The sequence below is a fragment of the Pteropus medius genome, unplaced genomic scaffold (assembly GCF_902729225.1).
Source record: "Pteropus medius unplaced genomic scaffold, Ma_sr-lr_union100, whole genome shotgun sequence".
Classification (NCBI taxonomy): Eukaryota; Metazoa; Chordata; class Mammalia; order Chiroptera; family Pteropodidae; genus Pteropus; species Pteropus medius.
The window spans coordinates 17,354,042-17,475,937 of record NW_024355205.1 but is presented as its reverse complement, the minus strand read 5'-3'; the positions used below and the strand labels follow the sequence as shown (position 1 = coordinate 17,475,937).

Sequence of the window (121,896 nt, the reverse complement as noted above, 5' to 3'; positions counted from 1 at the left end):
TTAAGAACCACTGGCTTAACCACTTCCCTTAATTCATTCCTCCCTTTTTGATCACTCACAACATCCCCTGAATCCTACCTTATAAATATTCTCACATGCATCTTTCCTTTCCGTTCACTCGTCTCTGTCCTAATTCTTCCGTCTTGGAATATCTTTCTGTGTTCTTGCTTCCAGTCTCACCCACTCCAGTACATTTCCACAAAACTGCCAGAGTAATCTTTCTACAAATTTGTATATTATGTGACCATGACTCTGCCGGTTTGAATTATTAATTTGAAGTGTGAAATCTAACTCTCTTTATAGTCAACTGTATTTCTACTACTTATTCCGTGTTCTACTCAATTTTTCTGATTCTTTCCTGACCCCCAAGAAGAATCTTAGCACCTCTTTTCCATCTTGCACAGCATTGAGTACATACCTCTGTCATGGCATTCACTGTATTATACTGTGGTTAGTCAGCGGTCTTCCCTTTTTCACCATGCACTTTGTGAGGGTGGAATTGTATCTTATTCATCATTGTATATCAAGGATTTTGAGCAGTGCTTGGAGAAGGAAGGAGTCTGATAAATATGTGCTGAGGTAGTGGTTTGCATTTTTAAACTAATTTACTCCCAGTTCCTCTTTTATCTTCTGAACAATTCTTCAGTAAGGCCTTGAGAAACAGACATTTATATTTAATCATTGCCAATGTAATTATCACTGTATTGATGTTTTGTGATACAAACTGCTTTCTGAAATAAATTAAGAGCTTTTTACATCTTAAACATTTAAAAATAGTCAACACTTTTTTTTTCCCAGAAAAGAATATTATAAGCTGTTAGATGAACATAATCTAAAATATTCAGGTTTTGATTTTCTTCATTGTACTCAGACACTTTTTGTTTCTGCAAAGCAGAGTAAATTGTGGTCTTTCAATAATGATATTAGACATACCATTCAAAAAACTATCCTGTAACTTTGATGGTGAAATTTTCTTAGTTTATATACATTATGAGAAATTGACACATTCTCAAATTGACATTAGAAGGAAGATGATGTATATTTTTAAGACTTCAGTTTAAAACTCTAAATAAATTGTGTGAGAGATGACTAAAAGTAATCACTATTACATATACTCTAAATCTTTGCATACAAATTTAATTTGGATTTAGGTGTAACTTAAATTTGTATATTATGGTCATTTGTCAGTATGGAATCCTTAGTTTATATAAAGCCACATATGAGGCTTAAAACAGAAGTTTCCTGCTTTCTCTATATGGTAGGTGTTTGTTTTTTTTGCTATCCAGCATTTATTTTCCTATCTTTAATTTTCCCTTTCTTTTGGAGACTTTCTTCTCCTCTATTGTGTGCAGTGATGATGCTTCTGGCATAATCTCAATTTATCATGTCTCTAGGAAGATTCCACTTTGTGTTTTCAGCAGTACTCCTCTTAGATGCTCTACTGGTCAAACATTTAATAATAACAACCAGTACTTATTGGACAACTTTGATTTGCAAGACAATGTCTAAGCACCTTTTGTTTGTTATTTGTAACTTCATATCAAAACTGTAGGGAATGTTATAGTAACATTTATTTTTAAAGTAGCTTTTAACATGTTTAGAATTTTGTTTAAACCACAAAAATTCATCCAAAATAATGTCATCAAGGTCAAGAATTTTTTTTGAAAAAACTCACTTTATGGAAAATTTTATACCTTAATAATTGAGACAACAGAATAATGAGTCCTCATCACTCAGCTTCAATGAAGATAAACTTATGCCCAACCTTTTTTGATCCATGCTCCACTACTCCTTCGAGGTTATTTTGAAAGAAATTCCAGATATCATATCTTTTCATCTGTAATTATTTCAGCATGTATCTCACAAAGGTAAAGATTGCCTTTTAAAACACAACCTCAGTACTGTTGTCACACCTAAAAAATGCAAGAAGTCCTGTCACATCTACTATACAGAGTGGATTTATATTTTTCCAGCTCTATAATACTTATTTTCTCTTCTTCTCCATCTCCTTCTCTCTCTCCCCATCCTTCTCCCCCACCCCCTCCAGATTGTTTAATCAGGACTATTTATAGTCAGTCACTGTAAGATGCCTTACTCACTTTTTGCATTTGATTTTCACAATGGTGCAGAAGGTAATAGGTACTCTTCTGTTGTACAGATAAGAATAAAGTCTCAGAGAGGGTAATTACTATATGCTGTATCACTCAGCTAGTTAGTGATGGATCAGGAATTAAAAATCATATCTGCTTGAGTACAAGGTTCATAGTCTTTTCATTAACACTACACTATTTTGAAATTGCCTTAAGAGGGTAAAAATATACTTATTTTTCATGCATTAACCCGCATCTCTTATTCCTTTTTACATTATGTAGCATTAAAATAAAATCTGATTTCTGATACTTATCTCACTACTTGTTGGATAATAGTATAAAATAACTAATCTTCAAATAAATAATTTCTTTTATATTTGCTAGCAGTCAAAGAAAACATTGATTTTAATATTGTCTGCACTTTGCTTGAAAAATTGTTAACTAAATTAATACATTCACATTTATCCCATGAATGTTAAGACCACAGCAAATATTGTGCCTTTTAAATATAATGTAACAAACTATAAAATAGGGCATAATTATGTTGAGTGGGTTATGGTATTAAAAATCAGGATCTGTCATAATGTCAAATAGTAAAAGGGAATGAAGTCATATACACTATACAAAATCATTTATCTCTTATGAATCTGGTGAAAGATTCTGTGAGGTCTCTAAAATACCTTTGGAGAAGAATATGTGTTATCTTTGGTGCCCTGTCAATGAAAATGTATTGACACAGAAAAAGAAGTTATAATAAACTGGAAAAATTAAAAAATATATAACTTCACTTTATTGCTAGGGATCTAAATTTGACTCACCAGGAAAATTTTGGTTGGGGATCACCAATTACTACTGCTTAGTTTGGATCATTAACATACTTTCTAATAGTCAAACTAAAGTTAGTTTTACATAGTGATAGAATGTTGTTGAATAAAATCGTCTTTTCTGGAAAAATTATAGTTAAATCTTATCTAAAAAGACAATTAATTATTTTTATAAAGTATTGGAATATTAAAAGAAAATATTCTGCTTTTTGAAAGTATTTGTTATTAATTATAATCAAAAGCTTTAATTAAAAGCCATTGTTTTGATAGTTTATTATTTATTTATTATTTATTTTGCTATACCAGTGATAGATATTAAGCTCAAATGATATAAGCAACTTTGATCCTCTAAAAAATGTGTATAGTAATGGTCTTTTAAATAGCAATAATCAAGTTTTTATTTAAAAATGGTTTATTCAATTAATCTAATTCCTTTCTTTGGAGTGGTTCCTCTAAAATGTGGCAAAATAAAGAATCTCTCCCCACAAAAAAAAAGACTCTACCTTTACGAACTGTTATGAACTAAATGTTTATGGTGTCTTTCCAAAATCCATACACTGAAATCCTACCCCATATGTGATGATATTGGATGTAGGGGAGGTGTCAGTCCTTGGGAAGTAATAAGGTCATGAGAGTAGAGCCCTTGTGAGTAGGATTAGTGCCCTTATAAAAGAGACCTCAGAGAGCTCTTCATTCTTCTCACTTTGTGTCGATACAAGGTGCTGTCGTTTGTCTACAACCAGAAAGGCGTCTGTTACCAGAATCCGACCATAGTGGCACCATGATCTTTGACGTCCACCCTTTAGAACTATGAGAAAATAAGTGTCTGTTGTTAAGCTACTCACTTTATGGCATTTTGTTATCACAGCCCAAGCTGACTAAGATGCCAACCATATTAGTTTCCTCTGACTGCCATAAAAATTACCACAACCTTGGTGGTTTAAAACAACAGAAATTTATTCTCACAGTCCTGGAGACTAGAAATGTGCAGTTAAGATGTAGGTTGGCTGCGCTCCCTCCTGAAGGTTCTCGGGGAGTATCTTTCCTTGCCCCAGGCATCCCTTGGCTTGTGGCTGCATCACTTTAACCTGTCTCCATCTTCACATGGCCTTCTCCTCTTCTCTCTAGATGTCTCTCCTGTATGTTTCCTATAAGGACAGTTGTCATTGGATTTAGGGCCCACCTGGATCATCTAGAAAGTTCTCATTTTGAGATCCTTAACTTGATTACTACATCTGCAAAGATACTTTTCCCAATTAAGGTCATATTCACAGGTTCCAAGGGTTAGGATGTAGATATCATTTTGGGGGACCACAATTTAACCCACCATACTAACTTTAACCAAACTTAGTTGATGTTCAGAGTTCAAAAATGGAATTTGAGGTCTGAAAGCTGTGGACGAAATGTTGGTTGTACCATCCATTAGCTGTGTGATATTTGGCAAGTGACCAGTTCAGTGGGTACATTTGGAAAATAAGAATACTGGACACTAAAAATAAACTAAAATGCAAAAAAAAATACAAAAGCTTAAAATAGATAATTATATGATAAAGTATAACAACATGTTAATGATAGAATTTAAATGATAATATATGGATATTCACTGTAAAATTCTTTTAACTTTGCCTTTATTGAGAAATATTCTTTTAAAATGTTGAAAAATTTTTAAAAAATAATAATAATACTGATCATAGAGGGATGATGGACATAAGAATTTTGGTATGAATTAATAATTGACCATTTTCTTCTTGCCTACTAAGTTAGATTTCTTTTGACAATTCACATTTAACGAGTCACTCTTACTTGCTCTCTTTGTGTTAGCTGACACTGTTGACCACTCCCTATTCTTTGAACATTTTTACTCCCTTAACTGCTAAGATGGTCATACTTTCCTGATTGTTATTCTCGCTCTCTTAACTGTTCTTTCTTGGGCTCTTTTCTTGTTCCTTAAGTACTGGTTTTTAAGGTTTCTAATACAGGCCCATTCTTTCAGTATTCTATACACTTTCTCCAGGTGACTTTACCTGTTCCCAGGGTTTCAATTAACACCTGGTTGCTAATGATTCTGAAGTCTACCTCTCCAACTTAAATATTCCCCTTCAGCTGGAAACCTGTAAGTGACTGCCTCCTAGTCTTCAACACCTAAATGTCTCACTTCTAAACCATCTTTACATTTACAGCTAAACCATGATTTTTTCATGTGGAAAGAGTCAGATTCTTTCATGTGGAAGAATCATCATCTGGAAATCTATGCTTTCTATGTAGACTTACTTATTGTTATTCTCCAGTCATACTGGTCAACCAGTAGTTCCCCATATATGTCATGCTCTTTTGCTCCTTCTTATCTTTATCCACACCATTCTCTCCGCCTGCATTGCTCTTTCCCAGTTTTGTGAACACTGATTTATTGTTCAAGACTTAGCTTAAGCATCTCCTCATTCACTCTTTTCTTTGTAATCCCACTGAATCTTATACCTAGCCCCATCACATCAGATAGCACTTTTGTTTTTTTCTGCCCCTATTCATGCCCTAGTCATCTTTGTATCCTTACTTTTCAGGATAGCATCTGGCACATAGCACTCAATAAACATTCATAAATACCATCTTGCTATTATCATTTTTTTGTGCTTATCTTAGTCTTAAAAACACTAAATGATAGCAATTATTTGCTAACATTTATTGAGAGCTACTGTTCCAGGAATCTAGTGGTAGGCATCTTTTTAAAATAATTTTAATAATTCCAGCCTCTTGGTATTTATGCCTTTGTGTTATCCCTTCCTTTGACTGTGGGTTGAGTTTAATAACCTGCTTCTAATGATTAGAATACAGCAAATGTGATTGACTGTCACTTCTGAGGTTAAGTTACAAAGAGACCATGATTTCCATGACTTCCATCTTGTTCACATTCTCTTGCTTGGTCTTTCTGATGAAGCAGGCTACCATATTTTGAGCTTCTCATTGGAAAGGCCCATGTGACAAGTAACTAAGAGTGGCCCGCAGCCAACAGCCAAAATTAAACTGAGGTCTTCAGTTCAACTATCTCAGAGGAACTGAATCTTGCTAACAACCACATGAGTGAACTTGACAGCTGATGCTTACCGAGTCAAGCCTTGGCCACAGCCCTGGCCAACACCTTGATTTCAGTCTTTGGAGAGACTCCGAGATAAAGGATCTAGATAACTGCATCTGGATTCCTGACCCAGAAACTGTGAGATAATAAATGTTTGTTGATTAAACTACCAAATTTTGCAGTAATCTGTTACATAACAGTAAATAACTTAAACTCCTGTTCATGCCAGGCATTATGTTAAACATTTTATATGTGTCATTCCATTTAATCTTAAGAATATCATATGAAATAAGTAGTTTTATTTCATTATTATAATTTATAGTACCACTTTTATAGACAGTTTCTGAAATGCTAATCCATTGATTTTCTAATGCCTCCCTGATGGCATTTCTTTGAAGAAAACCTGATAATGTTTAGGCAGTAAATTGAACTGTGGCTGCCAGGGCTCAATTCTGATGGGATTTTTCTACATTTTGTACCAATCTTCATTATAGATGAGCATGGAGAAGGACTTAGTTGGCTAAGGAGGGGAATTTAAAGCTGCTTTTTTTTTTGAAGGTTAATGAATCTAAATCTCCCCAAAACCATTTATGAAAAAGTTTTAAAAATATTGTGATGTCCATTTTGTAGTTCTTATTCCTTCGTTCTATTTTGTGCTGCCCATGGACCAGAACCTGGCATCCAGAACCGTGGCTCTAGTAAATTACCCCAGACCAATGCCTGTCTGGAGATAGGGGTTCAGTAAGTGCCCCAAATCTTGAGTATTTCAGTCTAGAGGTTTTTCTGGAGAAGTGGGAGCTCATGTTCATTTTTTGCAGAGTGACCTGAGGTTATATGAACAAGGCCTTCAGGGTCAACTTAGACCCACCCTCACACCCCACCAGACCCCCGACAAGGATAAAATGAGATGATCCTGGGAAGCTGGAAACTTTCAATTAATGTAACAAGATTTTTAAAAATTCCATAAATGTCTCAAGTTAACCCAAACACATATTTGGGCCTTGATTTGGAACTGCACGGGCTCCTTGATATGGTGAAACAAAGTTCTGATTTCTGAAGATCAAAGTTTCAAGAGTTGGGGAAATATCCAAAATTGATACCCTTGCTCAGAGTTGTTTTTTTTCCCCTAAACTTTAGATGAGTTTGTTCTGAACCTTGCAATTCCTCTGACCCAGAGTACTATTGCATCTAAGAGTACTCAGAGCTTAGAGGTACACTTTTTAGAGAATTTCCCAGCCCAATGGTAGCTGGCTTCTGTGAGATCTGAGACTGTGTACCCTAAGGCAATACCAATGCCAGAGTTAACAACTCTGTAGCCCTGGACTAAACTATCAACACCAATTACTAAACTGACAGATTCTTTTGGAAAACAATTTTTTTATTCCATATAGTTCATTGTTAGGTTTTGTTGGAAATACAAAAGATGCATGGATATAGTACTTATTCTTGAGTAGATTATGACCTATGAAAAGTCACAGAAACAAATTATAAAACATGTTTTTATGTTCTATGATATCAGAGAAGGAAGTGATCTTTTCAGGTTTGGGGCAAATGGTTTCATGGGTGAGGTAGATTCAAGCTAGAGCTCGAACAGTGTTGAGAGTTTGCAGATAAGGAAAATATTGGATAGGGACTATTCAACTTCATATTGCAGCTGAAACAAAGTTGATTAATTCATTTCCATGCTTAAAATCTTCCAGTGTTTTCTAGTGCTTGTCAAACTTGAATGTGCATATACAATTAAACTGTTAAACGATTCAGATTCAGTAGGTCTGCAATGGAGTCTGAGATTCTAAATTTCTAACAAGTTTCCAGCTGCTGCTGCCAGATCTCAGATGAAACTTTGAGAGACGAAGATCTATACTGGGTGTGGGGGTAGGGCAAACTACAACCATGGACGAAATCTAGCCCACCATCTGTTTTTAAATGAAGTTTTATTGGGACATAGATACATCCATTTGTTTGCCTGTTGTCTATAACTGCTTTTTCATTCTGCCCCCTTAGGGTACATTACTGCTATATGATCAACCTGCTGGTACCCAATCTTCCAATGTTTTTCTCATTTCTTGCATATGTCCTTTACCTGGAATAATATTTCCAGTTATCCCCACCTCGCTCACTCACTCATCTTTATTCATTTCAGATAATACTTCTTCTTGGATCCTTTCTCAGAGCTGAGCTAGACATTTGCCTATGTTTGTCATTGGACCCAGTACTCTTCTCTGTCAGAGCACTTATCATTATGCACGAATCCTGCTTTTGTCTGTCTGCTTACTGAAAGGCAGGAATTGCATTTAATACTGCACAATATTCAATAGATGTTTAATAAATATTTAGTGAATGAATTGTTGATCCAAAAAAAAAAATTAGGCAGGCAGATATTTCTCCAGTAAAATGGGTTTATTTGGGAACAACAAAGAATTACAATTTGAGACGTGCAGTCTAATGGTGACCCATGTGTAAGTCCAGAGAAAAAGTAGAGGAATATTCTTTTACAGACAGAAAGGGCATCTTCAGAGGGGCTGTTGTAAACAAAGAGTCCATTAGAGGAAACTAGGAGTTCTAAGTATAGTGGTTTCTCATTTGCTGAGCTGTAACAGCCTTTCATTGGCTGAGTGGTTGCTGGGTAAGGAGAAGATCCTCCTTCATCCTGCTAGAATAGTAGAGAAGAAAAACATCTTCCAGTTTGAGGTAATTGACAGTGAGTGGTAGGATGTGAGAACTCCACTTACAGGCACTTCAAACTTTAACTGAGGTTTCTCTTTATTAATCTTTACAGAATAAAGTAGAAATAAGTGTAGCACATTTGGGGTAGACTGAAAAGACAGGTTTAATACAGGATTTATTTAGGAGAGTAATGGAAGAAAAAGTTGGATAGAGCAGGAGTCAGCCAAACAATAATGACTTTAAAGTCCGGCACAAGAACTAGCTTTTCTTATTCTGGACTAGCAGTTCTCCAAATGACTTCCAAGAAATCCTGGGACTATGAGACACTCTTTGATAGCAGGTCTTTGTGGTCAAGTAAGTTTCATAAACTCTCCACACATTCCCTCCTTTTTCAGATTCACAGTTCACAGAATTTTATGGTAAAGAAACCAGTTTAACTTTATTTAATCCAGGATAATTCAAATTTCTTGACTGGAATCGTTCTCTCCTTTGGAATAGCAAGTGCATTTTGAGGAGCTCATGCTCTGTGGAGTCCACTTTGGGAGGCATTGGTTTGACAACACAACCCAAAAGCCCATAGTTGAAGCGATGTTCTAGGAAGATTCTCCTGGCAGATGCAGAGTGATGCATTGAGGAGGAAGGGAATGAGGCACACAGATTTGCTCTGAAGTTAGACATGGGATGATTAAACTAACATTGTTTAACAATAAGTTTCTCCTGTGTTTCCAATTTTTCAGACATCCTATAGAATATTATATATTCACATTCGTGGCGTGATGGTGAGTAAGAAGTGGGTGATGTAGAGATAATAGTTGTCGGTAAAAAACAGTTGGAAATTTTCTATAAATTTTTTTTAATGACAGGCTTTGAACTATGCTCACTTGGATTTAAATACTTATCCTGAGTCCACCTGAATATACTAGATATTGGTAAAAAATATATATATATTATATATATATGTGTGTGTGTGTGTGTGTGTGTGTGTGTGTATATATATATATATATATATGTGTGTGTGTTGTGTTTCCCAGACTACGTTCTGCTAGGATTTCATGAAATGTTACCAAACAGACACACACTCACTCTCACACATTTGGCAAATGCTGATTAAGCAGATTTTTTTTTTTTTTGCTGCGAGAATTCTCTGAGCCTTTATATAATAATATGCATTACAAATCTGCAAGACAGGGAATTAGTATGCAAGCTTTCTTAAGATTATTTGACCATAGAAACTTTTTGAAATGAGATGCTATTTACCTTATACTAATGTTTTGTGGGATACCATTTGAACAATGCTGTACTAGTATATAAAAAGTCATAAAATCATATAAGTGCTTAATCTGACACCTGGCAGGTTACAAGTGCTAATAGATACTGCCTTTTATTATTATACTATTATTATCACAACTTGCACCTACTGTTTGACTTCATCACCACCAATACTTGTTATTAGCCTTCTGTTTTCTTGCCTTGTGCTGTGATTTTCAAAAAGCCTAGACAACACATACTGGCTTATTATGTACTGATTATAGATCACTGTGGCAAACTCAGCTTCAAATTAATGGGATAGCATTTTATCTTATAATTTCAAAATATTATGTTTCAGTTAATCTTAGAAATATTTCTCATTTAATTGTGATGCATAGCAGTGGAACATATTGCTGTAGTCCTCTGAGACCCATGAGACAAAGAACGAATTTCTCATTTTGTGAAAAGATGACAAGAATATTTCTTAAATTTGTTGCCTGAAATTTACCTTTATAAAACGACAAAGAGAACTACATATTTCTAGGATAGCTAGAAAAAAACTTCTTGTTATTTATATAGTCGATGTTTTCAGAATGCTAGAAACAGAAGAATCCTAAGAAAAATATAGTTTTCTCTGCGATATAGGCTTCTAGAAAAAACTTATGTGGCATAGATCTTAATATCAATAATAGAGTATAATAGTTTGTATTTGTATTTTTCAAAACTCTTAACTTATAATGATCTTATTTGATCAGATATACCCTTGCCCTGGTAACTCTGCATTTGGAAATTATGCACATATTTATTATGAAAATCCATGCATGTAAGGAATACATAAGCTCAAAATGCAGCAGAAGTTTATATAGGTTACATTTTTTAAGTTCTGTTAAATCCTTAAGAAATCATTAAATAATATTTAAATATCTATTATTGTTTAAATGACAAGGAAATGCAAATCAAGACTTAGCATAAGAGCACACTATAACCCCTCAAACCTAGATGACCAAAACTAAAACTCTTAAAAATAAAAAGCAATTAAAACTGATAATTAAAAAATTACAGGTAAATATCTTTGATCTTTTGCAAATAACTGCAACCTAGATATATATTTTTTTCTTGTTTTCTGTCCTCTGTGTGACACTGATGTTTCACAACTTGAGAATGTTCATTTTCTTTGGAATCACGGTAGCAATGAAAACCGGTCAGGTTGGAGTGCCCGCCAGGGCTCATCTGCTAGTTCTGTCTTTGGCAGGCCCCTAGACATCTCTGCAGTGTTGTTTCTCATCTGCAGACTAGGTCAAATAATATCAACTGTACATTTTCCACAATATTATTGTGAGGATAAAAAAATCAATGTGTACGAAACAGAAGTGACAGCCATGATTACAATATAAATGTTAAGGGTTATTGTGGATTATAAAGCATCGGAATAGTCCTTGGCCTCCCAGATCTTTGCAAGGCTAGCTTCTTCTCATTATTTCAGTTTTAACTTAAATGTCACCTCCTCAGAGAGGGCTTCCTTGACCAATTAATCTAAAATAGAAACTCACAACCTCTGCCAGTCACTCCTTGAGCCCCTTACTCTTTTTCTGCCACTTACAACAATCTGAAATTAGCCGACTTAGTGTTTGTGTGTCATTTCCTGCCTCCCTTTCTTGCAGTGTCAGCTCCACAGGGCAGGGCTGTTCTGTTGTGTTCATTGCTGACCCTAGTATCTGGGACAATGAAGGAATGTACTATCTACAGCCACTCCTGTCTTCAGGTACATCTGTTAAATGGATTTGGGTCTTAGAGCTGTATTAAGCTGAACATTTTCATATAACTTCCTATATACTTGGCAGTGAAAGGCTTCAGAAAGTAACTCATGCATCCTCCCAACTCAATGATACATCTGTCCTAGAGAGAATTGCTTTTTCTGTGTAGCCATTTTCACCTCAGATAAAGTCACTTTACTCAGAATGCTGCACAGAATTCATCTATCTCCGGAGAGCCAGAAGAGAGATTCATTTTTTGATTCTCCTGTAACAGTGGCTAAGATCATTGAGACCACTCTTGATGTTCTCTCCAGGGCCAGCCTGAAACGGTGATCATAAAGCTACTAGATCAGTCTGGCATTCTTAAATGGCACAATTGTACTTAACATGTTGGTTAAAAGGCTAGGCAGTTTATTCCTATCAAATAAAGAATCCCAAAATTGTATGTGATTAGAGAAATAAAATATCCATGCCTCTTAAAAATAATGCATAAACCCCAAAGTCTTTGTAATCACTTAAGTCTTAAACCATCAGCAGTCTGTTAGTGTCCCTGGCTTTATGCCTACTGCCTTCTCCATCACTGCTTCAGCTCCAGCTCCACTGGGTCAGTACCATCCCTTTCATCCTCTAAAAACTCCCTTCCCTCAGGTAGCAACAAGACCTGCTCTCATACAGCCTTCAAGTGTTTGCTCAAATGTTACCTCAGTAGAGATGCCTTTCTGCCTATCCTGTTTACAATCACAAAGCCTGCTCTACCTTCCCCGCTTCTTTATATTTTTTCCATCTGGCATACTTCATACTTTATTTATCTGTTTATTGTCTGTTTCTTCTTGCCATAATATAAGTTTTATGAAAGCATAGATATTTGTATGTCCACTGCTATGTACTGTCTGGCCCGTGGTAAACAGTTAATAAATATTTATTGAATTAACTAATGAATGAAAGAAGATATTAATATGCAAAAGAGTAGCATAATTTGAATAATTAAAGTTCAAATAATTCATTAAAATTGATTATATACAGTTCTCCAACACTTGAAGCTGAGTGTTAATTAAATTGCTGCAAGGAACAGAAACTTCAGGATTACTCCAGGATGCAGGATTTTATTTTAAAGGATTTAGGGAAAGTAAGTGAGAAAGTAAGGAAAAGGAATGTCATTCAGACCTCTGTTCAGGATATAGCCGTGACATATGCTGTGGTACTTGAACTTTGCAGTGCATCAGAGTCATCTGGGGTGCTTACTAAAAGCACAGTTGGCTGAGCCCCAAGCTGCTTTGAATTCAATAAGTCTGCATGAGAATTTGCACTTCTAACCAGTCTCAAATGATCTGTGAGGGTAACAGCAATATTTTCTATCTTGGTCGTGCTGGTGGTTACATGACTGAATGTGTTTGTCAAAACTCATTAACAAAAGAAGGAGTAAAATTTATTGTATCTGTGTTGTAGCTAAATAAACCTAACTTTATTTTTAAAATGCTTCTTGATATAATCTTTTGATCTGAGAGATTTTGCAGAACATGTAGTTGTATGTAATTCAGATCTTGCACATTGATTTCCTAAACGTGCATTCATTTTTATTTAAGTACTTGAAATAAAACATCAACTGCCAGTAGAAACACAGCCACTGCTGCCACAATTTTTGTAGCACCTACTGTCCTTATGTCTGGTTAGTCAGTTTGTGTCACTTTTTCATTAAAAAGCTCTAACCTCCCTTGTACCTCTTTGTCTTAAATGCCACCCCTGCTCTACATCCATCTTTGCCTACGCATTTCTCCTGGGATGCTGTAGGCTTTCTTTCACTCAGAAAATGGGAACAAAAGTGCTTATTTAATATTTGTTGATGCTATTTTCAGTGGTACTATTTTATAAAGTTTGTTTTCTAAATTGTTGCTGCTGTTATTCTGAAAAAAGAAGAAAGGTTTTATTAATATTTCATATTCATTAACCTAGCTAAATTTAATATTTTGTAGATAGTTTTTTAAAAATCATATTAATGAAGCCCCTAGTTTGCTGAGTGTTTTTTAATTATTATAAATGGACGTCAAATTTTGTAAAACATTTTTTTCTGCATCTGCTGAGGTCACATTTTTTTCTTCCTTATTTTGTTAATGTGGTGAATTATGCTAATTGTTTTAAATGTTAAAACAACCTTGCTTTGCTGGAGTAAATCATCTTTATTATTATATTTTATTCATTTTCTATTTGTTGCCTATGATTAACTAACATCTTGTTTAGGATTTTTGTGTCTATGTTCATGGATAGGATTCAACTTAATTTTTTTTACTTGTGGTCTCTTTGTCAGATTTTGATATCAAATTAAGATAGCTTCACCAGACGAGTTGAGTGGTATTCACTCTTTCCCTATATTCTAAGGGTTATTGTAAGATTGAAGATAAGTCTTCCTTCAATGCTTGGAAAAATTCACTAGCTAAGCCATCTTTGCCTGGAATTTTCTTTAAGAAGTTTTAAATTACGAATTAATTTCTTTAATAATCACAAGGCTATTCATATTTTTCTTTATTGTTCATATTGGTAAATGTTCTTCATTAGAATTTTGTGCATATTAAATCTTCATTAGTTTAACAGCATAAAATTGCTTATTACATGCTCATATATAGTTTCAGTGTCTGGGATCTACAGTGATGTTCCTTGGGTTATATACATTGTCTCTTGTTTTTCTTGATCACTTTTCTAAGAGTTTTACCAATTTATTAGTCTTTCCAAAGAATCAATCCGTGGCTTTGTTGATTCATTCTGATGTATATTTGCTTATTTTATTTATATCTGCCCTTATCTTTCTTTCATTTTCTTTGGGTTTATTTTGCTTTTCTTTTTCTTCTTGAGATGGATGCTTAGTTCATTAATTTTCAACCTTTTTTTCCTAATCATGCATTTAATTTTAAAGGCTATAAATTTCTTTTAACATTTTTTTATCTGTATCACAAAACTTTTGATATTTAATCTTTTGTTCTAATGTTATTATAATTCAGATTAAAACCTTTTCTAACTTAAAATTTTTATTTGACACATAGGTTATTTATTGTTTCTTAATTTCTAAATAAAGAGATATTTTCTAGTTATCTTTTTGTTATTAATTTCTAGTTTAACTCCTCTGAGGTCAGATTTTAATACCTTGATATTTGCTTTTTGGCCCAGCATGTGGTTAGTTTTTGTACATGTGGAAGGGTTGGCTTTATATGAGATTTAAAATCTGGTATTCATCAACTTCAAGAAGCTCATAGATAGAATTCAGAGAGTTTGCGAACTTGAGTAGGCAAAAACTACATCTTTATTTTCACTAATTGCCAATTAAAATTTAATATTTCCTTCAATAATGAATGTAATCAACAAATTATAATTGGCTACCAATACAAATATTCTCAAATGACATAATAACTTGGGAATATCTTAAAATATAATTTTCTCTCCTAACTACATTAAAACATGGTAGTTATTGGACTACCTATTTGATCATCTTATCTAATGCATTAAAGAGGCACATTGATTACCATATCACAGGTTTTTAAACATTTTGATAGTTGAATTTTAATATAATGCTTTCCTTTGTATTCTACGTATTTTATTTTATTGAGTTGAGCACATTATTCTGAAAAGAGTACATAGGCTTCATCAGACTGCTAATTGGCCTTTTGGCACACACACTAGAAAAGGTTAAGAATACCATTTCAATCAGAGAAAGCAGAGTACATGGACATAGAAACAGGGAGTTTGGAAGATTTAGTTTTGGAAGTTGGAGAAGTGTTTTTGCTATTGCTTCTAATTTTCTGAGTGATGTAGATGTCAAGATCATCAGAAGAGAGTGAGAAAGGAGAGAAGAGATAATGAAAATTTGAGTGTAAGAAAAAAAGGTGTGAATTAGTTTTCTAAGAGAAGAAGAAAATTAATTTACTAGGAGAATGCAGAGTAGTGCCTAGTGCCTACTATGTTTTCAGATTTAAGGGAGACCACAATTATGGTCTTTCTTCTGCTCTTTTCAGCGGCAGAAAGAGTAAGGAGTTGAGTTAACAGTTAGGGTTTTCCAAAAGAGCAGGCTGAAGGGAGAGAGGACCAAGCGAATGAATGATCTTCATAGTAGGGTGATACTAGAAATGGTTTCCCGATACCCAGGTGGTTAAAGAGGGAAGTGAGAACATGAAGAGGTTTATGGTGAATGGTAAGGGCAACGGATAGGAAGTTTCCATGAGGTGAATGAATTTATAGAGTTAGTGACACTAAAGTAAAAAAACTCGAGAGAGAGGAGACGAACTAGAGATAGAGAGACTTAAAAATGTTCTATAACTAACAAATTATAGTTTAAGAGAGTGAGAAGCAAGCGAATATTTTAGAAAGATTTATAAGGTTACAACTATGAAACTTTGACACTGATATCAACCTCTCTCTCTTTTTTTCCCGACTGTCTCTAAACTGCCATGCCTGACACCCACTACACACTCTCATCAATTTCTCTGCCTTGGATTTTTCCTGAAAAAGGAAATTTGGCTTCCTCCTCAGCATTCAGGGACTCTAGCTGTTATGGAGTAGCAATCCTGAGAGTTAGTGTGACAATGGCTGAGAATTAACATATACTTTATGTTTGCTCTGTTCTCTGCACTATTAGGCACTTTTTGTGAGTCTTTCACACATAATCCTATGAAATATAAATGAATAAACTGATGCATGAAGAAGAAAATTAATAAGATTAATTAATGTAATACAGTACCATCTAATGGAGCTGGAATTTTAAACAAAGTCTGACTGGAAACCCTTGATTTTCTCATGCTATTAACTTGGCCAGCAGTCTTATTTTACCGTCATTTGTAGGATATGTTTATACACAAGCCATCTTGATGGATCCCTGGAGAAAAACATTCATGTTGTTAAATAACATGAAAACATAAAGTTTACTAATTTGCTATAATTTATTAAATGAGCTTATACTTATTTTTTTATTTCTTTCTGTGTCTTTCTTACTTGAACCAGAAGTCTGTTTTAAATAATTTTTAGACTATTTAAATAAAATATTCCACAAATCCTCCTGACTTGAGTATTCAAAGATCATTTGTCTTCCTTTTTCTCTCTGCCATTATATTGTTCTCACTGTTATCATTTCTTTAAGTTGTGATTTGTGTTGTTTCCATACAGTGCTAAAAATGACCAATTTATTATGAAATTCATGGAAAGAAAATCAAATTATCTGCTTAATAATATGTATATCTAGCATGTCATAGAATGACTAGATTTTTAAATTATCATTAGGTTGATTTTGTGTTACCTAGATTATGAGGATATTATGAGAATAAAGAAGTTTAATGCAAAACTGTTGATTCAGTTGAACATATTCATTTATTCATTCACCCACACCCATTTATCCATTCATACTTACATTCATTCAGAAATGTTTATTAAATCCATTCTGGGCTCTGTGCTAGGTAGGCATTGTGGTTATAATTCAAGACAAACTCAATTTTGTCTTTCTGGTGTATATTATACATTTCCTGACAAAGACAAAAAAAGACAACTGGAGTGGAATGGGCTTCTGCGTGGAAAGCAGCACTCAACTGAGAAAATATCTCTCACAGCCTACACCTATTCTAGACTGTTATACCAGAAATAGTGCTGTTTCTAAGATTCTCCTTGGTCTTGGGGAGTCCTTGGGAATCACATGCCAAAGTGCTGGGCTTGGTGAACAGAGCGCAGGATGGATTTTAGCTATCTTTGCCTCCTTGGTCAGACATTCGTGCGGGCCCAATATAGCAGCACTGGGTCTTGACATCCGAAAACACTCTCCCTCTGTCATTTTAGGGGGTGCATTAAACTAAGCTCTCCTTAAGTAAAAGTAGGCTGTAGGCCTCTGCCGCTCTCATCACTGTGTACATTTATGATGGGAACGTAGAACTTCTGAGTTATTTTTTTCCATTGGATATGTTCTAATGTTGGACACGATTGATTTCCCTCCATCACCTGTGTCTATATGATGCCAAGTGTTAAACTCAATACGTTATCTACATATAAACCATATGTGTGTTAGTAAGTTCTAGATAGATCTAAACTTTTTATGGCTAAATAAAATCAATAGCTTTAATTTTAATGCTAATAATTACAAAGTTAGTAAATTTGTTGCCTTTTCTGAATATACCACTATTTACTGAGTTCTGCATGGGATAATATTTTGTGATCATAAACCCAAGGGTGTGAAAAAATGATCTTGCTGCTAAAATTAGCAATCAGAACTAGAAAAGCTTATGATTATAAACTTAAACTTTAAAATACCTTTGTATTTTTGAAATTTTCCAAGCTATCCTAGAAGGGATAGTATAAATTTGTCAAATCTTAGAAATAAATAATTTCTAAGAAAATAAATAGAATTGATTAGGGAGACATTATCTAGGGCATAAGAATAAAATGACTTTGAATTCTCAAGGGAAAAAAAAAATCAAGGATAATTACTTTTTAGATACTTTGACTATTCTGAAGTTTCTTTGTCCAGGACAGAGTAACGATTTTGGAAAGTAAATATAACAGCCCCAAATAGTTCTCCTTTAAAAAGAAAATCTAAATGTAATTGTCATATTTAGAAAATAGAGATAGATGTTATACTTTAAAAGTGAAATCAGAGTTCTAAAGAGAAAGATCAAAGGAGAGAAAAAAACGTAGAAAGCAGTTAAATAACCATGAAAGTTACTAGGTGGACCTCAGGTCATAATTAAAAATGAATCTATACTTGAAATAGATCCTAAGGTTTGAACATCAAACTAAATAACTATAAGCACACATTATTTTTCTTGACAGCTTTGTATTGGTTATCATTTTCTGAGTTGGAAAATCTTGATATGCATTTTATGGTGATAAATGGAGGATGACTCCTATGGTATTGCCTATTCTCTATCTAAAATTTATTTTCTTTAATGTTTAGTGTCATGGGCATTATGTAAGTCCACGTATTATTTCTTTACTTTCTTATTTATATTTTTAAAGAGATGAAAATAATAAAGTAAGTTAATGTTTCCCTAGGAAAATAAGATTAATACTTATTATTCAAATGATTAGAATTTCCTATTAAAAATAGAATTGTCCCCAGATTAATGGTGGGATTATAAAGAATAAGCTAGCTTTCTCATATCATGGTAGTGTTCTCTAATGAAAGCTGGCAAATGAACAACTGTCTATTTCAAGTGATTTAAAATTCAAGATCAAATGTACAATCTTAGTCTACAGCCATGCCACCCTGAACATACCCTATCTCATCTGATCTCGGAAGCTGAGCAGGGTCAGGCCTGGTTAGTACTTGGATGGGAGACCACCTAGGAATATTAGGTGCTGTAGGCATAAAAAAAAAAGTACAATTTTGTAGTAGATATTTTTGACTATTTACTATATGCCAGGCTTTAGGAATATCAACATGAAGCAAGATAGCACCAATGGGGGAAGTCCTTGCTCATTCAGGTGGTTCTCAAATGTCAGATAATGCATTATCTCAAAACTAGAGTCACAAAGGTCTCCGTGGGCCATATAAGTCAATTTTTTTTACTTAACAAAAGTTTTTTTTGACTTATAGTTTTAGTATTTGTTTTGTTTCCTTACTTTGTTTTTTCTTTCTTCAAATACCTTTTTTATTCATACACTGGATTTTTTTTAACTTAAATATTTACCATGTTCCCTCAAATTCTTTTGAATCTTTATTATATTTAATTTTTTCCCTCCTTTTCACTATGTATTCTTTTAAAGAGAGTTTATCATCATCTCTGGTGTTTACTCATTTTTGTGTTCTTTCTGTTTTAGTCACCATTTTCTTTTATGTATTTTTATTTCCTGAGCTCTGTCATTTCATTTCTAAGGTTTTTGAACACTGATTTATATTATTTCTTCATTGCTCTTATATAATTTTCTTAGTGTCTTTTAGCTTTGTCTAAGGTAGAAAGTTACTATTTTGGTCTGTATTGTGATCATGTCTTCCCAGTGTTTAAAAAAAGCGATCTACAGGGATATTATCCTGCTCCTTATTCTCTTTTTTTGGCTTTTAATAGCCTTGTATGGGGTTTCATTTCAGTTTTATTCTTTGCTCATTTTCATGTGAAATTAGTTTTCCTGCATTTTTGAAGGAGGTTTTGCTCAGATAACTTTTCTCCTTTCACAGTGCTCTCTCCTCTTTTGTTTCTGCGTAGTGTTCCAAAAGATGGCAACTGGCTTTCTGAGATCTTCTGACTCTCTTCCCCTTCCCCACTCTTATCTGGACCTTCTGTTTCTTTCCTCTCCGTTTCACTTACCCTGCTTGATTTTGATTCTACTCCAAGCAGTTTCTCCCTAGTGTGGGCTCTCGCCTGAAAGGGAGCCATGGCAAGTAGGTTTCAAGAGTACAAAGGGGTCTACAACCATGCTACCCTGAAAAAGCCTGATCCCATCTGATCTCAGAAGCTTGGAAGCTAAGCAAAGTTGGGCCTGATTAGTACTTGGATGGGAGACCACCTAGGAAGACTGGTACTGTAGGCGTAAAAAAATTTAAAAATAAGGGATTGTAAACTGACAAGGTCCTTGTAATCTGTGAAGTCAACCAAGGGTTGCCTCGCCTAAAAAAAAAATAGAGTACAAAGGGTCTATGGGCTAGACTAGACTTTTCATTTCGCTCCCCTCATGGACTCCTTTTCTTCATCCAATACTGAATCGAGCAAAACCTCTCCTGATCTTAACTGCTGTTTCCAAATCAGCCTGCTGTGCTTTCCAGTGATTAGCTGTTGGCTCTTTGGGGTGTTTTATTCTTAGATCCAGCAGATTTCCTGTTTCTTTCCTCTGCTTTATCCCGCTCAAATGCTAATACTGTCAAGTCTTATGGCTGTAAAGCATTTATCTTAATCTGCTTGTATTTTAAGATTAATATTATTCAAGATTTATTCTGAGTGGTGGTTCTATCTGTTTTTATGTTGAAATTCAAGGCTTGTTACTACCACTATCTTCCCAGAATTCTCTTACACTAGATTTTGATATAATTTGTAACAGGTATTGAATTTTAATAAATATGTATAAAAGAAAATTAAAATTGAGACGATTCTGTCCATTACTTAATAATAGTAGTATCTTGAAAACTTGCAGAAATTGATTTCCCTTGATTTATATCAGCAGAGCAGCTTTTGATACTGGATACTAGATACTGGTCTCAGAAAAACCTCTATGGTGCTGAGATGGAAAATAACTGTAGAAAATAGAACAATGCATTAAAACTGCTATGGTAAATAATCTACTTATAGTCAAAAAATGGACTTTATGACATTTTTGTCATGCAGATATCATAAGAATGTGATGATTTAATTATCCTCCAGTACGTACTTCTGAATGTTTACCTATTCTTTTCAAAACAATATATTTCTAAGTTAGTTGTGGAATACTTTTAAGGGAAAGGTAGAAAAACTATTTCAAGGTTGTTCTTTTAAAAATAAGATCCCAGTAAAGACAGCAAGCTTTGGAGGATTGAAATTGCCTTGATGGATGAGTGGATTGAATAACTTGGAAGGCAGAATCATCTCTCTCACATCATCAGAACATCATTTAGGAAATCACCTATAATACTACTAAGATATTATCTCTGTGGCTCATAAGAGTTAATGCAGCTTACAGAGCAGAGAGGCAGAGTGTAGTAAGCCACAGTACTAGAAACATAAAATCTTGCTCCAGCCCTGGTGTCTCCATTTATGACCTATGTAATCTTGGGCAAGTCATTTAATTTTTTTTATGTCTTGAATTCTTCACCTGTAAAATGTATATTATTATGTAACTGGTGACAAAGTAAAGGACCTTGAGCTAATTTAAAACAATTATAAATGTTATTATGAAAATACCAATTTTATTTCCAGGGAGTGGCTTATACACATAAAAACAGCATCTTTTTTTTTTTTTTTCGATTTCCAGTCTTTAGTAAGTGGCACAGCACCCATCCAGTTGCCCAAAACAGAAGTTCTAATTATTCTTTGTCTTTCTTACTGGCATTTAACCAATCACTAGGCTTACAAAGTCTACTTATTAAATATTTCTTAAATTTATCTATTCCTACTTTACTTATTCTTCACTGCTCTAGTTCAGGTTACCATTGCCTTTTGTCTAAATTGTTGCTGGAGCATCCTTATGGATTTTTCTTCCTATAAGTCTTACATTTTCCAAGAATAGTCTCCATGGTACAGCCAGAGCAATTGTTCAAAAATATACAAGATTATGACACTTTCTTCCTTAAGCCCCCTTAATGAATTACTGTTATATTTAGACAAATTTCTAACTTTTTAACATGACTTATAAGGCCCTCACCTTTCTAGCCCCATTTGTTACCAGTCTATAGTCCTTACTTATTACTGTGCAGCCAAATTAAACTAGTTTAAGTTCCTCCAAAGTGCTGTACTTACCTTTGTCTCTACACAGTGCTATTGCCTGGAATATATTTTTAGCTCTTCTGTGTCTCACACAGCCAACTGCTAGCCTTCCCTGAATCCCAAAGACTAGGTTGTCCCTCCTACATATTCCCACAGTACCCTAATTTGTACTTATTTTGCATTATACTTGCCTGTTTAGTTTATTGCCTTCCACATTTGAACTCAATCTTCAAGAGGTCAAAGACTATGAAATTTTTACTTTTATATCCCTGGTGCCTCACAACAATATTTGTTGAGGGAATGATTTACCATGTCATTCCCAGAAAACTCATGCTATGTAGCCATATGGTGAGCTGCCATTCTCCAGGCAGTTTTGGTTAGGAGACTATTCTGAGTCTTACCACAAAAATACCTCCAACTTTGAAGGACAAGAAGACTGATATTCTTCCCCACTCTTATCTAGATGTTTAAAATGTGTTCTAATATTCTATGGACATCTCTGATAGACATAATAATAATTATCTTCTCAATAATTGTTTTATTTCCTTTCTAAATATTAAGTCTAATCTGTATACATTAATATATGAGCCTCGTAGCTTTCTGTGGTATGCTTTTTCTCTTCCTTTCAGATGATGATGCCTGAAGCTCTTGAAAATATATAGCCATCCATGAATTTTCTCTTGAGTCTTATTCTTACTACACAACTATCCATCATCACTATATTGGTCTAAGTGGAATACCAAAAATAAATGAAAATTTTGAGAAGTAAAATATTTTCCTCACTAAAAAAAACAAAAAACTAAACAAACAAACAAAAAACCTTTAAAAATGACTAAACTTGAAACCTACTATCTGATGGCTGTTTAAGCCACAGCTTCTTGGCTGGCTTTTCTGACCTTTGACGAGACTTGCGGTGATGTCAGTACTCGCATCTTCATCATCACTCATCTCTTGTCCCTATGGGCCATTCACATTCTGGATGTGAAAGCTGGCAGCTGCCTGGCAGTTTTAGGCTGGCTTTCATTATGTTCTGATTGAGGAGCAGTTGCCATATTTGAAATGACTCATCACCTGCTGCAGTTTCCTTGCTGACACAGATAACCTTAAATTTCATAAGCATTTCGATTTTGATTATATTAAAAGTATCGTTTAACAGTAGGTTATCTCTTAAGTTATTTTTGCTTTTGTTTTCCAACAAGACACCAAGAGTCATATTTCCCAGCCAGCTGGCATGCTGAGTGTTAGTTCTTAAGGACACATTAGTAAATCTTCCAGCTCTATAGAACCCTGTTCTTGAAGCAAGTGTCCATCTGTCAGGAATCCAAAAGGAATTATCACTCTAGGGTTGAAAGTCCTTCTGTGAGAAATTCAATATTATCTTGCTGCCTGGCTTCCTAAATCAGGATTGTATTTTAATTTCTACTTTATACAGGACCATCTCTCCTTAAAGTTTGGAAATAACTTAAATATCCAACAGTAGAGAAATGATTAAATTATGACATCACTCAATTGTACAATGGAAATGACTGTTTATAATAGAAAACATGTTCTACTTACTATGTTAAAACTTTTATTCAAAATTGTGCAGTTGTTGATTAGTTATTTATTAATCAATAGAAAAATGTCTGATGCCTAAAAAATACTTGAGATTTAGCACTTAGAATCATCAGAGTTGAAAATAGCAGCTTACGTGAGGTGAGAAATAGTGTGGGAGAGAGAGAATTTCTTTCCCTACGAGCCTTGTAAAACTATTTGATTCTAAAATGTATATATAGCTTAATTTATGAAAATAAAAAAGATTTGGAAGTCCAGAAGAAAACATTTTTTAAAATACATATTTGTTTTTTAATTAAAATTATACAAGAATTTAGCTGTATTAAAGTTGAAGAGAACTGGTTGATAAGTGAAAACTAAATTGTTGTAAGTCTCTTTCAAAGATTAATATAAGAAAGTAGGAATATATACACCTTCTTCCCTTTACTGTTTTAATTCTTGTGTTAATGCCATAGTTAATGAGTTTTACGTGGTTATTTACATTATTATATCGTCAAGAGTAAATCTCCATGCCTGTATATAGAAAGTAAGGCTATTCATGGGCTCTCTGATCCCTTTGGCCTGCGAGGACTTACTAGTACCACCAGGGCCTGCAAAATCTGGAGAGAAAACAGAAGCGAGTCTTACCATTCACAGTCTTTAAAGCCGATGAGCAAAAACTAGGTCAGAACCGTGAAATATTGTTGCGAATCTAAGTAGAGGAATGTCCCTGACATGATTTCTCAGTGTAAGGCTTCTAAGGTGACTCTTAGGAGCTGAAGTCAGAATTTAAAGAGGATCAGAGTCAGAGAGTTAGAGAATAAAAGAGCAAACAAGAGCACTGGCAGCGATCCACCTAGACGTTTAGATGTTGCTGCCATAATCTCTGGGTAGGCCTGTTCTGTTTTAAAGATTCTAGAGAGAAGAAACTCATTTTTCCCCAAATCTCCATCTTGGGTTTGCATCTAGAAAACTTGATGGGTTTCAGTGCTTGCTGAAGCAGGAAGTGAGTTTTGAGGAACTGCTGTCCAATATTATTCCCAAAGAATTATGTCCCAGAGAAGTCCTTGGTATTGCCAAGTGCCTCTTCAATGTAAGAATCTCCTCAGCTTCTTCATTTTGGAATGTCATATGCTGTGGAGTGGGGCCAGATGAGTAATTGTCATGGAAGGAGCCAATTGGAGTTGGCAAGTCATCTCAACAGGCCTGAAGTGATGATCCTCCCGATTCTGGTATGGACGGGCAATACACGCATGTCAGGAGGACAGGTAGGTATTATTTCCTCTTGGATATTCTTTTTGATACTTGATCCTGGCTTTTCTGGAGTGTTCTTCGGGGGTTCTCTTAAAAGAGGGAAAAATTCCTTCATTCCACTTGGTACAGGCCAGGTGTCCATGTTGTTGGGAAAATGGCAAAGAAGTGAAAATGGAAATGACTATGATAAAGGATATTTGATACAGGATTTACATACCATAGTTACTTGAGAGGTGGACGAATTACATTGTATGCAAAGACAGCATAAGGGAAGAAATATTTGTTGTCCTGATGACATGAATCAGGTGGTCATCCATCTTGAGTGATGAGTAGCAGACAGGTGGTTGCAGAAGTGGAGAGCTTAAAATAAAACCAAAATGCAAAATATGGGCTAGGACTAAATTCCAAGTAATTGGACTGCCCATTGAACAAAGATTTTAACAAAAGGGCAGTGACTGGTGTGAATGGGACTAAAGGGTGACTTTGCAAACAGTTTTGATGGGTTTAAATTGTAGATAAAAACTTTTAGGATTAACTGGAGAAAAAACTGATAGAACTGGTGACTGGCACTGGAATTGGATACCAAGGAAATTTATTAAATCTCTATCCATAAATATTATATATTAATAATAATGAGCATTACCAGTTATTGATTCATGTCTATATGTGAAGTACTATGATAAATGTTGTAGATGCATCATCTCATTATATACAACCAGTTATCAGTATTATCCCACTTTTACAAATGAGTAAACTGAGGCACACATACACTCTTACATGGTTATTTGGTAAACAGTAAAGCTATGTATAAAAAGTTCTGTTAACCAAAGGAGGAGAAAATGACCTGTGGTAGCCTATCTGACAGGGACTGGTCTAGGGGAGTTTGAGCTGTGGTGTTCCTGTTTCACATCCTTAAGGAGAAATAAATCAACACTCATTTCCTTTGTCGTTTTCTATTGTATATTTTGTTCATGTATGTTTCCATTTGCTTTTCTGCCATTTCTCCTTGTAAAATATTAGACAGATGAATAAAATTGTTTTAAAGAGCTCGTTTCTTCTTTCAGCTGTTTGTGTCAGTCTAGCTCTCATTAATAAAGTGAAATGGACTGGTTTAAATGTTAACGTCAAATGGTGAGTACTAGGAACTATTCTCCTTGTGAAATACTGTAATACAAGGTCTGTACTAGTACCAGTGACTGATGGTGTTCTTGGAGGAATCAAGACCTCTGGAAATTGTGGGAATGATTAATGGTTACTTCATCTTGTGTTTACATGGCAGAATTTGTACTCTATTATTCCTGGCTTTTTTTTTTTTTAAATCATAGGCTGTATTTAACCAGAACCTTTCCATTTCTAAAATGATACCCTTATGATACTTACATTTATTTTCTCACAAATACATATTGCCTACTATGTGCTAGGTGCTGTACTGGGTTCTGGGCATAAAGATAGAATAAGATCACACAATCCTTGCATCCTTAGGTAAATGTGAGTCTGGAGGAGACATACAAAACACAAGTTTACAAATACTTGTTTAATTATAATGATGATAAACTGTCGAGGAAAAATGCAGGTTTCTGAGATATCAGAGACACTAGTTCTAATGTGAAAGTTAGAGAAGAGAAGTGAGTGCTAGATCATGCAAAGTCCTGTAGGCTTTCAGTGGATTTTGTGCTAAGAGCATAGAAAGTCTTCAAGTAAAGAGATTGAAAAGATATAGGCCTGCAACAAGAGACCACTGGGATAGTGAAATCATCAGACCGTAGGGGCTTGTGTTCGCATGGTGGTCTCTGAAAAAAAATGAACAGACAAGTTAGAAAGTAAAGTATGTATCAGAATGGCTTGGTCATTGATAAATTAGTAGAATCTTAGAATTAAAAATAACAAGATATTTGTTGTTATTGTTTTAATATTTTATTAAAGTGTAATTGGCATACAATATAATATCAGTTTCAGGTGTACAACATAGTGATTCGACATTTATATATCTTATAGTGTGTTCACTACACTGTATAGTAACCATTTGTTACTGTGCAAAGCTATCACAATATTATTGACTACATTCCCCTTTACCTTTTTACCTATCTACCCCATCTCCCTCCATTCTGGCAACCATCAGTTTGTTTTCTGTTTCTTTGAGTCTGTTTTATTTTGTTTGTTATTTGTTTGTTTTACATTCCACATATAAATGAAACCATATGGTATTTGTCTTTGTCTTATTTCACTTAGCATAATGACTTCGGGGTCCATTCATGTTGTTGCAAATGACATGTTGTTTCATAAAAAGGTTTAATTCTTTTTATGGCTGAGTAATAGTCCATTTTATATATATATATTATATGTATGTATGTATATGTGTGTTTATATATTATGGAATATATATACGTATCTTTTTCCATTTATCTATCAATAGACATCTAGGTTGCTTCCATATCTTGGCTATTGTAAATAATGCTGCAGTGAACATAGGAGTACGTATATCTTTTTAAATTAGTGTTTTGGTTTTCTTGGGATACATACCCAGAAGTATAATTGCTGGGTCATAGGCAGCTCTATTTTTAAGTTTTTGAGGAATCTCCCCATTGTGTTCCATAGTGGCTAAACCAATTTCCATCCTACCAACAGTGCCTAAGTATTCCTTTTAAGAAAAAGAAATTTGAGTGGAAGGAACTAATTTTGATTTTTTGACATTTTAAATCCCATATGACCATAGAGTATTCATAGGAAACCTTTACAGGTAATCCAGGGCTGGTATCCAGCCTAGAAATGTAGAACTGGGAACTATTCACTGAATTTCTCCCTATAGTTTGTATGCCTTGCTGAGTCCAAGGAAGGAGCAGATCTCTCAAACTTGCACAAAGGTGACTTACACTCACAATTTGTATATCCACAGAGCTATGTCTGCTTTTTTGCATTCATTCACACAGGCTCCATGAGGTAGCAGCAGGTCTGATCCATAAAATTAATTTAAACTGGAAATTGGATGAACTCTTGAGAAATGTGTATAACGAAAAAGAACTATGAGATCAATATAAATGAGTGAGAGGAATTAAGTAACTGGACAGTAAGATGAGAATCTAATGTGAAAGGAGAGATGAGATTAAAGCAAACACAAGGTGAAGATATCAAAGAGGGAGATTTCAATGGTATGAAATACAGCAAAAAAATGTTAAATGTGTTAGGATTGAAAAAACAATTATTGGTTTTGGCTGTTAATTAGAGAATTTAGGAAAAGTTGAGAATAGAATCCAGATTTATTTCATTTATATGTTAATTTATTTATTCATTTACTCGCTTAAAATATTTATCCAAACCCTTTCTTGGTTCCAGGCATATGCTGATATGGAAAGTTTGTTTATTGAGTGCGTGATGAAAATACTCAAAGAATATAGCCAAGAGAAAAAGACGATGATGGGCCAGAGGAAGCCCCTTTTGTGAAAATTTATTTAAGAAAAGTTAAATCTGTTTACCTTTAAAATAGAGTTAAGAAAACCAGTGTATAGGGAGTGGTTAAAATTAATAGGAATATTAGAAAGAAAGGGGAAAAGCATGGGAATAAAGACTTTAGAGACTTGGAAAGGAAGAGAAGAAAAGGCAGTTATAGGATAAGAAAGATGTTGAGATAGAGATTGTATAAATTTTATACTATAGACCCTGAATTTATTAATTAGTTTTTATGCCTCACAGATATATTTTCTATACTAGCTTAAAATGCCTTTTTAACTTCTAACATGAATTTGAGCATGAATTATCTATTAGATTAAAAGACTAGTTTAAGTTAAAATTTACTAGATTAAAGCTTGGGTGGTAGGCGTAGGACAGACATAGAAACTGAGGCATTTAGTTAAATACCTTGGGTTTTTATTTATTTGTCACATTTCTCTTAATAGTTTTATCATGAATGAAGAGCCAGTCAATGAAGACCTTACTGGGAAATAAATTCTGAAAAATCAATTTCTGTGTAAGTAAATCTTACTATGGTTTATATTTCTCATAGTTAAACTTACTGATTTGCTTTTTAATTTTCTTATGTTATTTTTTATGTGGTAAATCTGAGACAATAAAGATGTTAGTGTTTCTATACATTAGTAACAAACATTCGGAAAATGAAACTTAAAAGTAATATGCTTTATGTTAGCATCAAAAACATATACTTATGAATAAATTGAATAAAGTGTGCATAAGTTCTACACAGTAAACTAAAAAGTATTTCTAAAAGAAATTTTAAGAAACCTAAATAGATGGAGGATTATACCATTTTTATGGATGAGTCATCGAATATTTTTAAGATATAAACAATTCTGACAACCAAGTTCAGTATGCTCAGGATGATAAGTTCCTGCAACTGATCCTGAAAAAAATTTGACTAAGGGTCAAGTGTCTCTGTGGCGGAAGGAGAGGATTTAGAGTACAGTAGTTAACCCATTCCTTCCTAGGTATTTCTTCTTGGGTATCTTTCCATGACAATATTTTTTATTATTATTATATTGTAATTCTAGTCACTTTACTTTGATTCTTCATGCATTTACAACCTGAAAGGCATCTCAATTCCTAGATTAGAATTGTGTCTGTTTTCACTAATACTCCCAAGACTTGTATTCTGGTTACTGAGCTTCAGACTTATATTAAGGACTCTTGTGTCTTGCCTTCATGATTGTACCTAACTTACCAAACCTGCCCCCGTTCAGTCCGTGCTTGTTCCAGGAGATCCATGGTCAAAGTCTCCTTTCTAGGTCTGAATCACCTAACACTTATTAGACACGTGTTAGATGGAAGTCATTGCTGCTCTGACACACATGAGTTGTGGCCTACCTGCAGCCATTTCTTCTTTTTTGCTGGTAAAGCCCAGTTTTATTTGTGTTTATACCTTTCCTCCCATGTCTCAAAACTAAAATTTGAATAACCCGATTCCACTTGATAGTGGTTGGTTTAGTTGTGAGCATGCGGACCCTTTCTGGATAATGAGAGTGACACTAGGAAATGTTTTTCTACTGACATCTAAACCAAGTATAAGCTTATGTGTGATCTCATTCAACCTTCACACCACCACCAGTTAGATACTGTTAGCAGCCTCTTTTATAAATGGGGAAACTGAGGTTAAAGAAGTTAAATAATCCTACCACTCAATAAGTGTTTGTTGAAATAAATTGCACAGATAATCTCTATAGAGTAAGTAAAATCATCAAAATATAGCAGGAGGTTTGATATTGTTACATTAGAAAGCTTAAAGACTTTTTTTATGAAAAGATTTTTTTCTCAAGTTAAGTGAAGCTACACATTAAGATATATCAGATTTGTGAAATAATATCAGATAATGTCACCTCTTCTTGTTCAATTATTGAGCCCTATGCATACCAAGTTCTCTTTCAGAGCAATGGCATATTATACCCCTAACTTCTAGCATTAATAATTGAGTGCCAGCCCTCAATAAGTATAAGTTAACTGAATAAAAGAGCAAATGTAAAATATTTTGTTTTGTTTCTAAATGCAGTTGAATTCTTGAGCAATATGAAAAAGATGTACTGAAACAAATTTGATTTAATCATTAAATAAAACTGGTCTGCATTAAGAAATTATGACTGATCTTATTTAAATAGAACTATTTTCTGTTTCCTAAGAAAAACATTAATTTAGTAAACAATATTTTAGCTTATATTGTAAAAAATTTTATTTGTTTTAATTCTTCCTACAATTTTTATCTTCCCTAATTAACTTTCCCAAGGTTAGGAAGGAGAAATATTAACACTTGAGTGCCAGATATTTTGTATTTCTTAAATTTAATTATATAAATAACCAAATATGTTTTGTAAATTTTGATTTCCCCCATTTACAGTTTGAAAATTTGGGAAGCCAAGCACAAATGTGTTTAGAATATTGTTTCCTTTTTACGATTCTAGCTACATCATAAATTACAATACCGAATTGCAATTTTACATTAAATTTTTCTCATTATACTTGAAAAGACCTATCAAATTTACTAATGTCTTGATACTTGTAAAGATTTTAGAATTGAGGTTATGCTATAAATTCTCTTTTTACAATTCTTTGAACATTTGCAAAAATTGAATATTAGCATAAATATCTATTTTTATACTAGATAATAGATATTTACACTAATATTCAAAATTAGTATAAATTAACTGGTATACTATACCAGTTGATACTCTATGAATATATTACATTTAAAAATCAATGTAATAAGTTGAAATTTCTCTGCCTTTAATACTCTCTTAGCTTAGAATATTTTTTCTAACCTCATATTCATTTTCTTAAAAAAAATGACTTCTTCCTTACAGCTTTGGGAATGCCTAGTGATGAAATTCAATTGAGTGTATTTCCTTACATTTTAAAAATGACAGATATGATTTTTTCTGTTAAATTGCATGGGGTCATCAAATTGAAGTGTTTTTTTTTTTTTCTTTTCTTTTTTAATAGTCATATTGTCAGTGGGAAGACTCACAAAGCAGTTTTCAAAAGAAATTGCATTCTGGGAGTTTTCTAATGAATTTTCCAGTTGAGAAACTGCTTGTTATGTTACAGAAATGTTCTCTGTACTCATTTAAAAAAACTTGAATTATATTAAAAATTATTTAAAACAAACCAAAGTAAAAGTCTAAATGCAATGCAAATAGGGAAGATACTGCACTTTCTGTTCCAGCCAATGGCAGTCATCTTGTATGTGCACAGCCAAAAAGCTAGATCTCGCTTTGCAGTTTGCATGTTACAGAGAGATAGCCTCCTACTCACTCTGAGGGAGAAGTAGCCTTGAGAATATCAAGTGCCTAATTCCAAACTCAACCATCTTTCTACCTGTATTTCTCTTATCACATATTCTTCAGCAAATCATTATCTCTGTAAGTAACACTGAGATCCGTCATGTGTTTGGTCACCCTACCCATCTGGGGAACTGAGACATGTCTTCATGCAATTCAATGCAATACTCCCTATGCAAGTATCTGACATTAATTTAATAATAAACCAGCACTCAAGTTAATTGCTTTCTATTGAGCAGGCATATAAAAAATTGCCTAGTAGATGTGATTTCAACAGCCTGGGGAAAACCACTTTCCCAGAAAAACAGCACTGTAATTACAAAGCTGCAACTACCTGTTCTTTGATATTTGTAATGTTTGGAAAGTACGTATGGATATAGATTCAGCAGTTAGATAATTAGATACCTCTGAGAGTAATAAGCTGCTTTAATTTACACTAAGTACCAATGGCAGATATTAGATTGCTTTTGGGGAGCTGGTATTAGGAAGGGGACAGCACTGCACACCTCTCAGGAAATGGACCACATAGGAAGAAAGCAGTGCAGGAGGGAGCTTTAGGGAGGCAATGGAAATGGAAACCTTTAAGAATCATACAAAATTGTTCATATTTCCAGATTTTAAAACCTGTTGACATATTGTCATATTTGTTTCAGATTTTTTTTTTTTAATGATGGAGATTAAAGTCGAAGCCCCTTCCTTTTCCTTTTCCGGTGTGAATGCTCCTCCCACCCTCTGGAGGCAGTTCTCATGATGTTACTGTGTCTAGTCCATGTTTTTATGCTTCCTTTATATATATGTGTGTTTGTCTAAAACCGATGTGTAGTTGTTGTATTGTTTTATTTTTTAATTTACATAACTGGCTTCATATACTAATGTTTTTCTTTTTTTGCCATTTGCTTTTTTTCACTCATATTTTTGAGCTATATCCATTTTAACTGCTGCGTATATTCATTCATTTGTTTGAATGTATCATAATGTATTTATCCATTCCCCTCCCATGGACATTTAGATTATTTTCAAATCTTCATTATTAAAAGTATTGCTGCTATGAATATTCATGATCATGGCTCCTTATGCTTGATAAGAAAACCTCTCTAGGGAGTTGCTAGGTGATAGAATATGCCCATTGGACACTGTTCCAGGTATTGGGCAAGCTGCTCTTCCTTGCAGTTGTAACTTTTTTGAGGGGTGCCAACTTAAATAAATGCAAACATAAACTTTTTTTTTTTTTTTACATTAATGCTTACAACTGTGAATTTCTTTGTGGAATTACTTTTCTAATAATACAAGTTGTTTCACCTTTCAATTTCTTCAGTGTGATAAGTTTAATCAAATTTTTATCTTTTTAAAGTCAAATTGAATAGTTTTCTCTTTTGCTAGCAAATCATTCCTTAGAGGTTTATAAACTTAAAGTTATAGAGTTACATTTAATACTTTCTGATAATTATTTTCATTTTACTTTTGTCTGTGGTTACATCTAGTGTAATGGCTGATTTGCTTGGTTTGTTCCTTCTGCTTTTAAGTTTGTGATTTATATTTTTGGTTGAATCCTCCTTTTCCCTATTTTAATTGGATCGATAAAGTTACCTCCTGATCAGTTTGGAACTTCAATTTTGTTATTCTATTTTCTCAGTGATTTCTTTTCCATTTCTTGTCATAAACACATAGCTAACTCTCTATCATATGAAATCAAGATGTAACCCCTCACCAAGTCATTCTATCTCTGTAAGTGTCTCACGAACCCAGTAGGATTAGCTCTTTGTAGTACGTTTACTTCCCTCTTCTCCCCAACATCTTCCTTAGAGGAGACATTGGAATATTTCTGTTTCTTCTCTCTCCCATCTTTTTGCCTCTAGCTTGTAGGCATTATTGTGATAATTTAGTACTCTTATTTCAAAAACCTTTATTTTGTACCTATGTAAAATAATCATTATTCATTTAAGAGTAACCATTTTTATATATGTAAATATTGTAAAATATGTATAAATATTATATATATGTAAATAATATTCATTATTCAATGTTTGTTTCTCTTCATTTTCCCCTCTTTTGGAAGAACTTTCCGTGCTGATATATTTATTTTTCATTTGGTTGTAGAATTTTAAGTTGCCATTTATTTTCCACAACTACTTTGAAAATATTACTCCATTGCCTTTTAGACTCTATTGTTAGTCCTATTATTGTTTCTTAGAATATGATTTTTATTCTTTGCCAACTTTGAAGACTTTCTTTTTGGATTTGTTGTTTCACAGTTTTTAAATGTTATTTAATTTTGCTTTATTTTGCTTGAGTCTCTGTGAATTTTCATTATGAAGTATATGAATTTCATCAATTCTAGAATTTTTACTAGATATATATGTCCTGGACCTTTATTCCTCTTCTGTCTCTTAACATACTTCTTTTTTTTTCTTTTATATCTCTCTTCTGCATTCTGTGATTTTATCCTAGTTTTATCTTTAATTTTACTGAAAAATTTTAACAATGTTCAATCTTCTATTTAATCTTTTTAAAATTTTAATGTCTATGTTTTTTATTTCTAGTTGATTCTTTGTCTTTATATCTGTCTACTCTTATTTCATGAGCTTTGTACTATTCTTAATGTTCTAGTTCCTTGTTTTATGTATTTAATTATTGATTGGATACCTATATATTTTTAAGTTTTTTTTTTTTACATAAAGGTCTTGGATCTGTAACTGTATCATGCATTTTATCTGTTCACTCACTCATCATCAATTGTTTTTCTGTTATGTTTTTACTGTTTTATTGTGACCTCATTTTTAGTGAACTTTTTTTTTTTTCCTCTCCATGAGAATCCTTTGTGGTCTCTGTTGTGAATATATACTTCCTGATTGGTTGTACATTGTTTCTGTTATGTATTCCAGGTAAAGAAGTGCTCTGGGACAATTTTTATGCTAATGTTTTGGCTTAATGCTCCTTGAACCATTAGGGTAATGAAAACCTCTCTACAAACCCATCCAAAACACAAAACCAGGAGTTTGATTTTTAGAGAACACTTTTTTTTTTTCTGCTTAGCACTCCATCAGAGATGAATGAATTTCATTGTATTTTCTCTGCTATAGTGAATGGGTTTTTATATTGTCTCTTCTTTTACTGAGCAGCCCAGGCTTTATGAGAAGGTTTCAGTTTCAATTTCATGCTTTTCAAGAATCATAGTCCTTGTTGTCTGCCTCAGGTGGACATTAAAACCCAGTCCCTAGTTTATTGGACTGATTGAGAGAACTGCAGTAAGAGCTTATGTTTTTACGCCTCTGCTTCTCAATTCTGGCTTTATTTCTATCATTTGTGGATTTTAATAAATATGAGCTGAAAATGCATTAATTTTTTTTTAAATATCTTTAAAATTTTATTCTGATTCTGGATGTTTTTAGCAGGATAATTTTCCAATTATCTCAGTTTGTCATTCTATTAGAACCAGTGTCATTTTTGTTTGTTGATTTTTTGTTTATTTTTAAAAGGTGAGTTTAGTCTTTTTGCATTATGATTCATAACATATTTGGATTTACTTCTAATCTCTTTGTGATCTTTTTGTTTTGTATGATTTTTCTTTTTTTTAATGTCAGTTTATTTTTTATACTATATAAACATAATTTTTTTAAACATTTTATTTATTTTTTCCCCCTTCCCCCTCCCCTCTCCCTTCTGGTTGTGTGATTTTTCTTTGTTTCTCGTTTTCTCCTTTTTTGCCTTTTATACATTATTTTTATGCCTCTATAAACAGAAGGAGAAATTTTAGCTACCCATGGAAAATTTCCCCTAAACATTCATCATGTTCTGTTATTATTATCTGAAATCTCTTTATAGCTTAGATCTGGCTGTGGGATATTTCAAGCTTTGGGAGTTCCAGAAGTATTGGGATATAGATGAGGGGGTTCTATCCCCTTGGTCTTCAGTAGTAAAGGCAGCAGGCTGTTGGTTGCCTATTGAGGCACTTAGCAAAGCCTCTTTGTTGTGTTTCTGTGCCCTCCATACCTCAACTGCAGGAAAAACTCAGTTCTCCCACTCCCTCTTTACTAGTCTTTCTGGGGTCAGGATCACCCACCACATTCATGAGGAACTGATGGAACTTTACTTTCGGAACTAAGTGGCAAGATCTTCCCAATTTCTCTTGCCTTCTATTCTTTTTCTTTGGCCTGACACTTGGCTAACGTCCTACACTAGTTCCTTATGTCAGAGTGAGTGCAAAGTCTCACTTAGACTTGTGGATCCCAGGAGACATTTGTCTAGGAAAGACAAATAGCTTAAAGTTGAGAGTGGAGGAGAAAAGAACTCTACTTCAAAAATTTCCTTTTGAAAATGTTCTTTCTCTCCCAAATATTTTAAAAATCATCAGAACCTGATTATTCTTGTGTTAATATACACGTTGATTAAGTAGATTTAGTTAATAAATTGCTCTTATTGTAAATTGTCAAATTCATTCATAAAAATGAAGATTATAAAAGAATATGTATACTTTGAAAAGAAGCTAGAACATTATGTTTTATCTGAATTTATCTTATTTTTTTGAACTTTGTGCTTTATAAGATTGTTTGGAAATATAAAGAAACATGACAGGGTTCTTGTTCTCCAGGTGTTTACAGCCTGTTTAAAGAGATGGCATATATCTGATTTAAAAAGAAAGGAAAGAGAAGAAAGAAAAAGTATCTCATAATTGTCAGTACAAAGTTTTATATGTACTTTCTAGACAAATGCTATAGAAATACAGAGGAAGGTCAGGTAGCAGTACACTTAACTTTAGAACTTGGGATATTCTTCATATTTCATGTTGATATGACTAATCAATAGTTAAGTTTTATCCTATAAATATCTGTTTATGAAAACTATATGTTAGGCAGTAGTGATTCAACAATAAAAGCAATATTGTTTTTCCTTGCCAAAAATTCATGATTTTAGGGAACTCTAGTCAGGAAGACATCCATTTTGAGTTGATTTCTTATTCAGGCTATGTCATAGATTTAGTTCATGAGCAACAGCATACATATGGATAGTATTGGTCATGTTTAAGGATGAGAGTTAAAATGAGGGAATAGCAACAAAATAAAACCTTTGTTGTTGTAAGATGATGCTTCGACCAATCTACTGAAAACAGTGTCCCTGATGGCTGGTGCTTCCAAGGAAATCAACAAATGCAAAAACTCAGATTTGATAGTGATTCTTCATACAGATTTTGAAAGTTCCTGTGAACCTAATGATATTAAAACATAAATTTCTCCGTGGTTGATGGTACTAGGTATAGAGAAAGAATGTCCTCTCATTCATTTCTAGAGCTGATCTTGTTAGAGATTTTGTGGGAAATGTAAAATAATCTGTTTTGACTTAAAAGTTATGATTTATGTTTTACTGGCACTTAGACATTTTGTTTAGATGCAGACTCAGTCATCTTTCAACTGAATCATTTTCTAACTTATTTTAGGCAATTGAATACATTAACCTTTGTGATATCAAAATCATTAATAATAATGAAATCTTTGTACATAGTGCTCTGAGCAATATATAATTTTATTTTGGACCTAAATGACATTTTGGCTATTGATGATAAGAAAGTATAAAGACAGATATGTTTTTTCCTTTTCTTTTTTCAAAGAGATGTGAATTCTATCTTTTTATTCTGTTTAACAATTCACTCTTATTTTCCTTCAGATGTGAATAAATATGACTAGAAAGGTCATTGAACTAATATTAACCAATATGGTATTAACTCCTAGAGAAAAGTTATACAAAAAGCACATTTATTGCATTTTTCATTTTCAATCATGAAAGCATAATACTGATGCTTATAAATAGATTACTGAATCCTCAAAAATATTTTTTAGTAATTTGCGGAGCTGTTTTGAGGCCATTCAAATAAATGACTGAAAGATCCAGATATTATTTCCAGTTAAGTAAAAATCTATTTATTAATGTAGTGATTTGTCGTATTCATGGTTCATATCAAGGCATGGAATAAAATCTAGAAAACCTATGACATTTCTCAATCTCTGAATGGTTCATGGTTTTTTGCAAAGTATTATAAATACCTTCAAAATGACAAAGTATAAAAAAATCCTATTCAACTTGAAATTATTCAGTAAATTCCTGACAAAGGGGCTTTTTACTGTTTTAAATTCATAATATCTTAAGTATAATATTAATTATAATGTCTTTTCCTTTCAACATAATGGATTTTATAAGAGTTTTTTTTTTTTTATGTGAAATCCAGAACACAAGTAATCCTTTTAAATTATATCAAGAATTTAAAACATTATATTTCTATGCTTGTTTCATGGTTCATGGCTTTAAAAGAAGTAGTAACGTATTCAAAATCCCTTCTCTCAATGGTCTGTGGCTTTTCTAAGAAGCCAGCCTTACGGCTGTAATGGAACCACAGGTTCTCAGTGGCCATTGGGGCTTCATTACTCCTGCCAGGGCACAAAGCAAATGAAGGCCACGTCGGAATGTATTTACAGAATCCTATCTGCAACAGGTCAACCATGGAATATTTATCCACAGAAAGTGTTGGGAATTCAGAAAACATTTCTCTGGAACTTACTTTCAAATTCATATTTTCTCCAGTTTGCTCAATTTTAACATCCCAAAATATAATCCATACGTATTTGCTTCAGGAAGACTTATGACTGCTCTCTTCCTTGGGCCTCACTGTGTCAACCTCTGTGCCACTTGGATGTATGTCCATCACCACCGACTTGTCAGAAAACTCCTTCAGGCAAGCAACCTGTCACATTTATCTTTGTCCTTTCACTTTTTGGTCAGTGCCTGCATCATACTGAGGAAGAAACATCTCTATGGAATAAATCAATCCCAGGTTTAATTTTGAAAGAGACAACGTAACTGATGAGAAAGAGGAGTAAGATAATCTTTTGTGGAATCATTCACTGTATCAGTTTACTTAGATGTAGTAATTACTTGTCATCCATTTGTTCTTACAACTATTTTAATTTCCTTTAATAGAATACAGTTTTTTTTTTAACTTAAGTTTTCCTTAAATTGCAGAAGAATAAACAAAAGCCCCTCGAGCCTAGAGGCTTTATCTGAAGGGACTGTCATACTTACGATATTTTTGTTTTTATTTAAAAAAATGTGAAATTTCCTGTCTATTATCCATGTCTATTTTATTACAAACAGTATATATAAACATATAATCTCTCCATATTTACTTGCTTATAAACATGATTTTTTCCCTCTAAATCTTGTTAGATAATCTAGGCATATTCATTATATGTATCCTATGGATTTTTATAACCTCTGATAAATGTGGCACTAAGATATACAACAACAAGCCATTTCTTTAAACCAATGCTACTTTCAACTGTGAACGTCTTAAATGCTTTCTCACAAAACACATTTATAAACTTAGACTTTTTCTGACTTCGAATTTGTTCTGAAATGTTATAATAAAATTAAAGTGACAATAAATAAATTTAGACTTCTTGATATGTCAACCAGGATCAGGAATATTATCCCATTTGGAGTGTATGGAAAGTATTAAATATGTAACACAACAGAGAGAAAAGCAGAAGTATTCTTTCTGTTGCCATTTATTAAATGATTCCTTTGTTCTTTATTTATTACATTATCAGGCATCTAAGGAGTTTATGACATATTAGGAAAGACAGGCAAGAAGATAGTTTATCACAGTGTAAGACATAATGTCTGTGCTTTAACAGAGGTGAAAATCTTGATGTGGGAGTGCCAGGGGGAAGTGAACATAGAGATGGAGAATGGGGAAGGCCCTATGGAGGAAGATATGTACATATGCAACTAATTGGAGTGCCAGGATTTGAAGTTTGGGATAAGAAAATCACCACCAATTCGCTAGTGAAGGTCTACCAAACCAGTTTATTGTAGCAAATCAAGGATATGAAATTAGAAAGAAGTGTCTACCGTATATGTGTCCTAGTGTTATGAAAAATGGAATATTGTGGAGCTGGAGTAGCCCTAAACAAAGAAGCCCAAGATTTAGCTGTCTGAGCCCCTTTTATTTTATTTTATTTTTTTTAATTAATTAATTTTTTTTATGGTGACATTGGTTAATGAAATCCAATAAGTTTCAGCTGTATACTTTAACAATAAGGCATATATATTTACACTGTGTGTTCACCTTCCAGAGTCAGATTTCTTTCTGTCACCACATATTTGACCCCCTTTAGCCCATCTACCTCTGCTCTCTTTCCTTCCTCCTCTCCTTTGGTATGTCGAAGCCCCTTTTAAAGCAGCAGTTTTATTATAATACCATCCTTCAAACTTGTCTATTTAATCTTAAAATGTATAGGCCTTGACTGGAAGAAATCAGGAAGTAAGAGATAGTTATTGGTACAATCTGTAATGTTCCATCAAGATTTCAAAATAAGTTAACAGCTTGTTATTATCTAATAGATATTGTTCCTTTCCGATGTGGTAGATATGCCTGATCTTAACGACATGACTGCCCATCTATTCCTCATGATATTCAGGAACCACAATACCAGTCGACTGTTCTGTGCTGTTCAAGGTAGAGCTTTCGAGAAACACTTCTGGTCCTTTCTAAGAGAGAAAAGGAGACTTATAATAACCACAGATAAATAGAAGTGGAGTCAGTCAACTGGTGAAATAATAAAAAATGAATTAAATTATAATAGCACATTATGCAGAAATTTTAGAGGCTATAAAAGGTTTTCACATAAGGGTCTATGTAAATGGGCACTTTTCATTTTCATTTGACAAATAAATCATGTGATTATTTCATAGTCTTCCAGTTAGCAGGCAACATAGGCTGTACATGAACTAGATCTTGCTCTTTCACTCCTTCATTGTAATTGTTTTTGCCGAGGTGGGGTGGCTGTCAGACCTGCTCTAGTCTGGTTTGATTTAGATGCCATTTCATGTCCTTGACATTTCAAGATCCTTGGTTTTGTGGTAAAACTTTCAACTCAGGCGCAGGCCTGTGAGTTGTGCAGAAAAGGTTGGTGGTTTTGGAAAATGCTCTGTCTCAGAAACAGTAGAATGTAGACAGAGGATGGCCGTACAAAATAAAGGAGGAAAAGAAGTAGAACACAACTCAGGAATTTATCTCTTGGTAAATTGGTTTAGTAGTGAATTATAGACAATTCACATTTTAAATCTCAGTTAATGAGTAAAATAGGGCCCAAGCCCCTTTTTGCAAGACATTAAATAATAGAGTTTAATTTAATCTTTCAGCAATGTCCTACCGTAACTCTTCCTCTGAACTTCTGGAATGATATATTTTTTTTAATTTTCATATATTTGTTCACACACTCATATATAACTGCAAATCTCAAATTCTGTCCTTGACTTACTGTGATTCTTTCATACAAATATAGAAAGGAAGTATTGTAACTGTTGTACCATAATCACTGAGAAATTGTCTACTTTTATTAATTTTTCAGAGCTTGCCTTTGCAGGCTTCTCTAACCAGTGACTTCAAGGACAGCAATTTCAAGGACAGTTGCCAGCTGCTATTGAATGAATTCAGCACTGTCCCCAATTGAATGACTAAAATGTAGTCTTAAACGGTAAACATTGTGGATCTCAAGGACTTCTATCTTCTAAATCTCAGAATTTACATCTGAGATTTACATCGGAAGGAGAGGCAGTGGAAAAGAAATGTATATCTATATATTCGTAAAGTAATTTAAACACTATTAATTGTAAACCGTTAATGTTTTTTCTTCTTAGTCTTTCACCCCTTTCCCTTTGTGCCCCTTGTACCATTTCTAACCCACTATCATGGAATAATCAGTACTGTTGTCTGAATTTTGGTGTCCTCCCAAAGCTCATATGTTGAAATCCTAACCCCAGAAGGGGATGGTAGGTAGGGCCTTTGGGAGATGATCAAGTCATAAAAGGAGTCCTCACAATTGGGATTAGTTCTCTTTTAAAAGAGATCCCACGGAACCCCCTAGTCCTTTCTACCATGTGAGGTTACATAGAGAGGTCAGCAGTCTGTAACCTAGCGGAGAGCCTTTACCCAACCATGCTGGCACCCTGATCTTGGACTACCAGCTTCCAGAACTGTGAGAAATAAATTTCTGTTGTTTATAAGCCATCCAGTCTATGACATTTTGTTATAGCAGCCTAGATGAACTGATACAACCAGTAATCATTAACTCTGGAAACAATCGGGATGGGGGAAGTGATGAACAGTGCTACTCATTTGTAGTTTTCTTTTTATTAAAAACACAAATTTAAGGCATTTATAAAACTACTTGTAGGAAAAATTAAATATACCCATATAGTCACCTATTTCTGGAGTTTCAGAAGAAAAACTCTTTATCTTTTTCTTTTGTTCCTAAGTCTCTTTGGCAATTCTTTTAACCTATGGCCAGAATGCTGGCAGCCTAATCATTACCAAAGAAAATTCTCATGCTTGTCTTATTTTCAGCCCCACATGCTGCTCCTCTCCTGAATATCCCCTAAGGTGTAAATAAAAGTTGGATAATGGGACACTAGGCCTGAAAGCCTCTTTAGAAATTATTTGGAAAACCATTGTGCTGGCAAATGCATCTGTCTATATCTATTTCTAAAGCACTAAATTCAATTTTGGGGCCTCTAAATGAAAATGCTCTGTTTCTGGTACTGGCTGAGAATGTCTCTGATGAAAGCTCATTCCACAGGGACATCATATTGAATGCTGAATAACAATATCGAGATAGACACAAGATAGCATTATTTTTCCAATCCATCCTAAGTTTCTCTTAAAAATTAGGTTTCACAGGCCATGGACACAAAACTTTGGAATGATTTATGATAATTAGGACAGTGCCTTTAAAGAGTTTTTCATATAAGGATATATTTTTTGGGGAAAAAAAAAATCTACTGTTGTTCAACTGAATTTCTTTTATATTGAGGTTGGAAAAGGGAAGCATAGGTTAACCTGAAAGGGAGAACTAAATGTGACTAGACAAGTGTCATGTCTGCTGTAGAAGAACTTTAATATGTTTTAGGCTTTTTCAGAATAGATTTCCCCCTGCCCCACCCCCCCCAAAAAAGAACTTACTTTAAACTTTACAGGTCAACACAAAAGATAAATAAAAAGTAAAAGACAACATGCCCTATTTCCCTGACAAAGATTAAATATTTATTTTATCCACAAAGCATAGTTTTCCACTGAAAGAAGTGCTTTTCTACACATTTCCTAAAGGAGATATCCAAAAGAGCTTATGTCTCTTTTCTAGATATAATTGGGGAATGGATAAATAAAATTACACATCCTGGTTTTTAAGCTACTCTTCACTCAAAAATATATTTTATTTTTCTTGTAAATAGGCAATGGCTCCTTTATTTGCTTTGGTCCAAGAACTAAACCCAAGTACTTTACCCTTAATAAACATTCAAGAAATATATTTTGAATAAATAAATATACAGTTTGGAGTAACTTTTAATGATAGAATATCTTTCCATTATATGTATATGCTACAGTTTGTTAGTTTGAGATATGTATATATATCCTATTGTCAGAACTTAACACAGTTGACAGCATAAAGTATCAATGGTGCACATGATGAATGATTAAAGCATAGTCTTCTTTACTCTTATGTTTTATCCTGAGAAAGCAGGCCACCTAACGTGACTTGGTGGTTTTCTGCCTTACTCTTAGACAGGAAGCCCCATCTGTTAGAACATCAGTGTCAAGGTGAGCATGTCAAATGTCTGTGGCATGTATAAGAAGAGTCACTACCTATAAGTTATAATACTCTGGGGCTTTTGTCAAAACAAGACTCTGAGCAGCAGGCATAGCTTTCAATTTATTAGCATTTTATTGAGAGAGGAAGAGGCACACCAATAATCTAACTATGCATACATATTGATGAAAATAACATAAGATAGGCAAGCAGCCAATAAATAATTTAAGAATGGGGAGATATCTGAATAACTGAAGGTAGTTAGCAAGTAAATGCAGAAATGCTATTTCAGCAGGACTAAATTGACAGAATGGAAAAGATCTGCTCCATAAAACAGACATGGCCAAACCTGGATTTGAGATAAATATCTTCTTCGTCTTTTTTTTACAATATTCTTTTAAAGTATGAATAAAAACCCTGATAACTTTCTTTACCCTAGTGTTATGTTGTAACAAGCTTTTATTAGAGAGCTTGTTAACCATTTCCAAGGTAAAGGAAAAAGGGAACACTCATTAGTGGTCGGGGGAAAAATATATATATATATAAAACCTAAGAGAAAATGTACAGTAAGTTAAGAGTCAAGTGATTAAAGCTTAACTATAATGTACAATATTCTCTTTTGGTTACTTGAATAATTATAGAAGTAACCTGATAATTTATAATTTTGTTTTTTCAAAGTTCATATATTATGGACAATTTATCTGTTCATCCCTGTTGGTTAAAATTAGAGCAAAAGTAAGTATCCCAAAATAGCAATAGTAGTTGTTACCAGTAAGTCTTGAGTGGCTCAGGAGATGAGAAATTTTATAGTACAGACTAAATTAGCAAAGAATTATAGGGCCATGCAAAATAAATACAACAGGAAACAAAAAAAAAAAAAAAAAAAAGAAGAAGAATAAAGCCATAGGCTGCTATAGTTATGTATAGGATGCACATTTAGCATCTGCAGCCATTTAGTAAATAGCTAGAGATGAAGAAAATCTCTTAAGATGTCTATTGAAGAGACATTAAATTTTAGAAAAATTAAAAGCAAGTCATGGTTGGAGTGGAAAGGAGTAATTCACACAAATCTAGTCAATAACAATTCTTGAGATTAAAGGAAGTTAAGCTGTTACATCTATTGAGTATCAAATATGAGATATGGAAAGAAAATTTATGAGACCTAGGTTGGAATGCTAACTTGACTACTTACAGGCAGTATGATTTTTGTGGGCAACAAGAGATTTATGCATCCAAATATACTATCCATAAAATGTTTATGCTAATGCTATATTTCATTGATTCCAAGAAGCACATTTATTTACATTTTAACACCTCTGAAACAGAGATGTGTTACAGTTCATGGCAGCTCGCCATTGCAGTGAGCCAGGAAGCTTTGGTGACAAGTGGTTACTGCCTGCTTATGGAAAACTTATTTTCTGCTTTCACGATTAGACAACTACAGCCCATTAATGATTCAGTCAACATATCGCTTAAGGACCATATGAGGAAAAAACATGTTCTGGTTGTTGTCTGAAACCTTTTATTGGCTTCTTTTTGTAAGATCAAAAAAGCACCAGCATCAAAACTTGCAAAATATGTGTCAGTGGCTAGGAAGAAAATTCTTAAGACAAGAGGGCACTCATGTATGACATGCTGCATCGCCTATGATCGTGGTGGCACAGAGGATGCATTAAGTGGAAAAACAAGTACATCTATGGTGCTGAGTTGAAAAATGATTCAGAAGAGTCAAACCAGTCATGAAGAAAATTGGAAAATTACTTGAGCTGATTTATCTCACTTCTGTTTTCCTTTTAAAGTATGCACAAGAGTGAGATATGTGTTAACAAATTTGTGCCTAAATAATTCTAAAGAAACCCTCTGAATAAAAATTGTAAGTGATAAGTCATTGTTAGTTTAATTGGCAGTTTTTTGTTCCTTAGTGCTACATGGAACAGGAGTATCTTACAATCAGGGGCTATGTTTTCTTCTAGGGGTATTATGGTTTCAGGTCTTATGTTCAAGTTTTTGATCCTTTTTGAATTGATTTTTATGTTTGATATAAGATAGGCATCTAATTTCTTTCTCTTTTTTCTTTCTTTTTTTTTTTTGCCCGTTTTCCCAACACCTTTTATTGAAGAGACTGTCCTTTTCGCATTGTATATTCTTGGCTCTTTTGTCATATATTAATTAACCATATATATGTAGGCTTATGTCTGAGCTCTCAATTATGTTTCATTGACCTATGTGTCTGTTTTAATACCAATACCACATCATTATGATCACTACAGGTTCATAATAATAGCTTGAAATTTAAAAGTATAATACCTCCAGCTTTGCTTTTCTTGCTCAAGATTGCTTTGGCTATTTGGGTCTTTTGTGGCTCCATACAAACTTTAGGATTGTTTCTTCTATTTCTATGAAAAATGCTGGTGGAATTTTGATAGGGATTGCATTGAGTCCATAGTATATATTTTCTAATTTGGAGAAAATTTATCACCAAGACCTGGATATGTAATACATGTTATTATAGTGTTTGGATTAAATGGTCAAATATTTTTATTACTATATGTCTTATTAGATGGGTTTCTCTCTTGTAGCATTTGCACTGGAATAATTCACACAGGTAGAATAGGAATTTGGGCTTTTACCTATTAAAAAGTGATAATGATTGAGAAATTATGAATGTGATTTATGTCTTCAGTGCCTTGGATATAAATTCTTATCTATACATAAATAATGGGCAGTTGTAGTAGGAATGGAATTTCCCACTCCATATTTCTACTAAGGTCACAATTACATATTGCATAATTTAAATTTTTTTTCCTCTGCTTATGATATTGAAAGCAAACTTTGAAAGTCATTAGTTTAGAACGAGTTAAAATGAGAGAGCTATTGGATAAGAATTTGGATATCTGCTGCCTGTCTCTGAATAAGAAAATAGTGGACAGTTAACCATAATTGGCATTTTAGTGACTTAGGCAGTAGCTTGGTTGTAGTAAGAAACTTTCCTGGGAAGCAGATGAAAGCTCTCAGATGTTCATACAGATTCATAAAATGCTGATGGGATCTGCTCAAATTTCTATAAAAATGCTGTATAAAAAATCAAGAAGTATTTAGTTTTCCATCAAGAGGCTGTTTTTCATCTCTTGAGTCAATAATTCCTTTAAATTTCCTATGAAGCAAGGGAAAAATTTTTCCCTATAAAACTGAATAGGCAATTGTTTTGTTTACCTATGCAGTTACATAAATGTCCCTACCACACATTTTATATTTTAGGTGCCAAAATAAATTAAGTTATTATGGAACCTTTCAAGTTTGTTTTAAAGAGAATAAAATTGCACATTCTCTTAGTAATAAATTGAAAAAGTATATATTACTATTTTTATATTTTCAAACTTATTTAAAAATATGACATTAGGATGATCATATCAATGTTAATTTCCTTTTGATTGTATAATTATATTATCTATTGATTTTTTAATATTTGAATTTAAATAGTTATACAATGGTTTGCCTCATTTGTAAAGATAGCTATTTTACTCATTCATTCATCTGTTCATTTAACAATTATTTATTAAACACTTATGTACCTAAAACAATGTTAGGCACCATGGATTCAATGGAAAGTTCCAATTAGGGAGAAATAGGATAGAACAGAAAAACGTGCAAGATTGTAGAATGCATTGGTGGTAAGTACATAGAGTGGTTAAGAACTGGAACTGAAGGGCTTAATAGGGGCCAGATTATGAATGTGGCAACTAAGAATTTGTGCTTCATCTTAAGGGCAGTGGGGAACTCATAAAGATTTAATCAGGAGATCAATATGATTAGATTAGTATTTTAGAAAGATCACTTTTGGCTGCCATATAGAGAATAGTTTGCAAAGAAACTGGGAGTAGAGCAACTAGATAGAAAGCTGTTGTAATAATTCAAGCAAAGATGATGGTGTCCACAGTAGGTAGAGACAGCTTATAGACAGATCTACTCATTAGAGAATATGTGTAGGGTTAGATGGGAAGAGAATCTGAAATTCTTAGGAAAATAACATTTAAGAGAAGGGTTGAGGAAAGAGAACCCACAACAAAGACTAGAAAGAGGAGTGGGGTTAAATCCTGGAGATTGTTTTGGGGGAGACCAAAACTAAATGTTATACTGTATTACTTATGTGCCTAGAGAAATAAGTGTTTTAATGTTTTTATTAGGTGAAGATAAAGTAGTGGTTCCCTTTTTAAAACAAAGCAGAGACACGGCACCCAATAAGTTATCACTGTTATTTGGTCAGTTGTCAGTAGGTTAATAATTATTTTGAGAAAGAGAATTGGAGCAAACTTCCATGCTAAAATACTCTCTAAGAGATTTCTTGGGGTTTATATCAGTAATGAGGCTAATCAATCAGCATCATCATGCTATTTCAGGGATGCAGTAATGATAAATGTGATGACGGGGTAGCTCTAGAGCCTCTCAGCAATTAATCACCACCTTACAATTATCTTCAGACATTTATTAACATTTAGATTTGGTTTTAACAATCTATCATAGTCCTTTTAAGTAGGAGGCTTCTAAATCCCAGCAGTTGTTTTCATTAGCTGCCAAATAAAGAGAAATATGACCATGTGCTCTGTACAAGTCAGAAAAGCTAGAGAAAAACAATAACAATAACACAACTTAAAAATGACTGCTTTTCATTCAAATCTATATTTCAAATAACATTTTAAATATCATCATTATATTTTTATTAATAACATCTAATTGGTATGAACAGAATATAATTGTTACCATAAATAATTAATTAAATTCTACAACTGTCCTATGAAGTCAGTACTATCAGCATCTCCGATTGATCAATAAAGGGCCAAAGACCCCAAGTAGTTCAGTTTATACATCTGCAAGTAGAATAACTGGTATTCAAATGTAGACCTTCGAATGCTATGCTCTACTCTTTGATCATTCAACTTTTCCAGTGGTTTTAACATGTGCTTGTTTGTCTTTTGAGTCCAGTTTCCTGTCTATAAAGAAGCCTGATCTGTAACAGCTTCCAGTACCTACCACTTTGCCACAAACCAGTACCTGTGATGACACACAATAGCCTTTTGATGAATGCTAATGGTTAATGGTTTTAAGAGAATGGATCAAACATTAAATGTGGATTTTTTTTTAAATGTAGGTATTTTTAGATACTTAACATTATAGGTAGAAAAGGCCAAAAAAGACAAAATAAACTCTAAAATGCTATACCTGAATCCTTTTGAGAGTCCTGCCTTTCAACAAGGCAAAGATTAAAAGCAAAGAAAATATCAAAACTGATTTTTATTTAAAACAATTTTTTTGTGAATAAAGTACCTTAACCAATTGAATAGATTTAATTTTTTTATTTCTTGCTATTTTAAATATTCTTTTGAATGTCCAGAGACAATTTGTGTTGTTTTATACTGAGAGTATTATTTTTATACCATCAGACAGAACACTTCAAAAAGCAATAGAAGACAGACAATTCAATTTCTATGTGGCAACTTTGCTCATAAATATGGTGGGTTTTAGAATGCTGAGACTAGTAAATCACCATAGTAGAGTAGTGAGTTTGGAGTACAGAAACAATGATTTTCATAAAAGTAGTATTTGTTCATTTATTGATTAGATTATGTTTATTGAGAAATAAATGTGTACCAGATACTATTATCGTCGATGGGATACAACATTGAATAAAGCAAAGTCCCTGCCCTCAGGAAGCTTACGTTCTAGAGAAGAAGCTTAACAATAAAGAAGTCAACAAATGTATATTATAATGTTAGGTGGTAATGGGTGCCATGATGAAAAATGAAACTAGATTTGGATAAAGAGTAAAAGGGGAGTTGTTTCAGGATGGATTCAACATAATTCCCAATGGGAAATGTAAGACCATTTATAAGTCTCTTAAATATTTTATCTACACATGTGGAAGGGATATCATTTGGTTGTTGGCACTGTAGATTTGAATCTATGTAAAAATGAGATACCTTATGTGCATTCTAAGATAGCTCCTGATTTTTCGGAGACCTCATAGTTACACTTTTTTACCTAAACATAAAATAAAAAGAGATGATTCATTCTTTGTATCTTGGAAAAGCCTCAAAGAGCCCATCACAGCTGTATAAATTACGTATAGCTATGTCATTTTTATTCCTAGTAGCAGGAAAGACTTTAGCCCTTGGATTAAAATGCTAAATGCACCCTCAGGGCACAGAAGGCCTGAGACAGGAAGGATGAGTGTCCCCACATTGACTACTGAATACAGAGTTCTAAATTTAGTATGTATTTTCAACTTGGCTATATTTTATAGTACTTTATATTTGTAATCATTTAATAGCTATATTAAAGAAATCTTGGAATTAAATAAAAGCTATCAATGTTCCCTTTAAAGAGTAGAATTATTTTCTTCCAGAGTCTAGAGGCAGTGCTATCCAAAAGAAAGATAATGTGAGACTTGCATGCAATTTTAAATTTTCTAGTAAACTCATTACAGTAAAAAAAATGATAAAATTAATTTTAATAATATATTTTATATCACCCAACATATCCAAAATATTATCATTTCTGTATGAAATCAATATGAAAATAAGTCTTTGAAACCTACTCTGTATTTTACTAACAGCATATTTCAATTTGAATTAGTCACATTTCAAGTGCTCAATTTGGTGGCTAATAGCGACCAAACCAGACAGTATAAGGCTAGAAGTTCTTTATGTTTTGAAGCAACCTTCATTTTATTTTATTTTTTTCCAAACCTGTTTTGGGCCTAGAGGTCTTTTACATTTTGTTATGCATGTCCTCACAACAGATATATTCTGATTGTGGAGGAAGAACATAGAGACTTATTCTACCTGTGTCATTCCCTCCTCATCTCTTTAGGTTTTGTCTGACAGAAGCTTGTTAGGCTTGTGAATAAAGGAGCAATAACAATAATATTGATCAAAAGAATGTGCTATGCATATCTGTCATGCAGGGGTCTCAAATACATGCCATCCAAAAATTCAGTGGCACTCTAATTGTGAAAGTCAATCTGATGCATTTGTTGCAAAAGCAAGCAACATAGAGGATTCTCACTAGCTTAAATTAGAAAGTGACATCTTTTGAGTTAGACTATGTCATGGAACTAAAAAAGATAGATAATGAAGAATCCAAAAGTACATTACCCACACCTCAGTTTGAGTGCCCTCAGAACCTATCTAAGCAATTGTCATTTTCAAAGACTCACCTCTAACATTGTTTTGATCCTGGATCCCTTCCTTTTTTCTTAATTTTATAGCCCTGAAAAAGAAAAAGAATCTGATTGGCCCATCTCATGTCAGGTTCCACTGCTGGACTGTTCGTCTAAGATAAGATGTAGGGCGATGTAATAAAGACTGGAAGTCTATCTCTGTATACCAGGGACCATTCTCAGAAAAGGAAGAAACACTGTGGGCTATCAGTGTTCCACCTCAAAGAACAAGAGGGACAGGAAATGCCAACTTAGAAATAGTGTTTATGTCACTAAATTGATGTTTTAAATTTTCTGTGCTATGCCACTGAACTTTGCCTCTTCATTTGTATTCCCAACAGCACTAAAAAATGGTGGAATGTTTTTTATTAAAGCCTCTTAGCATCGACTTATTATATTTAATTTCTTCGAAGGTATTGAGCTAGTTACATTTTAGTATAATTCAAGTGGCAATTCCATTAAGAATAGATTCAAGAAGCCAATAACTGATATAAATGTAAAGAATAAATAAAAATTTCAGGATATAACAAGGGAAAAATTTGAGACTATAGAAACAATACAGATTATGAATAATTAATTATAAAAAAGAAACGAGCTATACTGGAGTACATTCTTTCTTCCTCCTTATCCTACTAATTATTTTTAGTAGCAATTATGCAACCTTACATTATCGTTATATTGTGTATTTGCTTCTTGTCTTCCTAACCCACTGGCATTTAAATTATATGACAATAGAGCCTGCTAGTTATGCCATGTCTTCTAGAACAGTATCTGGTACATAGCAGGCATTAAATAAATGTTTTTTAAATGAATTAATTAGTCAATGAAAACATTAAACTCTCTGACTACTTTTTGTTGCTAGGATAAAATAAAAATGATGTGTGGAAATATAGAGCTGAAAATGACCTTGGGAATTATTTCTGTTTTTCTACTTTCTAACTGAAATAATTTAGGCCCTTGTACATATACCCTTTACCTAGGAGACTACAGGAAAAAAAACACAAAATGTCACCTACAACCAGATTTTAAGTTTACAAATGTACTATGCTAATGTCAAGAAACCATAAGATGTCTATTCATTGCCAAGAAAATTGTGTAATTCCTACTCCTCTGGCTTCAACATCCTCGAAGCACAACCTTGCTCCTCAAACCCCTAAAATGCTGAATACAAATATAAAATATTTACTAAAAAATTTAAATTTGGACCTGAAATGTGTTCTAAAGAGACTTCAAATATATATTAAATATACACATGACTATTTTACATGCCTAGGTATTGTTTAATCCAAAATAAAATAGTAGAAAACAACAGAAGAGATGCATTTTTGGAGGGTAAGATTATCACTTTGAGGAGGGACTCTGGCTTTAATTTATTAAATATTTATAATAAAAAGGCCTCATGTTTTCTGTTGTGGAGGTTTTGTAGCTACCTTTGTTTTACTTCAAAAGATAAAATAAATGAGCAAAAAGAGTAAGCAGTGCCTATGTAATCCCACATCCCTTACCATCTGAAAAATTACCAACATATCGAAAAGAGAATGCTCATGATAGTAGCTCAAAATTATAAAAAGAGTAAATATAGCATGCATTTTAAAAATACTTTCTATTTTTGAAAGACTTCTTTAGAAAACTTTAAAAGTTAAGTAATTGTGATATACCTTCTACCATTAATTAAAGGATATATTAATACACAGTGCTGGGGGAAATTTGGCAATTATTCTGGAAAACTGATCTTAAATTTCTAGAATAGATGACTTTATTCATGGCCAGCTTTGGAGTGTTGGCCTTGATTTATAATATTGTTTAGTAATTAAGTTTTAGAACATGAGCTTTTTGTTAGATGAAAATCATTCTATGTTTGTACACATTAATATTTTAAAATTGAAATTGAGTGATTATGAAAAAAACGGGCATTTTATAGTGAAGTTTTATGGATGATAGTAATAAAAACCTCACAGGGAAGCAATATATCCTACTACTTTATATGTATGTTGTCGATTCACTGCATTCATGTATGTTAGAGCTAGTCTTGTGGATCCTGCTACATGCTGCATCTACTTATTTATTAATAATTTTTAGTTGATGCTTATTCTAGTGGTCCCAGGTTTGAGCTTTATTGCTTTCTTTGATTCTGCTGGAAGTGAGAGGTAGGAAGCAGCCTAGCTTGGAACAAGGATAGCACAAGGAGTCAGTGGGGCTAATCTCTCTCTTTTTATGGTCTTCTATAATCCAAAATGTCGAATCTGGTGCCCAGCCTTTATGCATGCTGCTAGAGCTCTTATTAATGGCTGCTGAATATCAGACACTTTAGATCCCACATTCATACAATAAGTAGCTGATTAGAGATGTAAATGTGCTGGGAGCCATGAAATAAATACACAGGGCGCTGGGTTTGCAGGCATTTCTTGGTTTTGGCTGATGAATATTTCATCCTATTAAGCACTTGGAACAAAGTTTAAAAGCTTTGCCAAAAACTCAATTTTAACAATTAAGGCTTCTTGTACATTCTTGTTCTGAAAGTCTTTGTATTTATCATATTGAATGTCTAAGGAGAGAAAATAGGTTTTAAGTCTGTTACTGGAAATTACTTGGGATTTTTTTTGGAGGGTGGTGAACAGTAAGTGTAATTGACCTAATCTCTGTGGAAACAAGAGCCTCTTGGATCTGCTACGGGCAACTGGCAGAAAGTACTATAATGTTCTTATTTTATTCCCAAGGCTCTGAGAATGATGACGATGGACTTTGTTATAAACAGACTAAATGACATATCTTTTAATCATAACAATTCTTTTTCTTACAAGAATCTTATAAATCTATTAGTCAAAATTACCAAAATGGTGGACCTATAGTTTTAAAGATGTTTTATAGAGTAGGAGTGAGAGGGGAGTATTTTCAATTTCTCTCCTCCAAAATGTCCCTGAACATTTACCCAATTCAACCACATAAATGTGTGTGAAGTAATTTCCTCCTTCGTTGTTTTACATTTCATTTCCCTTCACTCTGGCTTTCTACTCAAATAATCATCATTTTCAAATTTCCTGTCTTTTTCAATGATACTTAGAATAATCTTATCCATTTAGCCCTCTATGTAATACTCTTTCTCATTTAAAGAATAAAGAATATTGAGAATGAAATAAATGCTTTTCAATAATTTTGAGAAATGAAAAAAGATTGAAAGAAAGAAAACAAGGGAATGACAGCTTAACTGGTCTGATACTTATCTGTCATATTAAAATTCAGTCTGTTGTGTTGGGATGCTTATTTCTCTTTTATAAAAATGTCTGAAGATTAGGGAGTAAATGAGAAAGCACAGGGAGCTGTGAGGATTCTGAAAGCATTGACTGGACAGAATTGTGGCTATTTTTTGGTCTTGTTCTTAATTTGTACACTTGCACTCTACAACTAAATCTTTTTCTCAAAATGCCCAAGGAATGGTAGAAAATACTAAGGGTTTCAAATGAGAGAGCAGAAGAAAGGCTAAAGCCTCTCTGGTTACAGTCTTCATATATCACTATTATGGTATGCTGCATTAAACATTTCAGTTTCCCATTCAATAGATCTTTCCGCGGAAAAAATTAATTATCGTGGAACAGATGGCCTCAGACTTTGGACAAGATTTGCCAGAAACCAACAGGGACTTCAAGGGAGGATTCACCAGAAACAAGGTTGTTTCTTGAAATCATTTCTCAAGGATAAAAGAAGTACGTTATGCCAAGAAGAAATGATACATTATCTCAGTCTGTTCACCTGAGTGTTGTTCCTGTACACTAGGACGAAACAGTAAATAAGTTGTTTTTCTCATTGTTTGAGGCCACAACCTTTCATAGCTTGATGTAAATCAAGACTTGTATAATATTGACATTAAAGCCAGTAAAATCAGAGTGATGTAATAATGCCATTTGTCAGGACTTCCTTTCCAAACCAATCATTAATTATTATTCATTGAAATAAGACTTGCCACTTGCTGAACCAATTTCTGTGAGAAGAGAACAAGAACAAAGATGAAAGCAAGAGAAATGTAAAAGGTGCTTACAATTGTCAGTAAAAGAAAACCTCACTCAAACAACCTGAAATTAAAAAAAAAAAAGGATCATCTCAATGAACACAGAAAAAGCATTTGAAAAACCCCAACACCCTTTTATGATACAAATACTAAAAATGTTAGAATAGAAGGGAACTTCCTAAATACAATAAGTGGCATTTATGAAAAACCCACAGCTAACTTCATATTTAATGGCAAGAGAATGGAAGCTTTCTCCCTTAGATCAGGAACAAGGCAAGGATGTTCACTTTTGTGACTGCTATAAACTATCATCATGGAAGTTCTAGCCAGAGCAATTCAGCAAGAAAAAGAAATAAAAGGTATCCAAATAGAAAGAAGTAAAATTATCTCTATTTACAGAGGGCATGCATGGTTCTACATACAGGACATCTCAAAGAATCAACAACAACAACAAAATATTAGAGCTAATAAATTCAGCAAAGTGGCAGGGCACAAGATAAACATACAAAACTCAGTTGTATTTTTATACACTAGCAAGAATCAGTCCAAAAAAAAATTTAGAACACAATTCCATGTATAAGAGCATCCAAAAGACTAAAGTACCTAAGAATAAATTTAACCAAGGAAGTAAAAGTTTTATACATTGAAAATGATAAAACATTGCTGAAAGACCTTTAAAAAGAATTAGTTAAATTGAAAGACATCTTATAGTCATGGATTGGAAGACATTATTGTTAAAAATGACACCTCTTCCCTTATACCTCCTTAACACTTGGCAACAAGGAATCTGTTCTCTATGATTTTGTTATTTCAAGAATTTCGTATATATTGAATCATATAGTATATAACATTTCGGCATTAGCTTTTTTCTTCTCTACATAATTTTCTTAAGATCCATTCAAGTTGTTGCATGTGCCAATAGTTTGCTTTTTTCATTGCTCAATAATATTCCACAGCATGGATGTATTACAGTTTGTTTAACCATTCACCACTGAAGGACACCTGGGTTCTTTCTGGGTTTGGGCTGTTACAAATAAAAGGGCTATGAATAATTGTGTACAGGATTTTGTGTGAAAATAAGTTTTCACTTTTCTGGGATGAATGCCCAGGAGTGCAATGGCTGGGACATACGATAGTTGCATGCTTAGTTTTATAAGAAACTGCCAAAATGTTTTCTAGAGAGGCTATACTATTTTCCATTCCCCTTAGCAATGTACGAACGATTATTTTTCCACATCCTTACTGGAATTTAGTACTATCACTTTTTATTTTAGCCATTCTGATAGGTATGTAGTAATAATCTCATTGTGATTTGAACTTACATTTTCCTAATGGCTAATGTTATTTGCCATTTCTATATACTCTCTAATGTTTTTTATTTTTCCGTTTTCCAGTTGTTTTGAGAGGTCTTTATATATTCTAGACAGAAGGCCTTTGTCAGATATATGGCTGGCAAATATTTCATCCAGCCTGCAGCTTGTCTTTACATTCTGTTCACATAGCCTTTCATAGAACAAAAGTTTTTCATTTTCATGGCATGCAAATTATGAACTTTTTCTTTTGTATATTGTGTTTTTGGTGTCATGGGACAGTTTTCAATGTTAAATGTATAATTTCATTATAATCTTCCGAAAATGGAAAATTTATGTGAGTCATAAATAGACACCGATGAATAACAAATTAACTAGAACACTGTTCCTTCACTATCTTGAATAAGTGGGGACATACTAAAGCAATACTTTAAATTACAGAAGTTTAGTATTGTATTATGTTCATTCTTAACTATACCTTTCAGGAGTACAAAGCAAGAAATCAGATGTTCTTAAATAATATCTATAAAATAACTACGCCAATTCACTGCAAAAAATGGCAAAAGACTGTTTTAGAAAAGTATGATTTTTATCTATTGAAGAATTATAATAAGCTGGTTGAAAATATAGTTAAGGTACTTGATAAAATATAGGACTCTCAGTTAAACTTGAATTTCAGATAAACAGCAAATACTTTTTAAATATGTGTGTGCCAAACATTGCACAAGATGTATTTACACTGAAAAGTTTCTTTGTTGTTTATCTGAAATTCAGATTCAACTGAGTGTTCTGTATTTTTATTTGCTAGATTTGGCAACCTTAAATGTGGTACAAATTCTTTAATAAAAGAGGTACTAATGAACTACTTAATGAAATTCACAAATTAGATATTTGGAACAAATATCCTTTCTTTAAATTTAACTTCTTATTACATTTTGTGTTTACTCAGTTTAAGTGGCATCTAAAAAGCATTTACATGAGAATCAAAGAATAATAAAACTAGAATGAACCATGTTCAAGCCTTTCAATTTACAGACCTTCACTGCCACTGTAATTCTAGGTATAGAAGAGAGAATAGATGTCCCCTTCCTAACTCCCATCAAAGTTTCAAAATTTCCCCACAACCTCAGACTATGTAAAAAGTACAAGCATTTTACAGTCCATACCACTTAGGGACCTAATAATTTGAAGCCCAAGGAGATTTTCCAAGAGTTGGCAGAACTAATTGTATCTTTACAGGTATCTACTTTAATAATTAAGTAGATAAAAAATGAAATTCAAATAGTAGCCTATACAAAGTTAATATTTGCTTTGAGAAGATGATAGATATTTAATTGAAAAGAGTTGACGAAATTAATAGGGGGTTCCAAATGTGAGGGCAGAAAAATAAAGCCTGTCTAGTTAGTTTTCACCTATTTCTATCACTAAATGAGAGCCCAAGTCACAGGCAATAAGGATTCAAAGAATATTATAGACATTTTCTACAGCCATGAGTATTCTGGGTGGCACATCTACATCACGCCTAATTATAGGTTTGTCTCATTTCTGTTTGCTCTCTTGTTTTAATTTATTTTCTTTCAATTTTTTCTATATTAAATATTTTTTTTAATCTTTCTACTCCCATGAAAAACATATTACCAAAAGATTTCAGTAACTTACACAAAATCTCTAAGGAGTACACATTCTTTTAATTTGTGCTTTAATTATTAAGTCAGCCAAGGCTAAATTCATTTAATGTTCTTTAAAAATATGCATAGATTCACAGCTATGTAGATTGGAGAAAGGATTAATAATATCCAAGAAGAATTCAGTTTGATGAAAAGTAGAACTGTAAAATAAAGGCAGCCAGACACTGGAGAGTAAGAAATGATAAAAGAAGCAAAGCTGTAAAGGTCAGATTATATTGTGAGATGAAGTAATAATGGGTTTTTGAGCCCGTGTAACTGCAGAGAAAAAGCTCCTACTGGTTTCCCAACTATGTAGGCTTTTGGCTGTCTGGTCCTTCATCATCTAGAAATTTAATTCCAAAAATGAGACCAGAAAAGATCCTAAAAATGTCACCTTTCAAATTTGCATATCACCTCTCTCTCTCACCTATTCCTCAGTTAATGTGAAGCCTTGGGCAAATCCACCTTTTATTGATTTCAGTGGCAAGAAAGAAATCATGGAACTGTACACACTATTTAACTCTGTCACTGATTTTTTTTTTGTAGGCGAGGCAACCCTTGGTTGACCTCACAGATTGCAAGGGCCTTGTCAGTTTACAATCCCTTATTTTTTTATTTTTTACACCTACAGCACCTGGTGTTCCTAGGTGGTCTCCCATCCAAGTACTAACTAGGCCTGGCCCTGCTTAGCTTCCGAGATCAGACAGGATCAGGCTTGTTCAGGGTAGAATGGCCATAGACTTGTCACTGTTTTTTTTTTGTTCTGTGGAAGGGCACTGTGTGTTTTTAAATGTGGGTGCTGAGCATGATATGAAAACAGGAAAAACCTGTTATTCCTCCTATAACTTTCAACATCATGTTTATGCCCTCACCATTGCTAAATTGAGAGTAAAAATATCAAGAGGAAAGTGGAAAGATTAAGCAAGTAAAAGTTATTTTTATTTAAAATATTTGTATTTGAAAATTAATTTATTGAATCTAAAACTCCTTAAGCATAGTATAAAATGATTTAGCAATAGAAATCATTGGAATACCTGCTTTTCTAGAATATAGTAGATTTTTTAAAAAACCAAAATTATGGCAAAAATAACATATCTGGGAGCAGAACATGATTATATTGAAAAGGTAAATTCTAAAACAAATATAAAGAATTCTGAAATGTTTATCTGCATATAACCACTATAACTGAAACACTAATTATAAAACTAGCTGAAGTCACCAATTTTGTAATTAATAGGCAAGTAAATGTATTATGTGACACAGCTGATGCTCTAAGAGCTTACAATAAAACCCTGTTTTTAACTCACTATTTCACATTTTCTGTTATTTTCAAATAAATAGATAAGTTAAGAATACAAGGATTACTAGTATGAAAATGTGAAAGATTTATATCTAGAGAGAAGGAAATTTTATTTTACTAAAATTTGAGTGGGTAAAAGGACAGAAGATTCATCTAACCCAGTCTTTCTCAGTCTTTACTGTGTGTACAAATCACTGGGGATCTTGTTAAAATGAAGATTCTGACTCAGTGGTCTGGGACATAACCTGAGATTCTGATTTCTGACAGGGTCCCAGCTAATGCCAACACTTCTGTTCCCTGGGCTATGGTTTGAGTGTCACGGGTGGAAAAAGAAAGATGTTTATATAATACCACGCATGTAATGAGGAACCACAGTATAAACAGGCTAACACTAACATTTGTTTTACTTTATAATGTGAATGGAAATTGCCAAGATATTGTTATTTATGTCAAGGGAACTAAAATGGAGCCAGGAGGCCATGAGGAAGTTTGCCTTATGCTCCTCCCACCCATGAACTTTTGAACTTTTAAGACAACCATGAAACCACATCCTGAACTTTACTTCCTCTTTACCATGGCAACCAGACAATCTGCATTCTTCACTTTGAAAGGAGATCATCTGTTTCATGAGCCAGTATCTTTTGTTTACATAATGAACCTAACCAATCCCTGTTAACCTAGCCAGCACCCATCATTTGCAGAGTACCTGAATGGGAACTGCACTTGTAGATTTTGCCTTTACAAATCTTGCCTTTCTTTGTTTCTTTTGTAGCACAATTTAGGTTGCTACCTGAATCAGAGCTCTAGGTTGTAATCTTTCCTTTGCTCAAATAAATGCTTTTTATTCTTTATTATAGCATAATCCTTTTTTTTTTTTTTTTTTTTGAGGAGAGGAGAATTAACAATAACCTCGATAGGGTTGTTTAGAAATTCTTCTGTTATAAAAACCTTAAAAATGATTACCTAGGGAGTTAACTTATTTGGATCAATTTTGTATTGATTGTTCTCTTTTAACAGTTAGGATATTCTGTTCATTTATGAACAGGACGGTAAAGGGCAGGCAGCTTGCCAATACGTTATATTAGAATCCTGGATATCTAAATCTAATTCCTGTGTGTCTTGATTATTGACTGAATAAATTTGATGGAATTGTCTAAAAAACAAACAAACAAACGAACAATATTTACTTCTACTCCAGACTATAGGATACAATATAGAGCAGTGGTTCTTAACCAGAAGTGATTTTGTTCCCCAGGGGACACTGAGCAATGTCTGAATATATTTTTGGTTGTTACAACTTTTAGGTGTTTGGGCCAAGGAATTTGCTGTTGCAGCCTAATAGGTAGAGAGGCCGGGGATTCTGCTAAACATCTTACAGTGACAGGACAGCCCCACAACAAAGAATCATCCAGACAAAATGTCAGCAGTGCTCAGGTTAAGTAACCCTGCTGTAGAGGATAAGAGAGGTCCGAATAGGATGACTTGTATTTAGGGGTGTACCAATATTGAAATAATTAGTGAACAAGTCTTGAGCAGTGCTATCTATAGGGAAGTAGGGACAGGATAGTGGAAGGCATCCATGTGCTGCACTGCCTTCAGTACAATTTGTGGAAGAGGCAGCTCTGGAGGAAAGGTTGGTAGGATTTAATAAAGACTAGTGGAACAAAAGAATTATACCTTTCTAATAATGTAAAGGTGCTTCTCATCTTTAACATTGAAATTGTAAGCCTTCTCGATAGAAAGTTTCGAGAATGCACTTTTATAGAATTTTTTACTTGAAGCCAGTTGAAGCCCCGGCTTATTAGATGTGTAGCTATTGCCTGCAAGTACATTATGAGCACATAATTCTACCCATCTTTCATCTAGCAATACTGCAATTTTCCTAAGTGTATTGTTCTTAGCAGAAACACTAAGCAGGGCAAAATATTTGCTAGAAGTAGAAGCCTGATGTTTTAAAATTATACATCCAATTGATTAGTTTTTTCATTTTATTTCTAAGACTTTCATGGAGATTTTTAAAGATCCCAGGAGGAAAAAGAAAAAAAGAGAAAGAAACGATTATGGCAAGTGGCTAGGACAGTAAAGATGTATTTTCTTCTTATGTAGTAATTTGACTGTTATTCCTGAGAGATATCAGATTATTTATAATATTTATAAATATTTTAAGTATATAACGAATATCACATATGAACATATGTAAATGAAAAATTCATTTAAAATAATAAGAGTCTTATTGAGATATCGGAGCAATGCTTTCAGCACAGTAATACCCTCTTATTCACCAAAGATATGTGCCAAGACCCTCAATGGATGCCTGAAACCAAGTATAGTACCAAACCCTATAAATACTCTGCTTTTTCCTACACAGTAGATCCTTGAATAACATCATTTTATTCAATAACATTTCATTATAACACTGATGAGAAACAATAATAATAAAGTCTCAGGCCGGAGCCACTGTCTGTGTGGAGTTTGCATGTTTTCCCATGTCTACATGGGTTTTCTCCAGGTACTGCAATTTCCTCCCACATCCCAAAGATGTACATGATAGTTTAATTGGCTTGTCTGAATTGTCCCAGTATGATTGAGTGTGGATGTGGGTGTGAGTGCGCCCTGCGTTGGTTGGAAGGGCATTCTGTCCAGAGTTGGTTCCTGCCTCATGCTTTGAGCTGCCGGGAGAGGGTTGGCCACCCATGACCCTGAACTGGAATAGGTGGATTGGAGAATAATGATCTTACTTATTTTTCTTAATCTTTCTTTAAAAAAATTTTTTTTTTAGTTCTCTCTATTATCATTTATTCTCTTAAGAAACCTGAAAAACAAAACCAAACTACACATTGATCTAGGCCACATTAAAAATTCAAAACATTGGCATGAGATTTCAGTAGAGAGAAGGAAACGTGTAAACAAAACAAAACAAAATAAAAAATCTTAAACAAAAATGCCAGTCAGGGTCATAAAAAGGCTCTCAATTTAACTGTCCCTATTTATCCACCCTCTCTCATTATCAAAGACTCTCAGAGTTTTCTGAGGTGTAAAAAGGGTCAAAGAAGCAGGAGCAGGAATGAATAGGAGAGAGTCAAAAGACATGAAGGAGCCAAGATTTGCTAGAGAAAAACAGTGATTCCTCGTTTGACAGCTCCCAGGGGCTGATATAGATCAGGTATGTGGCTCAAACAGAAGCTGTTTTGGGGGAGGTAACAGGAAAGAGTAGCATGAGGAACATAAGATGAAGAGTCTAAATTTTTAAAGCTTCAATGGAATTTTTAAAGATTTCAACGGAATGCGGATATATTTGAGCTTTGAGAAAAGATAGTGTTTAAGAAAGGGCAAAATTAGGGCACATAAGAGACAGAAATTCCCACAACCCCTAAGTGCTTCCTGCTGCAGGAAGTGGCCATTCATGTTTACTGGGGGTCATACCATTCTTCCCTATCACTGGTGCAAAATAATTTATCGCCTCCCCAGTGCTTCTTTTCAAACCATGATTTTCTCACTTATTTTGGTCACCACGCAGTCCTATTCTTTAGTGGTTTGTAGACTCACTTCCAGCTACCCACCTGGATTGGCCCCAGTAACTCAGAATTAAATAAGAGGAGAGCTGGCAGCCTCTTGGAAACTAAAACAACATCAGAGACTAAACCTATATTTTCAAGAATTAAAGGTAGAAATCTCACACTCCCCCTTGTACCTGCCCTACTGCTGAACCAGATTCCAGACATCTCATCACTGTCATTGCCATTTTGCTAAATGGAGACCCCTAGGCACTAATCACACAGGCAACTGCATGTATCACAAAAATGCACCACAACTTTTCTGTCAAAATACATCTCTCTTCTCTCTGGCTACATTAACAATTCTCCAGTTAGCTCCGTACCTTAAAGACTACAGCAACATGCAAAATAATTGCATTTTGTTTTGTTTTTTAAAAAAGAGTTAAGAAAGGTCTCCAGGAGATGGTGAGTTTTATTTTGTCTTGTCTGGATAGGGGTTTGATTTGCTCTCGAATGTTCCAGGGTAAAGAGAAAGTCAGAGCAAGCAAAGAATGTAGAGGTTTATTCCATATAATCTCCCTCATTTTCATCTTTACCATCATCAGAGAGAGCAGTATACTTGCTTGCAGAACCAAACTTGGAGGCTGGATTTTCTTCAGATTTCTTGGGCTCAGGTGCAGATTGGGAATCTTGATCCTTTTGCCATCTTTTCTGTCTGACTCCTTCCAGTCTTAGTTCCCTCCATCTCCTGGACCATGGCTGGAGTTCCCACTTTGGCCTTTTAGGATACTCACCCCCTTCACTTTATTTTCCTCTTTCCTTGCTGGTCTTTCCTCTAATGGTTGAGCCGGTACTCCCCTCCGCCATCACTTATAGGGGATTGCTGCTCTGTGTCTGAGCTCTGACATGGAGCTGGAGGGTTAGAACTTGGCTTCACCCAAGCATTCTTTTCATGGAGGGGCCGGCATTACCTTTAGAGTCTGTTCAGTTTTGGGAGCTTAGAAATTGGAGAGTGATGGTCTCTTTACTGAGTGTTTCATTTTCCAGAGACTTCTCACTCTCTCTCCTTCATGCTTTTCTGCCAGATGTGGCTGAGGTCTCAGTCTGCAATGACTCAGTTCCTGTCCTTGACCATTACATTCCTGAATTTCTTCACTTTGCCACCTTGGGTGTCTCTCCCGAGGCTGTCGTTCTAGTTTTGGCTCATCCAGCTGAGGCTGCAGTTTCTCCTGTTTCTTCTATAGCTGTTTCTCTACTTCTTGTTCTTCAGCAGCCTCTCTAGAGGCTGCTTGACTGGACTGAGAGGTGCTAGCAGAGGAATCATTTTCCTTTGCCTCTTTACAGCCTTCCTTTGGCACGTCCAAGTTGCCAGCATCACTACTCTTGCACTTTGGAGCCATCGTTAAGTAAAGTAAAGGTTTGTTGAACACAAGCACTGTGATGCTGTGACAGCGGGTCTGATAACCTAGACTGCTACACAGTGACTGACTAATGGGTGGGTAGTGTGGACAGTATGGATACACTGGACAAAGGGATGATTTATGTCCAGGATGGGACAGAGCAAGACACCTTGAGATTTCATCGCACTACTCAGAATGGCAAAATAACAAAAATTAACTGTATTAGTATTATCTATACTAATCATTTTAACAAATTGAGTATTTTTATTTCATGTGTTTCTTTTTCTAGAGCGAATGGCAAGCTTCATCACCTCCGTCATTGACCAGACCATCTTTTGACTAGATTATTGCAGTAGCTTCCTAACCAGTCTTCTTGTTTCCACCCTTGTTCACTCTGCCTATTCTTCACACAGGAGATTGTAAATCAAATGTGTTACTCCTTGGGTGAAAGTCTTACTATGGTGTCCTACGTCACTCAGAGTAAAATCCAAAGTCCTTAGAAAGGACTCTCAGACTACTCCTCACCACCACTTTACCTATCTGACTTTATATCTTACTGTTTCCCCTTGCCAGGCTCACTTTGCTTCAGCCTCCCTTTTTTTTTTCTGTCTGGAAATCTCAAACCCTGATATCTACATGGCTCATCAGTTTGTAGCCATCACGAATAAGTATTACGATATTTGAATAGGAAATATTAATTGTTCGAAATACACTTTTGCACTTACTATTTAAAACATTGTTATTCTAATGCACAAGCCATATATATATAATACATTTTATAGATATAAATACATTTTATAATTTTATTTATATATATAAAATTATTATATATTTATATATATATACAAATAAATATATAATACATTTTTGTATTTCTAACATAAGCAAGTAATTTTAGATTGGTGAATAGAATAATTACCACACCTATACTAAAGATTCCCAAATCCATGTCTTCAGCTAAGTGACCTCTACTAGAACTATATGTTAAGCCATCTAATGGATGTTGTCATTTGGAAATATCCTGGGAATCTCAAGCTTCACGTCACTTTCCTAACCCCTGTATTCTTCCCTCTTGCCACAACAAACTTCTTTCAGTGCCTTGACTGAAACATGGTTCTTCTTGACTACAGACCTTTGTACACACATTTTCCTTTGCCTGGAATACAATCCAGAAATCCCTCGACGCACACATTTTACTTTCTTATCCTGTAGGTCTCAGCTTAAACGTGGCCTGACTTCCCTAGACTGGGTTAGGTGGTTAGGTGATCTGGTGCATTTCCATTAGCATCCTATAGCACGCATTGCATTTCACTGGCACTATTTGTTGATCTGGCAAAGCAGGCAAAGACCTTCCAGTTAAAAGCATGTTTATTGGAAGCTGAGAGCCTGCTATGTGTCAATAAGTTACATAAGCATGTTGCGCATATATGTAAATTATAGTCGAAGTAAAATACTTTGCCAAGTTTCCTCTATATAGAATTCACCTTTTTCTCAAAATTTTGAAATTCAGACTTCAGCCTTTGCACTCAGGAGGGTTTTGCTCCAGCATGAGCTCTTGTACTCTAGATCTAATTTATACAGAGTCAAGAAGTAGAATAAATGACCCACCACAGCCTTTCTTTTCCTCTTTTCTCTCCTTCGGAGTGTGAGTTGAGCACAGTAAATTCTGTTATATAGGGAGAAAAATGTTTTTGAGGCTTAAAAAGATTGAAGTAGGTGTCATGGAAGCATGTACCTTTTACATCTTCTCTGGTTCAAGCTACTGTCACCTTGATTGATATAATAGCTCCCAACAGGTCACCATACTTCTATCTCTCCTTTGCTGTAATATATTCTCAACACAGCAACTAGAAAGTACTTTCAAAAGTATATTGGAGTATATCACTCCTTTGCTCAAAACCCTCCAGTGGGTTTTACTAAGAGTAAAAGTGAAATGGGGAGCCCTTCTGTCTCTCCCTACCCCCACCTGAATCACCTCTTTGTCCTCATCTCTTCCTATGCTTCCCTTTGCTGAATCTGCTGTAGCCACATTAATCCTTTGATGTTTTTCAAAACTACCATATTTAGGGGACCTTACATTTGCCTTCCCTCTACTGGATAGCTCTTAAGCCAGCACGATTCACTCCTTACTTCCTTTAAGTCTGCCTCACATGTTACCTTCTCTATGAGGCTTACCTCGACCAGCCATCTAAAATGAGAAATTTTATACTGAAACACTCCCAATTCCCATATCCTGTTCTTATTTTTCTTATTTGCATTGCACTTAGCACCATCTGACATTCTCATTATTTAGCTCTCTCAGTCACAGATTCTTTTATTCATTAACGTATTGAATACATTTATAGAAGGACATTACATATATTAAATGTTCAGTAAATAGTGAAAGGATAACTGAATCTTATTTTTATTACAGCAAAATCATAGTTTTTATTAATTCAAAATTTATGATAATTCTTCATGGATTCATTTGAGGTTGATCTTTATATTTTCTGTTAAACTACTGTAGTTCATTTGTAACTAAATAACTTTTAAGTTAGAGTGGGAGAAACAACAGAATAATTTCTTGAAGAAAACTTTTCAGTCAAATGTTACTGAATTCATACAGACAAGAAATGAAAAGCTGATTTCTAGCTGAAAACCCCTGCCTAAGATTTTGACAGTTATTTGTTGGTATAATTATGTTACTAAAGTTATAAAATTTCATCTACTTTACATTGGTGAATTCTTTACACTTGAACTAATTTTGGACTGGCTTTCTTAGCTAACTGCTTTACATTCAAGAACAATTACAGTAATATTAAAAAGAAATCATGTAGATATAGATATAAAATGGAATATTGCAAGTATGTAGTCTTCAGCTTTATAAACCTCTGACATCCTAGGAATCGTTGGTTTCTGCTGGAAAGCAGTAAGAAGAGCCTTTATTCTCTAATAGCTAAAGCCTGTTCTGATGAAAAGACATATTAGAGGCACATTAATAATTTGAGGCAACCAGAGTACCATTATTTCACTGCAACATTTCAATGACCTTAAAAAGAGAGATGGAAACAATAGACTAGTAACAAAACTCTGTGACAAAGAATAGTTTCTTCAAAACTTGGAAGATTTAATGAGTGCTCAAGTGTTCAGTAGTTATAGAAATTTGGTCCCATCTCCAATATGTCAATGTGCTGCCTGAGCAATCCAGGGGGTGGGCATCTTAAATTCACTTTTGCGTGTTCTGTGGTGTGTGGGCTTACCTCCATCTCTTCACACTTTGGGCAGTTCCCCTTTACATGTAATGACATGTATTTGCCAAGCAGTTAGTCAGAAATATAGTTTCTGGCCACGGACCTATGACCCTGAGTTCATTATCATGGAACTAGCATTCATTTTTAAGAGGACCCTAGCTTTTTCTCAATGGCAATTAAAGAAGTTCACTTTGTTAAGGAAAAAGACATGATGATAATAAAATCTATTTCGAATTTTAAAAGACCCAGGGCTCCTCCCACTCTTCCCTAGAGAAATTACCTAACTGCTAATGTGCTGTGCAGAGAACCCTTCCAAAATGCCTGCAGCCTAATTAGCTTTATTAAAAATACACATCAAACTTGTTTTGAGTGGTGGGTTCATTATGCGGAAAATATTACAAACATAAGATTACTGAATGAAAACAAATAAACAGATGCTGACTTATCAGATGTTAGAATTAACCAAAAAAGCAAATTAGTAAGTTGGTCTTTCTCAAATTGCCAAGCAAGTGGGAGGTTTGAATTGCTGTCTTTTGTGAGCTCTTGGTTTAAAATGAAGAGAGAGTGAGCTTGCCTCCACCCCCGATTATCTTATGTTCCGTTTAATTTTCAGTTCTCAAAGATATTTCAAAGTGAGCCACTGTTCTTTACCTTCCTCTCTCAAAGTTTCGTCAATTAGTGTTTGACATATGTATGAAATGATACGCATTGGTTAGCATAATAAGGAAGCAGGAAAGCAATTTAACTTTTGCAGCCATATATTTGAAAAATTAATCAGTGCATATAAATCCTTCCCAACTCTTTTTTCCCCTAACAAATGAGTTTGTATTATGAAATTATGAAATTGAAGAATAATTACAGGATAAAATGAAAATGGTGAATATGGGAGCTTTTGGCTGAATTGAGTCTATTCAGCATTTGGCCTCCATCATTCCATCATTCCTAATTAAATGAATTCAATCTAGGTTGAAGATGAGCTAATGTATGCAACCTATAAAAAAGGTACACTTGTTTTCCTTTGACCAATGGAGAAACCTAGCTTCAGAGAATTTAAGTTATATGCCCAAAGATTAAAATTGACAAATGGCAGGACCAGGTTTTAAACCCTAATTTCAAAACCGTTGTTCATTTCATTCCACTGTGGATTTCTCCCAATAATGAGTACTTTGTCCACTGTATATAAATATTAAATAAAATAATTGTTTGAAGTCATATTACAAAACTGTAAAATTCTGTGCACATATGTTAAATATATATATGATTATTCCCTTTGGGGATAATTTCATGAAAAACTAAGCCATGTGTAAATAATATGGAGTAATGTAAAGAACTTGATTTTAGGATCAAATGGAGGGTTAAAATTAAGGTCCTTCTGGGATGTTATTTTACACTTTATCTCACAGTGAAAAGAGATCCATGGCTTTGCCTTTGGCATTTTCCTTATTTACAACACAGTTTGTTATGGCTGACTCCTCTTCATGATTCATATTCTAGTGTGAAACTCTCAGAGACCCCTTCCATGAATACCCTATTTAATATCCCCATTTTCATTAGGCTACTCTCTATCATTTTCCCCAATTTTAACATTTTAAAAATATTTGTTATTATTTAAATTACTGATTTTTGTTATTTTTCTTTGCTTTCTATCTTCTGGGGATCTTGTCTATCTTTATTATAACTGTACTTCTTGGTATACAGTTGATATTTAATAAATATTTGTCAGAAGAGCATCAGACTATTAGGAGACCTGTTTCATTTTGAGGCTGATCACTAAATAGCTGTGTGATGTAGCAAGTTACATAACTCTTAGGCACCTTAGAATTCACATCTTTTGAAATACTAGCAAAAATATAGAGTCCACAGAGAGTTTTCACATACATTATTGTCTTAAAATAAGGAAATGAGTCAGACTACTAAAGCATGCGAATCCTTATCAACTCTAAAGTTTTTAAGTCCGATTTATAGCTTACATTTAATTGGTCTATAAGTAATCACATATAGATATGTACAAATATGTGTAAAATGATTGAGATTTAAATTATTTATACAGTATTTCTTTTCTTCTGACTATTCATACTATTTATGATCTAGGCATTCTGTGACTATTATACTTGTATATTTGCTAGACAATGCACGTTTTTAAAGTTGATACAATATATTTTTTAGAGTATTTTTTCGTAGAATTTTAGTGAATACCTTGATTGGAATAATGATGAATGTTCAACAGTGTTAGCCTCTAAAGAAATTTGCCCTTTGGCTGCTTTTGGCCTTTCATTTCACATTTTTTGTTACTTGGAGCCTATTCAGATGGTGATCAACAAGTCCTCACTGTTTCTTTCCATCAGAATCATTATTTGCATATCATCTTTTTTTTTTTTTTTTTTTTCTAAAATAGCCAGTTAGGCTTCTATGAGGATAACACTAAGTTTAAAACTAATTAAATAAAGTGAAGAACACGAGATTTTTGGTGATGACCCTATTGAAATGAATGCTAAAATGCATTTCATTATTGAATTAAAGGATCATGCCCTGGAAGAATAGAAAGATCAGAAAGGAAGCTCAATGAATCTAATTTAATTCAATATTTATTTTCCAAGTTTCCACTGCTAAGTTATTTTGATTATCTTGATTATCAAGTAGCTTTTGGAATAAACTCCTTTCAAGTTTTTCTCCTTTAGGGGCAGTTACTATTTGTCTTAAAAAGTCCTGGGAGGGGTTAGTAGGAACACCAAATTATATTTCTATTTTCTTAATTTAAAATTTTCTTTAAAAATTTTACCTCTTCAAAAAATAGTTTTTATCTGAAGTGCACAAATTAGGATGATCACAATTCTTGTTTCATGACACATTTGCATCATTACATCTTTTTCAATTTATTATGAAATAAACGCCCAAGAACACATCACCCAACATAAAGACAAGAATATGAATAACAGTTAACTAACATACACCCATAAGGCTTCCCACTAACCTATTCCAATGATCTCAACCCTACTTGTATCAAATTTTTCTGTTACCTTCTCTACCAGTTTTTCTTTCTCACCCTGATTTCATCCTCACCATAACCCTAAGTTTTATCATTTCCACTTAGTCCACAAGCTCTATCTTGCTAAAATGAATGATCTGTTAAGATTCTTTGGTTGCAGGCAACAGAAATTGATTCTGGTTTAACAGAATCAGGTAGAATTAAACTTATTTAATAGAAATGTAATTAAACAGCATTAAACTGATTTTAATTAATCAGAAAAAAAATATTGTTCTGACTATGAGAGAGTTCAAACAATGGAGAAAGAAAGGTTAAGAACCAAGCTTCACAAGGACAGAAACTAGAGTAACTACACCAGAAACACATAGACTTTTTTTTTTGGAGGGAGGGACACAAATCAACTTCAGTCCTTCCAAATGTGCGGTTGGACCACACATTTGAATCATGGACCACTTTGCCCTGGGAAGGGAGCAAAGCATCTTGATGGACTGTTCCACCAGACTGTATCCAAAGGACACATTTCCCAACACAAATGTAGTTTGCTATTTCATAAAGAAAAGGAATGAATATTGAGCCCAAAGGCAGCACAAGTCCACACCAGAAATAACTTTCTCACTCCAGACCTTTGGTCTAGCCATTTCAATGCAAGTTCATAATCCCCTGTTGAATTTAACATTGTAACCTATAGCTCAGGTCCCCTTACTTCACTCTTATTAATGCTTTACTATGTGTAGTTAAAATATTTATTTGTGACCTAAAAAATGCCCATGCCACATCGTTTAACTAAATATAGCTGCACAAAAAGTGATCACCACATAGTCACACTTTTTTCTTTCTAGTTACTACAAGAACTCAATGTTCATTTTTAAAAATTATGAGTTTATAACTTCTATAGTTATTTTTTTTACTTCATTGCACAGCAAATAACCTCAAATACTTTTTAAGGAGATAATGGGATAGCATGGCCTATTAGGCAGAGAGATTTGGGTCTTAGCACTTATAATATGTACTAAGAGTGTGACCTCAGGGAAATTACTTAACTGCTCTAAGAGTCGGTTTCTTTATCTATTAAATGGGGACAGCTAATGTTTTTCATCTCACATTGTCCTGAGGATTGAATCAGGTTATGCAATTAAAGTGCTGAGCACAGAGCCTCACAAAGAGGAAGCATGGAATCAGTATTAGTTTTTGTTATTGAATAATGACATTTATAACTCTTGCAATTTGAAAATTCTCGTATTAAAGCTTCAATTGACTTGCCTAATCTAAGACAGAAAGTCTAATTTATTTGTGGGGCAGACATTCCTTTTATTCAGGTGACTCCATTTTGGTTGAAAGTATAAATTATACACACTGCTTCAGGGAATCCTTCAGGCTAAGAATACAAGTGTTTTGTTAATAGAAGAATAGTTTTATTCATAGGATAGTGTCCTTGCAAAATTAGAGAAATGTGTGCACCTGTGAGAAATACTTGTCAGATAATGTTTTCTAGTTGAGAGTTTATAATGGACTGGCCCTGAAAAGTTATCAGTTGTGGTTGGGAGCCATGTGCATGCTCCCAACCACATTCTTTATTTTTCCTTCACATGTGGATTTTTTTTCTCGCCTTTGCTTATCTAAAAAGCAAAGCCTTTAAATTTTTTTTACATGTAACACAGGATTAACGTGGTCATGTGTAACCCACAGAGTAGTTGTAAGTCTGCAATAAGTTAATGAATATAAGTGACATTTTGTGCATCATAAATCACTTTTTACAAGAAAGGTACTATTATTATTTTAGTTACATTTGTTTTTTCAGGTCAAATGCCATATAGAGTAGCAGCAGATAAGAGCAGGAACTCTAGAGCCACACTGCCTGAATTCAAATCCCAACTCCACCACAACAGGAGAGTGACTTGAACTTTAAGTGGCTCATTTTCCTTGTCTTTACTGAGGATAATAATAGTGCCTTTCTCATGTGATTGCTTTTAGAATTAAACGAGTTCACATATGAAAAACACTCAGAACAAGGTCTGGCACAAAATAAATGATATAAAATTATTTCTATTATTATCGTCCCTGTTAGAGTTGATATTTTGAGTTCTAGTTTTTACATGCATTTCAAGATTTGTAAATACAATTTGCAGCACACTGATATACTTTATTTATAATTTGCCTGGAATTACATTTTTGGGTGAATTATTCATATCTTTATGTCTTACTTTTGCAACTGGATCATCTGGTCCTTTGGGGTTAGGTCATCTTCTCTCTATTTTATTTCCCAAAGGAACTAATTCTCTCTCATATGAATTAAATGTCTTTGCCATTCTTTTCACTTATGTATTGGTTTGTATCAGTCATTTTAGTGTGTTTATTGTGGCAGAAGAGCATTGAAAGCTGCTGAACTACGTTGAAAGTACTTTTAATATCAGTTCTCTGTTGAATTGCTCTGCACAGTGAATAACAGCTAAAGCTGTTGGGCCAACATGAAAAGGTGCTCAGCATGTGGTTCTATTAGCACCAGTTTGGCTACTGCTTTCACAGAAGAGGTTTTCAGACCATCTTCAAAAAGTCCACGCCTCAAACTTTCACCTTTTGATTCTCAGTAAAATCAAACAAAACTCTCTCTTTCCCTTCCTCCTTCCTTCTCTCCCTCCCTCCCTTGCAGGCTCGCAGGCTCACATGCTGGTGCACACACGCGCGCGCACGCTCTCTCTCTCTCTCTCTCTCTCACACACACACACACACACACACACACACACACAATACAATACACACACAACAAGAAAAAAAAGACATAGAAAAGAGTTTTCAAATACTTATTTCAAAATAATTTCCTAAAAACCCAGCGAGAAGATTTTTGCCATTATGAGGCATATTTATGAAGGAGAAAAACATATTATATATTAACATTTTATCTTGTTCAATGACTCTTAAATATTTAGACATATGACAAATTGGCCTCTATTTATACTCTTGTTGTGTTAGAGTGGTTTAATTCTTTAATGACAGATAACTGGGTTATACTTAATGTAGATATAATTTGTAGGGAACTGATTTCAGAGAGAAATGTCATGCTACGACTGCATGTTAGAGTTTCATAAGTATTAATAAGTGTTTCTGCTTACAAAAATGAATATATTCATCCAACAAATATTGAGTTCCAGCTACATCCAGGCACTCTTACAAGTACTGAAGGCATAACAATGAACAAAATAGACAAAAGGTCCTTGCTTTGGGGGAGTTTATGTTTTAGTGCAGAAGAAAGATAATAAACAATAAATAGACAGGTAACTATATTATGAAAGCACTTAGTTATAAGTACTATGAAGGGAAATAAAGCAGGTTCATATTGTAACCAAGATGTGAAGTTGTAAGTTGAGCAGAACCATGAAGAAAATGAGGGAGAAAAATTGGCAGGTTTCTGAGCAAAGATCATTTCAGGAAGAGGCAGTGGTGAATGCAAAGGTGAGATGAGAGTGGGGTGGGCATATTCAAAGAACAAGATGCTGGAGGGGAGTAGACAAAGGGGAGAGAGGTAGGAAATGAAATCAGAAAGAGGTCCTGGGTAAAAAGACTCCACGGTCTTGGTGGAGAATTGATAAAGACTTTCGCTTTTATTCTGAGTAAGATGGGAAGCTACTGGTGTTTTGAGCAAAGGAGTGACATAATCTGAATCAGAGTTAATACCTCTAGCTAATATTGTATACGTTAAAGGATGGGAAATCTATAGGCTGAAAATCTGAATGGTGGACTTAGGCAGGATTTCAATCTGGGAAGCATTAGTACAGCAAGAATCTTATCTTAGACATTATTTAAGAATGAGTAAAATCTTTCTTAAAGGGCTAATATTTAGGATGTCAGTGAGCTATGCCTCCTCAGATTATTTCATGTTACATTGACATCCTTATAAAGAATAATATTTTCTATGAAAAAAAAAAGATGCTGGGTATAAAAGTTTTGAAGTAAAGATTTTCTGATGTTCTAAAACACACTAATAACATATCAAGTAAAGTAAATTATCACATTTTCTTTAATCTGATATAAGAAGAAACTGTATATACTCTAACTTTTAGATAATAGATAAGGGCTATCAGAGAAGCCGAAACATGAAATATTAATGAAAACAAATATGGATTTTGTAAGAGCAGGATTATAAAGTTGGAAAAGATTTAAATGTAAAAGTAAAATGTCTCTTGGAGGCATCGGTTTATCTTCTGTGGCCCTTACCATGCCAATGTCACAATATAAAAAAGATTCAAGTCAGTAAAGAGTGACTCACTGGTAACTATAACTACACTCTTGCTTACTTTGCTGGTAAAACGGAATCAATATGAAAGACTTCCAACAAAATCAGAATTCTCTTTTCCTGCTCAACCTTATCCCTATGCTTTCTTTTTGCATTTTGAGACTAAATAATACTATTATTTGTTGCTGAAATGACCAGTCTCTTGATTAGATTTCTGTTTCTCTAGTGTGATCTCTAGTGTTATCTGTATGTCCACTATATGTAAAAAGTGTGATGATGTATAAGATAATAATAAACTAAATAAACAGAATTTCTAATTACTTACTCTTGTAGAGTAGATGTTGACTACTGTACAAGGTATAGCAGATTCTTCAGGTATAGATTTACTTAGCCGAGCAAACTGAGACTACCATTTGCCCTGAAAATCTAGAATGATTTCGGATACGTGCTCATTCACACATCTTTCACAACATTCTATTCTGTTACTTATCGTGTGTCCATGGGCCATCAAATAAACTTGTATTGAGTCTCTCCTGTCTGGCACTGTGCTCAGTGCTTAGGAGGAAAAAAAACTGAATCTGATGCCCTTGCTCTTAAGGTTATTGCACAACCTAGAAAAACTATTTTTTCCTGATAAGATTTAATGTTTTCTCCTTACTATGTATAATTTAGAAACTGTTACAAGATTAAATTCAATTAGCATTCATGAGGATCCATTTTTTCTCCGGACCTTGCTAAGTACAGAGGAGTTATAAAGACCTGGTACCTGTTCTCACAGAGGTTACCGTGACTAGAGAGATCCACACAGGGCAACAATACTGGAGTTTGAGGAGTGGGTGGTCAGACTGTGAATTCTGTAGGTGCTCAGAAAGGATGGGACCACTATGGACTTGGCTTGGTCAGGAGTCATGAGAATATGGTTCTAGAACTATGGCCTGGGATAAGAGAAGTACGTGCAATGCAAGAGAAGCATTTCTGAGATTCCATCTATTGAATGTAAGAAACTATAGCTACACTTGATGTATTAAAATAGATGGGGTTATATAATCATGATAATGAGTAATAAGTGACGATATCATTCCTATCTTCTTCCAACCTTCCAGGCTGAAGCGAATTGACTGATAATTATCTTTTTTGGTACCAAATCAAATAGCCATTTTGGCATCAGAGAGTCATTGCAGAAGTTTTCACTCTTGCCATTTGTCACTTTCCTGTGACTTAAAATCATAGAGCACAAGTTATCCTACACTTTTCATTGAATAGCAACACTTCATAAAAGCACCTTTTGCCCCAAGCTACTGCTATGATACAGAACGCAAAGCATGACTATTCTTCCAAGCAATGCACTTCTTGCAGAAACTGGAGAGAAGCCAAAAGAAAAATCAATCATTATTCTGAAGCAAAGGTTGACAATGTTATTATCTATGAATTCCCTGAGAGTACTGACAATGTCTTACTCTTGATCCCCTCAGTGCCCAGCACTGTGACCAGCAAATTGATTTTAAATTTTGGATTTCTGTCGCACATACTTCTGAAGTATACTAAGGTGGCTGGCTGTTCTGTAAATAGATTCATTCTCTCCAAGGAAGTTGCTAAAGGAGACAGAACTCTTCCTGAACTTGCCTTTTGGAATATTCTGGAATGTTTTGGAGGTACCTTTAGAATCATGAGGTACAGAACATTCACATAAGGCAAAGAAGGGATGTCACCACAAAGCATGCATCTTGTGCTCTGACAGATATAAAGCTTTCTTTTGCTTCAGGTAACATGCAGGGCTGTGGTTCCCAGCACTTATCTTTGTTATTGATAAGAGTAGATGACTGTGAAGGTTTTGCATATACCATTTCTTAAGCAAAATTTCAATCAGTAAAATTATTTTGTACAAGATTGACAATCTATCGGAGTCTGGACATTTTAGTAAATAAAATTCCTTATGGGGATTTCTGATGTTTGTGGAAACTGAATATATAAAATACACTCTGAACTTAAACTATGTGAAAAGCAATTTACTCCTCTGATGACTGAGAAAAATTTCTGATTTCTGCAGTCCTTCAGGATCCTGAGACACCTAATTCATTGTCATTTTATTTATATATGCATAAAGAAAGTACAAGAGGCTACATGGAATCTGTAATAATTCTGTGACATACCCACAGGGGAAAAAGAAAAGCCTTTGAAATATTGCCATAAGCTATTTACAGACTGTTTTTTTCTCTGGAAATATTTACTTGCTTAACTTTTACCCTATTAGTTAAAATACATCCTTAGTTGATTATTGAATAAGCCTGGATTTTCAAAAAACAGACCATATCTCTATGTCCTTCTGTACTTCCTGTTCTATCCTACAACCACATTAAGACCTGAGAATATGGTCATATAGAAAAAAAAGGCATGTGGAAAGATTATGCCTGAACAATGAGAAAAATGAACAGTGAGTGAAATTGAAAATTGAAAGTAACATCAACAAAAACAACTTTCTTACTTTAAATGACCATAGAAAAACAATAAATGAACTATTCCTTGTGATCTTCCTAAGCTTTTTTGCTTAGGTTATGCTTAACCTGCTGGAGGATGTACATTATTGAATATTAGTAAATACCATAATAAATAATTAATATCTTCTGTGGACACATATTGCTTTATTCACTTTGGTTTGATGATGTGTTTTCTTGAAGGCCCTAGACATCATGTGAATGCTGATGGTATTACTACATGGTATTACTACATAAATTCAATGGGTAAACATTTCCAGCTTCCCCCCAAAAAGTTGCATCTCCAAATATAGGGAAAAGTAAGAAAGTCATGTGAGAGTATATACCATAGACGACCTCTAAACGATGGGGTTCAGAGAGTTTCTGGGTTGGAGAACACTTTGAGGTACTGAGAGAGGGGCGTATCTGAAGAGGGCATGCAAGCTCTGTTTCCCCTCTCCCCTCCTTATCTTGGCCAATGCCATTCTTCCCTTTGGCTTCCATTTGTTCCTGAGTTGTATCCTCTATAATAAAACAGTAAATTTAAGATAAGTGTTTTCCTTGAGTTCTGTGAGTCATTGTAGTGGATTATTGAACCTGGAGTGGAGTTGCAAGAGGCCATGAATTTGTAGCCGGCTAGATGGATATATGAGTAGCCTGGGAACCACGTTTGTGGCTGGCCTTTGAAGTGTGGCCAGTGTTGTGAGAATAAACCCCTAACCTGTGGGGTCTAAATGAACTCCAGATAGTTACTGTCAGAAGTAAATTGATTTGTCGGACACCAACAGGTGTCGAAGAATCAGAGAATTGTTTTGTATAAGTAGTAACCCCACCAAATATCTCTTTAGTTCTGTGAAATGTTTACTGAATTCTCTAACTCTTAGCTGCAGTTCCTCTGCCTGGTTTCTCAGCCTCCTGTCTTATGCCTAAAATTAGCAAACGTAGCTTAAAAGGTAGCTTAAAGAATGTCAGTTCACCTCTCTCTTTTTTTAAAGGGTCTTTTAAATTTATTATGTAAGTTGGCTTACAAAACATATTTCTCCAGAAAATGAAACTTCATTATAATGATGAATTTATTAATCTAAAAACATCATATTTAAAACCAATCGATAAGATCTAAGGCTTTGATAAATATAAAAAAGAAAATACTGTAAAACAGAAATGATCTTAAAATAAAATGGAGCAACATCTAGTTATGCCATGTATAACAGCTTCAGAGAACTTCATGAGTAAACAATTGTAATTTTACGTGCAAATACCACAAACAGAATTCAAAATTAATTTTTTTCCCTTTTCAAATTTGTCATTTCAATTTACCTCTCTTGAGATTCTCTTCTTTCTCTGATCTTGGCCTCCCACATGCTGGTTCTCTTCAAATCTTGCCTTTTTCAAACAGATTTTGTTGTTTGTTTTATATCTAGTTGTATAGTAGAAGTGTTAGTTTGCTTCTAGCTACTCTGTCAGAGCCAGAACTAGAAGTCTGAGGTTAAAAAACATTATAGTAATGTCATTATCTTTATATTTTTAAATAAAAATATGTGCCAAAGTGGTTATTTTTATTCAGTTATTCTCAAATAGACCTGATTCTGCCTTTATGGAGCTTCAGGTAGGAGAACCAGATGTTAAATAAATTATAAATGTATATATTAGATCAAAATCTAGGAGAAGGCTGTAGAATAAAAAGATTAAGAGCCTTAGGTCTGAGTCTTAGAGAATTACAAGACTTTGAGGTAAGGAAGAGCTAAGTAAGGAAATTGAAGTGATCAGAGGATAGAAATAAAACTAGTAGACTCACATAAACTGAAAGAATAGGCTCATGATAATGGTAATATTGTTAACTATGTTGAATGCTGCTAAGAATTATAGAAAGATAAGGACTAAGTTCTGATGTTTGGATTTAGTAAATGGACCTTAGAAAGAAGAAAAGAGAGAGCAGTGTGGGCAGAAACCAGGAGTAAATGTACTGTGAACATATATTGGTTGCCCAACCAGCATACTCACCTTTTAGACTTTGATTTTGTTCCAGTCTAATATGTTCCTTCATCACTGCCAACAGCTTATATGACTCAAGAGCTGCTGACTCCATCTTCAGCCCCAGAAAAAATTATTCAAAACTATTTATGGTAATCCCATGTTCTTTACTTATCTTTAATGGTTTAGGAATTCAGACTTAAGCCAATCAGTGTATAACATTCCTTTGGTTACTGTTAATGGTTCAAGATTGAGCATATGATCTTATTTGTCTAATGAAACTGGAGAGAAGATTTATTATCATTTGGTTGTTAGAGAGGCCCTCCATCTTCCCTTATACAGTCAAACGGTCTACCCCTGAGCTATACACCCATGCCTCCATCTTCCCTTATGGAAGTGAATAAGGAAGCATGTTTTTCTGGTTGATGCCAAGAGCTATCTTATGACCAAGAAGGAAGTTTACAAAGGTCAAAGACAATACACAGAAGAAGGAAGAGCTTAAAGAATTTCAGAGATACTAAATTGTAGCCTATTTCATGCATAGAATAACCACCTCCCCCTACCCTTGGACTTTCTGATAGTGAAATCGTACCTTTCGTTATTGTTTAAACCCAAATCATCCTCATATAAATAACAGAGATGAAGACGTAAAGTCAATATATTTAGACATTTCTTTCGAGGTAATTAGCTATGAAGAGGCATACAGAGAGGGTATGGGTGGTAGAATGCTAAAAAGAAGAATAAATGTTAGATAAGACAGAGAAGATAATTGACTGAACAAAGTCCATGAGCAAGTGAGATTAGTGAGACCCAAAGCACATGAGAATAGAAAGAATGATTCCTTAAGTATAGTAGAAGAATAAAAGAATAGATGAATGGGGAGGCAGAAGGTTCTGCAGATTAGGGAAATCAAGAGAGATTTTGCTATTAAATAGCTTCTATTTTCTCAATGAAGTTAGATAACATGTTGTCTGCTAAAAGATAGAGCTGGCATGGGATGGTGTTTTTTAGGAGCTTAAAGACATTATAAAATAGTAATTACAGGGAGTAGTCATAGTAGATTGAATTAATGTCTCAAATTCCTTACTCTTCCTGTATTCACACTCTTTGTCATGTAACTTTGCAGTTACTTTCACAGAAGAGGCAGATAATATAGCTCCCTTCTCTAACTTTGGGTATGACTGTAAGACTTGTTTTGGCAAATAGAATGAGGTAGCTGTGATTATATGCCAATTTTGAGCTTAGATCCTCAAAGGCCTTGCATATTGATGCTTGATGTCTTGTTTTGTTACTACTTTCTTAAGAACATGTCTAAGATGGCTCGTTGGTTGTAGGAGGAAGATGAGAGACATGTGGAGCAGAGTTGCTACAGCTGAGCTGCCCCAGCTGGGTCTGGCCTGTATGAGAGAACCCCCAACCGATTCACAGATTTCGTATTTCTTTTTAGGTAGTAATTGGTAACTGATATACTGGGAAAGTAAGATTATGAGGGAAACTTACTATTACAGCTATTTCAAGGCCCAGTTAAGGCCAGAGATTATAAATTAATAGTGCTATTAGTCTGTCCAGCTGGGGAATTTTCTCCTACAGAGCTGAGCTTCTGGGTACAAGGATGTAGAAGGCGGATGAATGGGTTGGAAAGTGACAAGAGGAGGCTGGCTAACGGATAGTGAGAAATTAGAGATGTTAATGGGTCATATAATGCATTGACATTAAAAATAGTGTAATCATGGATATACTTAAGCGAGTAACTTAGGAAAAAAAAAAGAAAGTTGTGATTAGAAAAAGGGAACATTTGAAAAAGTGGTAATGAATATTAACATAAGAATACTACCTTAGCAGTGGATAGCTAAGATAGAGGAGAATTTCTAAGGAATGAGGAAGTGTAGAAACTGAGAGGTTAGGGATGGCTATTCTGTGGGATTGTCCAGGCACTCGGAGTGCTTGGCAGGAGCTGCAGTAGAGAAGGAGACTCTTAAGCTTGAAGAAGTGCATTGGAAATACTTTTGAATTTCTTTCAGTGCTCTGTATTATGTCTGTAGCTCCTACTGTTATTAAGGTATGCTTTCTGCATTGTTTTAAACAGTAGGAATTTGTGCTAACCAAAATCATTCATAGCCAGCCTTCAGGGGCCCAATGTTATAACCACAGGAAACTTCAGTAGGAGTGCATATTTGTATACTTGACAATAATTTATTGAGTTCTCAGTGGGGAAAAAAAGCTTAGAAATTACTTCTCATAATAAAAGTTAACCTTATCCTAGCAATGGAGGGTCTTGTGGTTGTACAAAATCTATAACCTTCACTTAGTAATTTAACACATGCTGAAACACTACCCAACTCAACATTCTACTAAATCATATACTAGTCCTTGGTTTTTAAAATTCTCAAGGGGTGAATTTTCGAAGACTTGAGTTTATATAAAAATATATTTTTCTAGGTAAATAAATGACTCCTTGGATAATTAGATTCTACAAAGGAAATTTCTGAAGTAATTAAAAGTTAAGCATTTTAAGTAAAAATTTTATTTATTGAAACCATATTTGACAGAAGCATTTATAAAAAGAAATATACATATTATTTATATAATATAGTTATACTTACATCTCTGCATCATAATTACGAACATCAACTAGGTAACTGCTATAATATAGTAACTCTGAGGACAATTGAATGGATTGTGTTTAGTTTTTGCTTTTATTGTTGAAATGTCTGATTTCACTTCTCAGTGTACACATCCACCTCTCCCTGTCATCCTTTTCTTTCTATTTTTTTTTCTTCTAATTTATTTTAGAACTGGGAAATCAGATAGCCAAACATATTTAGTTGCATGTAAAGTAGGTATAAATGGGCTCTGAATAAGTGCCTGAAATAACTTACTCTTATGCTATGTGTTAGGAATACTTCACCTGATAAAGGGCTTTTTGAATGTACTTGTAGGTTCTCAGCACTTGAGGTTACCATTACACAACTTCAATCAGCAATAGTTTACTATACTTTTTATAAAGACTTTGATTTAAACTTTTTTTCTTGTATAGACTTAAGATGAATAGAATTGCTATTACTATTAATCAATTGAAATCTTCATAGCTTAGTTAGATAAGCATAGTCTAATAAATTTTCAAGTTGAAGAAAGTCTTAGAGAACATTTTTCCAGGGTTAGATTTAATATCTTATTGTCAAAACATATTTTGAAAGAGTTATCTATAAAGGATATTGAATATCTTGCTCCAAAAATGGAGGATATTAAAAAGTATGGTATGAATCTGTCACTCAGTCTGATTGTCTTGATTCTGGTTGACCAGAAATTGAAACTGGAGTTTCCTAATATTGAAGCTAAGTATAGTTTTTATACTCATTTATTTAAAATTTATTTCCATAATCTTGAATAAAACTTTTGAAACATTACTTCAATGAATAAGTAAAGAAAAATATTCTCTCAACTCACACATGAATATATTCAATATTATTTTATTTAAAATATAGTTATGAACATACAGATGAGTCATTGAGCATATAATGGTAATGACAGAAATAAGGCTGCTAAATTTAGAAGTCATAATAAAACTTGTTAACAAAATTGCTTTATATTTGAATTTACAAAGTAATTTTAACATCAGAATAATATTCAAGATGAGCCACTGAACTTTAGAGGAAGAAATGACCCCAGTGATGGTCCAATTACAGACTTACTGAGCTTTAAAATAATCTAATCTTCTCTGGAGAAATTGAATGTTAAAAAGTTTAAGTGAATTTCCCATGGTTACACAGGTAGGATATTCATTCTCCATTCATTCATTCATTCATTCTTCATTCATTCCTCAGACATTTATTGTATATCTAGTGTGTGCCAGGACCTTGGGACTACACAATTTTAAAAAGATTTCCAAGAAGTTCATAATGTAATAGCAAAAATGAGCCTAGAGCTCATTAGAACTAGACTTCTGGTGCTTGGGTCTTGGCTGCTTTTCAATTCACCTTCACACTCCGTTTGTTTGTATCAATGTTCAGAAGACCTTGAGTCTATTTTGAAGACGCTAACTTTGGACAAATTATTTTACGGTCTTTAGGACCTATTTTCCCCATTTTTAACGTAAAAATGCAAGCCTCTTAGTCTATCTCTCCTGGGCTGCTTTAATAACAACTAATATAATATATATGAAAATATCTTGAATTGTGTATATAGAGTAACAGGTAAGGAAACTAAAGTGCAGAGTAATTTAAAAGACTTATCCAAGTTTACTTAGCTAGGAAAGAGGATGTCCAGAGAAATCAAATCAATTATATATATGAAGATTTATTTTATGGAATTGGCTCATATGTTCTTGGAGGCTTGGAGAGTCAAAATCTGGTGGGCTAGCAAACTGGATACTTGAGAGAGAGTAGCAATTTAAGTCTGAAGACAGTCTATCGTAGGACCATGAAGAGCCAGTATTGCAGATGAATTCTGAAGGCAGTCTTCTTGAGAATTCCCTCTTCCTTCGGTATGTTATTTTTGTATTATTCACGCCTTCAACTGGTTAAATGAGGCCCACTCATGTTAAGAGGGCAATCTGCTTTACTCAAAGTTCACCAATTTAAGTGTAAATCTCATCTAAAAACACCCTCACAGAAACATTCACAATAATGTTTGGCCAAATATCTGGGCACTGCGGTCCAGGGCAAGTTGACACGTATAATTATGCATCATAGTTAATATTGATTTAGTAAATATTTACGACTTTCAGTTCTAGTCTAAATGATTTTGAAATAAATATAGGAGAAATTACTTTACCCCTCTAGGCCAGTTTTTTTTTCAACTGAAAATTAAATTTTATTAATAGGCAATTTATAATATGTTTTGTGCATATTCTGCTCGTCTTGATGCTCAATTAAAATTAATCAGAATTAGTCAGAATTTGATTTAAAAGAGTTGTAGCAAGGAAATAATCATACACATATTCACTTAAAGAGTAAATTAAGTAGTTCTCTTAGGTACCATCTCAAGCATTATTCCTCATTATGAATTCAAATTAAATCTTTAAGAAGATTTTGATATCTAAAAGTGAAAGTTTCAAAACTTGAGAATCCATGGTTGCTCATTTGCAGTTTATATATATTTGTCACCAACCATATTTCACCTCATTAATCTTGCCTAAAGTTGTAAAAGTATTCAGTTTATATTTCAGTTAATCGACAAGTCTGCTAATAAACCAGCCAACCAACAAATATCCACCATGCACAAGCTATTTGATCAAGTAATTTAAAGTCATGAAATATGCCTCTTATGTATGCCTCTATCTGGGGGAAAAATGATGCTTCAGTCCTCAAGGGGATACTTCTCATTATCTTGGATCAAACAATCTTTTACTAAAAAGAAAGGGCAGAAAATGTCATGTGCCTTAAGTAAATAACTTTAAGGGAGGTTTAAAAATTTTCCAAAAGAGCAAAGCTATAAAGTGCTATGCATAATAAATGCTCATTTGTATGATGCAATATTAATAAAGTACAAGCATTTTCATGTCTGAAATCAGGCCAGATTCTTGAGCAGCTTTGAAGTGTGATAATTAAGTATTTATTTTTAAATTATTCTAATTTTATTCCAATATATAATGTTATGAGCACAATGGCAGTCCTTGTACTGGAACGAGAAAAAGGCTAAATAGTTTTGTCCTTCGTTCCTTCACTTACTAGCCACAGGAGTTTCTGTTATATTTTTACTTTTTCTGAGCTTTAGAACAAGATGGATTTTCTGGTTATAAATTAGTGATAAAAGTGAATACGTAATGAAAGCAAAATACCCATTGAACACACCAAGGATTCTAAGGCAGTCAAACTTAAGGGACATGGCTTGAACTTAAGGTTGCCTCACAGGTCATGATGACAGGCATTTACAGTAGTGTAGGGTTATGGCCAATTACACCTTTTAGGAAATGAGCATTATAACTGCAAGTTTGGATTAAATATGATTTTAGGATCTGACTATATATAAAATTCAGTAGTCTCAGGCATTAAATCAAAAATTTCACAAATACAAGTAAAAGAATTAGCAAGAAAACTAAATTTGACCTATATAATTTCAAGCTTTTGAATATCTTATGTACAGTCACAGGAGTCCCTAACTACTTTACTCCATGGCTTAAAAAAGGGAGGATGGGGAAGAGGCTGTTTTAGGTGATTTACATTGTATGTAAGAAAATTTCGAAATACTTTTTCCCTTTTGTTTAAGATATCTATATCATTCATTTTCATCCCTAAAACAATCAGCAATTCTGTCTTCTTTCTTCTAATTGTGTAACGTCCTTGATGGAAATTGTGTCATTAATTCATTGATGTATTCATTAATTGATTGATTTTTCTCCTTCATTCATTCTTTCAACAAATATATTTGCCCAAGTTACTACAGAGGTTACTATAGGAATTACCCAATATTCTGCTTCCTGTCTTTCCTTCTACTCACTATTTATGTCAATAAACCTTTCACCATCTATCTTTTTCCCTGCTGTTAATCTCCTTTAAATCCATCTTCCACATTGCTTCCCGATAATCCATCTAAGTTTCTTCTAAAACGCACGTCTGGCTCAGCACTCTGTTTCCTGCTGCCTGTCTTACCTTCTGCCTGGCACTTGTTTCCTGTAAGTTGGGTTTTACAGCAACCCAAGTGTCATTCCTTATAGAACTTATGAACATAACAATTATCTTTGTGTGATTTACAAAAGTCTGTCTCCTTGTACTTATCCTTGATGTTAGCAGTTGAGTGCCCTCAACATAGAAAGGCCACTAGTAGCTCAAGCCTATGTATATATAATATATATTATGTTAATATATTAATGTGTATATATTATATTAATATATATGTATATATAATATATATTATATTAATATATATTAATGTGTATATATACTATGCATATATCATATATATGATATATATTACATATATATGTGTATATATGTATACACACATACACACACATATATACAAACACAAAAGAATAAGTTAATCTTCCTGTTTGCTCATAACTGAGTCAATAATTTCAATAATACATGATACATATAGTTTTGAAGATTGGGACATATTTATGCTATACATTGAGTTTCAGTACTGCTGGCATGTAGTAGATACACAATAAATACTTGAATAATAAATGAATATTAGCATTATGTACTTTTGACTAAAAAAAGGGGATATATATAGTAACATTATTATTAGGAAACAAAATTTATATGCAAAAGCACTGTAGATCAAGTTTATCACAGCCACAATGAACAGTTTCTTTTTCTCTAGAAAGAAATGCAACTGCAGTGAAGTCCAGCTTTGTAGTTTTGATGAATTATGTTTTGATGATTAGATAAAAGATAAGACTCAAAAAGCAGAATGAAAATGACAGTCAGATGCCCTGGTAAAATATCTGCTACATTTCTTTTAACATGAAAAAATGGCTTTGCTCACAATTTCCATCGTGGCTTTTATTTTCACTTTAAAACAACCCAGATGTTTGAAACAGTGCCAAGTTTTTAATAATGATGAAGTCAGAAACTGCCAGCATGGAGACATTTGAGTAATGAACCACAGGCTCAAACCTGTGCTTATTAAGAATCATTGCAAGACTTTGTAAAACATATATCTCTAAATGGACCATCTGTGCTAAATATAAAAGAGAATACTTCAACTCTTAATTACTAAATTAATGTATTCAGTTAAACTCTTCATCTTAGAACAAACACATTTGTCTTCCTATTCTCCTACGCCTACTGCAAACAGTACCAGTGTGAAATACCCATAAATCTGTGTTCATAGTGAGCTCATTAAATTTAGGAACATTGTCCTGAGTGCACTGAACTGCAGCAAGATGGCAGTGACCCAGCCTGTGAGCTGAGAAACCTATGACTCTCTTCCCATCCTCTCTGCCTCAAACTGACTTGATATAGGACTGCACCTCAGCAATACCATCAAATGAAGACCTTGTTCCCTTAAAGACAGTTGTGAAAGGTGATTGCACCACATTTAAGAAATATTTTCATAGAGTATTCAGCTGAGAACAGAGACACTGAGATTATTTCTTTTTGTCCTTAGATAATCAATCTCTAAATAAAAATTAACCATATACTAAAAATCATATTAAACTAACCTTGGCTATCTCTTTCTTTTCTACCAGAATGAGTCTAGTTTTTTTCTAGCGTTTTGATGATTTTCAGATGTCAAGTTACCTGCAGTTACTTATTGAATCAGCATTTTTTTTAAGCATCTCCTGATACACAGGGTTTTTCCTTTTGGAGTCAAATGGATTAAAGCTGGACATTATATGACTGAGTTCAATTGATGGAAACCTCTGAACAAGGAGCTGAATACATGAACGGATAAGCAGAGGATGTTAACCTCTCAGAGCTCACTGTAGTAGATACAAGTATAGCATCTACCTTTTCAATTTTCTTCTTTCTCCACTCCAGTTCCTCAGAATTGAAAGGTAAAAGGTGATATCTAATTGGAGAATATGTCCTTCCCCTCAGAGAGGCCCCAGTCTTCTATCCCCTATCTAACTCCTGTGGCTCTATTCTTAGCGTGTGCACATGCCCACACTCACACTCCCCACATACACACATGAACATGCAAATAACATTGTGGAACTTGAGAAGTAAAAAAAAACAGAGTGAGTGGCTCGTACCCACCAAAATATGGAGCAAGTAGGATCCACGACAATTTATTGAGCATGGGAGTAGTAGTATTTTTTAAGTGTTCTCAGCAGGTCCAAAGGGCAGTAAAAGCTGCATTGTGCTTGATAGATTAATTTATCAACCTTAGGCAGGTTTTATTAATGTCCTGCTATGTCGTGGGGGAGACATGAGAACAGGGAGATTCATCAGGAAGTGGCTGCAGGAAACCAGGCATGAGTGGATAAGGGTCTTTTTTACCTGATGTGATGTAGAGATGGATGGGAGTTGAAGGACAGTAAGAGGCAGAGATGTTCCTAAGTTTGGGAAGAAAGAAGGGGAGGTGGCTTATGGGGTAGAAGATAAACAGAGACATTTGCTTTTAAGCATGGTAGTTTATGGTAAACCAAATGAAGATGTTGTATGGGCAGCTGGAGATGGCTGACTGAAACTCAAGAGAGAAGGCAGAAAAACTCAGAGGGAAAGCAGAAAAATGAGGGTTTAAACACAGAGCTGTGTAGTCTTTCATATCAATTCCAGCATCTTATTCAGTTCAAAGCCTCACTGCCTTTTTTGATTCTTACCTTTCTTTCCCTCATCAATTAGAAAATACTTGAAATTTTCTTCATTCTGGTACTAATTATACCTTGATTGGACTATCACAATACCTTGTAATTTGTCTTTTTAATTTGCTTTTCTCCTTGCTCTAGTATGTCATATATGACTTTACAGGCCTTTATTTTCCAAACATCTCTGCACAAATAATGTTTTTGGCTCCCTATTGCCTACAACCCTGTGCTGTAGCAGATTGATCTGCTCACTGACCATCACACATTCTTGATGCTTTCCACCTCTGCATACTGTTTGTGCTAATCTGGGTGCCATTCCTGAGTCAGCCTGCCCAAATTCTAAGTGTAGGCCAAATGTTGGTCATACCATAATTACCCCAACCAGAGAGGCCTCTTTCCTCAAATTCTTAGACATCTTACCTGTGTCTCTTAGGCCACTAATCTCATTTTATCTTGAATTAAAGTTATTTAATATCTTTTTTATTTCTTTAGAAAAATCTTTAAGTTGTTAAAAAATTGTTTAAAAACTTTAAGTTGCTTGAAGAAAAAGAATTTTGAAATTTTTTTAGTATATGCTATTGTTTTGCATGTAGCATTACCCAAGTTATTTAAATAAATATGTCTTCTCCTAATTGTATTAGATTTCCAATTTTTAAGTCAGTGTTTTTTTTTTTTTCATTACAAGCAAGAGGAAATAACTCTGCTTAACTTTATGACAAAAAAAATATTGTTAATCTATGATACGACTCACAATAGTGAAGGAAAAGTTGAAAAACCATTTCTCAAAAAGGAAAGGAAGCAGATGTCCTGGGGATTTAGGGAGCAGGAATTAATGAAAATCTTCTCGGTGTGTTACCACTGACATGAACCAGCTCCAACAGTTTTCCTGTCTCAACATCATTCTGATCAAGACTGAAATTCCCTGAAGGTGATTGGCTTAGACTGAGCCACATATCAAGAGTGAGTGGAACTTCTTGGATGACAATTCTAGTGAGATTTTATGAAATGAACACTGGGTTATTCCCCAAAGCAAAATCAGAAGGAATAGGTGCATGGCAAGTAAAAACAACAGAGTTTAATACATCTAATTTATAAAACCTCTATGTTTATATGTTCATGCATTTATTCAACCAAAAAAAATTCACTAGGTGCCTGCTCTACCAGGTAATGTGCTAACCTCTGGGGCTACAAATATGAGTAAGTTGTAGTTTATATTTCTAAATGGTTTATAGATTTCTATTTCTTTCCTAATTCATTTAATCATTTTATTAAAATGAATTCTCAAACAGTTAAAAGTCTGTTTTGGGGGAGCTTTTCATTGCATCATGCCTCGCTCATGTTTCATGTGACTTCAGCGCCAGAAGGATGACCCATCCAGTATCCCGGTCTCTCAAGTGATTGACTTACTCATCAGTAGTAAATGTGATAGGAGACAAAAATCAGAAAGGTCTGCAGGGACAGAATAACTAGTTTTGGAGGCTTTGGTGAGGAATTTAGATTTTATTTAAAGTGTGATTGAAAGCACTTGAGGGGACACTGAACTCAGAGCATGTCACTCTGACCACTATGTAGAGACAACATTATGAAAAGACCGGAGAGACAAGAGTGGGAGCTGGACGTCTGTTAGCAGATGTCACAGGGGGCTTATTGTACATTAGACAAGGGTGTGAGCAGACGACAGGTGAAAAGTGGACAGGCTCAGAAAATACTTTAGTTGTGGAACTAAAAATATTTGCTTACAGAGTAGATAGAGGGGTAAAGGGAAGAATCAAGGATGATCTCTAGATGTGTGAAGGTGCCGTTTCCGAAAATCCTTATTTTCCTAAAATCCTTCCTAAAATCCTTATTTAAATACAGCAATTCTCCTATCTCATTTTGACCATGATCCACTGACCTTGTTATTATTTTCCTATCAGTTCTATTCTGCATTCATTTCCTTTTCTATAATGTTCGGATCAATGGTTCTTTATTTCTGCTGACCTTGTGAACATCTCAAAACCCTTACCTCATTCTCCTCCCTTACACCTGTCTGGTGAAACATCCACCAAACTACCCACCTTTTTTTGATATTCTGACTGGACTGTGGAAATATCACACAACAAACTTATTCAGGACACAACAAAGTCAGCCTCTAATCTGAAACATTGGCAATTTTACCAGTTCTCTATCAATTCCTGCTTCTCTTCTCCATCTTCACTATTCTGAAACCTCTGAGTCTTCTTCCTGACTGTCCTGGTTCTCCACATATGACCTTACCACTTATTTAACAGAGAAAACAGAAACTTGAGAAAGGATCTCCTTTGCCTTCCTGCTGCAAAGCCCAAACATACTGTGGCTGTTAATTCTTCCTTTTATCTTCGATTCCTGCGTAATTGGAAGAGGGTCCCTCCTCTCATCTGGAAAGAACATCCTCCGGTTCTGTCTCCTTCCAAACTCAACTTCGTTAATTACTTGATCTCTCTCTCTTTTTTCTGTAAATTCTTTTTCTCCTTGCTTCTTTCAGTGAGGACTTAGATGGCCACAAGCCTCTTCCTTAAAAATAATATAGCAAATACAACCAACTAAACAAACAAACAAATCTTACTTATTCAAACTCTCCACCTCTTCCAGCTCCTCCAGCACCCACCATCTCTCATCTTCTTCATAGCTAAATATATTGAAAGAACTGCCTGTTACTCCCCTGATTAGTCTCATTTTTCACACATTCTCCCACCCACAATGTGCCTCCCTCTAACATTACTATAATGAAAATGCTCTTGAAAAGCATACAAGACAAAACAAATACACACGCCCAAGGGTGCTGACATTCCATGGGCCTGCTTTCGTTCTCATTTGGTTTAACCTCTCCTCAACATTTGACATTGGACAGTGTCATCTTTTTGTGGCTTATGTATCAACATGCTTTACTTCCCTAGTGCTTCTACTGCCTCTCTAGTTTGTTTGTTCCTTCTCGCTCCCTTCTTTCCTTCCTTCCTTGCTTTCTCCCTCCCTCCCTCCATCTCTCCCTTCCTTCCTTTCTTCTTTCCTTTCTTCTTTCCTTTTCCTTCCTTCGCTCCTTCCACCCTCCTTTCCTTCCTCTCTCTCCCTCCTTTCTTCCCTTTTTCCCTTCCTACTTCCATCCCTCTCTCCACCTCCCTTCTTTGTTTTTTTTTTTCCTTGAATTTTATTTTTTTTCTGTCAGTTTTTTAAGTGTCGTTCTCTTGAGTTTCTCTTCTAGGCTTTGTTCTCTTTTGATAATATACAAATCTGTGGGTCTTTTGTCTGTACCTATGAAGTTTCTCTAGAGATGACTCTTCCAGTGATCTCTTCTCAAGGTGTGTGTGTGTGTGTGTGTGTGTGTGTTAAGCTTAGTTGCCTATGTTCTTTGAGCTAGGCAAGGAAGGGAACTGGAGGGAGAAGGAGGGACTTAATGTTTAGCCTGCAACTATTCAGTGAATCCCCCGTTCTCAGTCTGGCTCCTCACCTTTGCCCTCAGCTGGTCTGGTAAGCCCAAATCCACACCCTCCCTTGTTCAGTTTGTCTCAGGAATAAATCTCCTACTTCCTTCCAGGGTGAGGGGAGGGACCTCTACCCTGACTACTTTGGCTGAAGTGGGGTTTCTAATAACGTTTAAAAAGAGAGAGTGTCTGGGCAGTATTTTTTTTAAATGACATTAGCTTTATACTTGAAATCATTCATTAGGATGAGAAATTAGGTTTTAGAAATTTGGAAAAACAAAAATTATCTCATGAACTAATTAGTGGCTATGTAAAAGAGAAGGCTTGGAGTCTTTTTATTTAATTTCTTGATGTCTTGGGGTAGTTGCCAATAATATTGTCATATATTATGAAGCTATTTTAGCTTAGAATATATGAAGTTCATTGGCTATGTTAGATATTAAATTCCTCGGCTTACCTATTAGCCTTAAAATTGTCCTTAAAAACAGCCATGGCTTCTAACTATGGCTTCGAAGACTATATTTTTGCCATATTTATGTGTATTAACTGAAGAATTTTCTCAAGGTTTGTATTTCCAATTTGTACAGTTCACTTAGCAGCTGCTCTCTCCATCACCCTGCCCCCACATTTCCTTTCCTGTATTCTCTGATGAGTCAATCCTTTCTCCAGTACCTACAGAAAAGTAAATTACATTCTAATCAAAATTGTACTTTTCAGAAGGTTGCCCAGCTAAGGGCCATTAGTAACACCACACTATATGACTTTAAATTGGTCTTTTTTCATATGAACAGACATATGTACCTTGGAGTCCTTGTAAATGTCACCTGTTTGTTTCTCCCCTTTGATCAATGGGATATATCCCAAAGGCAACTAGCGTAAGATATTGTCCTTAATTAAAACACAATCGTACATACAGAAAATAGAAAAATAAAGCTTGTATTCAATGAATATGCAGCTGCAGTAAGGTATTCTCATTTCGAAATATAATGTTTGATGTTATAAATAAAGGAATAAATCTTATGGTTGTGGATTTTTTTAAATGCAAATGGGATCTTAATAAATTGTAAAATGCTTCTGCCATCCTTCTCCTACACTTATTCTTTTCTTTTCTATTCAAATTGATATGAGAGTTGGTTATGTTTCAGTTAGTATGGTGGGAACTAGTCATTTTAGCAGTGATGCCTGTATCAATTCAATTTAAGTTCCAATTAAATTAAGACTGCTTGCTCTGCTCCAGGCACAGTGCTAGGTGCGTGGGATAGTGAGTAGTGATTAAAACACATGAAGTTTCTGCCATAACTTTCTGGATCAGGAGATAAAAATTAACAAATAAACTGAGAAATGAGCATGCTCATCATGGATTGTGGTGAATCCTATCAGCGAAACACGATGTTGAGTTCACTTTGGATTGGGAGGTTAGGATAACCTTTTCTGAGAAGCTGACATTTGAACAGAAACTTAAAGGATGATAAAAAGCCAGCCAAACAAAGAATCAGGGGAAGAGGATTCCAGGGACAGGACACAATTTCCATATAGGAGCAAGGGTTTAGGGGAGTCAAAAAGAAAAATGAAGGCCAGTAGGGCGGCAGCATCACAAACAGAAGAGGGAAAGAGATAAGATGGAGGGATATAGGGGCCAGTCCTATAGGAACCCACAGGTCTAGGTAGGAGATTCTGCATTTTATTTTATGAGCAATAAATGATGTATTCACATTAATACATTCAACTTAATGAACAGATTAGAGAAGAGGTAATAGAAACATAAAAAGAGTTCTAGTCTTGAAGGAAAAGAGGTAATTAATATAACAACAACAACAAAACCCCTACTAAAATAATTGAATTAGTATTTTTAGGGAGATTTGCAAAGATACTGCAATAATAAGCAAAAAGAGGGGGCTCAGCCTAGCGTAGTCGACCTTTGAACAAAACGAGTTTGAATCACATGGGTCCATTTATATGTGGATTTTTTTCAATAAATACTATAAATGTATTTTTTCTTCTTAACATTTTCTTAATAACTTTTTTTTCTCTAGCTTACTATATGGTAAGAATACAGTATATAATTCACATAATATACAAAATATGTATTAATCGACTGTATTATCAGTAAGGCTCCTAGTCAACAGTAGGCTATTAGTAGTTAAGTTTTAGGGAGTCAAAAGTTCTACCTGGATTTTGACTGTGTGGTGGTCAGTGCCCACAACCCCTGCGTTGTTCAACTATGTTAAAAGCATGGTCACTGCATTCTTGGAAATGACATTTAACTTTGTATATTTGTTTCCTAATCTGTAAAATGAGGTTAATAATGAAAACTTTTTTCAGGATTGTGGTGAGCATAAGTAAATTATTACATATAAAACACTTAAAATATGCCTGAAACGTAGTAAGTCCTATATAACTTTTAATATTATAACATCTCTTTGTAAAAAGTATAACGATGTAATAAGAAATACATTAAAATTTAAAATATAATTGTTGAAATTAAAAAAGAAAGTGAATGAGTTGAATGAAACAACGGCACAACTTAAAGCTGAATCTGGAAGATAAATACGAAAAATTGCTCAGAATATAGACACAAAACAGAAAGATGGAAATATAAAGTAAACATAACGGGGGAATCAATTCAGATGCTCCGCCATCCACTTAAAGGAGCACCAAAGGCTGGAGGCAAAGCGAAGGAGAAGAAACAGTACTATGAATAAAGAAAAACAAAGTAATGTATGGATAGAAATAAATAGTTCACCCAGTGGCAGACAAATAAATGAAGACAGGACAAATAAATGAAGCCTACACACAGGTAGACCCTGGAAATTTTAAAACACAATGAATAAAGGGGAAAAGTCTTGAAGGCATTTAGAGATAAAATGGAGACCTCTGGTCCTTATCACTCTACTCTCAGTGATCTAATGTGTGAGCAAATTGATATTTTGAAATGCAAAAACTCCAAGTTAATCATTATGTGACTGGCAAGAAAAAAATAATCTGCATGGAGACAGTCCCATATAAATGAAAAAGAAAAAAAAGTTAACATAAAATACAAATTCTAATTTATTATAATGTGGAAATTTTTGAAAAAAACTGATAACAAGTAGATAAAGTGGATTACTTTACTCTTCAGTACTTTGAATATTCACCTTTAAGCAGTAGGGGTTTATTGACATAAGATTCCATTTCTTTTTTTGTCTTATTCATACTACTTGCTTCTTGAATGAATATAATTTATATCATTATAGATTTGAAATACTTTTATATGTGCGTACAGATATAAAAAAATCCTAGACAAAATGAGTAGGACTAATTGTAAAACAATGTAAAAATGTTTATAATGCAAAAATGTAAACAAATGTAAATATAATAAATAAAATATAGATATAGAAGTGGAGAAAGGTGGTAAGAGTAGAACAGAAATACTACATTCTTTATCTTTCATATCAGAATCAAGAGATATTTCTAAAGTTGATAAAACTAGCATTTAAATATGTATTCTTAATCAAAATAATAGTCTCATTACAATCACCTTATTATCTTAAAATGTGGACACATCTTGGTAATTGGCTTGCAGAGTTGGAGAGGATGATGCTTTTCACATAGACATTCTGTATTTTATGTTAGATACTTCTTCACCATGGTAATTTCTACAACTGTTTGCAAGCGTTACTTTAGTTTTCAAAACTATTCAAAATAGTTTTGAAATAAATATTGAAAGTATAATTATAAATAGGGGATCAAGTTTATAATATATAGCCCATCCATGTGAAGGAAGACTGTGCAGCCTTATGAAAGAATTGAGTGAGGGACATTTAGGAAAGCATGTCCAGGATGTAATTCCGAATGGAAAAATGAGAAGAAATTCACAGGAGGCGCTGCAAAGTGTTCCATTAGGGCAATCGGAACCCGTCGTTGCCCAGATAGTACTCGGGGGCTTTGGTCCTTTTTGCCGACTCAGTAAAGAAATACATATTAGTGACGTTTAGGAAAAGTGAGAGTTATTGAAGTACCTTTCAAGAGAGAAATGGACCACACCAGAGATGGCTGTAGCTTCGTAGGGAAGGTCTGTCTTATATCTGGGCCACGATGGGAGATTACAAGGGTGGTGCTGACTGATTGATGATGACATCACTGTGATTGACAGTTGGCTGTTATATAACCTATTGTCAACTGTGCATGTTCCTTCCCAGAATTCAGTATGTTATAATTAGATTCATGAATTTCTGGGCATATATATAATATTATAATGATGGTATAATGAGGCCAAGGTGAAAGGGTCAGAGTACTCCTTACTGCTCAAGCGTTTGTTGCTGGCCTAAACTGGTTGCTAATGTATGGTCATTTATTTCTTTGTACTACAAGATAGAGGGATACTATTATTTGAAAAATGAGTTTTTAGGGGGAGGTCCTAGGGGTGGCCTTTTGGGTGAGGCCATCAGTGTTGTCATTCCTATGGTTACAGAACTGGGCCTTCTCTCCTGTCGCTCATGTCTCTCATAGCTACCTAATTACCTAACAATAGGAAGATCTTTAAAAATTTGTGGATTCATACAAAATGAAATACTACTTGCCCCAAAAAAAAAAGGTATAAACTACTGATACGTGTGACAAGGTAGAAATCAAAAAGCATTATATTAATCAAAGGAAATCATAAAAAGTATATAAAGTTTAAGAAAAGGAAAAACTGATCTATGATGTTTGATACCTCTGTATTAGTTAACTCCGGGGTGGTGAGGAGGTGCTACTGGAATTGACTAGAAAGGAGCATGAGGGAACTTTCTGGGGGATAGATATGTCCTATATCTTCATTGGATATTGGTGTTGGTGACCCAGGCGAATTTGTTTAAACATTAAATTGTACACTTAAACTATGTGCATTCTATTTTATGTAAACTATAGCTCGATTTACAAAAATTGAATGCACAGATGTATGTATATGTGTATATATGATTACATATGCATAAGATAATACTGTAAAGAGACTACATTTCAAACTGTTTACACTGGGAGAGGATTCAGGAGAATTAACATTCTATATTTGTTTTAATTTTTATGAGCATATTACTTATCATAAAAATCAAGATAAATTTAAAATGCAATGTGAATCTTAAAAGTTACCAATTTTCAATGCTTAGAGACAGAGGTGCTCCCCACCAACACTGCACTTCTGCCTCCCAACTCTAACAGAGATGCCTTTTCCAGGCTTGTCACTTGTCTTAGTTTCCCCCAGGGCTGGGGAAGCTGTAAAAGATGGAGCAGCTACTGGGCTGACTGGGGGTTGTTTGCTCAGAAACTGAGCACACCAGAAAGAAAGAAAACAACAAAGGGGAGGGGGCAGGTAAGAAAAACAGTTCAGCAGAAATGTTTGCTGGATCAAGCACAGGAAGGAAAAGGTATTCTGCCAGATCTTTGATTATGGAGCCTTCTTCCTGTGTATGCAGCAACCTTCCATGTACAGCATATTAAGGTCTCTTAGAAAAGTGCATATTGGATGAACATGTCAGGTCAGCAGTGACTGGCTCTCTCTGCACAAGAACCAAGGCAAAAAAAAAAAAAAAAAAAAAAAAATTATGTGACCATGAAGTAGGCGAGTAAGCTCTTTTAAAAAGCCCCAAAGGACTTTTAATGACTGCTTTGGTCTAAGCCCTCCTGCTGCTACCAGCTTTTAACTCAGCATTCCCTTGGGTTATTTTCTCTTTTCATCCTTTCATTTAATACAAAATTTCTGCAGCACTGAACCCAATTGCTAGTTTATGCTAACAAGCTTTTCCTTACCTGTCCTCCTATTTTGACTTTCTGACATTTTAAAACTCCAGGCATTTCTAAACTCAGGCAATTAGTGCTTTGAATTTCTAACCTGGATATCTCTTGCAGAGAGCAGAAGAGAAATTGGTTTTTCATAAGGGAAGTAATTTTTTGCTAACTCCTTGTTATAAAATTATTGTTCTGAGAGACATTGGCTCTTAGTTTTGTTGTTTTTGTTGTTGTTTTTGTTTGAGCCATAGAGATTATGACTTTTCATTTCTTAGCAAATAAGCAGATACAAGTTTCCTACAATTCCCTGATATATCTCAATCTATAGATATAGATGTAGATCTCTCTCTCTCTCTCTCCATATATATACAAATGTAGCTGGAAGAAAAGGTTATTTTGAAGTATAGGTCTCCATAATTTACTACTGAGAAAACTCAGTAGATGTATTATTTTTGAGCAAGATGAAAGTGGACCTTTGTGCACTTTGTTCAATATTTGTCCTATTTTGCAAAGCATTCTCAGATATTCTGAGAGGAGAAAGCTCTTTTAATAGTTGCAATTTTGATGCATCATTAGCCTAGAGACAAAATAAATGATCTTATTGCTTACTTCTATTTACCTGTATATATAAATGGCCTATAGTCATTTTATCAATGATAATGAGGCATAGTTTATCTTGACGTCCCATACTCTATCTCCTATTATAATAGCATGAGTTTTTTAAAAATGAAAAGTCAGATATTTTAATTGTGAGTTCTTCAATGTTGACTTACGTAAGTCTATTAGCCACTCAAATATGTGTTTTCAGTTTGTGGCAGTTCAGTGCTATGTGATCACCAAACCATTTTGTATTTCCCTTGGGCACACAGGAAGACAACCTTTCCCAGATCACTTGCATTTAGATGTGGTTATATGATTAGTTCTGGGCATTGGAATATGATTCGAAAGATGTATACTGCCTGACTTTTAAAAATTCCTCTGTTCTTACTCTCACTCATCCACATAGTGAGGAACAAGGGCTCTAAGATGGCAAACTCAACAAGAAGAAGCCTAGATCTCTGAGTCATCTCAGGAAGTAAATCAGAAGATGCTTGTGACCCATACCATACTTTGTGAAAGCCAGAGACAGACACTAAGTTAAGAAACTGAGATTCTGGGATTTACTTGCTTGCTTAGCACAGCCTATACTGAGCACATCTCGTTGAAGGTAGTCATGACTTTGATTTTAGCGATTTCATAAAAGGGGATATACTTTTATGGCCAGATGGAATCAAACATTGTCCAGAGTTTTGTCAACATAAAGTTTCAGAATTATTTTTGGAGTCATATTGTGACTCCAAAATTTTGGAAACACTTCATCTTAATAGGCTATTATAATAAACATTTTTCTTGTTTGAGTTGCTAAAATCTTAGTTGGACTATAGTCAAGAAGTAAGGGGAGTTTTCTTTGACGTTTTTGGGCTACATGTCAGCCACAGTTTATATTACATGAAAGAAGGAAGAAAAGAAGTAGGATAGGACAAAAAGAGGAGGTGCCAGATGAGAAAGAAGAAAAGAAACTTTACTGAACATCTTTTGAAACTCACAATGCCAACTGGGCATTATTTAGAGGACTCTTAAAAATGAACAATTAACTTTTATCTCTTTCGTACAGATTCATTTTTCTGTCTTTAGAATAATGTATTTAATGTCTTCAAAATGGAACTCATCCCCTTATTCTCTCATATTTCTCATAACTCCGTCAGATTCCTTCCACCATGTTGGAGGTTAGGGATGGTTGCAATATTAAATAGAGGGAAGTCCTCACTGGGAAGTTAACCTTTGAACAAACACTTGACAGAGAGAAGGAACAAGCTATGGAAATATCTAGGGGAAGAGAGGAACGAATAGCACGTTCAAAGACACCGATCGGGAATGTTCCTGGTGTTTTTGTATAATGGCAAGGAGGGTAACATGGCTCAGTCTGAGTGAGCAAGGGGAAAGTAATGAAGGTAAAATCAGACCAGGACTAAACTTAGCATTTTCTTTAACTCTATTTTCTTTCAACACTTCATATCTCATAAATATCATGAAATATTCTTCAACAATGAAATGTTCTTCACATACTTGCCTCATTTATAATTCCATTACCTCCACCTTCATTTATCTTTTATTGTCTATAGACAATTGCAAATCAGAAACATTCGCCAAGTCTTGGAACTTCCCACTCCAAATAAAACATTCTCTTCTGCTGTAACCACTATCACAGTGACAGGATGAGAGTTTAAAATTTCCTAACTCTGGGTATTTCCATTACGATACATGAATAGGCCAACTGCAAAAGAGAAAATGCCCAGTTGCTACAACAGGTGATTGGGATGTTTGAATATGAGTTACTACTCTAATTTAATGCCTACCACAATATTAGAAAAAAACAGAGCATTTTGGAATCTGCTGTAGATATATTAAAAAATAAAACGGATTTGGTGTGTATGACTGGGCTAGCAAACGAATAGTTCTCAACTTCCTGTTGTTGGGAAATATCTAAATAAAATAATAATTTGGTCTCATGACTTCTTGGCAAAAATCTCTCTCTCACACACACACACACACACACACATACACACACACACTCACACAGTACTCTACTCCTCAGACAATGGCTACCTAGAGAACATTTTGAATTTCACATTGCCATTAATTAGTTTTGCATATACATTATGCTAATACATACAGCTTTCACAAAATAACCAAATATGTGTATTGTTTTTCTCATGAAAAAGCAATTTTTAAGACATACGAGAATAAGAATGTATATTATTCATATAGCCTCTGAGTCCTGCTTCTTTCACTAATACAACTAAAAACTGGTTCTGAAATCTTCATATATATCTTTTGAGAAAACATCTGTTGTTTTCTGCTAAATGAAATAACATCAATATGCCTTTTTAGCCATGGGCTTGAATCATCTGCTTCTAATTGTAATATTTGAGAATCTTATCCCTCTTTATAAAAATAATAATAATAATAATAAAGTTTCAAATAATAAATAATGCAAAATTATTTGTAACAAAAATCATAGAGATAAAAAAATATGTTTGAAAACAACAATACTAAAAATCTGATTTCTGAGGGAAATGTTAGAACACTTTAATATTTTTTTGTATGTGCTTAAAAAAGAGGCAAAACACTGCTTATTATGATTAATACTGAAAATTTTTCCTTTGGAGCAGGAAAATGGAAACTGCTGTAGTCAGAGAAGGAAGGAGGAAGGAGATGAAAAAGGATGCTGGGTAAGTTTTCATACCATGAATGCTACATGTTGGGTTCAAAAATGTTTGCAATATATTGTAAAGAATGAAACATATTATAACAGGAGTCAAGCAAGAAAAATGGAATAGTTATTAGGTTAAGTAAATTAAATTTCTTACGTTTTTTTAAAAAAAAAATCTATGGTTGCTACAAAGTAAGCAAATATATACCATTAAAAACATTTTAAAATATGTTTTCACTTGGTTAAATAAAATCAACACCTGGATTTTTATATAAAGAAATATTGCAAAAAACCAGTCACAGCTGTTTTGTAGATATTGTACATATACATTATATATAGTTATATATATATAATGCAGATGATAACAGTCTCACATAAACTATATTTTAAAGGTTGCATGAAAACCATGACTAATTTGTTGATTCATATGCTTGTTTAGAATCTCAGAGAACTATTTTTGAATCTGAAGAAAAAGAAAATTTTATTTTTCAGGTGACCTTTGACTTTTGTGTTTAGAAAGTCGGCTCCAATTTTAAATGTATATTTTTAAAGGTCCTTTAGACATTTTGGTCTTGGTTTATGAAAAGGATATATAAAAGTAAGTTCCTTTTATCAAAAATATCTCAATTTAAAATTTTTTTCTGTCTCAAAACACAACTAATTTACTTGACTGTGATCACAGGAAAAACCCAAGACCATTGATGAAGAAGGAGCTATTTATTATGTGTATGTGGTGACACAGCACAGCATACTGAAGTAGGGGTTAAGAGCTTGATGAAATAGGAAGAGAAAGAACAAAGGAGATTCTGAAAGGTTTATATTTCATAGATCCAGGGGAGCAGATCTGGGAAAGTTTTATGAAGAAGTTGAGTCGTTGGGAAAATTTTCAAAAAGGGTTGAATCATCTTTAGGCAGAAAGGGGTGGAAAACCTGTCCTAGGCAAGAGTGAAGAAGAAATGGTGTTATATAAGGAAAATGTAAAGCAATCATGAGAAGATGTTAAGATCTTGGGAGATGATATTTCCTCTTTGCCATATTTATTTAATGTTGAATTGAGAAGCACATTAAAATAGAGAAAATCTCTTCATTTACAAATGAATACAAATAAGCCTTCTTAAAGCTTTGAGCATTAAGAACTTCTCTGAACAGGACAAAGACAAGTCTCAAATCCCAAAATCTTTTGATAACTCATTTGGTGGCAAAATCTGACCTGATCTGAACCGACACAATGCTACTTGTAGTCTTTCTTTATCCCTCTTGATGAGACTATTCATAGGTGTGACTGCAGAAATATTCATGTGCCTGATTGGAGTTTGGCCCAAGGCCCTGTTGGAGGAGGTTGGAGAGTAAAGTTGATTTATGTATTCTATTAAATACACAGGTATTAACTTCAAAAATTCCAAAAATTTTCTGAAGTCTGAAATACATTTGGTTCTAAAGGTTTCAGATAAAGGATTATAGACCTATTAAAATCATCTTTCATTTTTTCCTTTCTCCAGTTAAATAATACCAATTCTTTTTTTTCTCTTTTTTTAAGGTAATTGTTTTAACTTTTAAATCAATGCTGTAGATTCCCTTTGACTTCTTTTGAACTTTCTTCAAATTCTTTATGTTCCATTTAAAAGTTAAATTTTGACACAAAACTGAACTGAACACATGACCAGTTCTTATTATATGGTTTGTTACCATTTCCTCATTTTCAACATATATAACTATTCGTAAAGGATGGTTGTATGATCTGTTAAAAGTAGATTAAAGGGAAATATTTCTTCCTCAATACCAACTCATAAATGGTCAGTATGTTGTTGGTACTTTGCATAGAGTAGACTGTCAAGAAATGTTTGTTGAATTAATCAAAACATGATGGATTATTCGTCATATTCTTGTTTTTGCAAATGCTATTTTATGTTTACTTTTTTAAATACCGTGTTTCGATACATACATATCTTAGTATGATTCCTCTATTTCCTTCTTCTATTTGTGTAATACTTTTTTTAACTCAGGATGTCATACTAAATTTGTCTCTGATAAACTTTATTTCACATGACTCCTCTCTATTAAGGTTGTTTTGAATTTAAGCGTAAGCCCCAGATGACATCTGTTGTTCTTAGCTTATGGTCATCTACAAATCTAATGTGCATTTTCACTTTTTTATTTCCTAAAGGAATTATCAAGAAAGGCATAAAGTTTTTGCAGAATAGCAAAATTTGAAGTATTCTAAAATATTTATTTTATACTTAATCCTGCTACCTTCATTTTATAAAGAAACACATTATAGAGTCTCAAAATTGTCCATAGTTGTAGTTTATAGACAGGACATTAAAATTTCAGTTATGCTCCATTATAACTGAAAAATAAACATGGCCTCTTTCCACATGGAGCTCTTGGCCTGTTGAGGAGGTACACACATTATTGCAATATGGAATTTGAGTGCAATCACACAAATATGTTCAAGGTATAGCGTTTTGCAGAAGCTTGAAAGGGAGGTTCTCCAACAGAATATAATTGAACTCCCAATGATGAGGGAAAAGGAAAGGTGTTTGGGGAATATTAAATAATGATAACAAAGGTTCTAGTGACAAAGGAACTGAAGGGTACATGAACGCACAGAGACATGAGGAAAAACTTTCAAGGATTGTTAAGACAACCAGTATGACTAGGTCAAATACTGATATGAGCCAAATCAGAAAGGACCATTTGATTTTGGCCTTTGTCTGAAGGCATTAAAGCACACTGATGCAGAACCTTTGCATTTTAGAAAGATATCTGGTTGCATTTCTGAGAATAGATGGAGGGTTTGGGGACTGAATTTCCAGTGAGGTAGTTGCAATATTCAATAAGAACACTGATGGCTGAATTGAAGTGATGGTTGTGAGAACAAAGCAGAGAAGGGACAATGAATGGTGAAAATGATAGAGATTCACCTGCAATGAGTGCACAGAGGCCTGGTAGTTTGAGATTAGTCATCGTGGGAGTTTGAGATCATACTTACACCACAGAAATTGGCAAACACAGAAACAGGCTTTCATTTTCCCAAAGAGCCCTTTTTAAAGATTTATCTGTATACCACTGACAACATCTTTGAAATAGAAACTAATATATATTCTATATTTCTTTGGTTTGTAAAAACAGTCATATTCTGTTAGTGGCACTGAGACCAAGCTATCTATTAAATTATTTTAATTATTTGGAGTCTTTTACCAAAACTCTTTTCTCTCTGTTTTGCAAGGAGAGAGAAACAGAGAATTAGAATTGGGGGTTAGGCTTTTTTAGGTGTCTGGAGTTTCAGACTTCTGAGTTGCCAGGTGTGTTTATATTGGCTCAGATGGGGGTTTAAAGTAGGAATTGCATGAACAAACAAAAGAAGTACATTTAAAGAAAAGGGTTAGCTTTAAGAACGTTGCCTTAAATAATAGTCTCTACAATCGAAAATGATGTTTAAACCTACGTTCCAGCTCTCAAGCACAAGGTCACCAGAGCATGAGACCACAGAACTCTTCATTGTTACATACCATCTCTATTTACTGTCAACATTAAACATTAACTATCTTGTACCTACCAATGTAAGAGAAGTGTTTCTCCATTTTGCTTTGTCCAATTCTAGAGATTCCCTGCTTTGTTTTCTCTAGCCTCCTTAATCTACTGCCAATGGATTTCATGTAACTTCCATGTGTTTTCTCCTTTGATTCTAAATGTATAAAATGAACTGAAAACTGTAATTCTCTGAAGCATTTTCTCAATTTTTTTTTTTTTTTTTGAGATCTTGCTTCCAGGCATGTCCTCAAAAATTTGGCTCAAATAAACTCTTATAATTTTTTCTATATGTTCAGATGTTCTTACATCACTACCTCAAAGCCTTTGTTCACACTGTGAAAGTACTCTCTTTGTAGGCCCAATCTAATTACCACCTCATTTTTTCAATATTCTAATCTTTAAATCATCTCTTTGTCTCCACATGATTTCATATTTACATTTAAACTAATTTGGTAATGCATTGCTTTACATTTTATTATTTGGTGCTTGTCACCTCTTTTGGACTGGATCTTTTGATAGTAATGATGGTACCCAGTAGAAGTTGTTATATGACAGTATTCAGTATGTATTATTAAATGATCTCCACCTACAAGAAGATCGAGTTTTTAAACTAACACTCTAGTAATTGGCAAGGTTGCTATTATGATAAGGTAATGAGAACTTTATTCATGGATTCATCAGATGTATATTGAATGTCTAATAAAAATGGAAACACTTTGCTAGACTCTGGGGGCATAATTCTGAGCAAGATAGATAAGGTCACCACAGTCGTAACACATGTAGACTAGTAATCGTGATCATTAACTTACATTAATAATTAAATATAACTACTTTCTGTGAAGACATTTTAAAATAGCTAATACCACAATGAAAAAAATGTAGGCGGCATTTTCTCTTCTTCACTTCTGTCTCCTTTCTAGATTATGCTATTTAAGCCTTCTCTTTCCTAAGGCTGAGGGCCCCATGAAGCTGAGATAATTAGGAGCTGGAAAGGTGGACAACCTTAGCAATACTTTTTAAGGAATAGAATAAAGATAGTCAAAATAAACATAATTCTGAGTTATTCTGTAAGTGGCAGACAAAATCAGAAAAGTAAGTTTTTTGATTGTCTTATAGACCAGTGGTTCTCAATGGGGGAAAGGGCAGTTTTGCACCCCAGAGGACACTTGGTGATGTTTGCAGATGTTTTTGGTTGTTGCAACTGGGTGAGTAGAATCCAAGAATCCAGCCTAACATCCTATAATACCTGGGACAACCACCTTCAACAAAGAATTATCTGGCCCAAAATCTAGGTAGAGCCAAGATTAAGAAATTGCCTTTGATATAGATTCTTAAAATATGAAGTTCAATTATCATAAATTGACAAATAAAGCCCCGCAACTATTTATACTGTTCTAACATACTTATATCTATGTTATTAAAGTAAAATATTAAAGCAGATTAAATAATTCTGAAATTACATTATCATAAAATTATCATTGAGATTAAGGCTAAGGCCACAGTGTGAAAAAGAAAAAGATGTACCTGGAATATATATCTCTTTTTTGCTAATACCAATGTCATATAAACCTTGAAATTCATTTGTGTTCTGCACAGTCTATCCATGTAAGCAGACTTGCATGGAAACTAAATTATTAACACAAAGTTATCTTGTGAACATGGAATCAAACAAAAAAAGTTTTATTATTTACCCAAATGGTTAATGTGCATCTTGCTATATAATACCAATTAAACCATTTTATCCATCATTAAATCATAATTTTTTAGCTATTAACATAGATATTAGGCATATTCCAAACATATGACTAAAAACAAGCAGTTACAACAGGAAACACTAAAAGAAGATACATAACAAAACACTCCATGTCATTTAGGATGATTTTGTTGCAAATTTAAAATAAAAAGCCTGTTCTCAAAACGTCATGGACAATAAGTGGGTTTGCTATTTTTACATAAAAAGAAGTCAGGAAGTTGTTTGGGTTTGATACTTAACTAAGTCATGAAAGGTCCTGGGTTCTTCAGTCTTTGTGCTCTGCCATTCTCTTCCTGTTGGCTCCTGTCCTCAGACTTGTTCTCTCCTGGTCGTACAAGTACTGCAGCAGCACCAAAAACACATTCTCATACAGCACTGTAAAGCATCAGAAGAAGAATTCATTTTTTTGTGACCCTTTTAAAGCAAAAGAAAATTTCTCTCAAGTATGTTAAAGCAGGAAATTTAAAAAAAATAAGTCATATGCCCGTTCCTAAACCAACCACTTACAAAGGAATAGAATTACCATGATTGTTCTGGATCAGTGCTTCTCAAATTTTAGTCTTCAGACTCCATTATACTCTCTCAAAGTCTTTATTAATGTGGTATATCTATCAACATTTACCATATTAGAAATTGAAATTGGTAAAATTTTAAAATATCTATTTACTAATTGATTTTAAAATAACAATAAACCCATTACATGTTAATGTAATGTATTTTATGTTGAAAGCTATATTTTCAAAAAAAATATTTAATGAAACTCTGTGTGCTCATGGTGGAGGATATGGTTTCTAAAATTTGAATTTTCACTTGAAAGTTCAAATTTTGTAATTGACAACAAATGTTAATAACTGATTTCCTTGAAGTGAGAGGCCCATTTGGTTTATTATTGAAAAAATGTCTGCTAAATATCTAAGTCTTGTAACCATTTTTTGTGAGTCATCTTTCAAGTAAAAATGCTGTTCCATGAAAAAAGCGGCTAATTCGGCTCTCAAATAAATTACCAAATGCTTTTCCGTGAACCAATCATTGCACTTTACAATGCAGCAGAAATGATTTACATGAATAGCAATAAACCCATTACATATTAATGGGTTTATTTTGTCACAAAGAATGTTAAAATCACAGGTATTCAAGAGTCAAGATTCAATAAAATTAATAATTTTAACTACCTCATGAAGGAAATTCTTAAGTAAAATGGGATTTTCTTTTTCTTCTTTTTTTTTTTTGTACTTTCTATGCTTAGTGGTGAACAATCTGGGCCATTGCCTTTGTACTAAGGTGCTAGCAGTTATACCCTCCATTGCTTTTTCACCAACAGTTCAAATGTCAACACAGTAAAAAAGATAATTAGTGTATTAGTATTTTTGTGAAGATAATATTTTTGAAATATCACATGATACTGATATTTGATTATTTTGATAGTATTGGATATTGTCTGTTGACATTACTTTGAGAGCCACTGCTCTAAATTAATTGAAATACACCCCTTGGGATTAGAGAAGAATTAACATATGACAACTCAATGCTGAACAAACCCATGGTTCTTTAGCAGGAAGAATGCCCTGATTGCTAAGTGGGCAGCTAAGGATCTACAATAGTTTTGCAGTACATTCAAGAGTAGCATAGTTTATCAAGTGAAAGGATCTACTATGGTTTTGCAGTACATTCAAGAGTAGCATAGTTTATGAAGTGAAACCATTTCTTGTATAAATCCTTATACTTGCTTGTAAAAATGTGTTATAAAGTAGATGAGAATTAAAGTAGAATTTGAGAGGGGGAAACATGCATAATATAAAATGTACCTTAAATTTTGTGACATACTCTTTAAATAATAATCTTATTTCCTTACTGGTTTAACATGTTTTACAACTATTCTTTACTTTATTACTTTGTAACTGTGGATTTAGGTAAATTACTTAGCACCTTGTAATCTGTTCTACTAGATGGTTATTGATAAGCATATAGACTTTTTTTTTTTAGCAAGGGAATAACTTGATGCTTAGAGTAATTATGCTTAAGCCCTACCTGCCCAAAAAATACTTATCTAATCTGATGGAATTCTAATGGGGTCATCATTAGTTACTGTTAATATACATTCTCTATGAATTGGACAATTTTTTTTTTCTATTGTATGCTACTTTTGTAGATACCTGCTGTGAGAATAAGGATTAATTCAACTCCTGGATGATATGCTCAATGATTTCTTTGGAAAATGAAAGCATTTTCTTGGAAAGACTTCCATCCTCAGTTTTATTTGAAATATGTGTTTCTGTTTGTTTTTTACTGAGAAGAGACAGTGTCTCTTCAAGAGAACAACAGATGACCTTTAAAAGTATGATGATAGGAAGATTGTGTTCTCAATGAAATTTGCATAATTTAATATTCAGAGATGAATTCAAGGGAGAACTTCTAAGTCCTCAGATCATCTTAGTTTACTTTTGAGAGTCCGAGGATGTAGCATTAGGAAGTATATCCCAACCAAAATACTAAGAGGAGATTTTTGTTTATTAACCTTTATAGAATCTAGTAAATTGCCTAAGCTCTTCTCTGTTTCTTTTAATTGTTCAGATTTGTTTCATCCTTTAAAATACCAGAGAATCCGTTCTCTTCTATAAAGTTTCCCATAACTCTTCCAGGCCTCAGGAATTTAATTCTCCTCTGGATGCCTACAATTTGTACCAAATATTATAATTTTTAAATCCGTTTATTCTTATTGTTTTATGACGTCTAATTTTGTCACCTGGATTAGATAAAAAGTTTCTTGTGATCAGAAATCATAATAGATACAGTTCATTTATTCTTTCACATTGCTTAAGGGATGAGTACATTGTTGGTAATTAATAAATATTTGTTGCTTATTTTTTAACTCTTTATTATGGAAAATTTCAAAATACTATAAAAAAAACAAGAATCCATCACCAGTTTCAACAACTATCAACTCGTGACCAATTTTCTTTCATTTTTATCCCTACACATTCCCTATCCCTGGAGCATTTTGAAGCACATGCCTAACATCTATCATTTTATCTGTAAATATTTTAGTATATATCTCTAAAGGTAAGAATACTTTTAAAGACATAGGTCACTATAATATTATTATATCTAAAGATAATTAAATATAATTACATGATATATAGTACTTTATTAGAGTGCAAAAATTTTTTAATTGTTTCATTTTATTTTACAGCTTGGTAGAATCAGGATCTATATACAATTAAAATTGTTAGGTACTTAATAATCTCTAAGTTATTCTTTCTCTGTGTTTTTTTCCTCTATGATTTATTTGTTGAATAAAGGGAATGATCTATTCTGTGGAGTTGCTGTAATTTGTTTTCTTTTAATGTATGCCTGTGGTGTCATTTAACAAGTTTCTCTTGTATTTCCAAAAACATTATAGTTTGATCTAGAGGCTTAATAAGACTTTTCTCCTTTTACAATAATTCTTCAAGGATGAAAGTTATGTTCTTCAATCCAGAGATATGTAATAACTAGTTGTCACTTTATGATTTTAGCAGCCTTTGACATTCATTGCATAAATCCGTTCATTAGAGTGGTGCCATTCTACATCTGTAATTTATTAGTTGGAATTCTTCTATAAAAAGAAATTTCCTGACAATAACCTGCCCCTGTCAACGGGCCCAACTTTAATTAGATCAGACAGTGTAACAGCTTATTCAACAATTATTAAAAACAAAGGAATAATTAGCTAGCAATTACGGAAATTAAGAGTGGCATGTCATAGAGAAAGACCAATCAGAAACTTAATGGGGAGATCAGGGAATGAGACAGTCAAAGACACCAAAGTAAAACCACAGCCATCCCTGGTGCTCAGGAGGACTGCGTGTGTGCCCCAGGTTATGCCTTCTTAAGAGTGATGTCACAGATTGCATACTTTGTAGAAAATACATATCGCTAAATTAGTCTAGCCAAGTCACTCACTGCAAAAATAAACAAACAAACAACATCAACAAACATGGGGGGGAGGCAGAGAAGGCAATCAGTATTCAAAGTGGCTACAATACAAAAGTGTCCAGTTGGGCAAAAGATTGTAAACCATGCAAAGAAACAGGAAAGTGGAACCAATGCTCAGGAACAAAATCAAGCCATAAAGGAATAAAGAGGCCTAAATATTGAACTAACCAGACAAAGACTTTAAAGAAGCTATATAAATATGTTTAAAAACTAAAGGAGACCAAGTTTAAAGAATTAAATAAATATATAATGATAATATCACATTTAATGGTAGAAATTATAGAAAAGAACAAAATGAAAGTTCTACAGTTGGAAATTACAATAACTAAATGAAGAGATCACTAAAGGGCTCAACAGTAGATTTAAGCTTACAAAAGAAAGAATCCATGAACTTGAGAATAGATTGATAAAGATTATGAAATACGAAAAACAGGAAAAATAAAGAGAACCTCAGAGAAATGTATCAAGATGTATGTAATGGGAATACCAGAAGGAGAGAAGTAAGAGAATGGGGCAGAAAAAGTATTTGACAAAATAATTTGATGTAAAACACATTTATATACGAGAGGTTCGACAAACTCCAATAAATACAAAATAGGGTAAACACAAAAAGATCCATACCCAGGCACATTTTAGTCAAAATGTTGAAAAATAGAACAAAGAAAAAATCTTGAAAACAGCGAAAGTGTTTCATCACATACAAGAGAACACTGAGATTCACGCTGACTTCTCATCAAAATGATGTTCTGAAAGAAAAAGAAATTGCCTACTAAGAATCTTATATCCAGCAAAACTATCTTTTAAAAATGAAGACAAAATAAATACATTCTTAGATAAACAAAAGCTGAGAGAATTCATCAATAATACAGCTTCCTAATAAGAAGCGCTAAGGGAAGTCCACCAGACTGAAAGCAAGTGACCCTACACAATAATTTGATCTAGAGAAAACAAAATGTGCCAGTAAAGGTGATTATGTAGTTAATTAGAAAAGATAGTATAATTGCATATCTCTTCTCCTTTTTTCACTTAAATAAATTAAAAAGCAATTACATTGAAGTGCATATATAAAATTGTATTGTTTGGCCTATAACATGTGGATATGTGGTATGTTTGCCAATAACAACACAAAAGAAGTTGGTAGAAACAAAGCTGTATCAGACACTAAATGATGGTTCAAATCTACTGAAACGAAAGAAAAAAAAAAACAAATAAGAAGGTTAATATAACATGTTTATATATATATGTACATATGTCCTTCTGACCTCTTGAAAAGGTACAAATTTGCATAATATAATAACTTAACAACATATTCTTGGATTTGTCACAAGTATAGACATAATCTGTATAAAAATAACACCACACATACATACAAAACAGGGAATAGAGCTATATAAAAGTAAAGTTTATATATCTCACTAGAATTAAACTAGTATAAATTTAAGTGGGTTTTGATAAGTTAAAGTATATATTATAAGCCTCAGAGCAACCGCTAAGAAAATAATTTTTAAAATACAATTTAAAAATTATTAACAGAATTAACAGATTACACTAGACAATATTTTCAAAATTAAAAAAAGGCAAAAAAAAAAGAACAGGAACAAATAACAGAGGAACAGAAATATTGTAAACAAAGCAAAATGGCAAAGTTAAATCCAATCCTAGCAATAATAATAGTAAATGTGAGTGCATTATTCAACACAATCAAAAGGCAGAAATTAGCAGTATAGATAAAACACTACGATTCAATTATGTGCTGTCTGTAGAAGATACGCTTTAGATTCAAAGGTACAAATAAGGTGAAAATAAAATGATGGAAAAGTCATAACATGCAAATTTCAACCATAAAAAAGCTAAAGTAGTTATACCAAAATCAGAGAAAATAGGCTTAAAACAAAACTTGTTACTAGAGATAAAGAGACATTTTATAATGATGAGTTAATCTGTTAAGAAGATAACAATTATAAACATATGTACTTAACAACAGACATCCAAAATACATGAAGCAAAAACACAAAAATAAAGAAAGAACTAAACAATTCAACAATGTGTTAGTAAACCAATCCAGCAACAAACAAAAAGGATTATACACCATGCCCAGGGATATAAGATTGGATTAACAGCCCCAAATCAATTGATGTAATATACTCTATTAATAGAATAAAGAACAAAAGTATATATTCATCTCAATCATTAAATATAAAAAGCATTTGACAAAATATGATACTCTTTCTTTTTTTGCCTTTTTAAATTTCTATTTATTTATTTATTATTATTTTTTAACATGTTTTCCCACACCCCCCCTCCCACCCCCGGCAATCACTAGTCCATTGTCCATGTCCACGAGTCTCTGTTTGTTTGTCCTGTTCATTTTGTTCATTTGTTGCCCCTAGGTTTATATTCCACATATAAGTAATATCATGTGATTTTCAACCTTTTCTGTCCGGCTTATTTTGCTTAGTAGGATTATTTCAAGGTCCATCTATGTTGTTCCAAATGACAGTATTTCATCTCTTCTTATAGCTGAGTAATATTCCATTGTATATATGTACTACAGCTTCTTTAGCCAATCATCCATCATAGGACACTTCAGTTGCTTCCATGTATAATACTCTTTCATAATAAAAACACTCAACAAACTAAAAAATAGATAGAGATTTTATACAATGTTATAAAAGATGTTTCAGAAAAACAGCTATTAGTAGTAGACTGAAGGCAGCAATTAGGAACAAGCCAACATATCAAAAATGATAAGAATGTCTCCTCTCTCCGCTTCAATTTAACATTATACTGGATACTTTTCTTTTTTGTTTAATTGTCCAGACTGGAAAGGAGTCCACAAAAATTGATCATGATGAATAAACAATTTTAGTATAGTTATAGGATCTTATGATTAATGTACAAAAATCAATTTTATTTCTAGATGTTTGCATTAAAGAACTTGAAAATGAATTTACAAAAATAATTCTATTTATAACAGCATCAAAAATAATAAAATAATTAGGAATAAGCTTAATTAAAGAAAACTTAAATAAATAGACATCTCATGGTTATAGATTGGTTGACAATATTGTTAAGATGGCAGTGCTCTTCAAAATGATCTGCAGAGTTAATGCAATCTCTATGAAAATAAATAATAGCTGGCTTTTTTTTTTTTTTTTTGCATAACTTGAGAATCTGATCCTGAAATTCATAGGGAAATTCAAGACACATAGAATAGCCAAAATAGTCATGAAAGAAGCATGTTCCTGCTTTCAGAACTTACTACAAAACTGGAGTAGCTAATAGAGAATGGAATGAGCGTCCTGATAGATGTGTGTGTTAATGGCTATTCTTGCTTGCTTTCGATTTGAATTTATTAATCAACTTGTCAGCTCCAGAAAAACCCACTGTTATTTTCATTGGTATCTTATTAAACTTGTGACTTATTCTGGGGGAATAAAAAGCAGATCTATAAATCTTTTTTTAATTTTAGGTAGTTAGTATATAATGAGGAGCAACTTGTAGCACAGTGGAAAAGAGAAAAAATTTTGGAGAAATCTATATTCAGATTTCTGTTTGCCCCATCACTAGATGTACAAACTTGGACACATTGATTAATTTCTCTATGCTTGAGTTTTCTCATTTAGAAAATGGAGATAATAGTACAGAAGACACAGGTCATTTTGCGAATTAAACTTCCTCAAGTATGTGGGTATTTCCTGTTCTTTTTTCTCTGATGCACTCAGTGACTAGCATAGTGCCAGGTCCATAGTAGAATCTGAATACATTATCTATAGAATAAGTGAATGAGATATCTATAAAGTTTACAGCATATAATGAGCAATCAAATGTTTGGGTTTTTTATTTTAGAAACACTGCTAGCATTAAATTTATACTTATAATCTTAAATTACTTATTTTGGCTTTTCTTGTTATTGAAATATTTTGTATAAAGGCCAAGAATGAACATTTTTTTCTATAATGTAATTTACAATGAAATTTTGATGCAGTTGAACATAATTTTCTAAAGCTTATATTTTCATTTCATATTTTTTTAGTTTCATATTTATAATACCACTAAGTAATTACTTGCTGGAAGCCACTCATATAAATAATAAATTAAAAGCACACTTACAGGAATAACTTAAAGAAGCGGCAGTAAGTCATATCTATATCATCCATATGCATTTTAACACTGTAGAATTTGCAGCTTGAAGAAAATGCTCTGAGCAGACGTTTTTATCAGATTGATTTGGTCATGAGTGAGGTTGTATTATTAAATAGTAAAATTCCTACAATAAGTGACTGCCAAGAAAAACAAATACACTGAAAAATATTAATACTCAGTGAATTTGTAGCAAGATTAGAATGAAAAAATGACTACTGTACCTGTAAGAATCTCAGCCATGTAAAATAGCTTTAATTGCTGAATATCTCTCTCTCAATGTTTTTCTCGATATCCTCTGTCTAAATAGATATTTAGAATATTTTAAATATACTTTGATTATCCTCTGTATATATTTAATAATCTCTATAGTATATATAGAGGTGGAGAGAGAGACAGACAGACAGAGACACAGACAGAGACAGAGATTATTAAATTAAATGAACTCAGTTCCAGTTTCATCCTTGAACAAACAGGTGCATGGTAGAAAAATGCATATTGAATTATTGATAGGAGCTCTGACAATGATTGCTAGAATATCTGGCATCCTTAATAATCCAAGAATTTTAGAGCAGTATGTGTATATTCGTGAAAACAAGATTGTCTTCCTTTCATTAACTGGACCAGATATAATGATGTTATAGAGAGATACCTGAGTTAGTTTTAAAAGTACCTATTTTTTCCTTCAAAATGTCCAAGTTTTTAAAAAGTAATCAATTCTAATTGGTTTGGAGATAGGCTTCTTTGCTGGATTTGAGCTTTCTAATATTAATTTTTCTCTTCAAGTTTCTCTCTTCTCATCCTCTTCATTTTCTTGGAATTATTGTTATGACACATACAGAGGACTAGAAGCATATCTTTATAAATATATAATTGTGATATAGTGGAATGTGTAGACTTTTAGATCAAAGAAAGCCAAATTCAAATATTTATTAACTGAATGACTTGGAGAAATCATTTAATTTCTCTAACCTCAGTTTCTTCATAGACAAACCAGCAGGTAATTTCTTCAACTGCAAACTAATGGATAATTACCTTTATGCAACAAGGTTAATATCTTCTAAATGTCTAACACAGTGCCAGACACAGAGTAAATACTCAATCCAGAGTTGTTACTTTTATTATCATTATTACTTCTCTATTTGTCATAATCTGAAATAAAGTAACTAGCTTTCCTCAAAGAATATATAGGCAATATAGTTTCTATGTATGCATCTTCTTTGGGAAATTATTTGGCAGAGAGGAAACAGGTTTTTTCTTTCTATATTGTCCAAGACTTCTGCATTGCTAAATCTACTGGTTACTTCGCAGGCCTCACCTTAACACTTCATACAGTTGCTCTCTCTTCCTTGAAACACTTTCTGCATATGCCTTTCAGGAGACCGATCTGACTGTCTGTCTAGGTTCCCCTTCTCAGCTTCCATTGCCTGTTGCTTTTCAGCAACTTTGATACCTAAATTTTGCAATGTCTCAAGGATTAGTTCTTTGGCTTTTCTTGTTTCCTCCCCGCCCCCTCCCCATTTGATTCTTTTTGGATCCTTTCCAATTTCATGACTTTACCATTTTTATGACACTTCCCATATTAAGGCTCAGTGCAGACCTCATTCTTGAGCCTCATATACAAACCTCCAACTGCTTACTTATCTGTTTTCTCATTTATAAAAAGAGTTTGGTAATATCGTTCTGCCTGCTTTTTGACTCATTATTTGATGATGAAAATGAATTTGTGAATGATGTTAGAAAATGCTAAAAATAACTCAAATGTGAAGCCATATTTATCTTGTAATATTTTTAATATACGCAATATATTATTTAAATACTATAGTAACCATATATATACATAAATACATATGTGTATATATACATATATACATACATACATATGTAACTATGGCAACTGTCCTAGTAACTAGCATTTTTTAAATAGCTTTATCTTAAGATATACTCCAGTCATTAAATTGTTTGTAAGCTTTTAGGCATAATTTTCAGGCTCCTACAAAAATGTTATTTTTGGACATGGTGCACAAATCATGTTAGTATAGTTCTTTATTTCCTTTTACTAATTCACTATAATGTGAATGAGTAAGGTTTCCTTATTCAAAGTTGAGAATGTCAGATTCAGTATAAACAAGGTGAAGATAAAAGAATTCCCATCAGAGAATTATAGAAGTGACTCAAAGAAGAGAAATGACACACAGAAGATTTTTTTAAAAAGGTAAATACTAACAAAAAGAAAGCAAGATTGCAGAGGGTGCCCACTGAAGGGGTTCTCAGTAATCATGCGGACAAAGGACCCGTTACCTGGATGAGAGTCAGTGCTTGCTTATGAACTGCAGTGCTTTCTCAATGGGCTCGTAAATAAATGGTTTACATGAAGGGATGGAGTTTATGCATGGCTTTGACAATAGGAGTTTCCTTTCATCAAAGCTAATTGGGATACATCTCTGTCGAGTGCCTAATCTGCCAACAGCAGAATCTAATATTGAATCCAATATGGCACCATTCCCCCAGGAGTACCAGGTTGATACATTTTACCCCTCCTTTATGGAGAAAAGAGCAATTTGGCTTCCCTGGAGTAGATATTTACTCTAGATATAGATTTGCTTTTCATGCCAGCCATGCTCTTGCCATCAGTACCATCACAACTAGGATATTGACATTGATTGATGTAGTCGAGATACAGCACAAGGATACTTTATGTTGCCCTTTTATAGATACAGCTACCTCTCCACTGTACCTGTATCTCTGAATCCTGGCAATCACTAATCTCTTCTTCATTTCTGTAATTTTATTTTAAAAATGTAATATAAATGAAATATCGTTTGACCTTTTGGAACTAGCTCATTGCACTCAGTGTAATTCCATGGCAATTCATCCAAGTCATTGCACGTTATCTATAGTTCATTCCTTTTTATTGCTGAGTAATATTCTCTGGCATGGATGTATCACAGTTTAACAGTCACCTATTGAAAGATATCTGAATTGCTTCCAGTTCAGGACTGTGAACATTCCTGTGTGAGTTGGGTGCACATAAATTTTCATTTCTTTGTGATAAGTGCCAAAAAAAAAGTGTAATTGTTGGGTCACTTGAGAATCACATGTTTAATTTTATAGAAAACTACCAGACTCTTTTCCAGAGTGGCTGTATCATGTTAAGTTCTACTAGAAATGATTGAGTGATCTAATTTCTCTGCATTCAGCATAGCATTTGATGGTGTTATTACTTTTTATTTTAGCCATTTTGAGAAATGTATAGTGATTTCTCTTTGTTTTAATTTGTATTTTTCTAATGGCTAGTGATGTTGAGTATCTTTTCATGTGCCTACTTACAATTCATATATCCTCTTTAATGAGATGTGTATTTTTGGGGCCATTTTCTAATTGGTTTGTTTAGTTTTGAGAGTTCTATATATTTATATTTTGAGATTTCCAGATACTAGACCTTTGTCAGATATGTAGTTTGCAAATATTTCTCTCAGAATATAATTTTTTTTTTATTTTTATTCTTTTAACAGGGTGTTTCACAGAGTGAAAGTTTTTAATTTTGATCATGTCCAATTGATTAATTTTTCCTTTTATGGATCATGCTTTAGGTGTCAATTCTAAAAATTGCCTAGATCCCAAAGGTTTTTTTCTACAAGTTTTATAGTTTTATTGTACATTTAAGCATATGATCAACTTCGAGTTAATTTGTATATTAGGTATAAGGTTGAAGTTAAGGTTCTTTTTTTTTTGCTTATGGATGTCCAGTTGTTTCAGTACCATTTGTTGAAAAGGCTATTCTTCCATTTAATTGCTTTTGCACTCTTTTCTGAAATCAGCTGGCCATACCTGTGTAGGTCTATTTCTGAATTCTCCATTCTGTTCCATTTATCTATCTGTCTATCCTTCAGACAATATCACACCGTTTTGATTACTATAACTACATAGTATGTCTTAATATCAGGCAAAGTGACCCCTTCTACTTTGTTCTTTTTCAAGATTGATTTGACTATTCTATGGCCAGTACCTTCCCATATAAATTTTAGAATAATCCACAGACTTTTAAATGTCATATTTGCCATCAGGGTAGCCCATACTTTAACAAAGCATTCACTGTCTTAACATTTACCTAATCATGCAGCAGTGAATGCCCTATTAAAGACTCAGTGATGGAGTTATCTGGGCAATAACACTTTTAAGTATGGGTTCCTTCCTACAAGATACAGTATGTGCTCTCAACTAGCTACCAGTATATGGTGCTATTCTTAGCCAGAAATCATGGATGTAGAACCAAAAAGTATAAGTGGTTGTGGTTCCTCTCTTGTTTATCATCATGAATCTTTTAAAGAATTTCTACTTCTTGTTCCACAACTTTGGATTCTGTTGACTTAGAGGTGCTAGTTAACAGATAATATAATCTTACATGAAGAAACATGATATTGATTCTATTGAATTGTGTGTTAAGACTGCCATCTGACCACACAGAGCTTCTAATCCCTCCTTACCAACAAGCAAAGAAGGAGTTTACTGTCTTAGCTGGGAATCTTAATCCTGATTCTGTTAAAGAGAAATAATGATTGTACTTCACAATGGGAGTGAAGAAATCTAGTGCTAGAACCTATCATTCGTGGAGTGCCTTTTAGTACGTCCATACTAGAAGTAGAAATTAAGTGAAGTCTATAGCCATACAGAGAAGACAACTAAGATCTAAGTCCTTTTAGCAGTGAAGGTATGATTTATAAAGAGCGATGTCCAACCATGAGCCTGGCAGACAGAAAAGAGAACATGGAATAGATATTGAAAAACAAGGTTATAATTACCAACTGCAACCATGTAATCAGACACAAAAATGAGGATTAAAGTAGTTATGCACATATCTTCTTACTTTATTAACTAGTCTTTCCCATCTCCCCTTTTCCTATTTAATATAAGGTGCATTGATAGTTGTAAAATAAATCATCTTTAAGTCAAAGGATATCAAAGGGAGATTGTGGTTTTACTGAAAGAGGAATAAACATTACTACCAGATAGAAAGAGTGACTTATGAAATTTTGGATCTCCTCTTTTTTAGATGATGAGAGTATCTTATATAAGAGATAGTTGCATTAGTGGTGGAAACATGTTTCTCTTTCATTTGTGAGTTTAAATATGATTGAGGAGTATGTGTTCACACTGAGTAGCTATCAAAAAACTGGCATTCATTCTGGGCCCGTATGTATGTATGTATGTATGTACGTATGTATGTATGTATGTATGTATGTATGTATGTATGTATGTATGTATATATGTTTGTATGTAGGTACGTACGTATGTATGTACATATCTATCTATCTACTACCCTCTCTTCCTCCTTCCCTCTCTACATACCTAGCCATCCATCTATCCTAAGAAGTCCTTTCTCTCATCAGTGAAATGGAAAGAGATAAAGACATAGTTATGGCATCCGATCTTGTTTTCCGTCTACCTAGCTAAGTGAGGCCCCGCCTGCTTATGACTTCCCTACAGATGCATTGTAGCCCATCTAAGCCTTCTCCAGGACCTGAAGTTCAGTCACTAGCTCATGTCTTTGCTTCCTCACTTGCCAGCATTTGGAACTGTACTTGCAGCATAAACCAGAACCAGTGCATGGGATGATGGGGTGGGACCGTTTCCAGTGAAAATCCTCCTGCTTGTAGTTTAAATAAGACCTGTTATAAAAATGTTTTTTAGACGGCTCCTTCCATTTAGGGAGCTAAGTTCAGTATGTTCTTTAACTATCGGTGACTTGGTGTCTGATTCTTTATCTGACTGCCTTTGAGGAGTACTGACTCATGAACATCTAAAAAAAAAAAGGTCAATACACTGTACAAGTAGCTGTAGGCAGCCACTGCTGTGAGATATAGGTGGGCGACATTCTGTCATTTCCCTTTGTCTTCACCTGATTACCCTCCTCATCTGAGCACATAAATAGGAGCCTCTATTTCTTGGAAGGAGTGCAGGTTCAGAAGCTAAAGGAAGCCACATTATAGGCTTATAAAATCAAAATGAAGTCCAGGAAAGATTTGAATGAAGACAGGATCTGGAAGAACCAGTTTTTCCATTGTCCTTCAAATATGTAAGGGTCCTGTGAGCTGGGAAAGCAGAGAAGAAGTCTCTAAGAGAAAGAGCTTGAAGCTGGCATATGTGCAGAAGGAGGCTGCCCCATCCTCTTCTTCAGAACTAAAATAAATAATAATAGAATAATGCGTGGATCTTAGTGTTAAAGGGATAAGCACCCTGCTTTCTTCTTGTTTTTCTTTTCCTCAATGGGTGATAAAGTAGACCTGGCTCTGTGGGGGCATAAATATGGGCCTGAGTGCAGCCTCAGGGGGTCCACATCCCCTAAAGAGCTAGTTGAACAGCCAGATATTTTCTGGTAAGGCCAGAGGTGACCCAGATTTGATGCTGAGCTCTGCAAGGTGAAATGGTTCTGGGAGGTGGCAGGTGGGGTGCTAGACACCAGGTGAGAAAGCTTAAGACAGAAATGAGTAGCTCTCCCCATTAATTTTTCACACTGAACACACAGCCAAGAGTCAGCTTCACAAAAAAATTCTCTTTGACTAAGTGTCAAACACAAATGACTGAGTAAATTTTAATAGTTTACTTACAAGTGTGACTAGATTAATTTTTCTACCTTCAGGTAGAGATGAGGACTCAAAATAGAAAGGAAGTCCATCTATAGAGAAAGAAAGTTAAATAGCTGCATACTTGATATATCAGTAAGTATGTGGTGTGCTCATGACAGTGGTGTCCTTTTCCAATCCTTCTGGTGGATCTCCTCTTGTTTTTGTGAGAGCTGGCAAGAGTTAGTGTTTTTATTTTCAGCAAATGCAAAAGTTATCTTAGTGCTGGTGGGATTGGAATGGTAGTGAGTGTTAAGTCTTTTGAATAGAACTCCTCAAAATTCTAGCATAACATGCAATTGTAATGAGTAATACAACTATTTTAAAAAAGGTTTTGTAATCAGCCTTCTGTAGTGCTTCATATATTTTAAAGCACATATTATTGAACAGAGATTTTTTTACTTCACAAGTGGCTTACCTCCATTTTTCAATTTCTTTAATATTGAGCTTATAAAAAATGCTAACATTAATTATATAAAACATAATAATAAAATAATTATTATTTTTGCTATCACAATTAATATTCTCCTTTCTTTTCTGTTTCAAGAGAGCATGATGTGATTAGAGTTCAAGTTATTTCTCTGAAAATAACTTTTTATGAGAAACCATACGGAGAACAACAAAATAAAACAATAACTGAAAACAAAATAACTAGCAGAAGTTTCATTTCAAATGCTGTTTTCACAGATTACTTTAAAGATGTTGGTTTTATTCATCTTCTAATTTTTTTCTTAAACAAAATTATGCAAATATTTTAATTATGTTATTTCTACTCACTTCTTTACGATAGAACACCTTAGGTTTTTTTTCCTTCAAAGAGTATGTGATTCTAGAATGCCTAAGAAGCTTAGAGCCTTCATTCTTATTTGTCTTTAAATTATTAACTAAAAGACTTTCTTGAAGAGATCATCACACACCCTCTTCCCTGAAAGAGGATAGTTTGCCTGGAAAGCCACTTGTTATTTGCCAGAAATCGCATCTATATCTACAATGTGGGTTCAGTCTGTCATTTGAAAATTACAGTCCTTTGAGACCGTAATTTACTTAACTAGGAAAGTTGTGGGGTTTTTTTTTTTTTTTTTTTTTTTTTTTTTTTACATTTTAACTCGCATTACAGACAATTATAATAATGGTCATCTTATATCTGCCCCTCGATCCTTTCAGTAGTATATGTAAGCACATGCACAACACTAGCTCTTGATCACTCTGTCCACAGATGAGGCTTTTTTCCATTATTCAGTTGTTTAGAGACATAAATTACACATAATGCTCAGTACGGAAGAAGATAAGCTGTGTTAGATCCATTTTTCACCATAAAGGAAAGTTATTTATAAAATGGTAGCTCATGAGGGAGAATAAATGATCTTTATTAAAATGAAGGAAATTGCATGCTTCCGAAAACTTTAAAAGTAAATAATTCCAACAGTAGAGGAAGCAAAAGTACCCCTTGGCAAATCTTGATGGATTATTTGTGCTTTTGGAATAGAGTCATCCAGGCACATGACCATCCTTGATTGATAATGAATGTCATTTTAAGGCGATCATAGCACTATATTGTGTTACAAAGCCAGCACTAATCATTTGGAGTAGAAGCAGAAAATGTGATTACTCTATAATCAGAATAGATTAGCAAATGATGGCTCATCAGAGGAAAGTGTATAATATAACCATAATTCTATAAATTGGCCTTATATAATAAAACATAAAATGCAACCAGACTAGGTTCTGCTCAGTGGTTCAAAAATAACCTTAATGTCATTTGT

General features: G+C 33.8%; 1 long non-coding RNA gene and 2 pseudogenes across 1 annotated transcript; 2 read left to right on the top strand and 1 right to left on the bottom strand.

The window, feature by feature from the left end:
• The first annotated feature begins 18,860 nt into the window (after nt 1–18,860).
• LOC120598981 (uncharacterized) lies at nt 18,861–18,979 on the top strand (annotated as a pseudogene).
• Nucleotides 18,980–24,670: 5,691 nt separating this feature from the next.
• LOC120598728 (uncharacterized) lies at nt 24,671–100,124 on the top strand. The gene is made up of 3 exons (XR_005651730.1): nt 24,671–24,803; nt 28,680–28,750; nt 100,065–100,124. It is a non-coding gene; the product is annotated as an uncharacterized LOC120598728 (long non-coding RNA).
• LOC120598983 (uncharacterized) lies at nt 58,017–58,135 on the bottom strand (annotated as a pseudogene).
• Nucleotides 100,125–121,896: the final 21,772 nt, after the last annotated feature.